We start from the raw sequence: 118685 nt of genomic DNA on the forward strand, positions 1-118685 counted from the left end.
CAGAGACGATTCACTAGACTGATTCCGGAAATGAGGGGGTTATCTTATGATGATAGATTGAGTAGACTGGGTCTTTACTCGTTGGAGTTCAGAAGGATGAGGGGTGATCTTATAGAAACATTTAAAATCATGAAAGGGATAGACAAGATAGAGGCAGAGAGGTTGTTTCCACTGGTAGGGGAGACTAGAACTAGGGGGCACAGCCTCAAAATACGGGGGAGCCAATTTAAAACCGAGTTGAGAAGGAATTTCTTCTCCCAGAGGGTTGTGAATCTGTGGAATTCTCTGCCCAAGGAAGCAGTTGAGGCTAGCTCATTGAATGTGTTCAAGTCACAGATAGATAGATTTTTAACCAATAAGGGAATTAAGGGTTACGGGGAGCGGGCGGGTAAGTGGAGCTGAGTCCACGGCCAGATCAGCCATGATCTTATTGAATGGCGGAGCAGGCTCGAGGGGCTAGATGGCCTACTCCTGTTCCTAATTCTTATGTTCTTATGATGATGATGATGCTTCAGTAAACTCTGCTGCATCACACCAGCTCAAAGGGAATGAAAAAGAGGCAGACACTCGACGAAAGGGTTTGTGAGTAACTGTGCTGTCGGACATGAGCTTCTCAGCAGTCGGTAACTCCAGCCGTGACTCAAACAGGGAAAAGTCATTCGAAGAAAATGAGAAAAAGGCAAAGAAAAGCAAAGGTGTTTCACACCATCAAGCTCAACCCTCTTGGATGCAACCTCTTCAACTCAACTGGCTCTTGAACACCCCAAATTGTTTTGGCTTCATGGCCTTACAAGCGCTCATCATCCTGTGATTGATACTTTTCCTCCAAATCAGCTTTAAATTTATTTTTTAATTTATGGCCTCGTGCCTACTGGCCTGAGTGACAAAGCAATATTCTGAATTCATCTTATCGATATGTCATTTAGAACTTTGTAATCACCAGTGAGGTCCCCCATTTACCTTCGCTTTTCTGGACTGTAAAGCTTAAACATCTTTAACCTTTCCTCATAGCTCATCCCCATTATACTTGGGAGCAGTCTTTTTGCTCTTCTCCATACCCTCGGCAAAGCATAAATGTCTCTCTTGTACTGTGGCATCCAGAGCACCAAACAGTACTTCTAAAGTGGCCTAACATCGTGGCATTATAAAGCTTTGGCACAAGTTGCATTTGTATAGATACAAAGAAACATATAAAATAGGTACAGGAGGCCATTCGGCCCTTCGAGCTTGCACCACCATTCAATAAGATCATGGCTGATCATTCACCTCAGTACCCCTTTCCTGCTTTCTCTCCATACCCCTTGATCCCTTTAGCCGTAAGGGCCATCTCTAACTCCCCCTTGAATATATCCAATGAACTGGCATCAATGACTCTCTAGTGCTTTTAACGTACAAAATGTACCAAGACATTTTATAAAGGGGAAGAAAAGAAAAGAAATAAAAGGAATGGGCATTGAGACATGGTTGGAAAGCTGGAAGAGGTGGCTGACAGTGTGGTCAAAAAGTCTTGAGGCAGGGAGAGAATTGGAGAGTAAGACATACCACAATGGTGGTATGAAGAGGAGGACCAAAGGTGGGTGAGGTTACATGAATAGGGTGAGTCAATGCCAGAAAGAATTTGAAGATGGAAACAAGGATTTTAAAAGCAGCGCGAGAGCATGACCCGAGGCCCGAGAGCAGAGCGAGAGAGGGACCCGAGGCCCGAGAGCAGAGCGAGAGCGGGACCCGAGGCCCGAGAGCAGAGCGAGAGAGGGACCCGAGGCCCGAGAGCGGGACCCGAGGCCCGAGAGCGGGACCCGAGGCCCGAGAGCAGAGCGAGAGAGGGACCCGAGCCCGAGAGCAGAGCGAGAGAGGGACCCGAGGCCCGAGAGCAGAGCGAGAGAGGGACCCGAGGCCCGAGAGCGGGACCCGAGGCCCGAGAGCGGGACCCGAGGCCCGAGAGCAGAGCGAGAGAGGGACCCGAGCCCGAGAGCAGAGCGAGAGAGGGACCCGAGGCCCGAGAGCAGAGCGAGAGAGGGACCCGAGGCCCGAGAGCAGAGCGAGAGCAGGACCCGAGGCCCGAGAGCAGAGCGAGAGCGGGACCCGAGGCCCGAGAGCAGAGCGAGAGCGGGACCCGAGGCCCAAGAGCGGGACCCGAGGCCCGAGAGCGGGACCCGAGGCCCGAGAGCGGGACCCGAGGCCCGAGAGCAGAGCGAGAGAGGGACCCGAGGCCCAAGAGCGGGACCCGAGGCCCGAGAGCAGAGCGAGAGAGGGACCCGAGGCCCAAGAGCGGGACCCGAGGCCCGAGAGCAGAGCGAGAGAGGGACCCGAGGCCCGAGAGCGGGACCCGAGGCCCGAGAGCAGAGCGAGAGAGGGACCCGAGGCCCGAGAGCGGGACCCGAGGCCCGAGAGCAGAGCGAGAGTGGGACCCGAGGCCCGAGAGCGGGACCCGAGCCCGAGAGCAGAGCGAGAGAGGGACCCGAGGCCCGAGAGCAGAGCGAGAGAGGGACCCGAGCCCGAGAGCGGGACCCGAGGCCCGAGAGCAGAGCGAGAGCCGGACCCGAGGCCCGAGAGCAGAGCGAGAGAGGGACCCGAGGCCCGAGAGCAGAGCGAGAGAGGGACCCGAGCCCGAGAGCGGGACCCGAGGCCCGAGAGCAGAGCGAGAGCGGGACCCGAGGCCCGAGAGCAGAGCGAGAGCAGGACCCGAGGCCCGAGAGCAGAGCGAGAGCGGGACCCGAGGCCCAAGAGTGGGACCTGAGGCCCGAGAGCAGAGCGAGAGAGGGACCCGAGGCCCAAGAGCAGCCCGAGAGCGGGACCCGAGGCCCGAGAGCAGAGCGAGAGAGAGACCCGAGGCCCAAGAGTGGGACCTGAGGCCCGAGAGCGGGACCCGAGGCCCAAGAGCAGAGCGAGAGCAGGACCCGAGGCCCGAGAGTGGGACCTGAGGCCCGAGAGCGGGACCCGAGGCCCGAGAGCAGAGCGAGAGTGGGACCCGAGGCCCGAGAGCGGGACCCGAGGCCCGAGAGCGGGACCCGAGGCCTGAGAGCAGAGCGAGAGCGGGACCCGAGGCCCGAGAGCGGGACCCGAGGCCCGAGAGCAGAGCGAGAGCGGGACCCGAGGCCCGAGAGCGGGACCCGAGGCCCGAGAGCAGAGCGAGAGCGGGACCCGAGGCCCGAGAGCAGAGCGAGAGCGGGACCCGAGGCCCGAGAGCAGAGCGAGAGCGGGACCCGAGGCCCGAGAGCAGAGCGAGAGCGGGACCCGAGGCCCGAGAGCAGAGCGAGAGCGGGACCCGAGGCCCGAGAGCAGAGCGAGAGCGGGACCCGAGGCCCGAGAGCGGGACCCGAGGCCTGAGAGCGGGACCCGAGGCCCGAGAGCAGAGCGAGAGCGGGACCCGAGGCCCGAGAGCAGAGCGAGAGCGGGACCCGAGGCCCGAGAGCAGAGCGAGAGCGGGACCCGAGGCCCGAGAGCAGAGCGAGAGCGGGACCCGAGGCCCGAGAGCAGAGCGAGAGCGGGACCCGAGGCCCGAGAGCGGGACCCGAGGCCCGAGAGCGGGACCCGAGGCCCGAGAGCAGAGCGAGAGCGGGACCCGAGGCCCGAGAGCGGGACCCGAGGCCCGAGAGCAGAGCGAGAGCGGGACCCGAGGCCCGAGAGCGGGACCCGAGGCCCGAGAGCAGAGCGAGAGCGGGACCCGAGGCCCGAGAGCAGAGCGAGAGCGGGACCCGAGGCCCGAGAGCGGGACCCGAGGCCCGAGAGCGGGACCCGAGGCCCGAGAGCGGGACCCGAGGCCCGAGAGCAGAGCGAGAGCGGGACCCGAGGCCCGAGAGCAGAGCGAGAGCGGGACCCGAGGCCCAAGAGTGGGACCTGAGGCCCGAGAGCGGGACCCGATGCCCGAGAGCGGGACCCGAGGCCCGAGAGCGGGACCCGAGGCCCGAGAGCAGAGCGAGAGCGGGACCCGAGGCCTGAGAGCGGGACCCGAGGCCCGAGAGCAGAGCGAGAGCGGGACCCGAGGCCCGAGAGCGGGACCCGAGGCCCGAGAGCAGAGCGAGAGCGGGACCCGAGGCCCGAGAGCGGGACCCGAGGCCCGAGAGCAGAGCGAGAGCGGGACCCGAGGCCCGAGAGCAGAGCGAGAGTGGGACCCGAGGCCCGAGAGCAGAGCGAGAGCGGGACCCGAGGCCCGAGAGCGGGACCCGAGGCCCGAGAGCAGAGCGAGAGTGGGACCCGAGGCCCGAGAGCAGAGCGAGAGCGGGACCCGAGGCCCGATAGCAGAGCGAGAGCGGGACCCAAGGCCCGAGAGCGGGACTCGAGGCCCGATAGCAGAGCGAGAGCGGGACCCGAGGCCCGAGAGCGGGACCCGAGCCAGAGAGTGGGACCTGAGGCCCGAGAGCAGAGCGAGAGCGGGACCCAAGGCCTGAGAGCGGGACCCGAGGCCTGAGAGCGGGACCCGAGGCCTGAGAGCGGGACCCGAGGCCTGAGAGCGGGACCCGAGGCCTGAGAGCGGGACCCGAGACAGGAGAGAGAGCGAAAAAAGTATCAAGGAGTGACGACACAAGACAATAGGTATGTGATTGGTTGGTGAGTGTTCGTGTTTTTTTCCCCTCCAAGCTAGGGCAGTGGTTTAAGCCAAGAGCTGGGGAACTATAGCCATTGCATTATTAAATTAATAACTTAACTACATAAACCAATGAATTAATAACTATAAATAATCATTTGAATAAAAACTTTAAATTAATTCAGGCTATCAATGAGCAAATAAATAAGATGGCAGGGCAGACTATGTGTCAGGACTGTAGTATGTGGAGTTTGTGGACAGCAAGACAGTCTCGGATTCCCACATCTGCAGGCAATGTCTCTGCCTTCAGTCACTCCAGCTCAGAGTTATTGAGCTGGAGTGTGAGTTAGAAACACTCTGAAACCTAAGGGTGGGAAGGGAATTTCTGGATATTTATCCAGAATAGTCACACCCCAAAGCAAAGCACAGGTTCAGGAAAGGGAGGGTGTGACTGTCAGGGAGCCGGGTAGCGGGGACATAGGAGAGGTTGAGAAGAACGGCCTGCAGACACTGGTCCTATCTAACAGGTACAATGTACCCGCTACCTGTGAGGACAAGGAGAAAGACTGCAGGGAGGACAGTAACAATGCAGACCAAGGCACCATGGCTCAGAAGGCTGTCCACGGGGGAGGGGAGGAGGAGGGGGAAAAGAGCAGAATAGAAATGTGGTAGTGATAGGGGACTCTATAATTAGGGGGATAGATAGCGCCCCCTGCAGCCAAGACCGAGAATCCCGAAGGGTGTGTTGCCTATCCAGTGTGGCTGGAGAGGAATTTGGAAAGGGAGGGGGTAAATCCAATTGTCATGGTCCATATTGGAACAAACGACATAGGAGGAACAGGGAGGAGGTCCTGCTGGTCACCGTATTATAAAAAGGATATACAGGCACTGGAGAGAGTGCAAAAAAGATTTACAAGAATGATACCAGAAATGCGAGGGTATATGTATCGGGAAAGGATGTAAGGCTGGATCTCTTTTCTCTTGAGAGGTGACCTAATAGAGGTCTTTAGAATTCTGAAAGGTTTCGATAGAGTGGATACAGAGAGAATGTTTCCACTTGTGGGGAAGAACATAACTAGAGGTCATCAATATAAGATAGTCACCAAGAAATCATATAGGGAATTCAGAAGAAATTTCTTCAAAGAGTGGTGAGAATGTGGAACTCGCTACCACAGGGAGTGGTTAAAGCGAATAGTATAGATGCATTTGAGGGGAGCCTCGACAAGCATATGAGGGAGAAGGGAATAGAGGGTTATGCTGATGAAGTTAGATAAGGAAAGATGGGAGGAGACTCGAATGGAGCATAAACGTCAGCATGGACTGGTTGGGCCGAATGGCCTGTTTCTGTGCTGTATATCCTATGTAATGACAAGAAGCCAGTGTATGAATAGCAGGTTTGGGGCAATGGGTGAGCAGTATTGAGTGCTGGACAGGATAACGCTGGTTGAGTTTTGAACAGGTTGGAATCTAGTAGAGAAAGGGAAGCTCAAAAGGAGGACACTGGAGAAATCAAGGGGTAGAAATTCAGCGCTGCCCGAAACAGGTCACACCTACCGTTGCTGATGTGTCTTCACCGCCACAGTGGATGAGGTGGCCTCTTGCGCGAAATTCAGCTTTGACATTTTTTTCCCCCGAGTGGACCGGAAGGCAGACAGAATGGGGGCGATAGTGCGGTGGTGAACACTCTAGAGGGGAGGAAGTGGAGGCGGGGCGGAGTCTCCGCTGCTGTCAGTCATCAGCCTGGCACTGATGATGTCATGACGCGTGTGCGTCATCATGTCTCTCCCCTTCACTGAAAGGAGAGCGCCGCTGCGAGCTCTGCGATTATTTTAGTTAGGTGCACCGGGCCACCAGGGAGTGTACATGTGGAACTGATCCACGATTGTGGATGATGTCACCAAGATGAGGAAGGGGACTGGACCAAGGATAGAACCTTGGGGATGTCCGGAGGTAATGGTGCGGGGGCAAGAGATGGAGATTGCTGCAGATGCTGTGGCTACAATCAGATAGGGAAGAGTAGAGCCAAGCAGCGGCAGTCTCATTGAGCTGGACAACGGAACAGTGGCGTTGGAAGAGGGTAATGCTTTCAGTCATTACAAAATCTGCAAAAAGCTCGAGTGAGCCGAGGAGGGATAATGTATCATGGTCACAGTCACATAGGATGGCATTTGTGACCTTAATTAGGGCCGTTTCAGTGCAGTACAGGGATGGAGACCTAATCGGAAAGATTCAAACAGGGAGTTTCAGGAAAGATGAGTTTTTATTTGGGAGACAACAGCATGTTAAAGGATTTTGGAAAAGAAACGGAGGTCAAGTATCTGCATGAATATGTAATATAACCTTGTGCCTGCAGATGATGTCACGAGGACCATTAACATGTAGATGAAGAGGAGAAAGGGGCTAACAAAGGAAAAAAAGGCGTCCCAAAGCACTTTACAGCCAATGAAGTAACATAGAAACATAGAAAGTAGGTGCAGGTGTAGGCCATTCGGCCCTTTGAGCCTGCACCACCATTCAATATGATCATGGCTGATCATGCAACTTCAATACCCCATTCCTGCTTTCTCTCCATACCCCTTGATCCCTTTAGCCGTAAGGGCCATATCTAACTCCCTTTTGAATACATCTAACGAACTGGCCTCAACAACTTTCTGTGGTAGAGAATTCCACAGGTTCACAATTCTCTGAGTGAAGAAGTTTCTCCTCATCTCGGTCCTAAATGGCTTACCCCTTATCCTTAGACTATGTCCCCTGATTCTGGACTTCCCCAACATCGGGAACATTCTTCCTGCATCTAACCTGTCCAATCCTGTCAGAATTTTATATGTTTCTATGAGATTCCCTCTCATTCTTCTAAATTCCAGTGAATATAAGCCTAGTCGATCCAGTCTTTCTTCATATGTCAGTCCTGCCATCCCGGGAATCAGTCTGGTGAACCTTCGCTGCAAGAATGTTCTTCCTCAGATTAGGAGACCAAAACTGTACACAATATTCAAGGTGTGGCCTCACCAAGGCCCTGTACAACTGCAGTAAGCCCTCCCTGCACCTATACTCAAATCCCCTAGCTATGAAGGCCAACATGCCATTTGCCTTCTTCACCGCCTGCTGTACCTGCATGCCAACTTTCAATGACTGATGTACCATGACACCTAGGTCTCGTTGCGCCTCCCCTTTTCCTAATCAGTCACCATTCAGATAATATTCTGCCTTCCTGTTTTTGCCACCAAAGTGGATAACCTCACATTTATCCACATTATACTGCATCTGCCATGCATTTGCCCACTCACCTAACCTGTCCAAGTCACCCTGCAGCCTCTTAGCATCCTCCTCACAGCCAACCAGCTTGTGTGTAGTCACTGTTGTAATGTACGAAACACGGCAGCCAACTTGTGCACAGCAAGCTCCCACAAACAGCAATGTGATAATGACCAAATAATCTGTTTTTGTGATGTTGTTTGAGGGATAAATATTGTCCAATAAACCAATATTCATAAGGAAAGACCTTTGTGCGATCCTGGAAATGACTTTGCAAGGTTGGGAAGAGAGGCCATTGCTGGAGATATGCTGGCTGCATTTGGACAAGTAGAAGTGGAATCGTACAAGGACAGTCCCACAAAGCTGGACAGTGGAGGAGAGGTGACGGAGGAGAATGGCACATTCAAAATAAATGATAATCACTATTAGTTCTTAGTGAGGTCATCGACCTGAAACATTAACTCGCTTTCTCTCTCTACAGATGCTGCCTGACCTGCTGAGTATTTTCAGCATTTTCTGTTTGAAGTTCTTAGTGAGGCTGTGCACGATTTCAGTGCACGCTTTTCCTAACACGGGTTTGAACTGGCTCCAAGTTTTCACGAATGAAGTTCGGTTCCACAAACCAAATCTGCTGAGCAATTTTCTGAGGTAATCTGCAGATTCTCTGCCACATCAACTGGACCATCAACTAAACCTGCTTCTGCCATCAGTTCTCAATCCAGTGAAACAGACAGTAAATAGGAAAGCTAGACTGGCCATCAGCCAACCAGACACTACATGATGATGTCATGCAAACACAGCCATAACAGATAAATATTATGCACTAGTAATTAAAATATGGCTGGCTTCACAGCCTTTCACTTTTATCTCAACTTGTTCTGGCTGAGCTCGTTGAAATTGCGCTTGTGAAACTCCTCGGAAATTTCCAGATATGTCTTCCCTTTTGTTTCTGGCAGGAAGATTCCAATGAATAAAGCGGCGAGAAAACTAAAGGAAAGGAACGGCACATAACACAAACTGCCCAGTCCGCCCTGAAAAACAGGAAAACAGGGTGAGTGCAAACAGAACAGATTGTTTTGTTCGAAAGGATACAAGTTATTTTGCCTTTTTCGACCTTTTCCTTTTCTCAGGTCTCCCTGTCCCACCCCCTTTCCAGCAGTTCTGCCCCTAGGCTTTACTAAAGGTAGAATTCCCATCTCAGAGTCGGATGGTTGTGCAGTACTGAGGGAGTGCCGCACTGTCAGAGGTATTATCAAATTAAATGTTAAACTGAGGCCCCAGCTGCCCCCTTGGCTGGACGAAACAGATCCCACAGTACTGTCTGAAGAAGAACAAGGAATCTTTCCGTGTCCTGGCCAACATTTATCCTTCAACCAACATCACTAAAGCAATTGAATTAATCATTTACCTGACTGCTGTTTGTGGGACATTTGCTGTGAGCAAATTGTTGTTGTGTTTCCTACATTACAACAGTGACTACAGTGCCAAAGTACTTCATTGGCTGTAAAACACTTTGGGATGTCCTTAGGATGTGAAAGGCACTATATAAATGCAAGTTCTTTATTTTCTCTGCATCCTTCACAGAAGTCACTAAGTGGTGATCAAGAGCAGTTGGAGGTGGCTCTCCCATTGGGTAAACAGCTGGCCTCGAACAGTACAATCAGGACTGGAAAAGCACAAAGTTTCAAAAAGCCAGCACAGGGTCGATGGGCCGAATGTCCTCCTCCTGTGGTTTATCATCCTATGATTGTGGGGGTTGCTGGAATGGAGACCCCATCCCAACAGCGTCTGTTCCACCTCCAACGCCGCAGCTCATCAATCCACCACTACCAATGCCCAAGCTGCCGGACTGGGACTGTGGGCAGATCTGGCATGCAAGAACAAAGTGCAGCAACAACTGTCTATAACTGGCCTCAGATCCCCAACCTCCATTTCTGTCCATGGTGCTTTTTTGACACATGCTGGTGCAATGTCCTCATTGTCGAAGAACAGTGAGCAGTCTACCTAGAATCAGAGTGAGCTTCGGCATGGTTTAGTCGGAGGTGCTGTAAAATGGTGCTGCAAGATGCCCAGATTTGTGCTAGTGATTATTCATGTGATGGCGGGTACTGATGGGGGGGGGAGGGGGGGGAAAAGAGCTGAGCCACAGCAAACTGCTTTTAATGGAGAGCGAAGGAAAACCATTTAGCCACGCACCCCAGACCGCTGCTTTCTAACTCCTAAATAGCAGCTGAGGTGTGAGAACAGATGCCCTCTGCCTCTCAAGCTAGATAATGGTGCAAGAGTCTCAAGAGACCAGAGGGAGAGAGGGAGAGAGGGAGAGAGGGAGAGAGGGGGAGAGGGGGAGAGGGGGAGCGGGGGAGCAGGGGAGCGGGGGAGCGGGAGAGAGGGGGATGGGGAGAGGGGGAGTTGTCTTTTTGATGGGTAACAATTGCATTATAAAGAAGGAGCCAGAAAGCATGCAGAACACAATAGCTGTGGTTTGTCAGGAAGCAATATTACAGCAAGAGGATAGCTTGTCACAATATTAAGTTACATTTAGTCTGTGTTCAAGATACTTACTACGACGAATGGGAAAGTCACCCCAATTACAGTAAGGTTTATCCAGAGCAGGGAGCCACTGATCATGTAGGCCATGGGCCGTGCAGTTTGGTCAAAGATCTCCATCGGTATGACCCCAGTTACTCCGGCTAAGGGCAAAGAAGTCACAATGGATTGAGAACACACTCGGTATCAGGGTGTAACAAGACATTCTTCAAGAGCAGTCAGCAGGGGAGAATACAGTCCTCACAAACTAAAGGCATTATAACTGAGATACACAACAGAGAGCACCGGTGTAGGGAATGACCAAGAACCAAATCGGGCCCCAGTAACCCCTCTTGATTGTTCAAACATTACTGCTCACCACACTCATCTGCTTGCTTGCATCATCTGATAAGAATGAACATCATGTCACAAGATTGCCGCATCATTGGCAATACCGCCTACTGAGTTAGCCACCCTCTGCAGGCTTCCAGACACAAATATTGGCATTTCTGGATCAAGAAGCTGAGATATTTCAGTGCTACCCTCCCTCTACAGCACTCCAACAGCTCCCAAGTCAGGCAGAACAAAGGTTAGATGTACAATTTTCTGCTTTTTCATTAAGCAGGTTGCATATCATTCAACCCAATAACTCCCTCTCTGTGACTAGAGTATCTGTTGTTCCCCTTCCCTGTGTTTTTTTTTGTCTTGATTCTACAAAAATGCTTATTTATCTTTCAGTTTGAGGGGCGCAGGATCAAATATTAAATATTAACCAGCAATGGATGAGTAGAAATTTGCTCCAATTAAATATCGGGAAGAACAAAGCCATTGATTTTGGTTCACACACAAACTCCATTCCCTTTCCACTAATTCAATTTCTCTCCCGGCAACTTTCTGAGGCTGACCAAGTCTGTTCACAACCTTGGTGTCAGATTTCATCACGAGATTAGGAGGGGCGTGGCTATGGATAGATTTGAAAACAAGAATGAGAATGTTAAAATTGAGGCGTTGCTTAACTGGGAGCTAATGTATGTCAGCGAGCACAGGGGAGATGGGTGAATGGGACTTATTTAAGCTTCCTACCTTGTATCCGTTCTATTAAGACTGCCCATTTCCACCTTTGTAATATTGCTCATCTCTGCCCTTATCTCAACTTATCTGCTGCTGAAACCCTCATCCATGCCTTTATCACCTCTAGACTTGACTATTCCAACGCACTCCTGGCCTAGTTCTACCCTACGTAAACTTGAGATCATCCAAAACTCTGCCGTCCATGTGCTAACTTGCACCAAATCCCATTCACCCATCTCCCGTGCTCGCTGACCTACATTAGCTCCCAGTTACGCAACACCTCAATTTAAAAATTCTCATCCTTGTTTTCAAATCTATCCATAACCATGCCCCTCCCTATCTCTGTAAGCTCCTCAGCCATATAATTCCCCTGGACCTCTGCGCTCCACCTCTGAACATCCCCGATTTTAAATGCTCCACCATTGGCGGTTGTGCCTTCAATCGCAACAAAGTGAGGTTAAGTTACTGAGACCCTGATGCCATTGAAGGTCCTAAGCTCTGGAATTCCCTCCCTAAATCTCTCCGCCTCTTTACTTCTCTTTCCTCTTAAGACTCGCCTTTAAACCTACCTCTTCGACCAAGCTTTTGGTCATCTGCCCTAACATCTCCTTATATGGCTAAGTGCCCAAAAAATGTTTTTATAAACAGTCCTGTGAAATGCCTTGGGGCGCTTTATTATGTTAAAGGCGCTATATAAAGTTGTTGTTGTCATTTTTTCTCTACAGATGTTGACTGGCCTGTTGTGTATTTCAAGTATTTAGAGTTTTTCCTTTATATGATTACAATACAGTGACCTACCTGGTCCAATTCCAAAGCTTAAGATGGATGCAAAGATGCAAATCATGCTCATGTATGGCATCCAGCTGATCTTGTCCTAGGTCAAAGTAGATAGTATCAGTAAGAGATACATTATATTCCATCTCCCACGTTCTTGCCCACTCACCCAATCTGTCTATATCCCTTTGCAGCCTCTGTGTCTTCCTCACAGCTTAGCTTTATACCTTTAGCAAACGTGGTACATTAAACTTGGTCCCCTCATACATTATTGGAAAGATGGGCATAGATTTGAGAGGCAACAGGACATTCAAAGACTTTGGAGTGGTGCAAGGGATGAGTTACCAAGAGCAGACAGTGGTAGGAACTGGTACCAAAATCGCAACAAAGTGAGGATAAGTTACTGAGACGCTGATGGCACTGAACCATGACTCTCACACATGTTTATTTGCCTCCTCAAATAGTGGGAGGAGCTTTCAGTGTAAAGTAATTCCTGCACACGTGTATTTGCTCTCTTGCCTATTAGGTGAAATACTCGGGTATATTGCTGGCCAACTGCCTGGTGGAAAAGGGCCACATTGGGTTCCAAGGAGAGAGCTTCCCTGCCAGCGAATGTTGCCATTTAGAAAGATTCGGCACTGGTCACTACCTCAATCTGCAAATCAACCCAGGATTGAGATATGCCAAACGTGGTGCTGAACACCAGGGGCTTTATGCTGAGGCGGGATCAATGATGCCTTTACATATTTGTTTTAGTTTCATTCTTGCAATTTACCAACTGAAAATCTCTTGTAATGGGAACACAAGGTGTTTGAAAATTTTGACACCAACTCCATTTCACAAGATCCTTCCCATTCTGTTCACTTTAATGAAAACACAATCTAAAAGAATTTGCAATGAGCCCATCCTAAACAACACCCAAATATTTCCAGCATTTTCTGTTTTTATTCCAGATTCCAGCATCTGCAGAATTTTGTTTTTGGAACACCCAAATATAACTTGTTCTGGAAGTGGGAATCACATCCTGAAAATTCACTCATTCCAATCCAACTCCCTTTTTTAACTGTGAGAAAGTGGCTGTGACTCACCTGGAGAGTCAATGAGATGGTGAACAATATTCCACAAACAACCATCGAACTGTAACCTCCCACAAGCAGCATTCTACGCCCAATCCGCTCAACAAACAGGTTCTAATGGAAAAAAAATCACTGTTACAACATGTCGATTAATCACCTCTCATTCTACACCCGATCCCAGTGAAAGCAATAAACATTCCCGGGTCTGCTACAGCACATTGCAAATGTATCAGAAACTCCTACATTGTCCAGACAATAGCAGAGCACAGAGCTCAGCATAAACCCCATCTCATGCTGTAGCCCAGCCCCGCTTCTGAAACCTACTGCCGTTTGGTCTGGTCTTGTAGATTATTCATGTTCTGATGAAATGAACAAAGTTCAGTTCTGATGCAGGGTCATCAACCTGAAACGTTAACTCTGTTTCTCTCTCCACAGATGCTGCCTGACCTGCTGAGTATTTCTAGCATTTTCTGTTCCGATTTCAGATTTCCAGCATCAGCAGTATTTTGCTTTTATGTTAGATTATTCATGTATTGGCACCCTTAAAGCCTCCCTGATAAAGTGCAACATCCCCACCGACACCTGGGAGTCCCTGGCCAAAGATCGCCCTAAGTGGAGGAAGTGCATCCGGGAGGGCACTGAGCACCTCGAGCTCATCGCCGAGAGCATGCAGAAATCAAGCGCAGGCAGCGGAAAGAGCGTGCGGCAAACCTGTCCCACCCTCCTTACCTTCAACGACTATCTGTCCCACCTGTGACAGGGACTGTGGCTCTTGTATTGGACTGTTCAGCCACCTAAGGACTCATTTTAAGAGTGGAAGCAAGTCTTCCTCGATTCCGAGGGACTGCCTATGATGACGAGGTTGAAAATCTAGACCATAATAATCGTTCAACATAAGTTTTAATCTGGCCCAGTCCAGTAATCTATTTGCATGCCAGCTCAGTACAGCATAGTAATGCAGTAACCCATACACAGCCTGGACCAGTGCAGTAACCCATTCACAGCCTGGCCTGCTCTGGCACAGTATAGCAACCCATACACAGCCTGGCCTGGCACAGTATAGTAACCCATTCACAGCCTGGCCTGGCTTGGCACAGTATAGTAACCCATACACAACCTGGATTGGCACAGTATAGCAGTATAGTAACCCATACACAACCTGGATTGGCACAGTATAGCAACCCATACACAGCCTGTTACAGTTTATTAATCCATTCACAGTTCATTACAGTACGAGAATACAAGATAACTAGATAATTAAAGATGAGGAAGGTCTTTCAGCTCACCTTGTTCATCTATCCAGACATGCCCCCCACCCCCCCCTCCCAACAATGCAGCATCCAATTGTTTCTTGAATGTGGCAGGGTTTTTGGCTCCACTAATCTATCAGGAAGTTTATCTGACACATTGAGCATTGAGTGAAGAATTTTGTGACATCAGTCCTAAAATTACTTTTTACTAGTTTGAACTCAGGTCCCCTAGCTCTATTTCCGCAATTTAATTTAAAGTAATATTCAGAGTTAACTCTTCTCTACCCCTATGAGGTCACCCCTCAGGTGCCCCTTTCCAGACTGAAAAGCCCCAGTCTCTCCAGATGTTTCCTCACAACTCAGACTCCCGACACTGGCGATCAACCCCGTGGCCCTTCTCTGCAATATAAATCCCAGCTGTTGTTGTTGCACTGCCTCCAGTGCTTGCATATCTCGCACTTCCTGGTGGCCAGAACTGTGAGCAAAATTCAAGGTGCAGTGTGACCACAGCACCGTACAGTTTGATTAGTATCCTCTCATGTTATCTCTTCCTGTTTTGGCCGTGTAGTTTAAAATCCTACTGATTTAGTTGATTGCTGCTCTGCATTGGTTGGACATGTTTAGCACAATGGCTACTCCTCCTCGGTCTCAGTTTCATCCTTAAATATTTCAATACCATTCATGGGTGCGTGGTGTCTATATTTACTAGCTCAAGGATGCATTGTACTTAAGTGTGCAAGCTCTCACCAGTCACAATGTGGGTTCCATAATAACAAGTAAAATAATTAGGAAAATGCTGGAGTCCATTATTAAGGAAGCAGTAGCGGGACATTTAGAAAATCATAATGCTGTCAAGCAGAGTCAGCATGGTTTTATGAAAGGGAAATCATGTTTCTCAAATTTTCTGGAATTCTTTGAGGATGTAATGAACAGGATGGATAAAGGGGAACCAGCAAATGTCGTGTATTTGGATTTCCAGAAGGCATCCGATAAGGTGCCACACAAGAGGTTACTGCACAAGATAAAAGTTCACGGGGTTGGGGGTAATGTATTAGCATGGATAGAGGATTGGCTAACTTACAGAAAACAGAGAGTCAGGATAAATGAGTCATTTTCAGGTTATAAGAACATAAGAACATAAGAAATAGGAGCAGGAATAGGCCATAAAGCCCATTGAGTCTGCTCCACCATTCAATAAGATCATGGCTGATCTGATCATGGACTCAGCTCCACTTCCCTGCCCGCTCCCCATAACCCCTTATCGTTTAAGAAACTGTCTATTTCTGTCTTAAGTGTATTTAATGTCCCAGCTTCCACAGCTCTGAGGCAGCGAATTCCACAGATTCACAACACTCAGAGAAGAAATTTCTCCTCATCTCAGTTCTAAATGGGCGGCCCCTTATCCTAAGAGCATGCCCTCTAGTTCTAGTCTCCCCCACCAGTGGAAACATCCTCTCTGCATCTACCTTGTCAAGCCTCCTCGTAATCTTATACGTTTCGATAAGATCACTTCTCATTCTTCTGAATTCCAATGAGTAGAGGCCCAACCTACTCAACCTTTCTTCATAAGTCAACCCCCTCATCCCCGGGATCAACCTAGTGAACCTTCTCTGAACTGCCTCCACAGCAAGTATATCCTTTCGTAAATATGGAAACCAAAACTGATAGCAGTATTCCAGGTGTGGCCTCACCAATACCCTGTACAGCTGTTACAAGACTTCCCTGCTTTTATACTCCATCCCCTTTGCAATAAAGGCCAAGATTCCATTGGCCTTCCTGATCACTTGCTGTACCTGCATACTATCCTTTTGTGTTTTATGCACAAGTACCCTCAGATCCCTCTGTACTGCAGCACTTTGCAATCTTTCTAAATTAATTTAGATAATAACTTGCTCTTTGATTTTTTTTTCTGCCAAAGTGCATGACCTCACATTTTTCCAACATTATACTCCATCTGCCAAATTCTTACCCACTCACTTAGCCTGTCTATGTCCTCCTGCAGACTCTTTATGTCCTCTTTGGCAAACTGTAACTAGTGGGATGCCACAGGGATCAGTGCCAGTGCCTCAACTATTTACAATCTATATTAATGACTTGGATGAAGAAACCGAGTGTAATGTAGCCAAATTTGGTGATGATACAAAGATAGGTGGGAAAACAAGTTGTGAGGAGGACGCAAAGAATCTGCAAAGGGACATAGTCAGGCTAAGAGAATGGGCAAAAAATTGGCAGGTGGATTATAATGTGGGAAAATGTGAGGTTATTCACTTTGGTGGGAAAAATAAAAAAGCAAATTTTTAAATGGGGAGAGATTACAAAATGCTGCGGTACAGAGGGATCTGGGGGTCCTTGTACATGAAACACAAAAAGTAGGCATGCAGGTATAGCAAATAATTAGGAAGGCAAATGGAATGTTGGTCTTTATTGCAAGGGGGGTGGACTATAAGAGCAGAGAAGTCCTGCTACAACTGTACAGGGTATTGGTGCGGCCACACCTAGAGTACTGCGTACAGTTTTGGTCTTATTTAAGAAAGGATATACTTGCATTGGAGGCAGTTCAGAGAAGGTTCACAAGGTTGATTCCTGAGATGAGGGGGTTAACATATGAAGAAAGGCCGAACAGGTTGGGCCTATACTCATTGGAGTTTAGAAGATTGAGAGGTGATCTTATTGAAATGTATAAGATTCTGAGGGGGCTTGACAGGGTAGATGCAGAGAGGATGTTTCCCCTTGTGGGGGAATCTAGAACTAGGGGGAATAGTTTCAGAATAAGAGGTCGCCCATTTAAAATGGAAATGAGGAAGAATTTCTTCTCTCAGAGGGTCGCGAATCTTTGGAATTCTCTATCCCAGAGAGCTGTGGAGGCTGGGTCATTGAATATATTTAAAGGTGGAGATAGACAGATTTCTGAACGATAAGAGAGTTAAGGGTTATGGGGAGAGGGCAGGGAAGTGGAGTGGAGGCCAAGATCAGATCAGCCATGATCTTATTGAATGGCAGAGCAGGCTCAAGGGGCCAGATGGCCTGCTCCTGCTCCTATATCTTGTGTTCTTATACATGAGCCATTTGTAATGAAATAACTTGTAATGATGAAGAGCTTGCTATACAGCAGGGAAATTACAGGGGGATTTTTTATTTTTATTTATGTTACCTGGTTATCCTATGTGTAACATTTCAGTCTATGTATTATCCAGTGCGTGATACCCCCGAGCCGATGTGTTACCTAGTATTCAACACAATCACACCGTTGTATTTTCCTGTAACACTCTCCAGTCTGTTTATTATCTTGCACATACCATACTCTATCCTGTGCATTATCCTTTGTGCAACACACCAACCAATGTATTATCTTGGTCATCATTTTCACCCAATAAATGATTGTGTAAATAATGCTCCCCATCCTGTACATTATGCATGTGAGGTATTATTCAGCTTGTGCATTATCCCGTGTATAACACATTTCAATCTTTGCATTATCTTTTTGAATCTAAAAAGAGGGGTCTTAGAGAACCTTTAAATTGGCCCATTATCCAAGTGAGCGCCAAAATAAAAGGTGTGGAGATGATTCTGCTCTGGTACCATTGTGCTCCCTGTAATATACGTGGGAAACAAAAGGGATTTGGAATAAAATAAATAATAATACAAAATAAACTAATAAACGAATCACGAGAAATTGTTTCACGGTGAAACAAAGGAGAATTCAAACAGTACGTACACTTGTTAATGAGGTGATAAGCTCACAGCACCCAGTTCCAATAGCAACATACTGGATCTTTTCAGTGGGAATTCCTGCAGCACGAAACACATACACAGCGTAGAAATATGCCTGATGGGAGAAAAAAGGTATTAAACTCAGAATCCAACAACATACACAGGGCATGCACCAAGTATATGTAATACACATATACACCGAATCTGCGGTTCCCTGTATAATATAATACATTTTACACAGTCTGCGGTTCCCAGTGATATACAGTGTGTTATATAATATACACAGGCTGCTGTTCCCGGTGATATACAGTGTGTTATATAATATACACAGTCTGCTGTTCTCGGTGATATACAATGTGTTATATATACAGTCTGCTGTTCCCGGTGATATACAGTGTGTTATATAATATACACAGTCTGCAGTTCCCGGTGATATACAGTGTGTTATATAATATACACAGTCTGCGGTTCCCGGTGATATACAGTGTGTTATATAATACAGTCTGCGGTTCCCGGTGATATACAGTGTGTTATATAATATACACAGTCTGCGGTTCCCAGTGATATATAGTGTGTTTTATAATATACACAGTCTGTGGTTCCTGGTGATTTCCAGTGTGTTATATAATACACACAATCTGCAGTTCCCTGTGATTATACAGTGTGTTATATAATATACACAGTCTGCAGTTCCCTGTGATTATGCAGTGTGTTATATAATACACACAATCTGCAGTTCCCTGTGATTATACAGTGTGTTATATAATACACACAACATGCAGTTCCCTGTGATTATACAGTGTGTTATATAATACACACAATCTGCAGTTCCCTGTGATTATACAGTGTGTTATATAATATACACAGTCTGCGGTTCCCAGTGATATATAGTGTGTTATATAATATACACAGTCTGTGGTTCCTGGTGATTTCCAGTGTGTTATATAATACACACAATCTTCAGTTCCCTGTGATTATACAGTGTGTTATATAATATATACAGGCTGATGTTCCCCGTGATGTAGAATTTATAGAATTTACAGCACAGAAACAGGAAATTCAACCCAACAGATCTCCACACAAGTCACCTCTCATGTTACTTCATCTCACCCTATCAATATATCCTTCTATTACTTTCTCTCTCATGTACTTATCTAACTTCAACAACTACAACTTGTATTTATATAGCGGCTTTAACATAGTAAAATGTCCCAAGGCGCTTCACAGGAATATTTTAAGACAAAACAAATAAATTTGACACTGAGCTACATAAGAAGAAATTATGGCAGATGACCAAAATAGAGTATGAGAGGAAGCTTGCCGGGAACATATAAACTGACACTAAAGCTTCTATAGATATGTGAAGACAAACGTAGGTCCCTTGCAGTCAGATTCAGGTGAATTTATAATGGGGAACAAAGAAATGGCGGACCAGTTAAACAAATACTTTGGTTCTGTCTTCACGAAGGAAAACACAAATAACCTTCTGGAAATACTCAGGGACCGAGGGTCTAGTGAGAAGGAGGAACTGAAGGAAATCCTTATAAAGCGGGAAATTGTGTTCGGGAAATTGATGGAATTGAAGGCCGATAAATCCCCGGGGCTTGATAGTCTGCATCCCAAAGTACTTGAGGAAGTAGCCCTAGAAATAGTGGATGCATTGGTGATCATTTTCCAACAGTCTATTGATTCTGGATCAGTTCCTATGTGCTGGAGGGTAGCTAATGTAACACCACTTTTTAAGAAGGGAGGGAGAGAGAAGGCGGGTAATTATAGACCGGTTAGCCTGACATCAGTAGTGGGGAAAATGTTGGAATCTATTATTAAAGATGAAATAGCAGCACATTTGGAAAGCAGTGATGTGATCAGTCCAAGTCAGCATGGATTTATGAAAGGGAAATCCTGCTTGACAAATCTTCTAGAATTTTTGAGGATGTAACTGGTAGAGTGGACAAGGGAGAACCAGTGGATGTGGTGTATTTGGACTTTCAAAAGGCTTTTGACAAGGTCCCACACAAGAGATTAGTGTGCAAAATTAAAGCACATGGTATTGGGGGTAATGTACTGATGTGGATAGAGAACTGGTTGGCAGACAGGAAGCAGAGAGTCGGGATAAACGGGTCCTTTTCAGAACGGCAGGCAGTGACTAGTGGGGTGCCGCAGGCCTCAGTGCTGGGACTCCAGCTATTTACAATGTACATCAATGATTTGGATGAGGGAATTGAGTGTAATATCTCCAAGTTTGCAGATGACACTAAGCTGGGTGGCGGTGTGAGCTGTGAGGAGAACGCTAAAAGGCTGCAGGGTGACTTGGACAGGTTAGGTGAGTAGGCAAATGCATGGCAGATGCAGTATAATGTGGATAAATGTGAGGTTATCCACTTTGAGGGCAAAAACACGAAGGCAGAATATTATCTGAATGGCGGCAGATTAGGAAAAGGGGAGGTGCAACGAGACCTGGGTGTCATGGTACATCATTCATTGAAAGTTGGCATGCAGGTACAGCAGGCGGTGAAGAAGGCAAATGGTATGTTGGCCTTCATAGCTAGGGGATTTGAGTATAGGAGCAGGGAGGTCTTACTGCAGTTGTACAGGGCCTTAGTGAGCCCTCACCTGGAATATTGTGTTCAGTTTTGGTCTCCTAATCTGAGGAAGGATGTTCTTGCTATTGAGGGAGTGCAGCAAAGTTTCACCAGACTGATTCCCGGGATGGCAGGACTGACATATGAGGAGAGACCGGATCAACTGGGCCTGTATTCACTGGAGTTTAGAAGGATGAGAGGGGATCTCATAGAAACATATAAAATTCTGACGGGACTGGACAGGTTAGATGCAGGAAGAATCTTTCCGATGTTGGGGGAAGTCCAGAACCAGGGGACATAGTCTAAGGATAAGGGGTAAGCCATTTAGGACTGAGATGAAGAGAAACTTCTTCACTCAGAGAGTTGTTAACCTGTGGAATTCCCTACCGCAGAGAGTTGTTGATGCCAGTTCATTGGATATATTCAAGAGGGAGTTAGATATGGCACTTCTGGCTAAAGGGATCAAGGGGTATGGAGAGAAAGCAGGAAAGGGGTACTGAGGTGAATGATCAGCCATGATCTTATTGAATGGTGGCGCAGGCTCGAAGGGCCGAATGGCCTACTCCTGCACATATTTTCTATGTTTCTATGTAAAAGCTTGGTCAAATACGTAGGTTTTGGGGACCGTCTTAAAGGAGGAAAGAGTGGTAGAGAGGCTGAGAGGTTTAGGGAGGGAGTTCCAGAGCTTGGGCCTAGGCAGCTGAAGGCACGGTCACCAATGGTTGAGCGGGTATAATCAGGGATGCTCAAGAGGGCAGAATTTAAGGAGCGCAGATATCTCGGGGGCGGGGGAAAGAGAGCGGTTTGTGAGGCTGGAGGAGGTTACAGAGATAGGGAGGGGCGAGGCCATGGAGGGATTTGTAAACAAGGATGAGAATTTTGAAATCAAGGCGTTGCTTAACCGGGGGCCAATGTAGATTGGTGATGGGTGAGTGGGATTTGCTGCGTGTTAGGACACGGGCTGCCGAGTTTTGTATGACCTCAAGTTTACATAGGGTAGAATGTGGGAGGCCATCCAGGAGTGTGTTGCAGTAGTCAAGTCTAGAGGTAACAAAGGCATGGATGAGGGTTTCAGCAGCAGACGAGCTGAGGCATGGGCGGAGACCCTTAAATGCATCCAAGCTATTTACCTCAACCACTCCATGTGGTAGTAGGGGGTAAGCCGTGGGGGGTGGGGTGCGGGGGGTTGCAAATCATTTAAAGAACAGCTTGCAAAAAGTGATGGGTAAATTTGAGGGGATGCAACCATGTAAGTGGCCACTTCTGGGGAAGAAAATTTGCTGAAAACGATGGCCACTATTGCAAAGGCTGTTAATATTATTCATGTTTATTTCAGCAAGTGACAGGGCAGAGTGACAGTCCAACTGGATGGCTGGAGAAGTAGAGGTGGTGCAGATTGAGATGGTAGTGAGAAAGGTGCCCCTGCAGGTCACCATCCACATTGCACAGCTTGAAATATAGTCCTGTAAACAACACACCCACTTGATGTGGGCAGTGGATGACTGGATGCCATAGCGACATTGATTCGAGGAATGTGTGTGGACGTCGAAACAACATCAATGGGCCGAAACTTTAATATTAACTGCAAATTGTCAGGCGCTTCGGGTGGCCATACAAAATCTGAGAATAAAGTTGCATGGGACGCTAAGTGGGGCTAACCCAACGGAAAATCCACCCATGGTTTGTTGCATAATATACACTGGCGCTGTTATTCCCTTGAGATGCATGGGAATCGATATTCGCTCAGATTGTGGTGTCAAAATAAGGGTGAGGCCAAGGCACGCGCTGTTAGTCATGTGTAAATGGTGTAGCAATGGTTAAATGCCAATATCCAAACGTTGCTGTCCATCTTACGCTGCTCCGCTGTTAGCTTCGCAAAAATGGCATCTCGCCGTCGGTCTCAAATGCACTGAATGGTGTGAAGTTGCTGTATATGTGCAGTAGACATGAACTATACTCGCCACAGAAAGTGAAATCTTGTCATTAAATGCATAAGTACTCTTTCAATGACGTGGTAATCGTTAATTACTGGCAATCAACCTCCCTGGTACTGAAAATTACTATTATTACTGGAGTCTCATTCCTTCAGGTATTAATTGCTGCTGGGGATTCTCTAAAGGTCAGATTTTAATTTTAACTTTTCCTTTCTACTCTCTCTCTCTCTCTCTCTCTCGTAATCCAACCTCGCTGTCCCTCCCTTTCTGTACCTGATTTGACACTGAATTCACTCACTCTAATTCACACTTCCTTCTCAGTCCTTCCTCTGTATATTTCCCAATCCTTCAATCTGATTGGTTAGGGAGATACACAGTTGCTTTCCCTGTTCACTCGGGTTCTGTTTCCCTCACTGTGATATTATCAGCTCGCGCCATTCAGCAACTTGCTATGTAGAAAATGTGAAAACCTGAACATGCAGGAGCGCACAGCTGCACAGTACACATCTCGAAAGGGTGTTGAAGGGCGGGCCACCAAATAATATTTAAAATTAGGCCCCCGTGGCCTCTCTGCCTCGTGTACAATGGTCAACCAGCAGCCCTTTACTGGGGGCTGGCAGTGGATGATGCAGCCCTGGCATTGTGAGAGACGCCCACAGAGTTATGTAAATGACCTGGTCATGCAGTAGTGAACAAGGTCAGCCTGTATGTGTAGGAGGCCACTATGTGTACAAGCGAAGCACCGGGTTACTGGCCCCATGATATATACATAGTGTCTCTGATCCTTTGTGGTGTGCTCTTTCCCCAACTAAAACACAACAAGACCTCAGGAGCAGATAGAATCCCCAGCGAAGTACTAAAGCTTGGCGGAGAAGTACTCTTGGCACGAATCCACAGCCTCATCCCTCTTATCTGGAAGGAGGAGAGCATGCCAGGGAATCTCAGAGACGCCGTAATCGTGACCATCTTCAAGAAAAGTGACAAGTCCGATTGCGGTAATTACAGAGGAGTTTCCCTGCTGTCTGCTGCAGGGAAAATCGTCGCAAGAATCGTCCTCAATTGTCTCCTCCCCGTGGCTGAAGAGCTCCTCTGAGTCGCAATGCGGATTTCGCCCACTAAGGAACATAACGGACATGATCTTCACCACGCAACAAATCCGAGAAAAATGTAGGGAGCAACATCAACCTCTGTACATGACCTCACAAAGGCCTTCGACTCTGTCAACCGAAAGGGATTATGGAGTGTCCTTCTCAAATTCGGCTGTCCTCAAAAATTTGTCACCTTTCTCCGCCTGCTTCATAATGATGTGCAAGCTGTGATCCTTACCAATAGATCCACCACAGACCCAACACCAGTGCAGACCGTGGTCAAGCAAGGCTGTAACATCACACCAATGCTCTTCTGAATCTTTCTCGCTGCATTACTTCATATCACCTTTAACAAGCTCCCTACTGGAGTGGAGCTCATCTACAGGACAAGCAGGAAATTGTTCAACCTCTGACGCCTCCAGTCCAGATCCAAGGTTGTTCCAACCTCTGTCATTCAATTACAGTATGCAGATGACGCTTGCGTTTGTGCACACTCGGAGTCCGAACTCCAAACCATCGTTGACACCTTCACTGAAGCATAAGAGAGTCTGGGCCTCACATTAAACATCAGTAAGACAAAGGTTCTCTACCCTGCCCTGCCCCCCAGTCACACACTACTGCTCACCGATTATCAAGATCCATGACGAGACCTTAGATAACGTGGACCACTTTCCATAACTTGGGAGTCTACTGTCAGCAAGGACAGACATCGATGACAAAGTCCAACATCGCCTTCAGTGTGCCAGTGCAGCCTTCGGCCGCCTGAGGGAAAGAGTGTTCGAAGACCAGGATCTCAAACCCGGCACCAAGCTCATGGTCTACAGAGCAGTAGTGATCCCCGCCCTCATATGCTTCAGAAACATGGATTATGTACATTAGGCACCTCAAAGCACTGGAGAAGTACCACTAACGCTGCCTCCGCAAAATCCTGCAAATTCATTGACAGGATAGGCGCACTAATATCAGCGTTCTCTCTCAGGCCAACATCTCCAACATCGAGGCATTGACCACGCTCGATCAGCTCTGGGCGGTCCACATTGTCCGCATGCCCGATACTAGACTCCTGAAACAAGCACTCTACTCCGAACTATGTCACGGCAGGCGAGCCCCAGGACAGAGAAAATGCTTCAAGGACACCTTCAAAGCCTCCTTGAAAAAATGTAACATCCCCACCGACTCTCGGAAATCCCTGGCCCAAGACCACTCAAAGTGGAGGAGAAGCATCCGAGAAGGCACCGAACACCTCGAGTCTCTTCCCTGGGAGCACGCGGAAGCCAAGCACAAACAGCGGAAAGAGCGTACGACAAATCAAGCACACCACCCACCCGTCCCTCCAAACACCACCAGCCCCATCTGTGAGAGAGACTGTAGAACCCACACTGGTCTCATCAGTTACCTTAGAATTCATTTTAGTGTGGAAGCAAGTCATCCTCGACTCCAGGGAACTGCCTAAGAAGCCCTGCAAATTTCTCCTTTTCAAGTATATATCCAATTCCCTTTTGAAAGATACTATTGAACCGGCTTCCTTTCAGGCAGTGCATTTCAACGTGCCGCATAAAAAAAGTTCACCTCATTTCCTCCCTGAATTTTTTGCCAATTATCTTAAATCTGTGTCCTCTGGTTACCGACCCCCCTGCCACTGGAAACAGTTTCTCCCTATCCACCCCATCAAAACCCCTCACAATTCTGAACAACTCGATTAAATCTCCCATTAACCTTCTCTGCTCTAAGGAGCACAATCCCAGCTTCGAGTCTCTTCACATAACTGAAGTCCCTCATCCCTGGTATGATTCTGGTAAATTTCTGCGCCCTCCCTAAGGCTTTAACATCCTTCCGAAAGTGGTCGCAGTACTCTAGCCGAGGCCTGATCGGTGATTTATAACTGTTTACCATCATTTCCTTGTTTTTGTACTCTGTGCCCCTATTTATAAAACAAAGGATCCCGTGTGCTTCTTTAACATCCTGATCAACCTGTCCTACCATCGTCAATGATTTCTGCATGTGAACCCCCCACAGGTGTCTCTATTCCTGCACCCCCTTTAAAATTGTACCATTTAATTTATACTGTCTCTCCTCATTCTTCCTTCCAAAATGCATCATAAAATGCAGTCACAAAGCCCAGCACAGGATTGGAAAAATGAAGGCATGGTTATTGATGCCTTCCACAACATATACTAATGAAGGTTTGCACTGGCACCAGTTGCTTTTTACATTGCTAGGTGGGAAGCTCCCAGTGGCTCTCAGTCCTACTTACGGCATCGTTCCCACATAACTGTATGGCACTGCCCAGCACGAAGGTGATGATCAGTTGCCACCGGACCGAGCGGTCTTGGAACAGGTCCCACAGTCTCTTTGTGCTTTGACCCTGGAGCGCAGTTTGCTCCTTCAGCATTTCATCCATTTCCGCAGTGAAGTTGACCTTGCCGCGTAATCTCTTCAACGCTGCGGAAACGAAAAAGGTGATGCTATTGGGAGGCCAATCAGAAACATGCACGGTCTGACAGATTTACCAATAGCTTCTCTCTGCACATCTCTCACATAATGAAAGCTTCTAGTGCTCTCTTCTGTTATATATTACTACAGAATTTGCAATTTTAACTCCCGATTCCCCCACACAATTGTTTTCCATTGATAATGCACTGGGTGTTTGGATGGGATACCCCCCCGCCCCCCACAATGCTGAAAGGCTTCAGTACCACCCGGGAAGATCCCAGGTTGGATATCGGGCCAAAGCGGAATTAAAGCCCATCAGCAGAGGGCCAGTCGTGCTCTGCAATTGCTCACGGTGCACCTTGGCTAAGGGGGGTAAATAAAACAGCCGGTATACCTGCTCCTGATTACTATTAGGAACATAGAACATAAGAGCATAAGAAATAGGAGCAGGAGTAGGCCATACGGCCCCTCGAGCCTGCTCCATCATTTAATACGATCATGGCTGATCCGATCATGGACTCAGGTCCACTGCCCTGCCCGCTCCCCATAACCCCTTATTGGTTAAGAAACACTAGTAGGCCATTCAGCCCTTGAACCTGTTCCACCATTCAATTAAATCATGGCTGATCTGTATCTTAACTCAATTTACACGGCTTGGATCCGTAACCTTCAATACCCTTGCCTAACAAAAATCTATCAATCTCAGTTTTGAAATTTTCAATTGACCCCGCCTCAACAACTTTTGTTAGGGGGAGAGTTCCAGATTTACCTTTGTGTAAAGAAGTGCTTCCTGGCATCATCTCTAAACAGCCTAGCTCTAATCTTAGTGTTCTGCCCACTTATTCTGGACTGCCCCACCATAGGAAATAGTTTCTCCCCATCTATCTTATCAATCCTTTAATAATTTTAAACACCTCGAATGGATCACCCCTTAGCCTTCTATACTCAAGAGATTACAAGTCTACTCTACGCAACATGTCCTCATAATGTAACCCTTTTAGCCCTGGTAGGATTCTGGCAAATCTGCACTCCAAGGCCAATACATCCTTTTTGAGGTGCAGTGCCAGAACTGAGCACAGTATCTAGATGGGGTCTAACCAGACAATTCAGCGCTAGTCAGCGACCACTGTTCGGAAATACGCGTCTGAATATCAGGCGAGGACATAGGAGGATACAGCAGTAACAGCCCTTGTAGTAGAATAGCCTGCCCGCACTCACTGGCGAGGTGGGTACATGAAGAATGACACTTGGGTGGGGTGACAGAGAGCTATAGGAGAGAATTGGACCCATACTCCAGCAAAGAACGCTTTCAGTAGTGGAGCAGAGGAAAGGAAATAGTTTTGTGTTTTATTATAGTGCAAGGCCTGCCTCTGTAGCCACTGGGGGAATTTCCATTCCCGCTTTCTCCATGATCCCCCAGCCAATGGAACAAAATATTTATTCTCCCCTCTCTCAACCACTTACCCTTTATGCACAAGTTCTTGTTCTCCCTGTCAATCAGCAGGTATCTGGGACTCTCTGGGCACCACGGCAGAGTGATGAGCTGGATCAGAGCCGGCACTGCACAGGACGCCAGCAGTAGAGGCCACAATTCTTCACTGCCCAAAATCTCTCTGCAAGTAATATCATGAAATAGCATCACTTCCTTATGAATACACCTTGTGCGACCAACACAGTCAACCAATATAGTTGCACTATGCACAAAGGATCAGTGGTGAGCAGCAAATATAGTACAGTCCCCACCACTTACACACTCCACACTTAACATAGGCAGCCGCCTATAATTGGGCAAATGGGGCTAGCCATTTACCATTGCCGTAGAAGGCAATTATAAAAGGTGTCACTTATATTGCACAGGGGTTGGGGACCATTTTGGATAGTTCAACAAGTATTTATCTTGTACTTACCAATTTACTCTGCCGATTTCAGGGAAAGCCAGGTCTTCAAGCAGTTTTAATCCGCTGTTCACACTTGTTAAAGTGCGATTAGTAAAGTGATGAGATTCTGAATACAGCTGCTAACATTTAGAGGCAGTTGCTAAGTAAAGACTTCCTGCTTTTTAAAAAAATAACTGCATTGTAGGCAAATCTCAGTAATACAAACACGCCCGCTATAACCGGTGGTGACTCGATTAGCATTTTTCTTTAATTCAGTAGCGGCCACCCGCTCAGTACCTGGGGATCCGGCACAAAGATAGGTTGTACGTAGGGGCCTGGGGAGATGCTTGGTGGGGCTTGAAGGGTCGGATCAGGCCCGCCACAGTGGGCAGATCGACACCCGATACAAGGAGGACCCCAAATTGTCAGGATGGGCAATGGGCAGGAGAGACGGCATCAGTAGGGCAAGGGGTTCCTGCAGTGGCGACAGGAACATGGGAAGGGAGATGGTAGGAAGGATGGGAGAGGCCCACAATGAAAACTGGGAGGAGCAAGGCTGAATATTATCAGATGATCAACTCAGCCAATCACAAGTAAATTTAAATCAATAGCTAAATCTCACTGCACCACCCACTGTAGCAGGTCTGAATCAAGATGCAGTCACAGCTCAATATATAAGGTGAAGTGTCATGGAAATCGCCCAACAGGAAAATTGTGATATAAAAAATATTACAAGAATCAAGTGTTACAGTATGCAACATTTTTAACATTAGGTGGCCAGACAGGCAATTGTCAACTATACTAATAGCTGCAGACACCATAAAACTGTTATATATGTAAACTTGGAAATACTCTGTACAGCCACCAGAGGGCTCATCCCCTGGGGTCCCAAGGGATCCCATAATCCCTTGGGAGCACAGGTATTTAAGGAGGCCTCATAGGTTGGAGAGGCAATCTGGAGACCTGCAATAAAAGACTACGGTCACACTTTACCTTGAGCTCACAGTGTTCAGTCTGACTCTTTCTCCATACATAACAACTGGTGATGAGATACAGATAACGAACCCAAAGATGCAGAGAACAGTGGGCATCCTGGAGAAATTCTCGGAGGGAGATGATTAGAAAACCTTTGTGGAGCGACTCGACCAATACTTCGTAGCCAACGAGCTGGATGGAGAAGAGAATGCTGTCAAACGAAGGGCGATCCTCCTCACCATCTGTGGGGCACCAACGTATGCCCTCATGAAAAGTCTGCTTACTCCAGCGAAACCCACGGAGAAATCATAGATGATTTGTGTACACTGGTCTGGGAGCATATGAACCCGAAGGAAAGCGTTCTGATCGCGAGGTCCCAGTTCTAGTAGTAATCTCGGGATTGCTACCAGTGCCACGAGCTAGTCAGAGTAGGAATCGCAGGATAGCTCAGATGAATACATCGCTTGAGCAGTGGTGCAGCAGGGAGAGATTCAAATTCATGGGACATTGAAACCGGTTCTGGGGGAGGTGGGACCAGTACAAACCGGACAGTCTGCACCTAGGCAGGACCGGAACCAATGTCCTAGGGGGAGTGTTTGCCAGTGAAGTTGGGGAGGAGTTAAACTAATATGGCAGGGGGATGGGAACCAATGCAGGGAGACAGAGGGAAACAAAATGGAGACAGAAGCAAAAGACAGAAAGGAGATGAGTAAAAGTGGAGGGCAGAGAAACCCAAGGCAAAAAATAAAAAGGGCCACTGTACAGCAAAATTCTAAAGGGTCAAAGTGTAATAAAAAGGCAAGCCTGAAAGCTCGGTGCCTCAATGCGAGGAGTATTCGGAACCCAGGAGAGGGTTCTAAGCTAGTTAGAGTGGGTGAGAGCTCAGATGAACAGGACCCCAAGAAAGAATGCAAAAGGCAGGAGGCAACAGAGCAGAGTAGCACTGAGGTAAGTGTAAACCATAAGGTGATAGGAAGGGATAATATGTATGAATATAAAGGGGCTGCAGGAGGGGTCAAGACTAAAAATCATGGTTTAAAAACTAGTATTAAAACATTCTACCTAAACACACGCAGCATTCGAAATAAAGTAAATGAGTTGACGGCACAAATTGTGAATGTTTAAAAATGTATAGAGACATTGATGTTGAGAACGTGGGAATTGTATAGGGACAGTATAAGCTAACAAAGAATTCATGGAGGAATAGCCATGACATCTCAGACTCGAGATTGCGAAATGTTACAACACTAACACATATTGAAACAAAACCCACAGCTTGCAGAAAAACCTCAAGATCTTATTAAATCATGTTATTAACCTGAAACATTAACAGAAGGTCTTTGTTTAAAATCAGACCATACTTAGGTCGGCTTATGAGTGGACAAAGGGAAAGAGGGATCAAAAGAGATAGGCTGAACTAGGATGTCACTCTAGCCCTATCTTGTTATCTTTTGCCGAAAATGTATAACCATCGTCCCTTTACAATGTAACGTCACTTTGTCCGTAGGAAGTGGGTGTGTTCTATCAGAGTTGCATTCCTTCTGTCTGATAAAGTCCCCGATCGGGATTTGCTTTTTAAATAAAAGCTTGCTTTGTTTAAAGCACAAACGGTATTCGTTTCAGTAATTTTGCTGAACCAGATTGAGGTAAAAGAATCCAAGAATCAACATTTGGTGTCAGAAGTGGGATCTCAACGGACGACTGCCGAAAACTTGCGAATTAAGAGCCAGACTAGCCTTGGACGAGACGAGGGGAAAGTGGCCACTGGAGTGAGTATGATTTCAATACTGCTACAGTTTCCCCCGGTTTCAAAAGTCTGAGGAAAGTTTAGCCACTCGCTGGTTCTCAGGTAGTATCTGAACGAGATCCAGGACAATCTGGTGAATACCTTTCAAACTTAGAATAGGGATAGAGATAGGGAAATTGCGCGGTGACGCAAACCAAGTGGCGACTTGGAAAGATAGGTTAGAATTGCGTGGCGACGCAAACCAAGCGGCGACTTGGAAAGAGTAGATCCGTGCGGCGACACAGAAAGTAAGGATAGTTAGAGCTAGATAGGGATAGATGATCAATCATGGATCCAAAAATTAATAGGAAAGAAAAGAGACTCTTGTGAATGTCTGTTTAAATAAGAAATGCTTCTGTGATTTTTACTGTAAAAAAAAAGCCGGGGAGTTGTGGTTTGTTTTATCTCCACCTACTTTTTCAAACAGAATGAAAGTTTTTTTAACCCTTCGTAGTGTTGTCCTGTATGTGGGAAGTTTAAGAGTGTGAACCTTATTGAATTACGTATATTCGGATGATAAGTTACGGAGCCAGGAAATGCACAAAGGATAGGTTTGTTGAGTAAAAAAAAAGAAAAAATTACATGGTCCCAGTGGTTAAAAAAAAAGGATTTAACATGCTCATTTATTTGTCGAAAGAAAACATTCAGAGAAGGCACAGCAAAACAACTGAGATGGATTCAAAAGGATTAAAAAAATATATATTATATTAAATAACACGACCTTGAGGCTGGAACAATTGAGATAACGAAAAGCAGTCCACAGCCTACGTGCCAGACTTCTCTCTAGTTATGGAAAAAAAAAAGTAACGTACTAAATAGGTGCTGAAAGAAAAAAAAAATGTTCTGAGATTTTAAATTATGAGAAAAATTCCACTGCAGTCTAAAAAAAAAATCACTCCTATCCAGTTGGCAGAAAAACTCCATTAAATTAGGGCTTTCATTGACAGAAGGAGGACATATTAAAAACCGTAGACCTCTTAAAGAAAGAGTGCACGCACGAGAAACGTACTCAGAGTTCCACTGGGACCTCTGAGAAAGGTATCGATAGACTACTAGTTAAAGTGGTTGGCTTTGCATTGACCGAGGCTGATGACGAAATTGAATTTCAGTAAACAAATGTGTGGTCTCGTTTTAAATCAATTAAAAAAATATCTTTGGCAAGTACTTGAATAAGAAGTCAAAAAATGCTGCCTTTCCTGATGAAAAGATTTTTTTTCAGATGGTTACGTGAAGTCACGTAATGACATCAGGTCTTCTTACAAACCTGTAAAGGAGTTAACCCTTTCCATTGAAAGCCATTTCATACTGAACATTATCAATTTGGATTTCTTAATAGAAAAAAGACTCACCTAACAGAGGAATGGTGCGATAGTCAGAATAAAAATAAAAACAGAACTAGCTTATGTAATAATACTTGCCTGATACAATAAAGAAATAGATACTCAAACAAAACAAATTGAAGAGTTAAAAGGCTAAGATAAATAAGCTGAAAGGGATCCACAAACCCAACTTAACCCTGACCTCCGATTTCACGGAGTGACCTCGACATGCATGGATATAATGCAGAATCAAGGGACCTGTGGGCCCTGGTAAAGCAAACCCTGAGCCCAACTGAGCATGCCCGATTTCTAACTCACCTAGGACGTGCTACTCATGATGCATTGTTGGTTGCTCACCCTAACGATGTCCAGGATCACCTAAACGCTATCTTTAATGCTCTCACCACGACCCTTCAGAAGCCCATCAGTATGGCCGCAGTATTAGAAACTAAACCCAAACGAGAAGAAACTGCCGATGAATTCATAGAAAGATTTATTGAAATATACGGGAGTCAATCAGGAGATAATGCCTTCAGGGCAGGAGAGGATTCTCCTCAATTCTGCGCTATCCTACTTCATGCCTGCCCTATTCGGTTGCTCACGCTATCCGGACAAATAATTGGGCAGATAATAGTAAAGCCCAGATGGAAAGGGCGGTTAAATATTATTGGCAGGAAAAGAAAGGAGAGGGGGGAGGTGCGCCCCCAACCCGGGTTAAGACGTGACTAGAAAGGAAGAGCCGCCTCGGGTGGAAGGACCAAAACCCGACCCAAGGGGATACCAGATGGAACCGCAGTATTGCGTGCAGGGTTGGGTGGATAAACAGGGATCAAACACCCAAATGGCCCGGGCCCTGCTAATTACGGACCGCCCTACTGTCCCCGGCCTGGTATGGGAAGAGGTCGGGGCTGGGAAAGACGAGATGGATGCTTTATTTGTGGGCAAGAAGGACATTGGAATAGAAATTGTCCCTCCCGTCAGCACGAAAAAGGAAGAGGAGGAAGAGGAGGGGGGCAAGGGGGGAGAGGACGGGGATCTTACACTAACTTCTCCCAGAACAACCCCTTTGGCCAACCGTCCCCCGATTCGTATTGACTACGCAGGGACCCTCCCCGGATGACGAACCGATGATATTGTTAAAAATTCGGAATGAGTGGCAACCCTTCTTGATAGATACGGGAGCCTTCATGTCTTCTGTACAATCAAAGCTTAAACTCCCTGCCTCTACTGAAACACAGGGACTGTCAGGATTCCTGGGACAAGTCTCTACATTCCCGGTGTCAGAACCGGTTAAAATGGGTTACCAGGAAGAATCGGTGGAACATCGATTTGTTATCACAACCAATCTGGACTGTAACTTGATGGCTAGAGACCTCCTCTGCAAATTCCAGTTGCATTTGGAGTGTGGAGATGATGGGATTATTGTAAAACAGGGAACCCTTAAGCGGCAGTATACCACTAGAACCCCTCAGTGGTGGTCTCTGGACCTGCCGCAGGCACCCTATCACGTGACCCTAGCATACGATCCCAGTGGAAATGGGAAGACCTCTTCACTTCAGCAATCGATGTCCCCCATGCTCAGAGGCAGAGCAAAACCTCACCTTTGCTTGGGCCAGGCACCAGAGAACAGACCAGTGCAGCACCTGAGGCACAGACCATCCATCACAACTGCGTGGCAATGATCCGACTGGAACGATCTAAAAATACCTTCCCAGCTCCAGTGGCAGGACTCCTGGGGAAGAAGATCAATTTCATAGGTACCCTTCCAGCGGTTGTGGCAGAATCGCGGGAGAGAAGGATCAAGGCAGTCGACCTCGAGGACAGAGGCAAGATGGCGTTCCTGCTGCAGCGAGGGGCAGCGTGGTTGAAAAAAGAGCCCCACCACGCTAAAGATTTGGAAATTATGGTGCGCCAGGCTATAGACGAGGCTGACCCTACCAGCCGGGATGTGCAAATACCTGACTATGTGGATCCTCATGTGTGGGCAGAGGACCACTCCCAAGTGGGTTATACTCCCATTGATCCGATTGAGATCCCAGTGCAGGGCAATGTGGACTGGCCCTCTATCCGACAGAACCCACTGAAATCAAAGGCAATCCTAAACTGACCTTTCGGCACTGTACTGCAATTAATCCGGCCTGTTTTCTTACTGAGCCACCCCAAGATGAGGAAGAACCCAGTCATGATTGTTTATCTTTAATTTAAGAGGCCACATCAGTCAGGGAAGATTTTGTTGATGTACCAATTGAAGATCCAGACTGTATTATGTATGTTGACGGAATTAATCCAGAAGGTACACGAATCTCAGGATACGCCATAGTAAACCAGGAGAATCAGGTCTTGGAATCTGCCGCTTTTGAAACTGCCTATTCTGCCCAACAAGCTGAACTATTCGCCCTCACCCGAGCCTGTATCTTGGCCAAAGACCTCAAAGTCAATATCTATACCGACTCTAGGTATGCCTTTGGGGTGGCCCATGATTTCGGACAATTATGGAAAAATAGGGGATTCCTAACCTCACAGGGGAATGAGATATCCCATAAGCAACTAGTATCTGATTTGTTGCAAGCCCTCATGCTCCCCAAGCGCATTGCCATTGTTAAATGTACCGCCCACACCACCGGAAAATCCCCGGTTGATATGGGGAACCACTGTGCTGACAAAGAGGCTAAACAGGCCTCTCGTGACCAACAGATGGTAGTGCCCAAAATTATGAGTCAGACTAAAAATCCTGCGAAGGATAAGTTAGCCTCGGAAAAACCAATGCCAACCATCCAAGATGTTATTAAAGCACAGGAGGACGCTCCTGAAAAAGATAAACTGTTGTGGAAATATTATGGATGTACTTATGACAATGTTTCTAAACTCTGGACCACTCCCGCGGAACAGACTTGCATGTCTGATGAGTTGGCCCTATGGGTTATTGAATGTATGCATTTTGCTACTCATTGTGGAGCAAGGACCACGAGTGACACACTTTTGGCTACTTGGTGGCACCCTAGACTCCAGGCGCTCACCCAGAACATCAGTAGTCGTTGCCTGGTTTGTCAGCAACATAATCCAGGGAAGGGAGTCCCCTGTGATTGGGGTAAAACGCCCCTACCCGAAGGTCCCTTTGAGACATTTCAGTTGGACTACATTGAGTTGCAAAACGTTCAGTGTTACAAATATGTGTTAGTAATAGTAAATGTGTTTAGCAGATGGATTGAAGCCTACCCTACCCTGGACAATAAGGCTCAAACTGTTGTTTAGGTGTTAATGAGGGAAATTGTTCCTAGATATGGTATCTCAGCTCGACTGATGACCACCTATGTTCTTTCTCTGACTCAGGCTCTGCGACTAGCTCACAACCAGGTTCAAGATGCTCACCTCGACCTCCCAGTTTTACCAGAATTGTCCCTCGTGGCACCAGGGAAGTATGGATTCGGAAGGGATTAGAGCCACAATGGGAGGGGCCTTTTCAGGTGTTACTCACTACCCCCACTGCAGCCAAGGTTGAGGGGAAAAGTGCCTGGGTTCACCTGCACCACTGCAAGCTCACCACCCTCTAACGAACCTATTTTACTGGTTATTCTAACTCCTGTTTCTGTTCCAGACTTCCTCTTCTCCATAGCTGAACAAGGCCGTTGGCATCCTAAATGGAACATGGACCAGTTTGAACTTTTACCCGTAGTGATAGACAGCCAGCTACACTGACGGTGACCTGAGAAGAGAGACGGGAAAACTGAACTCTTTTAATCAGCAAAATAATTGGACTATTTATCTGAATCCTGAGCCATAAGATGAAACTGTGTCTGTATGCCACAGTCTGTATAATAGTGTTGATATATGACAGTTTCGGCGCATGGGAGGGGAGACAGAGACGAGAGCTCCATGTAAACACCTTTTTGTACATGTCTTATGTTTATGCGCAAAATGGGAACTTTTCTAGATGTTGGGTGTGTTCACATTCCCTATACATTCCCTATACATTCCCTATACATTCCAAAGGGGGAATTCCTTTGCACCCCGTTCCACTAACCCTAACTGAGACTGTCAGATGGATTCAGAGCCCAACGATCACGAGAGGAGGGGGGCCAATACAATACTGCTGAAGCTCTGGAGGGCATCAAAGCTGAAATGGTAGCAATAAGGACCGTAGCATTACAAAACCGAATGGCCCTCAATTACCTGTTAGCTGAGAAAGGGGGAACGTGTGCCCCGCTAGGATCTGAATGTTGCACTTACATTCCTGATAGTTCAGAAAACATAACCAATCTCGCTGATCACATAAGAAGGGAGGTGAAGAAGTTATCCACACCAGCAGAAGGATCTAGCTGGTTTGATTGGCTATCAGATGGATCTTGGAGATCCTATCTAATTGTTGGTTGCCTTAACCTTTGTTGTAAAGTAATGATGGCAAGGTTAGCAAACCCTCTTGTGGTCAAGGACTCCCGAGTTATGATCCAACGAACTAAAGAACTACTCGACACTAACAACAATGATTCAGGAAATAGAGTGTGAACGGATGAATGCGATACTCCTAGAATGATCCTAAGTGTTATCATGGAATGATAAAAGGGGGGAATGTGAATGTTTAAAAATGTAGAGAGACATTGAAGTTGAGAACGTGGGAATTGTATAGGGACAGTATAAGATAACAAAGGATTCATGGAGGAATAGCCATGACATCTCAGACTCGAGACTGCGAAATGTTACAACACTAACACATATTGAAACAAAACCCACAGCTTGCAGAAAAACCTCAAGGTCTTATTAAATCATGTTATTAACCTGAAACATTAACAGAAGGTCTTTGTTTAAAATCAGACCATACTTAGGTCGGCTTATGAGTGGACAAAGGGAAAGAGGGATCAAAAGAGATAGGCTGAACTAGGGTGTCACTCTTGCCCTATCTTGTTATCTTTTGCCGAAAATGTAGAACCATCGTCCCTTTACATTGTAACGTCACTTTGTCCGTAGGAAGTGGGTGCGTTCGAACAGACTTGCATTCCTTCTGTCTGATAAAGTCCCCGATCGGGATTTGCTTTTTAAATAAAAGTTTGCTTTGTTTAAAGCACAAACGGTATTCGTTTCTGTAATTTTGCTGAACCAGATTGAGGTAAAAGAATCCAAGAATCAATAAAATCATTACAAATGGGTATGATTTGGTGGCCATTACAGAAACGTGGTTGCAGGATGGCCAAGACTGGGAATAATAAAAAAAAAGACTGGGAATTAAACAGACAGGGGTATCTGACAATTCAGAAAGATAGACAAGGGGGGAAAGGAGGTGGGGTAGCTCTGTTAATAAAGAATGATATCAGGGCAGTTGTGAGAGATGATATTGGCTCTAATGAACAAAATGTTGAATCATTGTGGGTGGAGATTAGAGATAGCAAGGGGAAAAAGTCACTGGTGGGCGTAGTTTATAGGCCCCCAAATAATAACTTAATGGTGGGGCGGACAATAATCAAGGGAATAATGGAGGCATGTGAAAAAAGAACGGCAGTAAGCATGGGGGATTTTAACCTACATCTCGATTGGTCAAATCAAATCACACGGGGTAGCCTTGAGGAGGAATTCATAGAATGCATACGGGATTGTTTCTTAGAACAGTATGTTACAGAACCTACAAGGGAGCAAGCTATCTTAGATCTGGTCCTGTATAATGAGACAGGAATAATAAACAATCTCCTAGTAAAAGATCCTCTCGGAATGAGTGATCACAGTATGGTTGAATTTGTAATACAGATTGAGGGTGAGGAAGTAGTGTCTCAAACGAGCGTACTATGCTTAAACAAAGGGGACTACAGTGGGATGAGGGCAGAGTTGGCTAAAGTAGACTGGGAACACAGACTAAACGGTGGCACAATTGAGGAACAGTGGAGGACTTTTAAGGAGCTCTTTCATAGTGCTCAACAAAAATATATTCCAGTGAAAAAGAAGGGCGGTAAGAGAAGGGATAACCAGCCGTAGATAACCAAGGAAATAAAGGAGAGTATCAAATTAAAAACCAATGCGTATAAGGTGGCCAAGGTTAGTGGGAAACTAGAAGATTGGGAAAATCTTAAACGACAGCAAAGAATGACTAAGAAAGCAATAAAGAAAGGAAAGATAGATTACAAAAGTAAACTTGCGCAAAACATAAAAACAGATAGTAAAAGCTTTTACCGATAAATAAAACGGAAAAGAGTGACTGAAGTAAATGTTGGTCCCTTAGAAGATGAGAAGGGGGATTTAATAATGGGAAATGTGGAAATGGCTGAGACCTTAAACAATTATATTGCTTCGGTCTTTACAGTGGAAGACACAAAAACCATGCCAAAAATTGCTCGTCACGTGAGTGTGGGAAGAGAGGACCTTGAGACAATCACTATCACTAGGGGGATAGTGCTGGACAGGCTAATGGATCTCAAGGTAGACAAGTCCCCTGGTCCTGATGAAATGCATCCCAGGGTATTAAAAGAGATGGCGGAAGTTATAGCAGATGCATTCGTTATAATCTACCAAAATTCTCTGGACTCTGGGGGGGTTACCAGCGGATTGGAAAGCAGCTAATGTAACGCCTCTGTTTAAAAAAGGGGGCAGACAAAAGGAAGTTAACTATAGGCTGGTTAGTTTAACATCTGTAGTGGGGAAAATGCTTGAAGCTATCATTAAGGAAGAAATAGCGGGACATCTAGATAGGAATAGTGCAATCAAGCAGACGCAACATGGATTCATGAAGGGGAAATCATGTTTAACTAATTTACTGGAATTCTTTGAGGATATAACGAGTTTGGTGGATAGAGGTGTACCGATGGATGTGGTGTATTTAGATTTCCAAAAGGCATTCGACAAGGTGCCACAGAAAAGGTTACTGCAGAAGATAAAGGTACGCGGAGTCAGAGGAAATGTATTAGCATGGATAGAGAATTGGCTGACTAACAGAAACCAGAGTCAGGATAAATGGGTCCTTTTCGGGTTGGAAATCGGTGGTTAGTGGTGTGCCACAGGGATCGGTGCTGGGACCACAACTGTTTACAATATACATAGATGACCTGGAAAAGGGGACAGAGTGTAGTGTAACAAAATTTGCAGACGACACAAAGATTAGTGGGAAAGCGGGTTGTGTAGAGGACACAGAGAGGCTGCAAAGAGATTTAGATAGGTTAAGCGAATGGGCTAAGGTTTGGCAGATGGAATACAATGTCGGAAAATGTGAGGTCATCCACCTTGGAAAAAAAAACAGTAAAATGGAATATTATTTGAATGGGGAGAAATTACAACATGCTGCGGTGCAGAGGGACCTGGGGGTCCTTGTGCACGAATCCCAAAAAGTTAGTTTGCAGGTGCAGCAGGTAATCAGGAAGGCGAATGGAATGTTGGCCTTCATTGCGAGAGGGATGGAGTACAAAAGCAGGGAGGTCCTGCTGCAACTGTACACGGTATTGGTGAGGCCACACCTGGAGTACTGCATGCAGTTTTGGTCACCTTACTTAAGGAAGGATATACTAGCTTTGGAGGGGCTACAGAGGCGATTCACTAGGCTGATTCCGGAGATGAAGGGGTTACCTTATGATGATAGATTGAGTAGACTGGGTCTTTACTCGTTGGAGTTCAGAAGGATGAGGGGTGATCTTATAGAAACATTTAAAATCATGAAAGGGATAGACAAGATAGAGGCAGAGAGGTTGTTTCCACTGGTCGGGGAGACTAGAACTAGGGGGCACAGCCTCAAAATACGGGGAGCCAATTTAAAACCGAGTTGAGAAGGAATTTCTTCTCCCAGAGGGTTGTGAATCTGTGGAATTCTCTGCCCAAGGAAGCAGTTGAGGCTAGCTCATTGAATGTATTCAAATCACAGATAAATAGATTTTTAACCAATAAGGGAATTAAGGGTTCTGGGGAGCGGGCGGTTAAGTGGAGCCGAGTCCACGGCCAGATCAACCATGATCTTGTTGAATGGCGGAGCAGGCTCAAGGGGCTAGATGGCCTACTCCTGTTCCTAATTTTTATGTTCTTATGTTCTACACCTACAAGAAGGCCAGGAAGTGGCGAGTTATGTCGCCGAACTAAGACACCTTGCAGGACATTGTGAATTTGAAGGACATTTGGAGCACATGCTCAGAGACTTTTTCGTACTTGGCATTGGCCACGAAACTATACTTTGCAAACTTTTGATTGTAGAGACCCCAACCTTGAGTAAAGCCATAGCGATAGCCCAGGCGTTCATTGCCACCAGTGACAATACTAAGCAAATCTCTCAGCACGCAAGTGCTGCTACCAGTACTGTGAACAAAGTGATGTTGTTTTCAAATCGCAACGTACAGGGCAGGTCACACATGCCTGCAGCTGCACATCCGCAGATGTCTCAGAGTCCACCATCAAGGGTGATGAATGCAAAGCTATTAATACCTTATTGGCGCTGCGGGGGTGATCATTGTTTCGATTCATGCTGCTTCAAAGGGTACGTTTGCAAGGGCTGTGGAACAATGGGACACCTCCAACGTATGTGCAGGTGAGCTGCAAATTATGTTAAACCTGCAAAGCACCATGTTGCAGAGGAGGACAGATCCACGGAGGATCACGATGAACCAGAGCCTCAGACCGAGGAGGCAGAGGTACATGGGGTGCACACATGCACCACAAATTGTCCCCCGATAATGCTGAATGTTGAACTAAATGGACTTCCGGTGTCAATGGAGCTGGACACGGGCGCGAACCAGTCCATCATGGGCAAATAGACTTTCAAGAAATTGTGGTGCAACAAGGCCTCAAGGCCAGTCTTAACTCCCATTCGCACGAAACTAAGAACCTACACAAAGGAACTGATTCCCGTAATCGGTAGTGCTACCGTAAAGGTCTCCTACGATGGAGCGGTGCACAAGCTAGCACTCTGGGTGGTACCGGGCAATGGTCCCATGCTGCTCGGCAGGAGCTGGCTGAGAAAGATACGCTGGAACTGCGACGACGTCCGAGCGCTATCGCCCGCTGATGACACTTCGTGTGCCCAGGTCTTAAACAAGTTCCCTTCGCTGTTCGAACCAGGCATCGGGAAATTCCAAGGAGCAAAAGTGCAGATCCACCTAATTCCGGGGCGCGCGACCCATCCATCACAAGGCGGGAGCAGTACCATACATGATGAGAGAAAGGGTAGAGATCGAGCTAGACCGGTTGCAAAGAGACGGCATAATTTCACCGATCGAATTTAACGAGTGGGCCAGTCCGGACCATTCCTGTCCTCAAGGGAGACAGCACTGTCAGAATCTGTGGCTATTACAGAGTAACTATAATCATTTCTCCCTGCAGGACCAATGCCCACTACCAAAAGTCGACGACCTCTTTGCAACACCGACGGGAGGAAAGACGTTCACGAAGCTGGATTTGACTTCAGCCTACATGACGCAGGAACTGGAGGAATCATCGAAGGGCCTCACCTGCAGCAACACACACAAAGGTCTTTTCATTTATAACAGATGCCCATTTGGAATTCGATCAGCGGCGGCGATATTCCAGAGAAACATGGAAAGCTTACTGAAGTCGGTCCCACGCACCGTGGTCTTCTAGGACGATATCTTGGTCACAAGTTGGTACACAGTCGAGCATCTGCAGAACCTGGAGGAGGTCCTTAGTCAACTCAACCGCGTGGGGCTCAGGTTAAAATGCTCGAAATGCATTTTCCTGGCGCCTGAAGTGGAGTTCTTGGGGAGGAGGATCGTGGCGGATGGCATTAGGCCCACCGATTCGAAGACAGAGGCAATCGAGAATGCACCGAGGCCATAGAACGTGATGGAGCTGCGGTCGTTTCTAGGACTCCTGAATTACTTTGGTAACTTCTTACCGGGTCTCAGCACACTGTTAGAACCACTGCACGTCTTACTGCATAAAGGGGATGAATGGGCATGGGGCAAAAGCCAAGAAAATGCCTTTGTAAAAGCTAGAAAATTGTTATGCTCAAAGAAATTGTTGATGTTGCATGATCCATGTAAGCGTTTGGTACTAGCATGTGATGCGTCGTCATATGGCGTCGGGTGTGTATTGCAACAAGCTCATGATTTCGGGAAACTGCAACCGGTTGTTCATGTATCCAGGAGTCTGTCTAAGGCTGAGAGAGCCTACAGCATGATAGAAAAAGAAGCGTTAGCGTGTGTCTATGGGGTAAAGAAAATGCATCAATATCTGTTTGGGCTAAAATTCAAATTGGAAACTGACCATAAGCCACTTATATCCCCGTTTTCCAAGAGTAAGGGGATAAATACTAATGCATCGGCCTGCATCCAGAGATGGGCTCTCACGTTATCCGCATACAACTACGTCATCCGCCACAGGCCAGGCACAGAAAACTCCACGATGCTCTCAGTAGGCTGCCATTGCCCACCACGGGAGTGGAAATGGCGCAGCCCACAGATCTAGCCATGGTTATGGAAGCATTTGAGAGTGAGCAATCACCTGTCACTGCCCGGCACATCAAAACCTGGACAAGCCAGGACCCCTTATTGTCCCTAGTCAAAAACTGTGTGCTTCACGGGAGCTGGTCCAGTGTCCCAGTGGAAATGCAGGAAGAGATAAAGCCGTTCCAGTGGCGCAAAGATGAAATACAGGCAGACTGCCTTCTGTGGGGAAATCGTGTAGTGGTTCCCAAGAAGGGCAGAGACACCTTCATCAGTGACCTCCACAGTACCCACCCAGGCATCGTATTGATGAAAGCGATAGCCAGATCCCACGTGTGGTGGCCCGGTATCGATGCGGACTTAAGAGTCCTGCGTGCACAGATGTAATACATGCTCACAGTTAAGCAATGCACCCAGGGAGGCGCCGCTAAGTTTATGGTCTTGGCCCTCAAAACCGTGGTCTAGGGTACATGTCGACTTTGCAGGCCCGTTCTTGGGTAAAATGTTCCTTGTGGTTGTAGATGCATACTCCAAATTGATTGAATGTGATATAATGTCAGCTAGCACGTCCGCTGCCACTACCGAAAGCCTGCGGGCCATGTTTGCTACACACGTCCTGGTGAGCAACAACGGGCCATGTTTTACCAGTGCCGAGTTCAAAGAATTCATGACCCGCAATGGGACCAAACATGTCACATCTGCCCCGTTTAAACCAGCGTCCAATGGTCAGGCAGAGAGAGCAGTGCAAACCAACAAGCAGGGCTTGAAGAGGGTAACGGAAGGCTTACTGCAGACTCGCCTATCCCGAGTCCTGCTTAGCTACCGCACGAGACCCCATTCACTTACGGGGATCCCACCTGCTGAACTGCTCATGAAAAGAGCACTTAAGACAAGACTCTCGTTAGTTCACCCTGATCTACATGAACAGGTAGAGAGCAGGTGGCTTCAACAAAGTACATACCATGATAGCGCAAATGTGTCACGCGAGATTGAAGTCAATGATCCTGTATTTGTATTGAATTATGGACAAGGTCCTAAATGGCTTCCTGGCACTGTTGTGGCCAAAGAGGGGAGCAGGGTGTTTCGGGTCAAACTTTCAAATGTATTCATTCACCGGAAACACTTGGACCAAATCAAACTCAGATTCACGGACTATCCTGAGCAACCCACCTTGGACGCTACCTTCTTTGACCCCCCAACATACACACCAGTGGCAACCGGCACCACGGTTGGCCACGAAGCAGAACCCATCATCCATAGCAGTCCAGCAGGACCCACAACACCAGGCAGCCCAGCAAGGCCAGCTGCACAGCAGCCCAGTGAGGGCCCAACAATTGACTCACCAACACCAGCTTTCACACCGGGACAATCAACCAGGGCAAGAAGGGCCACAGATCGACTCACATTGTAAATAGTTACACTACTGACTTTTGGCGGAGGGCGGGGGGATGGGGGGGGGGGGAAGTGTTGTTATATATGTAAACTTGTATATACTCTGTACAGCCACCAGAGGGCTCATCCACTGGAGTCCTAAGGGATCCCATAATCCCTTGGGAGCACAGGTATTTAAAGAGGCCTTACAGGTTGGAGAGGCACTCTGGAGACATGCAATAAAAGACTACGGTCACACTTTACTTTGAGCTCACAGGGTTCAGTATGACCCTTTCTCCATACATAACAAAAACCTTATCCAAAACTGAAATAACTGCACTTCATTACACAAACAACAAGAACACATTAAAAAACCCAGGTGTGAGTATCAGGCTGTTATATAGCAAGGAATAATGGAAATCATGAAATGAGTTACAGTTTGTATGTACAATATAATGTAAACTACGTTCTGATGGTTGTAATGTAGAATAATGAGTGAATTAGAGACTGGAATCCAATCAAAGTTCAATTTGCGTCTCGAGAGTAGAAGCTACCCAGGAATGAACTACAGGCTGGTGAGAGGTTTGGATCATTCATTTATAAATAATGAATGTCTGGGTGAAGCTGTAGCTCTATCAGAAGTGGACGTGTTGCAGGGACAGAAAGCCAGAGGATCTTTCGGTGACTTCATGTTCGGAGATAACTTGTTTCTTTAGCCTGTAACTGGGATTATTTCAATAACAAGGTGCTACTTTGGCTAACACTTATCTAACAACAACTACTAGCATCTTGAACATAATAAAATATCCAAGGCGCTTTACAGGAACGTTATCAAGAGCTATGGAAGGAGATATTAGGACAGTTTGGTCAAAGTTTGGTCAAAGAGGTAGGTTTTAAAGGAGCATCCTAAAGGAGGAGAGAGAAGCGGAGAAGTTTAGGGAGGGAATTCCAGAGCTTAGGGTCTAGGCAGCTGGAGGCAATAATTACAGATCCCACTGCTTAGTCCTCGGGTATAATTTTCCTTTATCACTGCATTGTGAACACTGCATCTTTATTCAGCCACAAACACATACATACTAAATCAATAATCTCTAGTATCTGAAGACTCAAACTTGCACAAATATCATAAATGAGGAAGAGACTGGATTTACCTAAGTCCAATGATCTGTCCCATCACTAACCCGGCTGCAGTGAATGGAGCAGCTGACAGGGCTGCCATGCCGCGGATCTGCTTTGGTGCACTCTCGCCGAGATACATGGGGCTAACGTTCATCCCCACACCTCAAGAGGAAAAAGAAAAGGGAAGTTGCGTGAACCACGGTTACAGAGCCAGACAGTCTTGTCATTTTTGTTCCTAGTTCTCATTGAATACTTACAACATTGCACTGATTAATCCAGTCTATAAACCTGCTCGACCCTGCAGCGGTTCACTGCTTGCATTTCGGCTCGTGTTAAGTAACTGCACCGATTCTTTTTGCTCCTTCCCGAGTTTCCCCCCAACTCTCCTGAAGTTACTGGCTTGTGAGAGAGTACGCTTCTACGTGTTGCTTATGCCTCATGTATGAGCCTGAACAGCGAGTGTGGACAGGCTATGTAACTGTGGGAGGGGAAGGGGATCACAGCTTCACCCAACGCTATTCTCAGCTGAAGTCCAGACAAGTGACATTTTCCAACAGGGTCAGAGGGCAGCGATCAGGAGTGCAAACCCCAATTGATTTTGCCCCCTCCTATCCAGAGGCCAACTGCCCTGGCTGACTAAAACCGCAAACCTGACATGTGCCAAATTCAAACATTTGAATGCACTGGCTGAAAATATATTGCGTGCAATAGTTTTGTTGCTTCCAGCTTTGAAAAGACAAGATCATCAAAGCAACACATCGTCTCACATCTGACCAGCAGAGGGCAATGTCTCACTGCTGCGGAGAGGACTGACTAACAGCCATTATATGAAGATATTCTCAATCAAGTTCGAGTGCTGAACTTTCAATCTGCCGGAGCAGTATTTCCAAACAGTCTGATCCAATAAAATAAATGATGCTTGGTTAAGTGACCCCAAAACTTCAATACTGAACTTAAGAGTTAAACGACTTTGGAGATAACAATGCCCTTGGAGCAACTCCGATCGCCATCTTATTCCCAGGGCTATCCCAGCTCATCGACAGCAGTGTGGTTCCATTGTGTGAATGCAATCTTAAATGTGTTAGTAAAAAGGTACCTGAGTTTATTCCCGAACAGAATCTCCCGATTAAAATCATCTCAAAGGATTTAGCTGTTTTGCTCAGCCCCATTAGCAAAGCACCAACCAGTATGAAAACGTTGTTTAGCAATAACGAATTTCTCCTGAGGAAGAAAAGTAATGAAAGTTAGTCAGTAAAATGTGATGAAAGCGCCTATGCCATGTCATGGTAATCGCATCGGCAGCAAGTTCCACGCAGAGCAACTTAGCATCACACTAGAACTTTTAATTTCCATTCAATGGAATTCAACTCTTCAGAAGGACATTTGGGACCATCCCTGATGGCCTTGTGGCAAATGCTTTAGCAGTGTGGTATTGAGGAAGATCCCACGATCAACCTGCATTCTGTCATCATCATCATTGGCAGTCCCTCGAATCAAGGATGACTCACTTCCACGCCAAAAAAAGGACGAGTTCACAGGTGTTTCAATGAAGGACCCGACCAACATCCTGAAGGGTGGAAGATGCCTGTGCGTGGATTGTTTTAACGTGTGGTGGCCGTTGCACACCAGCCACCACACGGGCTTGACAGAGCTAGGCCATGGTCCAGTGGCAAGGATTACCCAAGACGACTGGAGACCAGCTCTGTTGCACGGCCATAAAAGGAGCGGCGAGCGGCCCTGGGAGCAACGTGGAGGCCACTACAAGGTTCAGCAGAGCTGGTGCAGGAGGGCGATGGCTGTGAAGAGTGACATCATCAAGGTCCAGGTCGGCGATTGGAGCGTGGGCAGATACAGCAGGAGCGGCAAGGTTGGGGCGAAGGAGCTGTGAGAGATTGCAGAGGGATGTGATCGGGGCCCAGGCGTGGCGCAAGTCCGGGGCCAGGGGCCCATGGGCAGCACGAGCCAGCCCACACTGCGATACGTGCAGTCTGTGCTGATCTTGTGACTGCATATTCATCTCTAGTCACAAGGATGTGGGAGTGCTGCACTGTGGGAGGTGCCGTCTTTTGGATGAGACGTTAAACCAAGGCACAGAATGCCCTCTCAGGTGGACATAAAATTTCCCATGGCACTATTCGAAGAAGAGCAGGGGAGTTCTCCCCGGTATCCTGGCCAATATTCAATAATAAACTTTGTTTGCTTTGCTGTTGGCGGTAAATTTCACTGGTCGCAGTAAGACCTGCCGGCCGTAAGTCACATCCCACCTTCAACTCATTGGCTGATTCAGTGGTATCAATAGACACTCCAAATATTGATCCCTCAATCAGCACATTAAAAACAAATGATCTGATTATCACATTGTTGTTTGTGGGACCTTTCTGTGTGCAAATTGGCTGCTGTGTTTCCTACATTACAACAGTGACTACACTTCAAAAGTACTTCATTGGCTGTAAAGCACTTTGGGGTGTCCTGAGGACGGGAAAGGTGCTATATAAATGCAAGTCTTTCCTTTTTGACATAGCCGCTGGGCTAGGGAGATGAAAAATCAGCCAGTGTTCCCAATACTGATTGTTATCCAATGACTCCCTGTGATATCTGTGATGCTCTCTACAATCAAACTGCCTGCTGATACAGTGTCTAGGCTCAAAGTGAAAAATGGTCACTTCGGTGGGGTGGAATGGTATCTTTTGATGTTGTACGCTACTGGGACTTACAGGTTTCTCCATTTAAAATATGGGGATTAGAAGGAGGTTATTCCCTTGGATCAGCTCACACTTGCCCCCAGATACCTTCAGCTGACCCTTATCCAGAACAAGGGAGAAGAGAAGAAAGAGGAATATTGTCATCCTACTTTCTAAGGACAGTACAATCTATTCCCTCCTCTTTGTCCAGGATTCTTGGACAACAGCTGGCTGTGAGAGAGCAAGAACAACTAAAAGAAAGCATACAGAAAAAAACCTGGAGAAGGAGGAAAATAAGAGTTTTTCTCCATTGACAAACTGGAATTTCTCCGAACCTTTACTGACTGTGAGTAAACTATTGCCTGGGTACAAGGTAGTCACGGGACTGCAATCCTACACAAGGGTTTGAATAACATCAGAGACCGGGGGAGAAAAGGCGAGAATGATTTACACACATTATCAGCGCAGTAAGATTGCCGTTCTGCCTTTGAACCATCACCAAGTAATTATGTTTCAAAACAATTTGTAGCTGTAGTCTGATTCGCCAATGTTCAGAACTGCCTTGATCCTTCTGAAATGATATGTAAATACATAGAAGTTATAACACTCACACTTGCATCCAGATAAGTTCTGTAGGTCAAAGAGATGGAGAAGAAAGGAGTCATCATCACCGTATCTTTCCAGGGACAGTGAGATCTACTCTCTCCCTCTTATCCAAGTAGCATTCTTAGGAAGCAGCTGTCTGTGGGACAGGATATAGGCCATTCAGCCCAAACTCTATGGGGGTCATTTTAACCCCCACAAATGGCTGGGATTGGATCGGGTGGAATGTTAAAATGTAAAAAATCTCAAACTTGAACCCATCCTGCCCCGAACCCACCCAGTTCCGGTTTTAGCAGAGGCGGTAGTCGAACCCGCTGAGGATCGGTTCACGGACAGAAAACAGAGAGTAGGAAGAAACAGGTAATCTTCGGGTTGGCAGGCTGTATCTGGGGTAGCGCAAAGATCCATGCTTAGGCCTCAGCTGTTTACAATCTATATCAATGACTTAGATGACGGGACCGAATGTAACGTATCTAAGTTTGCTGACGATACAACGTTTGGTGGGAAAGTCAGCTGTGAGGAGGACGCAAAGAATATAGACAGGGCGGGAACGTGGCAGACGGAATATAATGTGGAGAAATGTAAAGTTATCCGCTTTGGTAGGAAAAATAAAAAAGCAGAATATTTTTTAAAAGGTGAGAGACAGGGAAATGTTGGTGTTCAGAGGGATCTGGAGGGTCCTAATACACCAATCCCAGAAAATTAACATGCAGCTACATCAGGAAAGTAAATGATATGTTGGCCTTTATTGCAAAGTGATTGGAATATAAGAGTAAAGAAGTATTATTGCAATTATACCGGACTTTAGTGAGACCACACCTGGAGTACGGAGTACAGCTTTGGTCTCCTTAACTAAGGAAGGATATACTTGCCTTAGAGGAAGTGCAACGTAAGTTCACCAGACTGATTCCTGGGATAAGGAGAATGTCCTATGAGGAGAGATTGAGTAGACTAGGTCTATATTCCCTAGAGTTTTGAAGAATGAGAGGTGATCTAATGAAAAGATAAAATACTTATAGGGCTTGACAGGATAGATGCAGGGAGGATGTTTCCTCTGGCTGGGATGTCTAGAACCAGGGGTCACAGTCTCAGAATAAGGGGTCGGCCATTTAGGACTGAGATGAGGAGAAATATTTTCACTCAAAAGGGTTGTGGATCTTTGGAATTCACTATCCGAGAGGGCTGTGGATGCTCAGTCATTGAGTATATTCAAGACAGAGATCAGCAGATTTTTGGATATTAAGGAAATCAAGGGATATGGGAATAGTGCAGGAAGATGAAGTTGAGGTAGAAGATCAGCCATGATCTTGTTGAATGGTGGAGCAGGCTCAAGGGGCCGAATGGTGTACTCCTGCTCCTAGTTCTTATGTTATTAAAGGAAGGCGGGGATTGCTGAATAGAAGAGGAAACTGCTTTTTCAGCACTATTTGTGGGCCAGGAAAAACAGGAATGCTTCTCCCACTGACCCCAAGCAAATCTGTTTCCCGCTCCATGTGATCAAACACCCCTGTGATCAGAACCTCTCCCGTGATCACCGACCCCACACACCCACAATCGGAACCCCTCCCGTGATCACTGACCCCACACACCCACAATCAGAACCCCTCCCGTGATCACTGACCCCACACACCCACAATCGGAACCCCTCCCGTGATCACTGACCCCACACACCCACAATCGGAACCCCTCCCGTGATCACTGACCCCACACACCCACAATCAGAACCCTTCCCGTGATCACCGACCCCACACACCCACAATCTGAACCCCTCCCGTGATCACCGACCCCACACACCCACAATCAGAACCCCTCCCGTGATCACTGACCCCACACACCCACAATCAGAACCACTCCCGTGATCACTGACCCCACACACCCACAATCGGAACCCCTCCCGTGATCACTGACCCCACACACCCACAATCAGAACCCCTCCCGTGATCACTGACCCCACACACCCACAATCAGAACCTCTCCAGTGATCACCGACCCCACACACCCACAATCAGAACCTCTCCCGTGATCACTGACCCCACACACCCACAATCGGAACCTCTCCCGTGATCACCGACCCCACACACCCACAATCAGAACCCCTCCCGTGATCACTGACCCCACACACCCACAATCAGAACCCCTCCCGTGATCACTGACCCCACACACCCACAATCAGAACCTCTCCAGTGATCACCGACCCCACACACCCACAATCAGAACCTCTCCCGTGATCACTGACCCCACACACCCACAATCGGAACACCTCCCGTGATCACTGACCCCACACACCCACAATCAGAACCTCTCCCGTGATCACTGACCCCACACACCCACAATCAGAACCTCTCCCGTGATCACTGACCCCACACACCCACAATCAGAACCTCTCCCGTGATCACTGACCCCACACACGCACAATCGGAACCCCTCCCGTGATCACTGACCCTACACACCCACAATCGGAACCCCTCCCGTGATCACCGACCCCACACACCCACAATCAGAATCCCTCCCGTGATCACTGACCCCACACACCCACAATCGGAACCCCTCCCGTGATCACTGACCCCACACACCCACAATCGGAACCCCTCCCGTGATCACTGACCCCACACACCCACAATCGGAACCCCTCCCGTGATCACTGACGCCACACACCCACAATCTGAACCCCTCCCGCGATCACTGACCCCACACACCCACAATCAGAACCCCTCCCGTGATCACTGACACCACACACCCACAATCAGAACCTCTCCCGTGATCACTGACCCCACACACCCACAATCAGAACCCCTCCCGTGATCACTGACCCCACACACCCACAATCAGAACCTCTCCCGTGATCACTGACACCACACACCCACAATCAGAACTCCTCCCGCGATCACTGACCCCACACACCCACAATCAGAACCCCTCCCGTGATCACTGACCCCACACACCCACAATCAGAACCCCTCCCGTGATCACTGACACCACACACCCACAATCAGAACTCCTCCCGCGATCACTGACCCCACACACCCACAATCAGAACCTCTCCCGTGATCACTGACCCCACACACCCACAATCAGAACCCCTCCAGTGATCACTGACCCCACACACCCACAATCGGAACCCCTCCCGTGATCACTGACCCCACACACCCACAATCGGAACCCCTCCCGTGATCACTGACCCCACACACCCACAATCAGAACCCCTCCCTTGATCACTGACCCCACACACCCACAATCGGAACCCCTCCCGTGATCACCGACCCCACACACCCACAATCAGAACCCCTCCCGTGATCACTGACCACACACACCCACAATCGGAACCTCTCCCGTGATCACTGACCCAACACACCCACAATCAGAACCTCTCCCGTGATCACTGACCCAACACACCCACAATCGGAACCTCTCCCGTGATCACTGAGCCAACACACCCACAATCGGAACCCCTCCCGTGATCACTGACCCCACACACCCACAATCAGAACCCCTCCCGTGATCACTGACCCCACACACCCACAATCAGAACCCCTCCCGCGATCACCGACCCCACACACCCACAATCAGAACCTCTCCCGCGATCACTGACCCCACACACCCACAATCAGAACCACTCCCGTGATCAATGACCCCACACACCCACAATCAGAACCCCTCCCGTGATCACTGACCCCACACACCCACAATCGGAACCCCTCCCGTGATCACTGACCACACACACCCACAATCAGAACCCCTCCCGTGATCACTGACCCCACACACCCACATAGGAACCCCTCCCGCGATCACCGACCCCACACACCCACAATCAGAACCTCTCCCGTGATCACTGACCCCACACACCCACAATCAGAACCCCTCCCGTGATCACTGACCCCACACACCCACAATCAGAACCCTTCCCGTGATCACTGACCCCACACACCCACAATCAGAACCTCTCCCGTGATCACTGACACCACACACCCACAATCAGAACCCCTCCCGTGATCACTGACCCCACACACCCACAATCAGAACCCCTCCCGTGATCACTGACCCCACACACCCACAATCAGAACCCCTCCCGTGATCACTGACCCCACACACCCACAATCAGAACCTCTCCCGTGATCACCGACCCCACACACCCACAATCAGAACCCCTCCCGCGATCACTGACCCCACACACCCACAATCGGAACCCCTCCCGTGATCACCGACCCCACACACCCACAATCAGAACCTCTCCCGTGATCACTGACCCCACACACCCACAATCGGAACACCTCCCGTGATCACTGACCCCACATACCCACAATCGGAACCCCTCCCGTGATCACCGACCCCACACACCCACAATCAGAACCCCTCCCGTGATCACCGACCCCACACACCCACAATCAGAACCCCTCCCGTGATCACCGACCCCACACACCCACAATCGGAACCTCTCCCGTGATCACCGACCCCACACACCCACAATCAGAACCCCTCCCGTGATCACTGACCCCACACACCCACAATCAGAACCTCTCCAGTGATCACCGACCCCACACACCCACAATCAGAACCCCTCCCGTGATCACTGACCCAACACACCCACAATCGGAACCCCTCCCGTGATCACTGACCCCACACACCCACAATCTGAACCCCTCCCGTGATCACTGACCCCACACACCCACAATCGGAACCCCTCCCGTGATCACCGACCCCACACACCCACAATCAGAACCTCTCCCGTGATCACTGACCCCACACACCCACAATCGGAACCCCTCCCGTGATCACCGACCCCACACACCCACAATCAGAACCCCTCCCGTGATCACTGACCCCTCACACCCACAATCAGAACCTCTCCCGTGATCACTGACACCACACACCCACAATCAGAACCCCTCCCGTGATCACTGACCCCACACACCCACAATCAGAACCCCTCCCGTGATCACTGACCCCACACACCCACAATCAGAACCTCTCCCGTGATCACCGACCCCACACACCCACAATCAGAACCCCTCCCGTAATCACTGACCCCACACACCCACAATCAGAACCCCTCCCGTGATCACTGACCCCACACACCCACAATCAGAACCTCTCCCGTGATCACTGACCCCACACACCCACAATCAGAACCTCTCCCGTGATCACTGACACCACACACCCACAATCGGAACCTCTCCCGTGATCACTGACCCCACACACCCACAATCGGAACCCCTCCCGTGATCACTGACCCCACACACCCACAATCAGAACCTCTCCCGTGATCACCGACCCCACACACCCACAATCAGAACCTCTCCCGTGATCACTGACCCCACACACCCACAATCAGAACCTCTCCCGTGATCACTGACCCCACACACCCACAATCGGAACCCCTCCCGTGATCACTGACCCCACACACCCACAATCGGAACCTCTCCCGTGATCACCGACCCCACACACCCACAATCAGAACCTCTCCCGTGATCACCGACCCCACACACCCACAATCAGAACCCCTCCCGTGATCACTGACCCCACACACCCACAATCAGAACCTCTCCCGTGATCACCGACCCCACACACCCACAATCAGAACCTCTCCCGTGATCACCGACCCCACACACCCACAATCAGAACCCCTCCCGTGATCACTGACCCCACACACCCACAATCAGAACCTCTCCCGTGATCACCGACCCCACACACCCACAATCAGAACCTCTCCCGTGATCACCGACCCCACACACCCACAATCAGAACCCCTCCCGTGATCACTGACCCCACACACCCACAATCAGAACTCCTCCCGTGATCACTGACCCCACACACCCACAATCAGAACCCCTCCCGTGATCACTGACCCCACACACCCACAATCAGAACCCCTCCCGTGATCACTGACCCCACACACCCACAATCAGAACCTCTCCCGTGATCACCGACCCCACACACCCACAATCAGAACTCCTCCCGTGATCACTGACCCCCCACACCCACAATCAGAACCCCTCCCGTGATCACTGACCCCACACACCCACAATCAGAACCCCTCCCGTGATCACTGACCCCACACACCCACAATCAGAACCTCTCCCGTGATCACTGACCCCACACACCCACAATCGGAACCTCTCCCGTGATCACCGACCCCACACACCCACAATCAGAACCCCTCCCGTGATCACTGACCCCACACACCCACAATCAGAACCCCTCCCGTGATCACTGACCCCACACACCCACAATCAGAACCTCTCCAGTGATCACCGACCCCACACACCCACAATCAGAACCTCTCCCGTGATCACTGACCCCACACACCCACAATCGGAACACCTCCCGTGATCACTGACCCCACACACCCACAATCAGAACCTCTCCCGTGATCACTGACCCCACACACCCACAATCAGAACCTCTCCCGTGATCACTGACCCCACACACCCACAATCAGAACCTCTCCCGTGATCACTGACCCCACACACGCACAATCGGAACCCCTCCCGTGATCACTGACTCTACACACCCACAATCGGAACCCCTCCCGTGATCACCGACCCCACACACCCACAATCAGAATCCCTCCCGTGATCACTGACCCCACACACCCACAATCGGAACCCCTCCCGTGATCACTGACCCCACACACCCACAATCGGAACCCCTCCCGTGATCACTGACCCCACACACCCACAATCGGAACCCCTCCCGTGATCACTGACGCCACACACCCACAATCTGAACCCCTCCCGCGATCACTGACCCCACACACCCACAATCAGAACCCCTCCCGTGATCACTGACACCACACACCCACAATCAGAACCTCTCCCGTGATCACTGACCCCACACACCCACAATCAGAACCCCTCCCGTGATCACTGACCCCACACACCCACAATCAGAACCTCTCCCGTGATCACTGACACCACACACCCACAATCAGAACTCCTCCCGCGATCACTGACCCCACACACCCACAATCAGAACCCCTCCCGTGATCACTGACCCCACACACCCACAATCAGAACCCCTCCCGTGATCACTGACACCACACACCCACAATCAGAACTCCTCCCGCGATCACTGACCCCACACACCCACAATCAGAACCTCTCCCGTGATCACTGACCCCACACACCCACAATCAGAACCCCTCCAGTGATCACTGACCCCACACACCCACAATCGGAACCCCTCCCGTGATCACTGACCCCACACACCCACAATCGGAACCCCTCCCGTGATCACTGACCCCACACACCCACAATCAGAACCCCTCCCTTGATCACTGACCCCACACACCCACAATCGGAACCCCTCCCGTGATCACCGACCCCACACACCCACAATCAGAACCCCTCCCGTGATCACTGACCACACACACCCACAATCGGAACCTCTCCCGTGATCACTGACCCAACACACCCACAATCAGAACCTCTCCCGTGATCACTGACCCAACACACCCACAATCGGAACCTCTCCCGTGATCACTGAGCCAACACACCCACAATCGGAACCCCTCCCGTGATCACTGACCCCACACACCCACAATCAGAACCCCTCCCGTGATCACTGACCCCACACACCCACAATCAGAACCCCTCCCGCGATCACCGACCCCACACACCCACAATCAGAACCTCTCCCGCGATCACTGACCCCACACACCCACAATCAGAACCACTCCCATGATCAATGACCCCACACACCCACAATCAGAACCCCTCCCGTGATCACTGACCCCACACACCCACAATCGGAACCCCTCCCGTGATCACTGACCACACACACCCACAATCAGAACCCCTCCCGTGATCACTGACCCCACACACCCACATAGGAACCCCTCCCGCGATCACCGACCCCACACACCCACAATCAGAACCTCTCCCGTGATCACTGACCCCACACACCCACAATCAGAACCCCTCCCGTGATCACTGACCCCACACACCCACAATCAGAACCCTTCCCGTGATCACTGACCCCACACACCCACAATCAGAACCTCTCCCGTGATCACTGACACCACACACCCACAATCAGAACCCCTCCCGTGATCACTGACCCCACACACCCACAATCAGAACCCCTCCCGTGATCACTGACCCCACACACCCACAATCAGAACCCCTCCCGTGATCACTGACCCCACACACCCACAATCAGAACCTCTCCCGTGATCACCGACCCCACACACCCACAATCAGAACCCCTCCCGCGATCACTGACCCCACACACCCACAATCGGAACCCCTCCCGTGATCACCGACCCCACACACCCACAATCAGAACCTCTCCCGTGATCACTGACCCCACACACCCACAATCGGAACACCTCCCGTGATCACTGACCCCACATACCCACAATCGGAACCCCTCCCGTGATCACCGACCCCACACACCCACAATCAGAACCCCTCCCGTGATCACCGACCCCACACACCCACAATCAGAACCCCTCCCGTGATCACCGACCCCACACACCCACAATCGGAACCTCTCCCGTGATCACCGACCCCACACACCCACAATCAGAACCCCTCCCGTGATCACTGACCCCACACACCCACAATCAGAACCTCTCCAGTGATCACCGACCCCACACACCCACAATCAGAACCCCTCCCGTGATCACTGACCCAACACACCCACAATCGGAACCCCTCCCGTGATCACTGACCCCACACACCCACAATCTGAACCCCTCCCGTGATCACTGACCCCACACACCCACAATCGGAACCCCTCCCGTGATCACCGACCCCACACACCCACAATCAGAACCTCTCCCGTGATCACTGACCCCACACACCCACAATCGGAACCCCTCCCGTGATCACCGACCCCACACACCCACAATCAGAACCCCTCCCGTGATCACTGACCCCTCACACCCACAATCAGAACCCCTCCCGTGATCACTGACACCACACACCCACAATCAGAACCCCTCCCGTGATCACTGACCCCACACACCCACAATCAGAACCCCTCCCGTGATCACTGACCCCACACACCCACAATCAGAACCTCTCCCGTGATCACCGACCCCACACACCCACAATCAGAACCCCTCCCGTAATCACTGACCCCACACACCCACAATCAGAACCCCTCCCGTGATCACTGACCCCACACACCCACAATCAGAACCTCTCCCGTGATCACTGACCCCACACACCCACAATCAGAACCTCTCCCGTGATCACTGACACCACACACCCACAATCGGAACCTCTCCCGTGATCACTGACCCCACACACCCACAATCGGAACCCCTCCCGTGATCACTGACCCCACACACCCACAATCAGAACCTCTCCCGTGATCACCGACCCCACACACCCACAATCAGAACCTCTCCCGTGATCACTGACCCCACACACCCACAATCAGAACCTCTCCCGTGATCACTGACCCCACACACCCACAATCGGAACCCCTCCCGTGATCACTGACCCCACACACCCACAATCGGAACCTCTCCCGTGATCACCGACCCCACACACCCACAATCAGAACCTCTCCCGTGATCACCGACCCCACACACCCACAATCAGAACCCCTCCCGTGATCACTGACCCCACACACCCACAATCAGAACCTCTCCCGTGATCACCGACCCCACACACCCACAATCAGAACCTCTCCCGTGATCACCGACCCCACACACCCACAATCAGAACCCCTCCCGTGATCACTGACCCCACACACCCACAATCAGAACCTCTCCCGTGATCACCGACCCCACACACCCACAATCAGAACCTCTCCCGTGATCACCAACCCCACACACCCACAATCAGAACCCCTCCCGTGATCACTGACCCCACACACCCACAATCAGAACTCCTCCCGTGATCACTGACCCCACACACCCACAATCAGAACCCCTCCCGTGATCACTGACCCCACACACCCACAATCAGAACCCCTCCCGTGATCACTGACCCCACACACCCACAATCAGAACCTCTCCCGTGATCACCGACCCCACACACCCACAATCAGAACTCCTCCCGTGATCACTGACCCCCCACACCCACAATCAGAACCCCTCCCGTGATCACTGACCCCACACACCCACAATCAGAACCCCTCCCGTGATCACTGACCCCACACACCCACAATCAGAACCTCTCCCGTGATCACCGACCCCACACACCCACAATCAGAACCCCTCCCGTGATCACTGACCCCACACACCCACAATCAGAACCTCTCCCGTGATCACCGACCTCACACACCCACAATCGGAACCCCTCCCGTGATCACTGACCCCACACACCCACAATCAGAACCTCTCCCGTGATCACTGACCCCACACACCCACAATCAGAACCCCTCCAGTGATCACCGACCCCACACACCCACAATCAGAACCTCTCCCGTGATCACTGACCCCACACACCCACAATCTACCTGCTGCAACCTCTTCTGGAGTATACCCCGCCCTCAAGGGAACCAAGCCTGTCAATCAGGCTGGCTTCCAGGCGGGGAACCTGTTGGGGGGAAAAAAACTCGCACTCTGAAGTTAAAATCCACGGCATTCAGGTAAACCCGGACTTCCGAGCCCCGAACAGAACTCCCCCCCCCCCCGGCCCCCCACACCCGCTTGGCAAACCCACCGCAGTAAATATCGGGGCCCATGTCAATACTTACCCTCCACACAACCAAATAGTTCTCTCCCTACATCTTTTAATCCCATTTTCTTTGATCCACATACCCAATCTAATCTTGAATTTTGACATAGTTTGTGCCTGAATTACTGACCTTGGGAGTGAATTCCACCGCATCACAGCTCTGCAAAGAAATTCCTCCTACCCCTGCTCTAAATCTCTTGCATTTAATCTTCTCATTTTTAACCCCTCAACTCTCTGTACTTGTAAGCTCACAAGACACTACTCGAGACTCCCCACCACTCAGGAACCTAGCAAGAGTAGCGAGAGCCTTTTGCACCGACTGGATTTAAATGGAGAGAGTCAGGACGAAACTCGGATCAGTCTTGTCACTGTACTTAGTAAGATATTGGTACCAAAACACTAGTGCTGAACTTTTAATAAAAACAGAATATGCTGCAAACACTCATTAAATAAGACAAGCCTCCATGGAGTGAACAAACAGGGTAAGGTTTCAAATTTGTACCCTTCTTCCAAACTGAAAGATGTTAAAGATGAACAGCATTTGAAAAGGAATGGAACAAGGGTAAGGAGGAAGGAAAAAAAGACACAACCAGGAAAAGAAATAGAATGACATGTAAGATGCTTAAAAGGAAAGCAGAAGATTGTTAAATAAACATGACATAATAGGAAGCATTATGAGAGCAATGAAATAAAACAATATACAAGACACAGAAGGGTAAAAATTCACCTCCATCCGAAACGGGGCACACCTTCAGTTTTTTTACATTTTTTTCCGCCGCGTGGGTTGCGGCTGAGGGACGGAAGTTCCCTTGTAGCGGGTCGCCTATCCCGGTCACACATCAGCGCGTCGCTAATGACGTCAGCATCTCTCCCCCTCAGTTAAAGGGGAGGGACACTGCGAGCTCTGCATATTTTTGAGTTCGGTTCACGGGGCCATTGGGGAAGATTTCGGCCGGGCCAGTGGCCTGGCACAAGAGGGGCAAGGTTTCCACCACCTTTGATGCCCTAGTCCTTGTTAAAACAATTACTCTCTCTCATCCTGACCATTCCCTCTGATACAGCCCTGATCTTCGCTTCCTTAATTCCAAGGGACGCAGACTTGAACGGCTAAGACGGACAACTGGTTTAGCCAGTTACAGCCAGATCTGGTTGGACCACATAAAGCATTATCGGGTCCTACTCTTGTCTGCAAAAATTGCTCACTATTCCCAAATCATTCTGCGATGTAAAGATAAACCCTGGCTTCTATTCTCCACTGCTAACCGTCTTTTTAAATCCCTCTCCCCAGTCTCCACCCTCACCTCCGACAATAAGTGTGAGAAGCTCATGGACTTCTTCGTCTCTAAGATTGAGACCATCCGTTCGGCCACTTCTGCCTCTTCCCTTCCTTCTCCCAGCCCACCGAGCCAAACTTCCTCCAAGGAACCCCCCCCTGCCCTAGCCCTGACCTCACATCTTTCTCCAGTTTCTCTCCGATCTCCCCTCATGACCTTTCCGAGCTCATCCTGTCCATGAGACCCACTTCCTGCTCCCTTGACCCTATTCCCACCCAACTTCCTTTTCTGGCTCCCATTAGCTGACATTATCAATGGTTCTCTCTCCTCAAAAGACCAACCCTCTCCCACTCCGTCCTTCCAAACTACTGCCCGATCTCCAAACTCTCTTTCCTCTCCCAAATCCATGTCCATCTTTCCCGCAATTCCATGTTTGAATCCCTCCAATCCGGTTCCCGTGCCTGCCACAGTACCGGAACGGCTCTCATCAAAGTCACAAATGACATCCTTTGTGACTGTGACAAAGGCAAACTGTCTCTCCTTGTCCTTCTTGACCCATCTGCAGCCTTTGACCACACTATCCTTCTCCAACGCCTCTCCACTGTGTCCAGCTGGATGGGACTGCATTCGTCTGGTTCCATTTTTATCTATCTAATCATAGTCAGAGAATCACCTGCAACGGTTTTGTTTCCCGCCCCCGCATCATTACCTCTCGTATCCACCAAGGATCTATACTTGGCCCCTCCTATTTCTCATCTACATGTTGCCCCTTAGCGACATTATCTGAAAACACAGTGTCAGTTTCTACATGTATGCTGATAACACCCAGCTCTACCTCACTACCACTTCTCTCAACCCCTCCACGGTCTCTAAATTGTCAGACTGCTTGTCCGACATCCAATTCTGATTGAGCAGAAATTTTCTCCAATTGAACATTGGGAATACCGAAGCCATTGTTTTCAGTCCCCACCACAAACTCCGTTCCCTCGCCACTGACTCCATCCCTCTCCCCAACTTCTGTCTGAGGCTGAACCAGACCGTTCGCAACCTTGGTGCCATATTTGACCCTGAAATGAGCTTCAACCACATATCCGCAGCATAACTAAGACTGTCTATTTCCACCTCTGTAATATTGTCCCGCTCATCCTTGCTTGAGCTCTTCCACTGCTGAAGCCCTCATCCATGCCTTTGTTACCCTAGACTTGACTATACCAATGCACTTTTGGCTGGTTTCCCACATTCTACCTTACATAAACGAGGTGACCCAAAACTTGGCAGCCCATGTCCTAACTCGCACCAAATCCCATTCACCCATCACCCCTGTGCTCACAGACCTACATTGGCTCCCGGTTAAGCAACGCCTCGATTTCAAAATTCTCATCCTTGTTTTCAAATCCCTCCATGGCCTCGCCCCTCCCTATCTCTGTAATCTCCTCCAGCCCCACCACACTCCCCATCACACGCCCCACCCCGCCCAACCCACCCAGAGATGTCTGCGTTCCTCTAATTCTGCCCTCTTGAGCATCCCTAATCATAATCGCTCAACCATTGGTGGCTGTGTCTTCTGTTGCCTAGGGCCCAAGCTCTGAAACTCCCTCCTTAAGCCTCTCTGCCTCTCTTTCCTCCTTAAAGATGGTCCTTAAAACATACCTCTTTGACCAAGCTTTTAGTCACTTATACAGCTCCGTGTCAAATTTTTTATCTCATAATACTCTTGTGAAGCGCTTTGGGATGTTTCACTACATTAAAGGCGCTATATAGATACAAGTTGTTGTTGTTTATTGTCTCATGCTTATATCACTTCTGTCATTAAATGATCTCCCATATTCCATTTAAGCACTTCACAGATCTATTTATTTTCCTTTGTATATTTATGTTTTATCCCTTCCGCTTTCTCTATGTTTTGTTCCGCTGTTCATCTGTAACGTCTTCCAGTTGTGACAAAGCGTGCAAGCTTGAAATATTAACTTGTTTGCTTCCTGACCTGCTGAGTGTTTCCAGGATCATTTCTTTTGTTTCAGGTTTCTAGCTCCTGCGCTGTTGTGCTTTGTATGCATTTAACGTCATGCCAACACTCTTCCTGTGTGATGATCTGAATTCATCAGCTAAAATTCCTTCCACTAACACCACCAACATTAAAAGGCTTACAACCACCAGTATTCCACCCTCATGTACAACTGAAAGCGCTGTCTACAGACACAAACCAAATTTGGAATAACAAAATCTTTGCTGTTAAATTGGGCCTGGGATGAAAATTCTGGAGTTCCCCAGTTCTTAGTTCTTTTTTATCAAGTGACATTTTGTACCCAACTATCTCCTCCATTGTAAAAGCAACCTCCAAGAAGTTTATTTTCCTCTACGTGTCAAACAATTCTTTTACCCTCAAAACGCCTTAAAAAGCTCAACACCATCCAAGCCTTGAATACAACTCCATGTGGGGAAAATCAGCTAAAACCTCCTTTCACACTCCTGGACAAAATAAAATAAAAAAACAGGTGATCTCTCGCTCCCTGTATTTCCTCTGAGCTTTCTTCTCTACCCTTGGCCTTAATTTGACCCTGTGCTAGCGCTCTCACTTCTAAGTTGGAAGGTTCACATCTGACTTGCAGCACAGAAGGGTAGATTTTTCTTGGCAGTGAATAGTTTGATTGTTGGGATTTAACCCTAACATTCCCCCTGTAGTTCCTACCTTCCACACGTTATGGCCATGGGCCCAGCAATAAGTGCCCCGACCAATCCTCCAATAGAATAAGTGGCCATGATAATGCTCCATATTAGTGTGATGACCCGGCTCTCCAGATGCGTGCCATAGCGCCCAGTCCAGGTCTCGTTGATAAATGTTTGGATATACTGTCATTTTGAGATAAAGAAAAATACGATTTAGTTTGAATTATGCCTTTACAAAAATGGAGACAACTGATCTTTTCAAGATGACCATTGCTCTGAACTCACAGTTGTTGGTGCATTGATGATTGTCAGGTTAAACCCATATTGGAAGGTGCCACCAATACAGGCAGCAAAGATAGTTAGGAGCAAACCTCTGTTCTGCAGCTACAGGAGCACAAAGGAAATAGAAAGGATTACTTTCCAGCAAGGCTTACTTCAGTTATACACCACCTATATGCAAGGGGTTTCACAAACAATACCACACAATATACTGGATGACATTTGCTTCTCCATGTTTAACACTCCCCGATCCCACACCAAGTTTGGAAATGATCAAAATTGCCAGTACATCTTTCCAGCAACAAAGGATCACTCATAGCCAAACCTGCTCTTGGAAACCATTTTATTTTTAAATCAAAATTATCTGCAACAGGAACTACACTTGTTTTTAAAGATTAAATATTATTTAATAATCTCAATGGATCCGAAGTCCCAAGACCTTGGTACAGTCAAACATTTATATTAGATATTCGACTTCTATATCTACATAACTCTTACCAAATTCAAATGGAATGTCAGACGTAAGAAAGAACTTCAATTTATACAGGGCCTTTCATGTCCACAGGATATCACCAAGCACTTTACCACCAATGGGTTACTTTTGAAGTATTAACATTGTTGTTATGTAGGCAAACACAACAGCCAATTTATGCACAGCAAGCTCCCATCATCCAGCAAATGACCAGATAAACTGTTTTCAGCGGTGATGGCTAGGCATTGTGACAACTCCCAGGGAACTTTTATGTCCACCTAAACAGGAGCATGGAACCATATCTCATCCAAAAGACAATGCAGCACTCTCACTACTGCACTGAAATCTCAGCCGAGTTAACAGTGGGACTTGAACCCAAAACCTTCTGACTCAGAGGTAGCAAAAATTGCAGGAACTCAAAAAGCTAATTGACACAAGCACAGATCCCCACAAAATTAAATATGCTGGATACAATACAACACAGTACAATTATGAACATTTCCATTTTCCTTACAGCCTTTCTGAGAGAAATTGACAATTAAAACCAATTTCTCATCCATAGGATCATTTCATCCTTTTAGTCTGGCCTGGATTCAAGTCCAAAGTAAAATGACAGTGAACGCTCGCACACACATACACACACACATACACTCTGAAGTTTCAGGAATAGTATGTTCATTACACTTGACAGTGTCCCACATGCAAAATCTGTGGCACACTTGCACTAGATTGGTTCAAATATTATATCCATGAAATATCAACAAATCACATTGGAATAGATAGGGAACCAAACAGTAAATAAATAAAATCTTGGAGAAAAAGAAAGCCAGTCATGTCCTGCTGATTCCTTCACACTTTGATAACTTGCTCTTTCCCCAAAGGGAGAAACAAGTGATGAATAAGCAGCTACCAATCTACAGATAAACGTCCCTCTGTCACAGCCACTGAATGAGCCTTTGGTTTAGTGGCAGCCTACCCGCCCAAGCCAGAAGGTACAGGATTCAAACCCCGCTCCAGACAGTCCTGGCAAGTGGCAACTGGAGCTCCAGCTCTGAGTTCTGGGCCAACGTCCAGCAGGATACTTGCGTCTGGTTGGTGTGGCTGTCTCTCTCTCTCCCCTCATCGTATGGGTCACGGAAACCCAGAAATCTCTCCCCCTATATAGGACCAACCAGCTTAACCGGAGGTATAAAGATGGTTAAACCATGGAAGAAGCATTCACGTGTGAATCCTTCCACTACTTCACACTAGTGTGAAGATACGAAAAATAAACCTACCACAGGAATTGTAGCAATTAGATTTTGTGGCCTTAAGGAAGCAAGTTAAGTTATAGAAACATAGAAAATAGATGCAGGAGTAGGCCATTCAGCCCTTCGAGCCTGCACCACCATTCAATGAGTTCATGGCTGAACATGCAACTTCAGTACCCCATTCCTGCTTTCTCGCCCTACCCCTTGATCCCCATAGCATTAAGGACTACATCCAACTCCTTTTTGAATATATTTAGTGAATTGGCCTCAACAACTTTCTGTGGTAGAGAATTCCACAGGTTCACCACTCTCTGGGTGAAGAAGTTTCTCCTCATCTCGGTCCTAAATGGCTTACCCCTTATCCTTAGACTGTGACCCCTGGTTCTGGACTTCCCCAACATTGGAACATTCTTCCTGCATCTAACCTGTCTAAACCCGTCAGAATTTTAAACGTTTCTATGAGATCCCCTCTCATTCTTCTGAACTCCAGTGAATACAAGCCCAGTTGATCCAGTCTTTCTTGATAGGTCAGTCCCGCCATCCCGGGAATCAGTCTGGTGAACCTTTGCTGCACTCCCTCAATAGCAAGGATGTCCTTCTTGAAGTTAGGAGACCAAAACTGTACACAATACTCCCGGTGTGGCCTCACCAAGGCCCTGTACAATTGTAGCAACACCTCCCTGCCCCTGTACTCAAATCCCCTCGCTATGAAGGCCAACATGCCACTTGCTTTCTTAACCGCCTGCTGTACCTGCATGCCAACCTTCAATGACTGATGCACCATGACACCCAGGTCTCGTTGCACCTCCCCTTTTCCTAATCTGTCACCATTCAGATAATAGTCTGCCTCTCTGTTTTTAACCACCAAAGTGGATAACCTCACATTTATCCACATTATACTTCATCTGCCATGCATTTGCCCACTCACCTAACCTATCCAAGTCACTCTGCAGCCTCATAGCATTCTCCACGCAGCTCACACTGCCACTCAACTTAGTGTCATCCGCAAATTTGGAGATACTACATTTAATCCCCTCGTCTAAATCATTAATGTACAATGTAAACAGCTGGGGCCCCAGCACAGAACCTTGCGGTACCCCACTAGTCACTGCTTGCCATTCTGAAAAGTACCCATTTACTCCTACTCTTTTTGCTTCCTGTCTCAGTCCATGTCAGCACACTACCCCCAATCCCATGTGCTTTAACTTTGCACATTAATCTCTTGTGTGGGACCTTGTCGAAAGCCTTCTGAAAGTCCAAATATACCACATCAACTGGTTCTCCCTTGTCCACTCTACTGGAAACATCCTCAAAAAATTCCAGAAGATTTGTCAAGCATGATTTCCCTTTCACAAATCCATGCTGACTTGGACCTATCATATTACCTCTTTCCAAATGCGCTGCTATGACATCCTTAATAATTGATTCAGGTATATACAGGTTCAGAATAATGCACTGTACACATTACCTGCTTTAGCATTAACATTATTATAAAACGTGTCCTCCAATTTACCATAAACAATGCCACAGGAGGTGTGCTAGTATCTCAAAAGCTTACAGAAATGTTGAAGTACCTTTTACTAGAACAGCCTGCTTGAAATACCAGTGCTTCGCCACTGCTCTATACAAATTTGCAGTGGAACCACCAGTGTAGGTACAAGGGGCTCAATTTTGCCGAAGCCCGTTTTTCTGGGCCAGAAATGCGGCAGAAATAATTTGCCAAAGTTTCCCCGATGTATAATGCGAATTTGGGGCCGCGCAGCATGCCCGGTCGCCTCAGGGGGTGGAGCCTGCTGTCTGCGGCAAAAAATGACGCCGCAACTTTTGCGCATGCGCGGAAATTTTTTTTAATTTTTTTTTTTAGTTGTTCCAATGAACACGCATGCTCAGTACAGCACGGATTTGGCAATCGGCCATTTTTTAAGAGCCAGTTGTGTGTGTGAGAAGGAGTGCTGTCTGAGAGCATTGGAAAAATTGCAGCTGTAGCAATACAAGATGCAAAGCAGTGCAAGGACCAAGAATTTCTTACAGGAAGAAGTGGAGGCACTAGTTACTGTGATTGAGAACAGAAGGCAGGAGCTGGACACCAGCAGAGGTCACACAAAAGTTCCACCCAAAGAAATGAAGAAACGCTGGAACCAAGTAGCAGAAGATTACTGTGCAGTGGTGACTACCACGAGCTCTGGAGGCCAGTGTAAAAAGAAGTGGCAGGACCTTGGTCAAGTAGTTAGTGTAAGTAATATTTTCATTTATTCAATGCAATTACAATTGTAAATGTGACCAGCTGTATATGTCCCACACAGCAGAAAGACACCCTCTTTAAAAAGTTAGGTTTTCATATTTTTGCAGAGGAAGGTGGCATATAATAAAAGGGAAAGAACTCGAACAGGAGGAGGCCCGGCAAATCTGCAGCCATTGATACCCTTGGAAGACAGAGTCGCTGCTTTGATGGGTCCTGCCTGGAAAAAAGCAATCAGTACTGCACAAGCTAAGCCTACACTCGACTGAGAGGGTAAGTCCTGAAAATTCATCGTGGTCCTTCAAATCAGCCTGTTGCCTGGCCGGTGATGTGTGAGCCTACTCATGCCACCCACACTGCCCCCTCCTCTGCTGCTAACCATTTGACTGTTTTCTTATACTTTGCAGAACTTGAGGCCAACCCCGACGTTGCAGAAGAATGTTCAGATGCGGATGAGCCTGAAGAGGATATTTAAATGTCTGTCATTGCCTATCCACCGTCAACCCTTTAAGTATCATCCTCCAGTCTATCCTGGCCAATTCATGTCTCATACCGTCGAAGTTTCCTTTCTTTAAGTTCAGGACCCTAGTCTCTGAATTAACTGTGTCACTCTCCATCTTAATGAAGAATTCTACCATATTATGGTCACTCTTACCCAAGGGTGAGATTACTAATTAATTCTCTCTCATTACACAAGACTCAGTCTAGGATAGCCTGCTCTCTAGTTGGTTCCTCGATAGGAGGTGGGTGGGGTGGCTTGACCCATCCACCTCCACGGAGGTGGGTGGGGGGCACACACCCACCTCCATGGCACGAACCTGGTATTGCAGTACTTCCAGGAACGGTGCAGTGGCTCTAGGCCTTTTGGCTAAGAGCATTGGCGCAGAGTGATCCTTGACAGGTGCAGGGTGACCTCTGGCATTTGTGATTTGACAAAGAATTGGAAAGATTGGCAGCAGAGCCACCTCTAGTGCCATGGACTTGGCTGCTGCTGCCTTCCCTTATACACTCCAGGAAATCCTCCTCCACAGTATTGCTACCAGTTTGGTTAGCCCAATCAATATGTAGATTAAAATCACTCATGATAACTGCTATACCCTTATTGTACGTGTCCCTAATTTCCTGTTGATGCCATCCCCAACCATCCCTACTACTGTTTGGCAGTCTGTACACAACTCCCACTAACGTTTTCTGCCCTTTGCTGTTTCGCAGCTCTACCCATATAGATTCCACATCATCCACGCTAATGTCCTTCCTTACTATTGCGTTACTCTCCTCTTTAACCAGTAACGCTACCCCACCTCCTTTTCCTTCCTGTCTATCCTTCCTGAATATTGAATAGCCCTGGATGTTGAGTTCCCAGCCTTGGTTACCCTGGAACCATGTCTCCATAATCCCAATTACATCATATCCGTTAACAGCTATCTGCGAATGCTCCTCGCATTGAGACTCAGAGCCTTCAGGCTTGTTTTTTTAATGGTTCCAATGTCCCAGGAATTTGAATTCCTCCCCCTTGCACCATTCCTCAAGCCACGTATTTACCTGCGCTATCCTGCAATTCCTATTCTGACTAGCACGTGGCACTGGTAGCAATCCAGAGATTACTACCTTTGAGGTCCTACTTTTTAATTTAACTCCGAGCTCCCTAAATTTAGCTGGTAGGACCCCATCCCGTTTTTTACTTGTATCGTTGGTACCTATATGTACCATGACAGCTGGCTGTTCACCCTCCCCCTCCAGAATGTGCTGCAGCCGCTCCGAGACATCCTTAACCCTTGCACCGGGGAGGCAACATACCATCCTGGAGTCTCGTTTGCGGCCGCAGAAATGCCTATCTAATCTATTCCCCTTACACTAGAATCCCCTATCACTATCGCTCTCCCACTCTTTTTCCTGCCCTCCTGTGCAGCAGAGCCACCTCTAGTGCCATGGACTTGGCTGCTGCTGCCTTCCCCTGATGAGCCATCTCCCCCAACAGTACCCAAGGTGGTGTATCTGTTTTGGAGGGAGATGAACAACTGATGAGAAAAGAAAAAGATAAAGAAAAAAGAAAAACTTTTTCTCGATTTCTTTCTATTTCTTTTTTGCCTTTTGAACCTGAACCTGCTCTCCCTCTGTTGTGCTACTCTCCCGACTGCCGCCCTTTTATGGGTCTTGCTCTCCCTCTGTTGAGCTGCTCTCCTGACTGCCGCCCTTTTATGGGCCTCGCTCTCCCTCTGTTGAACTGATCTCCTGACTGCCGCCCTTTTATGGGCCTCGTTCTCCCTCTGTTGAACTGATCTCCTGACTGCCGCCCTTTTATGGGCCTCGCTCTCCCTCTGTCGAGCTGCTCTCCCGACTGCCGCCCTTTTATGGGCCTCACTCTCCCTCTGTGGGTGCTGCCAAGATATCTTGCATCGACTGACATGATATGATGCATGGCGTCACACACGAGTCACACATGAATGGAGTGGAAGCCTTTTCTGTTCCTGTACATCTCGGAATCCTCCAAAGGTGCTCGCAAAGTGATGTGGGTACAATCAATGCAGCCCTGTATCTTGCAGAAGTCAGCAATCCTAGAGAAGCCCACAGACCTGTCATGGATTGCTTGGGCGGTCATGGGAAACTTTATGAAGTCATTCCTATGTGCATTCAGTGCAGCCATCACTTGGCGAATGCAGACACGTGTTGCATGTTGAGAGATGCTGCACACATCCCCAGTTGTAGCTTGAAACGATCCAGAGGCATAGAATGAAAGTGCAGCTGTAACCTTCACTTCAACTGAAAAGCAGTCCTCCTGATGCTTCTAGGTTGCAGGTCTGCTTTGATCCAACTCACAGATCTTACAACTTCTTTGTGGAAATGCAGCCTTCTGACACAATCTGCATCACTCAGGTGGAGGTACGAACGCCTGTCTCGATATACCGGAGGTGGGTAAGGCCTCCTGCCCAGCACTCTACGGGTTCCAATGTTTCTGATGCGATGAAGTCAAATCATTTGCCTCCTACGTAGCACCATGATGCAGAAGGCTTGCACAAGGTATGGCATTGTCAGTATTGCCCCCTTAAATTTAACCTTTGAAAGCTCAAATCGGCAGGAAAGCAGGTAGGCACGACAGGTTCACAGTTCTCTCTCCCCAAGGTCTGTATGAATGGACCACACCTGAAGGTCTTGTGACTTATCCTCGCTCCCTCCTTAACACTGGAGTCTTATGACTTCTCCTGTTTCCCCCAACCCCTTGACTAATTGGAGTCTTGTGACTTCTCCCCTTCTCTCTCTCCCTCCTCCCCCTCCCACTCATTGCAGTCTTCAGTACAGAAGGCAACTCGCTCCCCGGGCTCCAAGCCTTCCAATCGGCACCTCGCTCTATCTCCTCCCCCCGTCCCCATGGCATGTTTTGTAGCCGAGCCCCTGTATCTGGGCACGGGCCGATTCTGCTGGCCAAAGCTACGACCCTCCAGCCCTGCTTCAGGTGGTGGTGTGTGAGTGAGTAAAAAAAAAATGAGAAAACATCTGAAACCCAACAAATTTACACCTACGTTGACAGGTTTAAAAAAGTTTAACTTTATTATTGATTTTGACAGTATTCTTAACTCCCTCCAAAATCTTCGATTTAAAAACAATCGCGTCTTTCATCGCCGATTTGTCAATATGCGCTGGTTTTCTTAAGTGCCCAGAAGGTTTTTCGGGAGTGGCCAGATACACCGACCTAGGAGGAAAAAATGTTGGCCAAACTGCAAAAAATTTAAAAAACCAGCGCAGACATGAGGGAACGCCCCTCATGACGTAAAAAAAAACTGGCCTAGAAAAATCGTAAGTAAGTCAGTTACGCCGACATAGGTCGCAGGGGGAAACTTGGCAAAAATTAAATATGCCAAAAAAACGGTGCAAATGACTGGGGAAAATTGAGCCCTATAACTGCTTTTTACAAGTCCACATCATGTCTAACAGTACAATATAAATGAGTTAAAAGTTAAGGAAGGGTTGCATGGTGTTAGAAATGTTCTGATCTACACAGAACTTTCAGGATGCAGACTGCAGGCTCAGATGCAAGGGTTACCATATGAATATAAGAAATAGGAGCAGGAGTAGGCCATACAGCCCCTCGAGCCTGCTCCGCCATTCAATAAGATCATGGCTGATCTGATCACAGACTCAGCTCCACTTCCCCGCCCGCTCCCATAACCCCTTAATCCCTTATCGTTTAAGAAATTGTCTATTTCTGTCTTAAATTTATTCAATGTCCCAGCTTCCACAGCTCACTGAGGCAGCGAATTCCACAGATTTGCAACCCTCTGAGAAGAAAACATTTCTCCTCATCTGTTTTAAATGGGCGGCCCCTTATTCTAAGATAACCATTATCATAACCATAAGTTAACCAGTCGGTGGGAAGGCATTTCCCACAAGGCCACATGAAGGGAGTAAAACTTTGACTGCTTTGACCTGTGATAGAATCTCCTGCAGATCTCCTAGTAACTTCTGTTCAGGATCTCTGGATGCAGTGCCCAAGATAAACCAGTCAAGTCAAAAAACATGTGCGATTTCCAGCTGATGTGACTTTACTATAACTCTTAACCACTGAATACAGTGGGATGGTGTGGCAAACATGATTTAAATGAGACTGATGCACGGTATTTCATTTAAAAACATTTATTCCCCATTTTATTTTGGAAAGAGCGATTAAGTTTGTGGTCATCAAGGTGAAGATAATCAGCATGGGAAAGCAGAACATTTTTTCCACTTTTATCACCCAGTGTTAACATTGAGCACTCCCAAAACAGGAAATGCACAGTCAGCTGTCGAGTACTGTTTCCTCCATTTGCCCCATCAAAGTGCCTTAGGCCCAACCCCTCAGAAGAGCCCCCTCACTGTATGTGCAATTTTTCTCGACTTCCCAGCTTTGGCTTCGTGGTAGCACTCTTGCCTCTGAGTCAGAAGATTGTGAGTTCCCACTCCAGAGACTCTGCATATAATTCCAGTTTGACACTTCAGTGCCGTACTGAGGGAATGATGCACTGTTGGTGGTACCATCCTTCAGACGAGACACCCGCTCTCTCAGGTGCATGATCTCGAAGAAGAGCAGGGGAATTCTCCCCGGTGTCCTGGCCAATACTTACCCCTCAACCAACATCACTAAAACAGATTATCTGGTCATGATCACACTGTTATTTGTGGGAGAAGATTGGCTGCCACATTTTCCTACATTGCACCTCAAAAGTTATTAATTGGCTGTAAGACACTTTGGTTGGTCCCAAAGTTGTGAAAGGTGCTACATAAATGCAAGTCCTTTTCTCCCACATCAACAATCCTTATGGCTTTTCTATGCGAGACTGAAAAATTAGTGCCACTTAGGTGTGTAACGAGAGAGGATTAATTAGCAATCTTGTTGTGTGAGGCTCCTTGGGGAAGAGTGACCATAATATGGTAGAATTCTTCATTAAGATGGCGAGTGACACAGTTAATTCAGAGATTAGAGTCCTGAACTTAAAGAAAGGTAACTTCGATGGAATGAGACGTGAATTGGCTAGGATAGACTGGCGAATGATACTTAAAAGGGTTGGCGGTAGATAGGCAATGGCAGACATTTAAAGATCACATGGATGAACTTCAACAATTGTACATCCCTGTCTGGCATAAAAATAAAATGGAGAAGGTGGCTCAACCGTGGCTAACAAGGGAAATTAGGGATAGTGTTAAATCCAAGGAAGAGGCTTATAAATAGGCCAGAAAAAGCAGCAAGGGAGGGGAAATAGAGTATGAGGGTAAGCTTGCAGGGAACATAAAAACAGACTGCAAAAGCTTCTATAGATATGTGAAGAGAAAAGGATTAGTGAAGACAAATGTAGGTCCCTTGCAGTCAGAATCAGGTGAATTTGTAATGGGGAACAAAGAAATGGCAGACCAATTGAACAAATACTTTGATTCTGTCTTCACAAAGGAAGACACAAATAACTTTCCGGAAATACTAGGGGACCGAGGGTCTAGCGAGAAGGAGGAAATGAAGGAAATCCTTATTAGGCGGGAAATTGTGTTAGGGAAATTGATGGGATTGAAGGCCGATAAATCCCCAGGGCTGATAGTCTGCATCCCAGAGTACTTAAGGAAGTGGCCCTAGAAATAGTGGATGCATTGGTGGTCATTTTCCAACATTCTATAGACTCTGGATCAGTTCCTATGGATTGGAGGGTAGCTAATGTAACCCCACTTTTTAAAAAAGGAGGGAGAGAGAAAACACGGAATTATAGACCGGTTAGCCTGACATCAGTAGTGGGGAAAATGTTGGAATCAATTATTAAAGATAAAATAGCAGTGCATTTGGAAAGCAGTGACAGGATCGGTCCAAGTCAGCATGGATTTATGAAAGGGAAATCATGCTTGACAAATCTTCTAGAATGTTTTGAGGATGTAACTAGTAGAGTGGACAAGGGAGAACCAGTGGATGTGGTGTATTTGGACTTTCACAAGAGATTGGTGTGCAAAATTAAAGCACATGGTATTGGGGGTAATGTATTGACATGGATAGAGAACTGGTTGGCAGACAGGAAGCAGAGAGTCGGGATAAATGGGTCCTTTTCAGAATGGCAGGCAGTGACTAGTGGGGTGCCGCAAAGCTCATTGCTGGGACCCCAGCTATTTACAATATACATTAATGATTTAGACGAAGGAATTGAATGTAATATCTCCAAGTTTTCAGATGACACTAAGCTGGGTGGCAGTGTAAGCTGTGAGGAGGATGCTAAGAGGCTGCAGGGTGACTTGGACAGGTTAGGTGAGTGGGCAAATGTATGGCAGATGCAGTATAATGTAGATAAGTGTGAGGTTATTCACTTTGGTGGCAAAAACAGGAAGGCAGATTATTATCTGAATGATGACAGATTAGGAAAAGGGGAGGTGCAATGAGACCTGGGTGTCATGGTACATCAGTCATTGAAAGTTGGCATGCAGGTACAGCAGCAGTGAAGAAGGCAAATGGCATGTTGGCCTTCATAGCGAGAGGATTTGAGTATAGGAGCAAGGAGGTCTTACTGCAGTTGTACAAGGCCTTGGTGAGGCCACACCTGGAATATTGTGTAGTTTTGGTCTCCTAATCTGAAGGAGAACATTCTTGCTATTGAGGGAGTGCGGCGAAGGTTCACCAGACTAATTCCCGAGATAGCAGGACTGACATATGAAGAAAGACTGGATCGACTAGGCTTATATTCACTGGGATTTAGAAGAATGAGAGGGGATCTCATAGAAACATATAACATTCTGACGGGATTGGACAGGTTAGATGCAGGAAGAATGTTCCCGATGTTGGGGAAGTCCAGAACCAGGGGTCATAGTCTAAGGGTAAGGGGTAAGCCATTTAGAACCGAGATGAGGAAATACTTCTTCACTCAGAATTGTGAACCTGTGGAATTCTCTACCACAGAAAGTTGTTGAGGCCAGTTCGTTAGATATATTCAAAAGGGAGTTTGATGTGTTTCGGCTAAAGGAATCAAGGGGTATGGAGAGAAAGCAGGAATGGGGTACTAAAGTTGCATGTTCAGCCATGATCATATTGAATGGTGATGCAGGCTCGAATGGCCTACTCCTGCACCTATTTTCTATGTTTCTATGCCTTCTAGACTCAGCAGTGCCTATAGTCACTGGGAACTAGGTTGAGATTACCCAAACTGTTTTTTTTAAATCTTTTCAGCCAACTTACTTGACACTTTCTGCCAAAAAACAAAGGAGCTATTAATCCCATCAGTCGACACTAGATCTGAACTCGGATAGCAGAGCAGAAAGGCAACTGTGCCACTTAGCTCTTGCTTTTATTTCCTACCTTTTCCTGGCTCTACCAGTAAAGCCTGGCATACTGACATCAAATAATGGATAATCAAAGCCAGTAAACGTGCAATTATCTAACATGAGCTGGCTCCTACAAGGGCACAATCGGCAACACAGGGCCTCACAAACTTTACCTGAGAAAGTGAGAAGAACCATTCAATCCGTCTAGGCCCACTCCATTGTTTAAGTCAATGTTCAGGACCTGCTTGGGCCATTCTCACTCCCTTCCTTACTGAAAGGCTTGGAGATTTAATTATGACTGCAGTCAATGCCAAATCATAATACCATGAACATATTTTAAGTAGCTAAAATGGGCAGTATTTGTCCATTCTTCTAAACATGTTCCAAGCTCATGGGCTCTCAGTCTGGTGGCCCCAATAAGAACTAAACAAATTTATATGATGCAGGTAGATCCAGGTTCTCTGGTACTTAAACAATGTGATTACACACTGTGCACACAAAGAATGCTTTAGAAAACATTTTTAAATTATACCTCATATTGTGGTAAGTTACAAATGGATAGTAAATCAAGTCAATGGTCATATTGATAAATGTGTTACTTATACAGTCTGCCAGAAACAAAACATTAACCATGCTCAACTCACGTGGGTGGATCTGTATGTGAATTGGAAATGCACAGGATGGGAAAGAGAATGGGGGTGGATCAATACACTGGGTGCGAAACCCTCATCAGAGTGCTCATGAAGAGTTATGCCCAGAATATTTCCCTTTCAGATAGCCATCAAGCCGCGGTACATTTTCAGCATGTGCGGTTTGTATTTTAAGATTTCTGGAATCTCTGACTTGGAAATGGTTTTCCTCGATCTACTTTTCCTACTGGAGTTTTATTGGGGCAGAAATTCCGACCACCCCGGGTCCGTACGGAGTGTGTATGGACCTGGGAAGGCATCGCAAAAGCCGGTTTTCAGACACAATGTGCATGCGCTGAAAAACGGCTTTTCCAGTCAGTCTTTTGCTTGGGCAAGATTGCGGGATTTACCCATATCTTGCCCAGCATATGTCCTGAAAACTCTTGTACCTGATAAAAGCAGGCACATAGCCTACTTTTACAGGTGTAAGTGTTTTAAAATACACAAAAACATTTTAAAATAAAATTATAAAAACACATTTTATTGTTAAAAACCCTCCCCACTACGGTTAGTTTATTTTAAACCATAATAAAAAAACTTTTTTAAAAATTGGAAAAATATATATTTTTTATAATACATAAATAACTAATTTAAATGAATAAAAATGAGGTGTATGTTTTCTATTTTTTTATTAGTGTTTTGGGAAGGTTTCTCATTCATAATAATGGGAACTCCAACTTACAGAGTTCCTATTATGAATGAGAACATACTTTACCTTGATTGGCTGTCCAGAGCCATGTGACTGCAGCTCCAGCCCTGCACATGTCCTGAAGTGCACGCGCTGCGACGCGCAGTCAGTGGAGGCCTCAGGACCAGAAACTCGCGTGGGTGCAGCAGCTTCAGGTAAGTGCGCATCTTTTTCAAGTTTTTTACCCGATTGCCCGCGGGAAGCAGCCTACCGGGATTTCTGGGCCATAATTTTTTTCTCCTTTTGTCCCCTCAAAAGTTCTTTTACAAACCCATATCCTACCATTTTGTGTCAACACTCAACGCAACCCTTAAGGCTTCAGGTTACTTCAGCCATTGATTCCTACATGCAGCGCCCTGAAATTGCCTTTACCAGGACCAACCAGCTTCCTATGTAAAAAAAAACTCTAACTCCCTAAAGCCAATTTTGACAACTCATCCTAATAAAAATCTTTTGCGCTTTCACTCTTTGTACTGGAGAAAAAGACATCTGAAGCTCTCACCAACTTGCTAAGCACCCGGGCTACCTGCAGTATTTGGCTCAAGAAGGAGTCTTCGGCAAGTCACTCAGTTACTGCAGTGGTCGTTGACATGCAGAGATCTGCATATTCAGTGTTGTTTTAAATGCAATCTGTCTCCACATTCTAGGGTCACATGACAAAAATCACAACTCATTGTGTACTTGATTATTTATTCAACATTTCGTGGACAGCTGAATCATGAATTGTTTTTCACTGGCTACTTCTCTATAGTATCACTGAACCTTACCCTTTAATTATCCAATCTGTGTCTATAACTAGCCATAGGACTGCAGTGTTGGAGCTGAAAAGGAATGATAGGTGCTCACTGAACAGCTCAAGAATGGACAAGATCCTGGATTTCACAAGAAAGAAGTTTTAAAATCCACAGCAGAAAAATCTGAAGTCTGTAATAATTCAAAGCATTTTCAGTAACTTAACTTCCAAATGACGTTTCTATATACTTCTCATTTCTTCCACACAGTATTTTAATATAATTTATTGACAGGAGCCACCGCACTTCTACCACCTCCACTGTCAGTTATTTACATAAAATTCTACCAATAACTGTGTGCCAATAACTTACCAGCTCTGCCTATAAGCATTTTTAGTGAGAAAGCTGGGTGGAAGGTCAAGATCCAAGGACAGGACTGTGTGAAGGTTGAAAAGAGTAGGAGAGAAGCAAGTCAAGCAAGAGGTGAATTACCTGTTCCGTAAAGACAAAACAACAAATGGTCACTTTGAAATAATCTGTGCGTCTTTGAAGTAGCAAAAGGATCTGAATGACAAACGTATTATCCCCTTCATTCAAAAAATGCTTTCCAAAATACTTTGGTATGTTTGACCTTATGACAGGTCATGGAAACTTAACTCTGAAGCTCAAAGATATCAACTGCACTTGAATCACTTTTCTCCACCATGCTCACTTGCAAAGTTGTCCTCACCCGTCTGCCCTTGCACAGGTGGAGCAGTCTTTGGCTGGGCCCTCACACATTCCAAAATCAAGAGCATCTCAGCAGTCAGAGCAGGGATCTGAGCAGCCTGCTCTACCTCTGCTGAAGCCACAGGGGTTGCACCGCGTAAGAGCAGCACGAAAAAAAGTAAAGCTTTATAGTTGCACAAGAGTATGCACATGGGCATATCAGAAAACATTCTGCTCAGAAGTTTCCGTTCTTTAGTAGAATCATATAAATGTTATTACTTTGCACCAATTTCCCGTGATGCTCATTCTAGGTTGCTGGGTAGTAACTCGCCTTTTAACTTGCTTGTTGATGAATGAGAAGACATGAATTGATGGGAAATAATGAGGGGATGTGCAATTAGTGGTTGGTTGATTGCTTTGTGTCAGTGGGATGGGGGGAGCAAAGTGGCCATTGGATGTGATTGTTACATCAGTCCAATGGTGATGTGCTGCACTTTGCACATTGCAGTGAGATTTGGACTTGCAGGAGGAACCGGCATGTGGTTTTGACATCAGTGTGTGGTGCTACCCAAGTGAACCTTGCATTAATAAAGGCATCCGAGCAACAATGTGCGCAGCTGGTGCTGCATTGCCCTCATCACATTCCTCCTCGTTCTTTGAATCATCTGCAGATGACCTGCCACTCTGCGCCTTGTTCCTCCTGCACAATGTTGTGCAGAGGGCAGCACACCACCACCATGCTGGAGATCCTGACTGGTGCGTACTGAAGGGCACCTCCAGATCTTTCTAAGCACCTGAAGCACATCTTCAGCATGCCTAATGGCTTGTTCGATCATACATCTGGTGGTCATGTTGGGCTTCATTGGTCAGGTTTCTGAAGGGTGTCATCAGCCAAGTTTGAAGAGGGTATGGTTTGTCTCCCAACAGGTCCAAAGAGCTTGGATGAAAGCACCACGGCAGCGTCGTGGAAATCTTGCGCAGATCTGCAGGAATATATTCTTTGGTTGCACACCAGCTGCACATTGATGGAGTGGAAGTCCTTCACAAATACTCCTAGTTGGTCTGGGGATGCTCGGATTATTATGTGTGTGCATCGATGACGTCCTGCATCTGTGGGAAGTCAGCCAGAGATGTAAACCCGAGTGGCCATTCCTACTGACTGGCGTCATCGCAGGCGAAATTTAGGTAATTGCCGGCGTTGGGAAACAACCCATTAGTCATCTGTCTTGCAAGCAGCCATTGGTAGTACGTGGCCATCAGGTCTTCTCCTCTGAGGCTGGAGATGTCTGCCACCACCAGGCGCGACAAACTGAGCCTCCTGAAGCCCTGCTGTTCCGACATGTCAAGGAAACTCACATGTCTCCAGGAGCTGCCTCCTGTGAGCAGCACCTCTCTGCTGTGCAGCTGCATATCCCTCAACAGCACACTGCTGCTGGTGCTGGTCATATTGGTCCTCGTCCAAGGTCTAATCCAAGCCAGCCAAGGCACCATCCTTCCTGCAGTGATTCAGAAAACCTCCAAAGTAAACTCTCAGCAAAGGTACTGTGACCAAACCCGATCCCAGTTGGAGGTAAGAAAGCAGCTGTGAGTACTGAGTATTTATTGCAGTATTTCCAGGAGTTTTAATCAGCCGCCTCAATTGCCGTTGTGTTCTTGCCCCATTTTCAATGGCAAGTTTCAGTTAGCCCGTAAACCCCATGAATGTGACTTAAAACTTAAAATTGTGTTGCAATATTGCTCCAATTGAGCAATTAGCATTTGTGAGTAGGTAGCCTGCCTCTCCCGAGGGGGTTGTGCACAACCAGCTCAACGCGCCCCAGTTAAATTCAGAAGTCGTCGGGTTTCAGCCAGCTTCCTGACGCAGTCATTTTTGCCGGATTGAACTCCCCCTACCCGCACCCAACTCCCAACTCCCCCTACTCAACTCCTCCTACCCGCACCCAACTCCCCCTCCCCACACCAACTCCCCTTATCCAACTCCCCCTACCCGCACCAACCCCCCTACCCACACCAACTCCCTCTACCCAACTCCCAGTACCCAACTCCCAACTCCCCCTACCCACACCAACTCCCCTTACCCGCACCAACCCCCCTACCCAACTCCCCCTACCCTCACCCAACTCCCCCCACCCGCACCTAAATCCATGCATTCATCCATGTTAAAATGTTCGCCTGTGTTTCTATTTACAAATAATTATATGACATTATACTGAGAATGTTCTTAATGGGCACTTGTGAACATTTCCCAAATACAGTATTTTTGGTGAGGAAAATGTGTTTTACTTGACACAAGACAAGCCACTTGCTTGTTAATGAAAACAGAACCAAAGGTGGCTAAAGAGCCCATGTGTCAAAACTGAGAGTGAGCAGAGCAGAGAGAGAAATTGCGGCAAGTTTTTCCTGTATATATAAAATGGGAATAGGAAACACATCAACAACTTGCAATTATATAGCACCTTTAACGTAATAAAACTTCCCAAAGCACTTCACAGGAGCATTATCAAACACCGAGCCATATAAAGGAGAGATTAAGGCAGGTGACCCAAAACTTGGTGAAAGAGGTAGGTTTTAAGTAGCATCTTAAAGGAGGAAAGGGAGATAGATGCAGAGAGGCTTACAGAGGGCATTCCACAGCCTAGGTCCCAGGTAGTTGAAGGCATGGCTGCCAATGGTGGAGCAATTAATATTGGAGATGCTCAACAGGCCAGAATTTGAGGAGTGCAGAGCTCTCAGAGGATTGTAGGGCTGGAGGAGGTCACAGAGATAGGGAGGGGCGAGGCCATGGAGGGATTTGAATACAGGAATGAGAATTTTAAAATTGAGCAATTGCTGGACCGGGAGCCAATGTAGGTCAGCGAACATGGGTGATGGGTGAGCGGGACTTGTTACAAGTTAGGATATGGGCAGAAGAGTTTTGGATGAGTTCAAGTTTATGGTGGGTGGAAGATGGGTGACCAGCAAGCGAGTATTGGAATATTCAAGTCTAGAGGTAACAAAGGCAGAGATGAGGGCTTCAGCAGCAAGTGAGCTGAAACAGGGGTGGTGACGGGCGACGTTACAGAGGTGGAAGTAGGCGGTTTTGGTGATAGAGCGGATGTGGGGTCGGAAGCTCAGCTCAGGATCAAATATGACACCAAGGTTGCAAACGATCTGGCTCAGCCCCAGATAGTGGCCAGGGAGAAGGATGAAGTTGGCGCATAGGAAACAGAGTTTGTGGTGGGGACCGAAGACATTGGCCCCGATTTTAACTCCAGGTGGATTCCCCGCTCAGGCCAGAGTTAAAATTTCAGTGATGTCATTGGGCCGCAACATGCAGATGTAAAGTAGGACCCTGTTGGCTCCGGGCGGGTATCCTTGCTGCCTGCTCAGGAGAGCAGTTTAAAATTGCAGATGTTGAGATTATGGCAGCTTTTGGACAGGTAGGAGCCAGGGCGATTTTAATGGCCCACCCGCCAGTTTCTGCTGAGCGAGTAGGGTTAAAATCGCCCCCAATGGTTTTGGTTTTCCCAATATTTAGTTGGAGGAAATTTCTGCTCATCCAGGACTAGATGCTGGACAAGCAGCATAAGAAATCAGAGACAGTGGATTGGTTGAGAGAGATGGTGGTGAGGTAGAGCTGGGTTTCGTCAGTACATGTGAAGCCCAACATTGTGTTTTGGGGCAATATCGCTGAGGGGCAGCAAGTTGATGGGAAATAGGAGGGTCCAAGGATAAATCCTTGGGGGACCCCAGAGGTCACGGAGCAGGAGTGGGAAGATAAATCATTGCAGGTGATTCTCTGGATACAATTGGATAGATAAGAATGGAACACACGAGAAGTGGGGGAAAAAGACACCCGACATAAACCATAAACGCACCAATGATGGGATTGCCATGAACACACCAATGATGAGATTATCCTTAAGCCATAAATGGCATCTGCAATAATAGACCAGCCACAGAAACAGATGCTGTCCCTTCGACACCCTTCCCAGAAATAGCTAAAGGAGGGCATTATCTGCTCTATCATGCCACATATGTCTGTGCCAGTTAATAACGCATAAGGGATCCTGGGGTTTGTAAAGGCCAGTATGTATGCTAAACCTATATAAAACACTAGTTCGGCCCCAGCTGGAGTACTGTGTACAATTCTGGCACCAATCTTTAGGAAGGACGCTAAGGCTCTGCAGGCTTAGAATGGTTCCGAGGGTGAGGGATTATAGTTACGTGGATTGACTGAAAAGCTGAGGTTGCTCCCCTTACAGCAGAGCAGGCCAAGAGGCGATTTGATAGAGGTGTTTAAAATCATGAAGGGATTAGATAAAGTAAACAAAGAAAACTGTTTCCAATGACTCAAGGGTCGGTAACCAGAGGGCGTAGATTTAAGGTGATTGGCAAAAGAACCAGAGGCGACATGAGGAAAACCTTTTTTATGCAACAAGTGGTTAGTATTTGGAATTCACTGCCTCAAAGGGTGGTGGATACTGACTCAATAGCAGCCTTTAAAATGGAATTGGATAAATATCAGAGGGATAACAAATTGCAGGGATACAGGGAAAGACCAGGCGCGTGGGACTAACTGGATTGCTCGTCGCGAGCCGGCACAAACTAGATGGGCAAAATGGGCTCCTTCCGTGCTGTACTAATCTATGAAGCTGTGCTGGACTGAGATAACAGTCTGTGGTCAAACTATTTATTTTGTCTGTGTACAACCTGCAGCCCTCTTGCTTTTAGCACTGAGATTCTGTTATTTACAGCTCTCTCTTGAATCCACTAAAGTTGTAGTTACAGAGGATCTGGGGCCAATATCCAGTTCTCCTGTGGCACCAAAACCATGGTACTACCATGTGGAGATCCATCCAGAGCTCAGCGGCTATTAATCTGTAAACAGAACAAAGCTGATCATTTTAATGCAGAAATCATACTATATATTGATCACATGCAATAAGAATGTATCTTCTTCAACCTAACTTACAGAATCATAGCACCTTGCAGCACAGGAGGCCATTCAGCCCATCCTGCCTGTGTCAGCTCTTTGAAAGAGCTGTCCAATTAGTCCCACTCACCCTGCTCTTTTCATATAGCCTTGCAACATGTTCCTTTCAGTATATATCCAATTTGCTTTTGAAAGTTACTACTAATCTACTTCTACCACCCTTATGATATTTGCAGCAGTAAACAATCACTGTGACACTGTAAATGTTGCATAAATTGGTTTATAATATTGTAAATGTATTAGCTATTCTTGTCCAACAGCCACCACCTATCACACTGTTGCATATATTTGTCTCAGAACACAAGTTATTTTATTCAGCTATATATTTGATTAATTGTAATAGAGTCAATTTATTCACAGTGTGTTTCCTCCTCCGCAGATTGAAATATTGAACTCCTTCAGCTTGGGTACAATTGTAGCAATTACTGGAATGTTTGGTCACAAGCTCTCTTGTTGAGGTCCTGCTATTATTAAGCTATTCCTGTTCCTGACTTGCGCCAGTTACAACAAAATCCAGAGCATGTGACTATTTAGGATTTACTGCATTCCTAACATGAATTTGGATGCAATCCCCTCAAAGGATTAGCAAAATGATTGCTTTTAGTATTTAAGCATAGTAAAAACTTTACAGCTAAATCATTGTCAAAACTTGCAAACTGGAGTGCTTGAAACCTTGACTCTGTTCAATTCAAGCATGAAATTCAGACAGTGCCATTCAAAATCGGGAACAAAACATCAAAAAGTAGAAAAGCCTCTGAAATATGTACTAACCTTGCATTATACAGACATCGTTGATTTCTGCTCAGCCTCCCGTTCTCAAATTTCTTAAGTTTCAGAGTTTTTGCATGTTATCCCTATCTCTGTAATCTCCTTCAAACCCCCCCACCCCCCGAGATGTCAGCCCTCCTCAAAATCTGCCCTCTTGAGCATCCCTGATACTAATCGCTCAACCATTGGTGGCTGGGCCTTCTGTTGCTGAGGAACTCCCTGTCTAAACCTCTCCGCCTTGCTACCTCTCTTTCATCCTTCAAGACGCTCCTTAAAACCTACTTCTTTGACCAAGCTTTTGGTCATCTGCCGTAATTTCTTCTTATGTGGCTCGGTGTCAAATTTTTTTGTTGTTGTCTTATAACACTGCTGTGAAGCGCCTTAGGATGTTTTACTATGTTACAGACGCTATATAAATACAATGCAGCATCTGAACTGGATTGAACAGTTCGCTGAGAATCTCTAAACTAAAATATCTATATTATCAATGCTTGAACAGAGTTTGAGCTGACAAACTATAAATTTAACAGTCGTGCTCCAACCACAATATTGCATATTAACCAATTTACAAAGATCCTTTCAATCTCATCATCTACAAACAGTAATCTATATGATCAAGTTTATTCCTCAAAAAAAACTAATTTTTCACAATTCAAAATATTATATATAGACTCACTCCAAAATGTTGTTAACCAATTTACCCAGTATTTTCCCGTAATTACCCAGGCTTCAAACCTGTATTGTTTCAGTCTAGAAATAATCTTAATTTTAGATTTAGTTTAATTTTTGGACCTTAAATTTGGGGTTTATTTTATATTGGGCCCAAGTTTCCACCCGCGCCTAGAACGGCGCAGTCCCGACCTGGACGCCCGTTTTTCGCGCCACAAAGTGCGCCTAAAAAAACCCTCCGTATTCTCCACCTCCCTGCAGGTCCTCTGGCCCTCGGCGCAGCGCAGCACGAGCTGTAGGGGGCGGAGCCAGGTCCCTGCGCTGAAAACAGTGCCGGGACCTCTGCACATGCGCGCTACAGTGGGCACGCAAGTGCAGTAGCTCCAGGCGCCGAACTGTGTGGGAGGGGCCCGAAGCACGCAGCCCCTAGCCCTGGCCGAATGGCCTCACTGGGGCTGCGTGAATAAGGCTCCTCCCACGGCCAGCTCCTGCTCCCCCCCCCCCGGACCAGACCCGACAGCCGCTCCCCCCCTGCCTCCGGACCAGACCCGACACCCGCTCCCCCCCCCCGACTGACCCGACCCGACACCCGCTCCCCGCCCCCCCTCTGCCTCCGGACCAGACCCGACACCCGCTCCCCCCCCCCCGACTGACCCGACCCGACCCGCGTTCCTGTTCCCGCTCCCTGCCTCCCCGACTGGACCCGACCCGCGCTCCTGTTCCCGCTCCCCGCTCCCCGCCCCCCCCCCCCCGACTGGACCCGACCCGACCCACGCTCCCGCCCCCCGACCCGACCCCCCCCCCCCCCCCCCCCCCCCCCCCACTGGACCCGACCCGACTCCCGCTCCCGGACTGGATCCGACCTGACCTCCCCCCCTCCCTCCCTCTCTCTCCCTCCCTCCCCGACCCGAACCAAACCTCCCCGACCCGACCCAACCCAACGCCACCTACCTGTAAATCTGGTGCTGGGGACGGCCCTGCCCGAAGTCTCGGCCCGGCCCGTTCAGCCTTCGGTCCCGAAAGGCCTGCCTGAAGCACTTTCACACAGGTAGGAAGATGGTTTATTTAATCTTTTCTTTGCTTATAAATGTTTATTCAGGTTGGATTTATTTGTATAATATTTGTATAAGTATAAATAAGGATTTATTATAGAATTTAATGACTTCCCTTCCCCCCCACCTCGTTCTGGACGCCTAATTTGTAACCTGCGCCTGATTTTTTAATGTGTAGAACAGGTTTTTTCAGTTCTACAAAAATCTTCACTTGCTCCATTCTACTTTAGTTTGGAGTACGTTTTCACTGTGGAAACTTTCAAATCAGGCGTCAGTGGCCGGACACGCCCCCTTTTGAAGAAAAAATTCTGTTCCAAAGTAGAACTGTTCTACCTGACTAGAACTGCAGAAAAAAAAATGTGGAGAATTGCGATTTCTAAGATAGTCCGTTCTCCACCAGTTGCTCCAAAAAATCAGGCGCAAATCATGTGGAAACTTGGGCCCATTATGTTTCATCTTGAAACTATATGTTAGTTTTAGACTTGTCGTTGTTCCTATTTTTGTTTCAGACTTGGGAAAGTTTTAGTATTGGAAATGGTTTTAAGAAAAAGCCGTAGGAGGAATTTTAATAGTAATTAGAGCGTGGGTTTGGGGTCGGGTGGGTTGTTAAAAATCGGCGAAAAAGACAGCACCTCCAGAAGCTCCACGTGCTAACTTCCAGGATTATCTCCAGCGTGTTTTGGTGTGCGCAAACTCCTCTACAGAGGCGAGTTACTGCTTTTAATATTTAAATAAGCCACTTTTGATGAAATTTTGCCTAGAAATTTGAACATAACTTCACATGCACGAGTTTCCCAGGCTTCCTGAGACTCACCATTGAAACGTAGGCGAGAGGACTGAAAGGCAATTCATGGCGCTCATTAAGTCAGTCAAGCATACGGACATCAATAAATAGCCAGGGCTCACAGGTACCTTCATACCTCACACTGGGAAAGGGTTTGTTGAGAGTGCTTGTGTTGAGAGACTAATTTGTGCACTTTGAAGGTCTAGAGACTGACTAGACTGGACCACAGCTGAGGAACCAAGATGACCAGCAGCAGCAGCAAAAGCTTCCTGTGGGGAGACCAGCAGAGTGGGAGAGCAGGCAAATGGGGACACGGTTGCAGGAGGCACTACCTGTACAATAGGGTTTACAGACAGAGGCTCAGCTTCCTTGACCTCTCGAAGGAGCAGTGATTCCAGAGGCTCAGATTGTCATGTCACGTGGTGCAGCCTCCTAGAAAAATACCTGCTCCCTGCTGGACCTGGTGGCCACGCATTACCAGCGCCTGTGAAAGTGACCACCGCCACTGGAGACATATCCAAGTTCTCCCAGTCGGCTGCACATAAAAGCCATCATCATCACCATAGGCGATCCCTCGAACGAGGATGACTTGCTTCCACATGAGTTCACAGGTGTTTCAATGAAGGACCCGATGTTCCAGTCCTGAACTCCAATTGAGGGGGTGGAAGATGCCTGTGCGTGGATTTTTTAACGTGTGGTGACCGTTGTACATCAGCCACCACACGGGCTTGACAGAGCTAGGCTTTTATCCAGTGGCAAGGGTTGAACCAGGACGACTGGAGAACTGCTCTGCTGCACGGACCTAGTGCGCACACATATCGCAGTGTGGGCTGGCCCATGCTGCCCCTGGGCCCTCGGCTCTTCTGGGCCCCGAACCCTCATTTGCCGCACCTCCGCCACGATCTCTTGCCGCTCCTCCACCACAAACATTCGCCGCACCTTCGCCACGATCTCTCACCGCACCTCCGCCACGATCTTTCACCACACCTCCGCCACGATCTCACATAAAACCATGAGGCAGGTCGCTGTGGATTGTTTTCTAAGGCCGGAAATTATGTCAACTTCACCTGTGACGACACTAGCCAGAATGAGCAGGCACTCGGGTTTGCGTCTCTGGCTGGCTTCCCACAGGTGCAGGGACGCATCAACTGCACACACCTGGCAATCCATGCCCCCCCCAGATAAAGCAGGTATATTTGTAAACCGCAAGGGGTTCCACTCCATCAATGTTCAGCTGGTGTGTGCAACCACAAGCAAAGGTTTATGCTGGTGTGCGCCAGATTCCCGGCGAGCTGCCACGGTGCTTTCATCCTGCGGCAGTCCCGAGCTCTCGGACCTCTCTGGACCAGCGAACAGACTGAAGGGCTGGCTGCTAGGACCAGCGAGAAGACTGAAAGGCTGGCTGCTAGGCCACAAGGGATAGCCGTTTCAAACTTGGCTGATGACACCCATCAGAAACCCGATCAACAAAGCTCAACAGCGGTGCGACGAAAGCCGTACGATCTTCTAGAATTTTTTGAGGATGTAACTAGTAGAGTGGACAAGGGAGAACCAGTGGATGTGGTGTATTTGGACTTTCAAAAGGCTTTTAACAAGGTCCCACACGAGATTGGTGTGCAAAATTAAAGCACATGGTATTGGGGGTAATGTATTGACGTGGATAGAGAACTGGTTGGCAGACAGGAAGCAGAGAGTCGGGATAAACGGGTCCTTTTCAGAATGGCAGGCAGTGACTAGTGGGGTGCCGCAGGGCTCAGTGCTGGCACCCCAGCTATTTACAATATACATTAATGATTTGGATGAAGGAATTGAGAGTGATATCTCCAAGTTTGCAGATGACACTAAGCTGGGTGGCTGTGTGAGCTGTGAGGAGGATGCTAAGAGGCTGCAGGGTGACTTGGACAGGTTAGGTGAGTGGGAAATGTATGGCAAATGCAGTATAATGTGGATAAATGTGAGGTTATCCACTTTGGTGGCAAAAACACGAAGGCAGAATATTATCTGAATGGCGGCAGATTAGGAAAAGGGGAGGTGCAACGAGACCTGGGTGTCATGGTACATCAGTCATTGAAAGTTGGCATGCAGGTACAGCAGTCGGTGAAGAAACAAATGGTATGTTGGCCTTCATAGCTAGGGGATTTGAGTATAGGAGCAGGGAGGTCTTACTGCAGTTGTACAGGGCCTTAGTGAGGCCTCACCTGGAATAGTGTGTTCAGTTTTGGTCTCCTAATCTGAGGAAGGACGTTCTTGATATTGAGGGAGTGCAGCGAAGGTTCACCAGACTGATTTACGGGATAGCGGGACTGACATATGAGGAGAGACTGGATCGACTGGGCCTGTATTCACTGGAGTTTAGAAGAATTGGAGGGGATCTCATAGAAACATAAAGAATTCTGACGGGACTGGACAGGTTAGATGCGGGAAGAATGTTCCCGATGTTGGGGGAGTCCAGAACCGGGTAGGTCACAGTCTAAGGATAAGGGGTAGGCCATTTAGGACCGAGATGAGGAGAAACTTCTTCACTCAGAGAGTTGTTAACCTGTGGAATTCTGTTCCGCAGAGAGTTGTTGATGCCAGTTCGTTAGATATATTCAAGAGGGAGTTAGATATGGCCCTTTTGGCTAAAGAGATCAAGGGGTATGGAGAGAAAGCAGGATAGGGGTACTGAGGTGAATGATCAGCCATGATGTTATTGAATGGTGGTGCAGGCTCGAAGGGCTGAATGGCCTACTCCTGCACCTATTTTCTATGTTTCTATGATCACCAGCTGTGTAACTGAGCAAGCAATCAGCATGCTCAAGGTGTGCTTCAGGTGCCTGGACAGATCTGGAGGTGCCCTTCAGTACTCACGAACTAGGGTCTCCAGAATGATCGTGATGTGCGGTGCTCCGCACAAGATTGTGCAGCAGCGAGGGCTGGAGCTGCAGGAGGAACAAGGCTCTGAGCATCCAGCATCTGCGGATGAATCTGAGGAGGAGGAGGAGGAAGTTGGCGACCCCAATGCAGCAACAGCCGCTCACATTGTTGCCCGGGATGCCAGGGATTTCTTTATAGATGTAATGTTCAGTTAGTCACTATCACTGGACCGATGTAACAATCACATCTACCAACCACTCTCTTTCCCCTCCCCCACCCCCATCCCACTGACACAAAGCAGTGCTATAACCACCCAGCCACCCAGCGCACATCCCCCATTTGTCCCCATCAATTCGTTCTTCCCAATCATCAACAAGCAACCCAAAATGGGCAACACGGGAAAGTGGAGCTGAGGTCAAAAATCAGCCATGATCTCATTGAATGGTGGAGCAGGCTCGAGGGGCCGAATGGCCTACTCCTATTTCTATTTTTTAATGTTCTTAAAGTAATACATTTTATGCGATTGTTCTAAACAAAGAAAATATCACCACATAACTTTTTCTCACACACCCACGGGCATACCCTTGTGCAACTACAAAGCTGTACTCTTTCTTTTCTTACCGCTCCTACGCAGTGCAACTCCTGTAGCTTCAGCGGAGGTAGAAGCAGTCTGCTCAGGTCCCTGCTCCGACTCTTGGGATGCTCTTGGCCGATGACCTGTAGGTTTTTGAGCCTGTGAGGGCCCTGCCAAAGAATGTTCCGCCTGCATCTGTGCAGCGGCAGATTCGGCCATCGGGATAGGAGGCAGCATATCGGGTATCGGCTGGGGGTGGGGGCGGGGAGCAGGCATCAGGTGAGAATCGGAAGCGCTTTGAGTGGAGATTCCACTTCCATGTCCCCGTTCACCACCGTCCCTCTCATGGCCCAGCCGCACTTCACGCCTACTGCGATGCTGGAGAGCAGTTTGGTGCAGATCAGTGATGCGCTGCAAGGTCAACGCTAAGGTGTCGGTCATCCTATTGAAGGCGGCAGACATGTTGGCCTTCAGTGTCCGCAGGGCCTTGGCCGAAGCCTGCATGGACTCATTTGATTGCTGCGATTGAAAGTCCCCGGACTTGGTCTCTCTATCCATGGAAGAAGACATTCTTGCCATGCCCTGCGACATCAACCCACTCGGGCTTGTGGTGGACTCCTCCATTCTCTCTGCAATTGTGGACAGTGTGGGTGGAAGGCCTGTCTGTACATTGGAGATTTCTGAAGCCCCTCAGCAATTATCCTTTTCATCGATGGCCCCCAAAGTACAGCATCTCTGTCCAGCTGACAGAGCTTGGGGAGGGTTGTACCCTCCAACATGGACTCTCCACGGCTGTCCCTGTCACCACTGTCAGCTCATGCTCACTTGTGAACTGCGAGTCACCAGGTGAGATCCCAGCTAACAATTTAACTGGAGCCACTGACGTGCGCATATCTGCAGTGGTGCATGGGTGGCATGTCTCCTGTGATCATGTACCCTCAGAAGGAAGCAGCTCCTTTGAGGAATGGTCACCTGAAAAGTCCACAGACTGCTGTTGTACGTGTGAAATTCCTGGAGGAGAGAAGAGACGGATATGAATTAGTACTGGCAATCTCAAAATGTTGCTACTGAGCACAGTTAAGATGATATTTCACTCATTGCTGAAATTAAGTCAACATAATTGAGTCTTGTATGCGATGTGGGTCAGAGATGTTGAATTTTGTCACCAGGCAGCTGTCTCTCCATCTTCGATGGTCGGGGATGTAGATTTGCTGATCTCCACAGCCTCTTCCTCTGATGAGGTCAGCTGTTCTCTCTGCGGTGGCCCACCTCTGGTCCTCTTCCTCCTCCCTCGTGTTCTGTGCTCACTTCTCCTGCAACGGGGGAAGCGACAGACCTATGAGCGTCTGTAAGGCACATGTTCTCCTGATGGATGCAGTGCATTCAGTGAAGGTGACTATCAGGCAGATCCATCACATTGCATAAGGACTGGGCTGAGTGGCAGTGGTGGATGGATAAATGGGGAAGTGAGAAAGTGCATAGAAATTGAAGGATGGGTGCCCTTCAAACTTAAGTGGGGGGAGAAACAGGGTTCCCTTTAATTTTCTTTTGGGTGTGCAGTCCATTGCACAGTTTGTCGCATTTAAAAGCAAGAGAGCCAGCTGCAGAGCGCGGCGCGGCTGCAGAGCTTAAAAGGAACATTGGTGAGGAGTGATGTGATGGAGTACTCTTGACAAGACAGAGTGGGGGGGGGGGGGGGGGGGGTGGGAGCGCACTTGGATGTTGATGAATGTGCCACTGTACTCGCCTTTCCTGACCCGGTTAGATCATTAAAGCTCTTCCTGCACTCCTGCACTGTATCCAGATACAGGGCACAATACTCCTGCTGCTCCCCTCCTCAGCCACCTGTAACCATGCCTTCTTGCTGACGGCTGCAGGTTTCTTCTTCCTGTTACTGGGAAAGATTATCTCCTTCCTATTCGTCACTGATCCCCGCAGTACATCAAGCGAGGCATCGTTAAAATGGAGCGTTGCCTCCGAGAGTCCCGAGTCCATCTTATACAATTGCCGTCTCTAAGCAAAACCTTCCAACTCCTCCAAATTAGTTGAGTTGCGATCGCGTCATGCAGGTGCACATAACGCCTTATTACAACCCAAGGACATCTCAAAGTGCTTTACAGCCAATGTAGTACCTTTGAAGTGCAGTCACTGTTGTAATGTAGGGAATTGCAGCAGGCAATTTGCACACATACATCAATGAGATAAATGATCAGATCACCTGTTTTAGTGACGTTGGGTGAGAGATCAATTTTGGCCAGGACAATGGCAGAAATTGTACCATGGGATCTTTTACATCCATCTGAGAGGGCAAATGGGGCCTCGGTTTAATAAGTGCGGTCACTATTACGTAGGCAAACGCAGCAGCTAATTTGCACACAGCAAGGAGCCACAAACAGAACATAAATGAAAGGGCAGGTAACCAGTACTTGGTGCTATTATTTTAGAGATGAGTGTTAGCTGGAAATATCATTCTATTTTAATTTAGTTGATGAAAGCAAAAGCATTTTAATACACAAAAATAACAGTTTCTCACACAACCAGTACAGGAGCTTTTTCAACTATTTGTTCTTGGGCTGTGGGCAATCCTGGCGAGCCAGCATTTATTGCTAATTTCTAGGTGCCCTGAGAGCACTACCTAGTACCGAACTGGTGTCACGTGTAGGCCAGACAGGTTAGGGGCAGGTGCCCCTCTCTGAACTACACTGGTAAATCAGTTGAAATATTATGACAATCGGGTCATTTTTCATGGACATTTTTTGTTGCTGCCACCCCACAAATTTGGGTATTTCATTGAATTCCATTTTCACAACTTCTTTATAGGCCGGATGAGAATTTTTATCAAATCTCTTTTGAAAATGCTGGTGGATTATATCCACTGGATTATTACCTTATTTCTTCACTAGCAGCTATCTCAAGGAAACCCAAAGTGGTGAGGCATGGTGTGTTGCTTCTAAGTCCACGACGATGAATCCTTATGCCTTCTCCTCTTCTCTTCATGCAAACGCTGATACCACCCTGCAGAATACTTCAAGCATCTTCCCTGCTATGAATGTTAGGCTAACTGGTCTATAATTTGGAGGGTTAGAGGAAGTGAGACATCTCAACTTTATTGCCAAGAAACAGGGCGGAAGGTAAAGTGGCATCATCTTTGCTTCCGTCAGTTTGGCTTCAATTCCTGGAACACGCTGAGGTCAAAACGGCTGTGAGCCACTGGCTGTGATGGAAGAAAAGCTGCATCAGGCCCCCAGCAGGAAAACGTTCTCTTTTTTAAAATAGACATGCCAATGTGTTTTTCTCATCAGCTTACAACATAGGTTTTCAAATGGAGGAGATCCCAGGGGGTCAGATTTCTGCATTTACTTCTATGTTATTTCTGTGTCATACTAATAAAAACATTTGCTGCAATAACACCATTTCCCTTTGGGTAGCTGACACTGTCTTTAATGTTTCCAAAGAGTAAAACCAGAATATTAAAGCATTTGCAAACAATCCATAATGTAATAGAGCACGTTTTAGACCAAAATAGGACAAAGTAAAATTACAAGATCAACCCAGATGAAGAAGCCCATTTAACCTAATGCAGAAAACCCAACAGTTCGCCTTCTCATCACAGGACAGTTCGCCTTTTCCAGCTCCACTGGCAACTGGGGTCCACACCAAGCACCATCCCTCCTTCAGCCACGCAGCGTTTCTGCTTAAAACCTTGTGAATCTGGGGGACCATGACAAGTGCCTTACTGAAATGCAGATGGACAACATCCACTGTCTCCAAAAGATGATTAACCCTCCTAAAAGAACTTAATGAAATGGGTCAAACATGGCTGAACCCGTGCTGGCTCTCTCTCAATCACCCCCTGTGCCTCAGGTAGTGACAGGGGACTCATGGGCCCTGCGGCTAACCTTTGACACTCACTTCCAAAGCTGCGTTGATGAGAATATTCTGGGTTCTGGGCCCAGTGGGTGGCCAAGTAGCACACAACACAAACTGATTATACCTCCAGCAAACTGCAGTGAGGAGGATGATAGTTACCCCATACAAATTATGTGCATAAAATTCATCCCAGTCCGCACAGAAGCGCGGGCTGACCCACTCATCGATCTGCATTCTGGCCGGGACTTGTGCGGACAGCAGGGTCGGGGGTGTGCACCAATGGGGTGCAGCAGTGTCGGTTCCCACAGAGCGGCGCTGCCGCTGGTGCCCCAGTTTGGGTCCCAGCGCCTCTGTACCTGCTGCCGATCGTCCTCCTCCTCCTCCTGTTCTTCCTCCTTCTCCTTCTCCTCTTGCTCCTTTCGATCCCCCTGCTGCTCCTCCAGCACCGCCGGGCGGCACAAGTGCACTCTCAGCAAATGGCTCGGCATTCCTGGCGAATACTCTACTTTGCGGGGTCGCGCTCTTTATATCTCTCTCTCTCTTCCAGTAAACTGTTTCCGCATTACCGGCTGGGATAGTGTCTCCCGCCGATCTGTCTCCGGCCAGCAGGGGGAGCTGTCCTGCAGCCTCCCATCGAGACCTCCGGCCAGCTGGGGGCGCAGTCCTGCAACCTCCCATCGAGATCTCCGGCCAGCAGGGGGAGCTGTCCTGCAGCCTCCCATCGAGACCTCCGGCCAGCAGGGGGAGCTGTCCTGCAGCCTCCCATCGAGACCTCCGGCCAGCAGGAGGCGCTGTCTCCGAAAATCGCAAGTTGGAAGCTAAGAAACTTTGATTTCACCTATTTATAACAGTGGTGCGAATATCTGAATTTCTAATTCTCACCGAGGAGGTACAGTAATGCCAACCCCACCATCTCATAAATCATGAGACACACTCGTAAAATCATGAAATTTGGTTAGAGATCATGATTTGCTTTTTTTTTTAGTTTGAAAAGCACTAGTTGCTTCATTTAATCTCTAACAGGTCACAGCTCTTTACAAAAACTCTATTACTGGATAAGAAAACGTTTTCCAAAAACCTTTTTAAAAATCTCACCCTACCCTAAAAATCTGAAAAACCAGAGCTGTCCCGGCGGCTGTGAGGGAAGGAATGAATACATCAGGTAAGTGTAATTGTTTTTCTGCTAGTTATGTTTATGTGTGGTGAGCAAGATATTGGGAATGTTTTTTGTAGTTTTTTTGACAATTTTTTCCCCCCAGGGAAGCCTCTCTTAGAGCGCTCCAAGGCCAGCTCTCCAGCTCGGGATTTTCAGTTGCTCAGCCGGTCTAGCGCTCTAAGACAGCTGTGGAATGCCTCCCTCAGCGCTCCACTCCACACTCAGGGCCCAGCTGATGAATTTTGTGGCTGCAGACACAAACCATTTCCCGGCGCAAAATTTACCGTCCCGCCATTAGCGCCCAAATTAGCCTCAAACCGAATTTCCACCTCTTTGTGTCTGTTTTCACGGAAGAAGATGTCCTGGATGTCCTTGTACACAAATCACTGAAAGTTAACATGCAGGTACAGCAAACAATTAAGAAAGCAAATAGTACGTTGGCCTTTATTACAAGAGGATTTGTCACTGGGAACGGTAGCATAGTGGTTAAATTACGGGACTAAAAATCCAGAGATGTGAGTTCAAATCCCCCCCACGGCAACTGTGGAATTTAATTTCAGTTAAATAAATAAATCTGGAATGGTGATCATGAAACTATTGGATTGTCGTAAAAATCCATCTGGTTCACTAATGCCCTTTAGGGAAGGAAATCTGCCATCCTCACCTCATCTGGCCTATATGTGACTCCAGACCCATACCGAAACTGCACTCTGAAATGGCCCAGCAAGCCACTCAGCTGTAAAAAAATCGCTACAAGAAAGAATAACAAGAAGAAAGCTGGGACGGATTGGCTATGGACACGACAATGGCACACGCAGCCCAATCAACCCTGCAAAGTCCTTCTCACCAACATCTGGGGACATGTGATAAAATTGGGAGAGCTGCTGCCCCACAGACTAGTCAAGCAACAGTCTAGTCATACTCACAGAGCCAAAGTCCCAAACACCTCCATCACCATCCCTGGGCATGTCTTGTTCCACCGGCATATACAGTTGTGAGCGGGTGACCCTGGGAGTTCTCAACATTGACTCGGGCCCACATGAAGTCTCATGGCTTCAGGTCAAGCATGGACAAGGAAACCACCTACCGCCCTCCCTCATTGATGAATCAGTCCTCCTCCATGTTGAACACCACTTGGAAGAAGCACTGAGAATAGCAAGGGCACAGAATATACTCTGGGTGGGGGACGTCAATGTCCATCACCAAGAGTGGCTCGGTCCCACCACTACTGGCCGAGCCCTGAAGGACATAGCTGCCAGACTGGGCCTGCAGCAGGTGGTGAGAGAACCAATATGAGGGAAAAACCGTCTTCATCTCGTCCTCATCAATCTATCTGTCGCAGATGTATCTGTACATGACAGCATTGGTAGCAGTGACCACCGCACAGCCATTGTGGAGATGAAGTCCCATCTTCACACTGAGGACATCCATCATGTTGTGTGGCGCTACCACTGTGCTAAATGGGATAGATTCAGAGCAGATGTAGCAACTCAAGACTGGGCATCCATGAGGCATTGTGGGCCAGCAGCAGAATTGTATTCTATCATAATATGTAACCTCATGGCCCGGCATATCTCTCACTCTACCATTACCATCAAGACAGGGGATCAATGAAGAGTGTAGAAGAGCATGCCAGGAGCAGCACCAGGCATACCTAAAAATGAGGTGCCAACACAGGACTACATGCATGCTAAAAAGTGGAAGCAGCATGCTATAGACCGGGCTAAGTGATCCCACAATCAACAGATCAGATCAAAGCTCTGCAGTCCTGCCACATCCAGTCGTGAATGGTGGTTGACCATTAAACAACTAATGGGAGGAGGAGGCGCCATGAATATCCCCATCCTCAATAATGGCGGAGCCCAGCACGCAAGTGCAAAACACAAGGCTGAAGCATTTGCAGCCATCTTCAGCCAGAAGTTCCGAGCGGATGATCCTCCTGAGATCCCCACCATGACAGAAGCCAGTCTTCTGCGAATTCGATTCACTCCACGTGCTATCAAGAAATGGCTGAGCGCACTAGCTACAGCAAAGGCTATGGGCCCCGACAACATCCTGGCTGTCATGCTGAAGACTTGTACCCCAGAATTACTGCGCCTCTAGCCAAGCTGTTCCAGTACAGCTACAACACAGGGCACCCATTCTACAGGTCCACAGTCACCAAACTCATCCAGTTCCACAGGTCCACAAACTACCCGACAATGTGGAAAACTGCCCAGGTATGTTGTGTCCACAAAAAGCAGGACAAATCCAATCCGGCCAATTACTGCCCCATCAGTCTACTCTCAATCATCAGGTGTCATCGACAGTGCTATCAAGCGGCACTTACTCACCAATAACCTGCTCACCGATGCTCAGTTTGGGTTCTGCCAGGACCACTCGGCTCCAGACCTCATTACAGCCTTGGTCCAAACATGGACAAAAGAGCTGAATTCCAGAGATGAGGTGAGAGTGACTGCCCTTGAAATCAAGGCAGCATTTGACAGAGTGTGGTGTCGAGGAGCCCCAGTAAAACTGAAGTCAATGGGAATCGGGGGGAAACTCTTCACTGGCTGGAGTCATACCTCGCACAAAGGAAGATAGTTGTGGTTGTTGGAGGTCAATCATCCCAGCCCCAGGCCATCGCTGCAGGAGTTTCTCAGGGCAGTGTCCTAGGCTTAACCATCTTCAAGGGCTTCATCAATAACCTTCCCTCCATCATGAGGTCAGAAGTGGGGATGTTTGCTGATGATTGCACAGTGTTCAGTTCCATTCGCAACTCCTCAGATAATGAAGCAGTCCATGCTCCAAGGCCTGGACGACATTCATCTTGGGCTGCCAAGTGGCAAGTAACAATTGCGCCACACAAGTGCCAGGAAATGACTATCTCCATTAAGCAAGAGTCTAGCCATTGATCTTTGACATTCAATGGCATTATCATCGCCAAATTCCCCACCATCCTTGGGTCTCCATTGACCAGAAACTTAACTGGACCAGCCACGTAAATTCTGTGGATACAAGAGCAGGTCAGAGGCTGGGTATTCTGCAGCAAGTGACTCACCGTCTGACTTCCAAAGCCTTTACACCATCTAAAAGGCGCAAGTCAGGAGTGTGATGGAATACTCTCCACTTGCCTGGATGAGTGCAGCTCCAACAACACTCAAGAAACTCAAGACCATCCAGGAAAAAGCAGCCCACTTGATTGGCACCTCATCCACTACCTTAAACATTCACTCCGTCCTCCACCGGCGAATCGTAGCTGCATTGTGTACCATCTACAAGATGCACGGCAGAAAATAGCCAAGGCTTCTTCAGCAGCACATCCCAGACCAGCGACTTCTACCACCTAGAAGGACAAGGGCAACAGGATTATGGGAGCACCATCACCTAATGTGGAAAGATAGAAAAAGAGCAACCATAGATTGCAAGGCTTGCTGGGACATTATATTTGGTCAACCTAAGAATTAGAGCTTACTTCAGCAACTATACCAAACAAGCTGTCAGCAGTTGAAACCACGGGTTGCATTACCTCACGGCAGTTAAGGTCATCTGTCTTCTCTGTCTAATTATAATCACAATAACGATGTGTAAACCAAAAAAAAACAGACAGTGTGTACAGGGGGCAAGGAGAGGTTAGCCCAAAATAAGGAAAGGGTAGCTAAGACAAGTAGCCATTGGATAACACTGATGAGGTAATTAAATTAACTGCTAGATTCTGCATTATTACAAAAAGAAAGAGGAACCATCACATATGATAGGAGTTGTTTAGTTGGGTGTATAAATATTCCAAAATTTCTGTAGATTGTCGGAGTTGGTACCCTAAGCCTTTGACTAGGGCACTCTCCCCTTGTATACAAGTAAAAATAAATTAACAATCTGACGGTCTGCTTGTGTTAAGAGTCTTAACTTGAATCGGTGTCTTTGACACACCTCAGCCACTACCTTAAACATTCACTCCGTCCTCCACCGGCGTATCGTAGCTGCAGTGTGTACCATCTACAAGATGCACGGCAGAAACTAGCCAAGGCTTCTTCAGCAGCACATCCCAGACCAGTGACTTCTACCACCCAGAAGGACAAGGGCAGCAGGATTATGGGAGCACCATCACCTACACGTTCCTTTCCTAGTCACAATCCATGCTGACTTGGAAATATATTGCCTTTCCCTCATTGTCGCTGGGTCAGTGCAGTACTGAGGGATGCTACACCATTGGAGGCAGCCGTCTTTCAGGTGGAGTTATTATTTCAAAGTAGAGCAGTGGAGTTTATTAAAGAAAAAAATAGCAGGACATTTGGAAAAGCAAAATTCGGTCAGCCAGAGTCAGCATGGATTTATGAAGGGGAAGTCATGTTTGATAAATTTGTTAGAGTTCTTCAAGGATGTAATGAACAGGGTGGATAAAGGGGAACCAGTGGATGTGGTGTATTTGGACTTCCAAAAGGCATTTGACAAGGTGCCATATAAAAGGTTACTGCACAAGATAAAAGTTCACGGGGTTGGGGGTAATATATTAGCATGGATAGAGGATTGGCTACGAACAGAAAACAGAGAGTAGGGATAAATGGTTAATTCTCGGGTTGGTAATCAGTAACCAGTGGGGTGCCGCAGGGATCAGTGTTGGGACCCCAACTATTTACAATCTATATTAACGACTTGGAGGAAGGGACTGAGTGTAACGTAGCCAAGTTTGCCGACGATACAAAGATGGGAAGAAAAGCAGTGTGTGAGGAGAACACAAAAAATGTACAAAAGGACATAGACAGGCTAAGTGAGTGGGCAAAAATTTGACAGATGGAGTATAATGTTGGAAAGTGTGAGGTCATGCACTTTGGCAGGAAAGATCAAATAGCAAGTTATTTAAATGGAAAAAGATTGCAAAGTGCTGCAGTACAGCGAGACCTGGGGGTACTTATGCATGAAACACAAAAGGATAGTATGCAGGTACAGCGTGATCAGGAAGGCCAATGGAATCTTGGCCTTTATTGCAAAGGGGATGGAGTATAAAAGCAGGGAAATCTTGTTACAGCTGTACAGGGTATTGGTGAGGCCACACCTGGAATACTGCATGCAGTTTTGGTTTCCATATTTGTGAAAGGATATACTTGCTTTGGAGGCAGTTCAGAGAAGGTTCACTAGGTTGATTCCGGGGATGAGGGGGTTGACTTATGAGGAAAGGTTGAGCAGGTTGGGTCTATAATCATTGGAATTCAGAAGAATAAGAGGTGATCTTATCGAAACGTATAAGATTATTAGGGGACTTGACAAGGTGGATGCAGAGAGGATGTTTCCACTGGTGGGGGAGACTAGAACTAGAGGGCATAATCTTAGAATAAGTGGACACCCATTTAAAACTGAGATGAGGAGAAATTTCTTCTTTCAGAGGGTTGTGGATTTGTGGAATTCGCTGCCTCAGAGAGCTGTGGAAGCTGGGACATTGAATTTAAGACAGAAATAGACAGTTTCTTCTTAAACGATAAGGGGTTATGGAGAGCGGGCAGGGAAGTGGACCCGAGTCCATGATCGGATCAGCCATGATCATATTAAATGGCGGAGCAGGCTCGAGGGGCCATATGGCCTTTTCCTACTCCTATTTCTTATGTTCTTATATCATGGCCAGTACTTATCCCGCAATTAACATCATCTAAACAGATTATCTGGTCGTAATCATATTGCTGTTTGTGAGAGTTTGCTGTGTGCACATTGGCTGCCGCATTTCCTAATCACAACAGTGACTACACTTCAAAAGTACTTCATTGGCTATAAAGCACTTTGGGATGTCCTAAGGTCATGAAAGGGGCTATGTAAATGCTTTCTTTCTTTCGGTACTTTGTGTTGGCTGCCACATTTCATGGGTCACAGGGCAAGCACATTGAGTAGCAGCAATACAGAGTGAAGTGTTCAAAGATGGGCGTGTCTGCACATTTGGAAAACAGGTGACCAGTTGCCAGAGTACTGTGCTCCATCAAGTTTACAGTGAAGAGCTGTCTAAGATACACTGGCGTAGATTTTCAACTTGTCGCCCGGGCGTAAAACGAGGTGATGTGTTATGGAATCTGCCCATAAAATCAATGAAAATGGAAACCAAGCAGTTTCTATAACGGGCGGTCCATCCGCTACACTGGTTTGGCATTTCTCTGAAATTGAGGTTAAGGAGGAACCGCTTCAGTTGCATCAGATCCACACTTGTCCCCAAACTAATCCAGTACTACACCACATTGCACCCATTCCAACACACACATCGCAGTTTGAAAATTACAAAAACAAACTCCACCTGCATCAAGTCAAAATTAAATATGGTGACAGGTTTTAGGATTTTTAGGCCATTTTTTCACAGAAGGGATTTGGGGAAAAAAGTTATCTTTAATGTTTAGTTTTAAAGTAAAATGTATTTTCATGTGTTTAAAAGGCACATGAAAGGCGGTTAATATGCGCAATTAGAGGAATGTTCCTTAGAGACGAAACACTTACGAGATTCATTCGCTTGACTAGGTAATCGGAAAATAGCTACCACCCAGTGTTGGAAAGTCCATTGATTACTATAAAGGGATAAAGGGCCCAAATTTTCCCAAGAGTTGCCTTGTTTTTTTTGGAGTAAGTAGCTTTTTTTGGAGTAACTTAAAAATCGCAAATTTCCCCACTTAACTTGCTCCAGTATAAGTCAGTTAGTTAGGTTTTTTTTTCTCCAAAAGGGAGGGGGGGGGGGACCAGTCACTTACGCCTCTTCTGGCCATAGAAGCAAATTTGGCCAGCTGAAAGTTACTCCAAACTAACTTAGGCCAGTGTATGTGGCCACTTTTGTAGGCACAGAAAAACCTTACCTACATTTAAGAAATCAGCACAGGTAGCCAGAGATGGGGGGTGGGGGGTGGGGGGGGGCAGAGTGGGGAGGTGAGTTAGAGGATTCCAAAGCACTAAAGACCTTCACAACATCAGCACGACATTACAACATCTTCAGCACAACAGTTGCATAACATCATCAAAAATAAATGAAAGATAAATCAGCTACAGAAAATAGAGCAGTCCTACTATACCGACTGCAGAACACACCGGCTAGCCCTCCCGCCAGGGCTAGGGGCGGCAGGCACGCATGACTGTAGGGGTGAGGGATTTTTACTTTTTACAGTTGACCCTAAATGTTGCGTGGTCCTAATGGAGGATGATTCAGTTTTGAAGCAAAATATCTTTTATTGTAAATTTTACAGTGCACTTCAATGATACCAACACCAACAACAACAACAGGAAAGAAAGTCTGCACCCATCTCTCACCCACATCTCGGGGAAAGTGCACTTCCTCATAGGGTCGGTGATGGTGGGGGGTGGAGGGCAGTTGGGGGCCCGGCTTGGGTCTGACCGGTGGCTGGTGCGTGGAGTGAAGTGGGAGTGGCATTTGAGTATCTGGCCTTTGTCCCCTTATTGCAGAAGCTAGCTCCCTCATGGCATCTGCCATCGTCTGCACACCTTCTGAAATGCCCACCCTGACTTCCCGTCTTAGTGCAGAGATCTCACCCGACAGTGTCACGACCTCATCACGCATCCCACTAACGGCCGCCACGAGTGCTCTTGTGAGGGCATAGGTCTCCTCACCCAATGAAACAACCTGATTAGCCTCTACTGAGGGCTGCCTCTCAGGAGAGACTGGTCGGCTTCTCCTTCCCCTTGCCGTGGGCCTGCCTAGTGGCACCCTTCCAGTGTGAGGTGCAGGCTGGGATGGTGGGGGACTGGGTGTCCCAAGATGTATTTCCTGACTGCCACTCGGACCCGTGACCTCGGAAGGTGTGAACCCATGGAAGGTTGCCGAGGAGATAATGGAGGGTTCAAGCAGTGTGATGCCCTGTGCTATGTCCTGATCCATATCGCGGTCAGCCTTCTCCTGAGCACACATTTCCATGGACATCTCCTCTCCCCACCCGCCTTGGTCTGGAGCACATGCATCTGGATCCTCAGGATCTTGAGGAGTGTCTTCTTCTTCTGCAAAAGACAACACAATAGTCAAATGGTTAGCAACACAGAGGGGGCAGGATGGGTGGCATGAGTAGTCTCACGTGTAGCAGGCCTGTCAGCAGATTGATTTGAAAGGGCGACTATGCATTTTAATAACTCACCCTCACCGTCGCGTGTGGGTCCAGCTTGTGCAGAGCTGATTCTTTTTCTGCCGGTGCGAGTCAGCAAGGCAGCAACCCTCTGTTCCAGGGGTGTCAATTGGTGCAGATTTGGCGGACTTCCTCCTGTTCTAGTTCTCTCCCTCTTGTTGTTGTCATGTATGTAACACCACTGTATTACTGTATACACTCAACCTAGATGCACACCTTGACCACAAGGGGTGAACTTGTGGGAGACATTCCTTACCTGATCACACAGGTATAAAGAGGGAGGTCCCACGCAGGGTCATCGTCTTTGGAGTCCTGTGAATAAAGAGTTAAGGTCACAGAGTGACCTTGTCCCCAGAATGTGCCTCGTGTGCTTTCATACTGTAGAGTAAGGGCTTTACATTGGCGACGAGAAACGGGAATTCGCGACCCACGAGAATGGCCACCGGTAGCACAGAGGAACGGTACTGTATTGGGGAAGACTGGGACAATTTTGTCGAGAGGCTTCAGCAAAGCATCGTTAGAAAGAATGGCTGGGGGATGCAACTACCGACAAACGAAGGGCTCATCTTTTGACCAGCTGCGGACCAAAGACTTACGTGCTCATGAAGGACTTACTAGCACCCGAAAGGCCGGTGGACAAAACCTTTGAAGAACTTAGAAAATTGATTGGGGAGCACCTCAAACCGACGAGTAGCATACATATGGCCCGACACAGATTCGACACCCACCGACGTCATGAAGGACAGAGCATACCGGACTTGATGTGATTGGGATTACGGAGACGTGGCTCCAGGATGATCAGGGCTGGGAACTCAACATCCAGGGGTATTCAACATTCAGGAAGGATAGAATAAAAGGAAAAGGAGGTGGGGTAGCATTGCTGGTTAAAGAGGAGATTAATGCAATAGTTAGGAAAGACATTAGCTTGGATGATGTGAAATCTATATGGGTAGAGCTGCAGAACACTAAAGGGCAAAAATCGTTAGTGGGAGTTGTGTACAGACCTCCAAACAGTAGTAGTGATGTTGGGGAGGGCATCAAACAGGAAATTAGGAGTGCATGCAATAAAGGTGCAGCAGTTATAATGGGTGACTTTAATATGCACATAGATTGGGCTAGCCAAACTGGAAGCAATACGGTGGAGGAGGATTTCCTGGAGTGCATAAGGGATGGTTTTCTAGACCTATATGTTGAGGAACCAACTAGGGGGGAGGCCATCTTAGACTGGGTGTTGTGTAATGAGAGAGGATTAATTAGCAATCTCATTGTGCGAGGCCCCTTGGGGAAGAGTGACCATAATATGGTGGAATTCTGCATTAGGATGGAGAATGAAACAGTTAATTCAGAGACCATGGTCCAGAACTTAAAGAAGGGTAACTTTGAAGGTATGAGGCATGAATTGGCTAAGATAGATTGGCTAATGATACTTAAGGGGTTGACTGTGGATGGGCAATGGCAGACATTTAGAGACCGCATGGATGAATTACAACAATTGTACATTCCTGTCTGGCGTAAAAATAAAAAAGGGAAGATGGCTCAACCGTGGCTATCTAGGGAAATCAGGGATAGTATTAAAGCCAAGGAAGTGGCATTCAAATTGGCCAGAAATAGCAGTGAACCTGGGGACTGGGAGAAATTTAGAACTCAGCAGAGGAGGACAAAGGGTTTGATTAGGGCAGGGAAAATGGAGTACGAGAAGAAGCTTGCAGGGAACATTAAGGCGGATTGCAAAAGTTTCTATAGGTATGTAAAGAGAAAAAGGTTAGTAAAGACAAACGTAGGTCCCCTGCAGTCAGAATCAGGGGAAGTCATAACGGGGAACAAAGAAATGGCGGACCAATTGAACAAGTACTTTGGTTCAGTATTCACTAAGGAGGACACAAACAACCTTCCGGATATAAAAGGGGTCAGTGGGTCTAGTAAGGAGGAGGAACTGAGGGAAATCTTTATTAGTCGGGAAATTGTGTTGGGGAAATTGATGGGATTGAAGGCCGATAAATCCCCAGGGCCTGATGGACTGCATCCCAGAGTACTTAAGGAGGTGGCCTTGGAAATAGCGGATGCATTGACAGTCATTTTCCAACATTCCATTGACTCTGGATCAGTTCCTATCGAGTGGAGGGTAGCCAATGTAACCCCACTTTTTAAAAAAGGAGGGAGAGAGAAAGCAGGGAATTATAGACTGGTCAGCCTGACCTCAGTAGTGAGTAAAATGATGGAATCAATTATTAAGGATGTCATAGCAGCGCATTTGGAAAATGGTGACATGATAAGTCCAAGTCAGCATGGATTTGTGAAAGGGAGATCATGCTTGACAAACCTTCTGGAATTTTTTGAGGATGTTTCCAATAAAGTGGACAAAGGAGTACCAGTTGATGTGGTATATTTGGACTTTCAGAAGGCTTTCGACAAGGTCCCACACAGGAGATTAATGTGCAAAGTTAAAGCACATGGGATTGGGGGTAGTGTGCTGACGTGGATTGAGAACTGGTTGTCAGACAGGAAGCAAAGAGTAGGAGTAAATGGGTACTTTTCGGAATGGCAGGCAGTGACGAGTGGAGTACCGCAGAGTTCTGTGCTGGGGCCCCAGCTGTTTACATTGTACATTAATGATTTAGACGAGGGGATTAAATGTAGTATCTCCAAATTTGCGGATGACACTAAGTTGGGTGGCAGTGTGAGCTGCGAGGAGGATGCTATGAGGCTGCAGAGTGACTTGGATAGGTTAGGTGAGTGGGCAAATGCGTGGCAGATGAAGTATAATGTGGATAAATGTGAGGTTATCCACTTTGGTGGTAAAAACAGAGAGACAGACTATTATCTGAATGGTGACAGATTAGGAAAAGGGGAGGTGCAACGAGACCTGGGTGTCATGGTACATCAGTCATTGAAGGTTGGCATGCAGGTACAGCAGGCGGTTAAGAAAGCAAATGGCATGTTGGCCTTCATAGCGAGGGGATTTGAGTACAGGGGCGGGAGGTGTTGCTACAGTTGTACAGGGCCTTGGTGAGGCCACACCTGGAGTATTGTGTACAGTTTTGGTCTCCTAACTTGAGGAAGGACATTCTTGCTATTGAGGGAGTGCAGCGAAGATTCACCAGACTGATTCCCGGGATGGTGGGACTGACCTATCAAGAAAGACGGATCAACTGGGCTTGTATTCACTGGAGTTCAGAAGAGTGAGAGAGGACCTCATAGAAACGTTTAAAATTCTGACGGGTTTGGACAGGTTGGATGCAGGAAGAATGTTCCCAATGTTGGGGAAGTCCAGAACCAGGGGTCACAGTCTAAGGATAAGGGGTAAGCCATTTAGGACCGAGATAAGGAGAAACTTCTTCACCCAGAGAGTGGTGAACCTGTGGAATTCTCTACCACAGAAAGTAGTTGAGGCCAATTCACTAAATATATTCAAAAGGGAGTTAGATGAAGTCCTTACTACTCGGGGGATCAAGGGGTATGGCGTGAAAGCAGGAAGTGGGTACTGAAGTTTCATGTTCAGCCATGAACTCATTGAATGTCGGTGCAGGCTAGAAGGGCCTGTTTCTATGACTTCGTAGCGGACCTCCGGCGTTTGGCCAGCCTCTGTAAGTTCACAGACACCTGCAGGGGGGGAGATGCTAAGGGACTTCTTTATCGAGGGCATTGGTCATGCGGGAATTTTCCGCAAATTAATTGAGACCAAGGATTTGACCTTGGAAGCGGCGGCGTTGATGGCTCAAACTTTCATGGCGGGGGAGGAAGAGACGACAATAATATACGCGCGCAATTCTACCTCTAACGCGGCGATGGATCAGGGAGTCAACATCATCAATGCGACTCAGAGCCCCGCAGGCAGGCAGGGGCAGTCCGACACTCCCCAGGCAGCAATAGACCCCAGAGTAGGACTTCAACAGAGACAATGGCAGACTGAACGGACATTCGCGCCATCACAGTGGACAATGCGGCCCGGGATGGGGCCATTGACACCCACCAATAGGGTACTTAAGAGCAGTCAAAGGGACAGTCAGTGCGGAATGCCTGGCCATAGTCCCTTTGTTCCCAATAATGGAAACTTTAACTCATGCTGGAAGTGTGGGGGAAAACACTCAGCTAGATCTTGCAGATCTTGCAGTTTGTCTGCAGGAACTGCAATCTCAGTGGCCACTTATCTCGAATGTGCAGGACGTCTGCAACCAGACTAATCTATGAGGTGGATGAACCAGAAGAGGGTTCTTTGAGGCTGGATGACTTTTGGGGCAAATCGATGGACGCCGAGGTTCAGCGGGTCCATGTGGCGAATATTCACAGTTCATACACCAAAACGCTACCAATGATGATGAGGGTTTTATTAAACGGTATCCCAGTACGCATGGAGCTGGACACTGGGGCCAGCCAGTCACTCATGGGCGTTCAGCAATTTGAGAAGCTATGGCCACTTAAAGCCAGTAGACCCAAATTAGTACGTATTAAACATAGAAACATAGAAAATAGGTGCAGGAGCAGCCATTCAGCCCTTCTAGCCTGCACCACCATTCAATGAGTTCATGGCTGAACATGAAACTTCAGTACCCCCTTCCTGCTTTCTCGCCATAACCCTTGATCCCCCGAGTAGTAAGGACTTCATCTAACTCCCTTTTGAATATATTTAGTGAATTGGCCTCAACTACTTCCTGTGGTAGAGAATTCCACAGGTTCACCACTCTCTGGGTGAAGAAGTTTCTCCTTATCTCGGTCCTAAATGGCTTACCCCTTATCCTTAGACTGTGACCCCTGGTTCTGGACTTCCCCAACATTGGGAACATTCTTCCTGCATCTAACCTGTCTAAACCCGTCAGAATTTTAAACGTTTCTATGAGGTCCCCTCTCACTCTTCTGAACTCCAGTGAATACAAGCCCAGTTGATCCAGTCTTTCTTGATAGGTCAGTCCCACCATCCCGGGAATCAGTCTGGTGAACCTTCGCTGCACTCCCTCAATAGCAAGAATGTCCTTCCTCAAGTTAGGAGACCAAAACTGTACACAATACTCCAGGTGTGGCCTCACCAAGGCCCTGTACAACTGTAGCAACACCTCCCTGCCCCTGTACTCAAATCCCCTCGCTATGAAGGCCAACATGCCATTTGCTTTCTTAACCGCCTGCTGTACCTGCATGCCAACCTTCAATGACTGATGTACCATGACACCCAGGTCTCGTTGCACCTTCCCTTTTCCTAATCTGTCACCATTCAGATAATAGTCTGTCTCTCTGTTTTTACCACCAAAGTGGATAACCTCACATTTATCCACATTATACTTCATCTGCCACGCATTTGCCCACTCACCTAACCTATCCAAGTCACTCTGTAGCCTCATAGCATCCTCCTCGCAGCTCACACTGCCACCCAACTTAGTGTCATCCGCAAATTTGGAGATACTACATTTAATCCCCTCGTCTAAATTATTAATGTACAATGTAAACAGCTGGGGCCCCAGCACAGAACCCTGCGGTACCCCACTAGTCACTGCCTGCCATTCCGAAAAGTACCCATTTACTCCTACTCTTTGCTTCCTGTCTGACAACCAGTTCTCAATCCACGTCAGCACACTACCCCCAATCCCATGTGCTTTAACTTTGCACATTAATCTCCTGTGTGGGACCTTGTCGAAAGCTTTCTGAAAGTCCAAATATACCACATCAACTGGTACTCCTTTGTCCACTTTATTGGAAACATCCTCAAAATATTCCAGAAGATTTGTCAAGCATGATCTCCCTTTCACAAATCCATGCTGACTTGGACCTATCATGTCACCATTTTCCAAATGCGCTGCTATGACATCCTTAATAATTGATTCCATCATTTTACCCACTACTGAGGTCAGGCTGACCAGTCTATAATTCCCTGCTTTCTCTCTCCCTCCTTTTTTAAAAAGTGGGGTTACATTGGCTACCCTCCACTCTATAGGAACTGATCCAGAGTCAATGGAATGTTGGAAAATGACTGTCAATGCATCCGCTATTTCCAAGGCCACCTCCTTAAGTACTCTGGGATGCAGTCCATCAGGCCCTGGGGATTTATCGGCCTTCAATCCCATCAATTTCCCCAACACAATTTCCCGACTAATAAAGATTTCCCTCAGTTCCTCCTCCTTACTAGACCCTCTGACCACTTTTATATCCGGAAGGTTGTTTGTGTCCTCCTTAGTGAATACTGAACCAAAGTACTTGTTCAATTGGTCTGCCATTTCTTTGTTCCCCGTTATGACTTCCCCTGATTCTGACTGCAGGGGACCTACGTTTGTCTTTACTAACCTTTTTCTCTTTACATACCTATAGAAACTTTTGCAATCCGCCTTAATGTTCCCTGCAAGCTTCTTCTCGTACTCCATTTTCCCTGCCCTAATCAAACCCTTTGTCCTTCTCTGCTGAGTTCTAAATTTCTCCCAGTCCCCAGGTTCGCTGCTATTTCTGGCCAATGTGTATGCCATTTCCTTGGCTTTAATACTATCCCTGATTTCCCTAGATAGCCACGGTTGAGCCACCTTCCCTTTTTTATTTTTACGCCAGACAGGAATGTACAATTGTTGTAATTCATCCATGCGGTCTCTAAATGTCTGCCATTGCCCATCCACAGTCAACCCCTTAAGTATCATTAGCCAATCTATCTTAGCCAATTCATGCCTCATACCTTCAAAGTTACCCTTCTTTAAGTTCTGGACCATGGTCTCTGAATTAACTGTTTCATTCTCCATCCTAATGCAGAATTCCACCATATTATGGTCACTCTTCCCCAAGGGGCCTCGCACAATGAGATTGCTAATTAATCCTCTCTCATTACACAACACCCAGTCTAAGATGGCCTCCCCCCTAGTTGGTTCCTCGAAAACCATCCCTTATGCACTCCAGGAAATCCTCCTCCACTGAATTGCTTCCAGTTTGGCTAGCCCAATCTATGTGCATATTAAAGTCACCCATTATAACTGCTGCACCTTTATTGCATGCACTCCTAATTTCCTGTTTGATGCCCTCCCCAACATCACTACTACTGTTTGGAGATCTGTACACAACTCCCACTAAAGATTTTTGCCCTTTAGTGTTCTGCAGCTCTACCCATATAGATTCCACATCATCCAAGCTAATGTCTTTCCTAACTATTGCATTAATCTCCTCTTTAACCAGCAATGCTACCCCACCTCCTTTTCCTTTTATTCTATCCTTCCTGAATGTTGAATACCCCTGGATGTTGAGTTCCCAGCCCTGATCATCCTGGAGCCACGTCTCTGTAATCCCAATCACATCATATTTGTTAACATCTATTTGCACAGTTAATTCATCCACCTTATTGCGGATACTCCTTGCATTAAGACATAAAGCCTTCAGGCTTGCTTTTTTAACACCCTTTGTCCTTCTAGAATTTTGCTGTACAGTGGCCCTTTTTGTTCTTTGCCTTGGGTTTCTCTGCCCTCCACTTTTCCTCATCTCCTTCCTGTCTTTTGCTTTTGCCTCATTTTTGTCTCCCTCTGTCTCCCTGCATAGGTTCCCATCCCCCTGCAATATTAGTTTAACTCCTCCCCAACAGCACTAGCAAACACTCCCCCTAGGACATTGGTTCCGGTCCTGCCCAGGTGCAGACCGTCCGGTTTGTACTGGTCCCACCTCCCCCAGAACCGGTTCCAATGCCCCAAGAATTTGAATCCCTCCCTGCTGCACCACTGCTCAAGCCATGTATTCATCTGCGCTATCCTGCGATTCCTACTCTGACTAGCACGTGGCACTGGTAGCAATCCCGAGATTACTACTTTTGAGGTCCTACTTTTTAATTTAGCTCCTAGCTCCTTAAATTCTTTTCGTAGGACCTCATCCCTTTTTTTACCTATGTCGTTGGTACCAATGTGCACCACGACAACTGGCTGTTCTCCCTCCCATTTCAGAATGTCCTGCACCCGCTCCGAGACATCCTTGACCCTTGCACCAGGGAGGCAACATACCATCCTGGAGTCTCGGTTGCGTCCGCAGAAACGCCTATCTATTCCCCTCACCATCGAATCCCCTATCACTATCGCGCTCCCACTCTTTTTCCTGCCCTCCTTTGCAGCAGAGCCACCTACGGTGCCATGAACTTGGCTGCTGCTGCCCTCCCCTGATGAGTCATCCTCCCCAACAGTACTCAAAGCAGTGTATCTGTTTTGCAGGGGGATGACCACAGGGGACCCCTGCACTATCTTTCTTGCACTGCTCTTCCTGCTGGTCTTCCATTCCCTATCTGGCTGTGGACCCTTCTCCTGCGGTAAGACCAACTCACTACACATGATACTCACATCATTCTCAGCATCGTGGATGCTCCAGAGTGAATCCACCCTCAGCTCCAATTCCGCAATGCGGACCGTCAAGAGCTCGAGGCGGATACACTTCCCACACACGTAGCGCCCAGGGACACCGGAAGTGTCCCCGAGTTCCAACATGGTACAGGAGGAGCATATCACATGGCCGAGCTCTCCTGCCATGCCTTAACCTTAGATACACTTAAATTGGTAATAACAATGTTACAGTTCACTTACTGATATAAAAAAGAAAAGAAAAGCTACTCACCAATCACCAGCCAATCACTTACCCCATTGGCTGTGACGTCACTTTTTGATTACTTTCTACTTCTATTTTGCTTTCTCTCCCGCTGTAGCTGCCTTTTGATAGGCTGCTCCCGCGTCTCACCAACTGCCGCTGGCTCTCGATCTCCCGCTGGGCTTTTGATAGGCTGCTCCCGCGTCTCACCAACTGCTGCTGGCTCTCGATCTCCCGCTGGGCCTTTTGATAGGCTGCTCCCGCGTCTCACCATCTGCTGCTGGCTCTCGATCTCCCGCTGGGCTTTTGATAGGTCGCTCCCCTCTCACCAACTTCCGCTGGCTCTCGATCTCCCGCTGGGCCTTTTATAGGCCGCTCCCCTCTCACCAACTGCCGCTGGCTCTCGATCTCCCGCTGGGCCTTTTATAGGTCGCTCCCCTCTCACCAACTGCCGCTGGCTCTCGATCTCCCGCTGGGCCTTTTATAGGCCGCTCCCGCGTCTCACCAACTGCCGCTGGCTCTCGATCTCCCGCTGGGCTTTTGATAGGCTGCTCCCGCGTCTCACCAACTGCTGCTGGCTCTCGATCTCCCGCTGGGCCTTTTGATAGGCTGCTCCCGCGTCTCACCATCTGCTGCTGGCTCTCGATCTCCCGCTGGGCTTTTGATAGGTCGCTCCCCTCTCACCAACTTCCGCTGGCTCTCGATCTCCCGCTGGGCCTTTTATAGGTCGCTCCCCTCTCACCAACTGCCGCTGGCTCTCGATCTCCCGCTGGGCCTTTTATAGGCCGCTCCTGCGTCTCACCAACTGCCGCTGGCTCTCGATCTCCCGCTGGGCTTTTGATAGGTCGCTCCCCTCTCACCAATTACGGACTTACACTAAAGAAATCATTCCGATGCTAGGCAGTGCAATGTTGACTGTCACACACAATGGGTTAGTGAATCGACTGCCGCTCTGGCTTGTCCCGGGCAATGGTCCCGCACTGTTGGGTGGAGCTGGTTAGCCGAGATGAACTGGAAATGGGGGGATGTTCACGCAATGTCATCTGTGGAGCGAAGTTCGTGCTCACAAGTCCTACAACAATTCGATTCACTATTCCAACCTGGCGTCGGGACTTTCAAAGGCACTAAAGTAGTGATACACATCACCCCGGACGCCAGGCCAGTACACCACAAAGCCAGAGCTGTGCCGTATGTGATGCGGGAAAAGATCGAGAGCGAATTAGACCGGCTGTTGAGAGAGGGCATCATCTCGCCTGTTGAATTCAGCGACTGGGTGAGCCCCATCGTTCCCGTCCTAAAAGCGGATGGCTCTGTCAGGATCTGTGGCGACTACAAGGCCACCATCAATCAGGTGTCCCTACAAGATCAATACCCGCTCCCGAGAGCGGAGGACCTCTTCGCCACGTTGGCAGGCGGCAAGCTGTTCACCAAGTTGGACTTCACTTCAGCCTATATGACCCAGGAACTGGCCGACGAATCTAAAGTACTGACCACCATCACGACACACAAGGGACTGTTCGTTTATAACAGGTGCCCATTTGGCATTCAATCAGCGGCCACGATTTTTCAATGAAACATGGAAAGCCTGCTTATATCCATTCCTGGAACGATCATATTCCAGGACGACAGCCTCATCACGGGTCGAGACACCGAGGAGGTGCTACACAGACTGGACCAGGTAGGCTTTCGACTCAAGAAGTCTAAATGTGTGTTCTTAGCTCCTGAAGTTGAGTTTCTGGGCAGGAGGGTTGCTGCAGATGGGATTCGGCCCACCGAATCCAAAACAGAGGTGATTCAACGAGCACCCAGGCCCTGCAACACATCGGAGTTGCGTTCATTCCTGGGACTGTTGAACTATTTCGGGAACTTTCTGCCGAACTTGAGCACGTTGTTGGAGCCGCTACACGTGCTCCTGTGTAAGGGTTGCGATCGGGCTTTTGATCGGGCGCGAAACCTACTTTGTTCAAACAAGTTGTTGGCCCTGTACGACCCCTGTAAAAAATTGGTTCTGACATGTGATGCATCGTCCTATTGGGTTGGGTGCGTGTTGCAGCAGGGTAATGCTGAGTGTCAACTACAACCTGTGGCTTATGCCTCCAGGTCACTCTCAAGCAGAACGGGGATATGGGATGGTCGAGAAGGAAGCGCTTGCATGTGTCTATGGTGTAAAAAAAAATGCATTGGTACCTCTTTGGTAGGAAGTTTGAATTAGAGACGGACCACAAGCCATTAGCATCCCCGTTGTCAGAAAGCAAGGCTATCAATGCCAATGCATCAGCTCGCATACAGCGATGGGCTCTCACGCTGGCTGCTTATGACTACTCCATCCGGCACCAGCCCGGCACTGAAAATTGCGCTGATGCGGTCAGCAGGCTTCCACTGGCCACCACTGAGGGGGCAGCGGAGCAAAGCACCGAGATGGTCATGGCTGTCGATGCCTTTGACAGTGCAGGCTCCCCCATCACAGCCCGCCAGATCAAAATCTGGACAAACAGAGATCCCCTCCTATCCCTGATTAAGAAATGTGTCCTGACTGGGGATTGGGCGCCCGCACACTGAGCATGCCCTGAGGAGGTCAGACCGTTCCACAGACGGATGGATGAGCTCTCCATGCAAGGCAACTGCCTACTATGGGGCAGCCGGGTAGTTATGCCCCAGAAGGGCAGGGAGGCATTCATCAGGGAACTCCACAGCGAGCACCCAGGCATTGTGCTGATGAAGGCCATTGCCCGGTCACACGTTTGGTGGCCTGGAATTGATTCAGACCTGGAACACTGTTCGCAGGTGCACGACATGTGCCCAGCTGGGTAATGCCCCCAGGGAGGCCCCGCTCAGCCCGTGGCCCTGGCCTACCAGGCCAAGGTCACTCATTCATGTTAACTACGCGGGCCCGTTCATGGGTAAGATGTTCCTTATCGTGGTAGATGCGTACTCGAAATGGATCGAGTGCATCATTCTGAATTCATGCATGTCATCCACCACCGTGGAACGTCTACGTGCGATCTTTGCAACCCATGGCTTGCCAGACATCCTGGTTAGTGATAATGGCCCGTGTTTCACAAGCTACGAATTCCGAGAGTTTATGTCGGGCAATGGCATCAACCACGTCAGGACTGCGCCGTTCAAGCCGGCCTCCAATGGCCAGGCAGAACGTGTGGTCCAAATCATTAAGCAAGGTATGCTCAGGATTCAAGGACCCTCCCTACAATGCCGTCTATCGTGTCTCCTGCTGGCCTATAGATCCCGACCGCACTCACTCACGGGGATCCCGCCCGCAGAGCTACTAATGAAATGGACACTCAAAACTCGGTTGTCCCTCATTCACCCAGTCCTGACCGACATAGTTGAGGGCAAGCGCAAGTCACAAAATGAGTATCATGACCGTAATTCGAGGGGGAGATGTATAGAAATAAATGATCCTGTATTCATCCTCAATCACGCCATGGGGCCCAAATGGCTTGAGGGCACTGTAATTGACAAAGAAGGGAATAGGGTCATTTTGGTAAAACTCAACAATGGTCAGATATGCCGTAAGCATCTGGACCAAGTAAAGAAAAAGGTTCAGCATCGACACGGAAGAACCTGAAGAAGACCATGAGATGGAGCTCACAGCACCGCCAGTGAACGAGCAACAAGAGCAGTCAGAAGAATGCACAGTCCCTGCGGTCAGCCCGGACAGGCCGGAATCAGCACAGGTGACAGACACTCACGTCAGTGTCCAACAACCAGAGCCCCAACTGCGGCGCTCCACGAGGGAGCATAGACCACCTGAAAGACTAAACCTATGATCCCAATAAGACTTTGGGGGGGGGGGGGGGGAGGTGATATCATTTATGTAACCATAATGTAACACTGTATTACTGTATGCACTCAACCTAGATGCACACCTTGACCACAAGGGGTGAACTTGTGGGAGACACTCCTTACCTGATCACACAGGTATAAAGAGGGAGGTCCCACGCATGGTCATCATCTTTGGAGTCCTGTGAATAAAGAGTTAAGGTCACAGAGTGACCTTGTCACCAGAATGTGCCTCGTGTGGTTTCATACTGTAGAGTAAGGACTTTACAGTTGTGGGACAATTTCTTCTGCAAAGATGAAAATATTAATTGTCAGACATGGTGCACTTATGATGGGTGGGACATACAGATGCTCACATTTTTCACTGCAATTCAATTTAAAGATGAAGATATTACTTACACTCACTACTTGACCAACGTCCTGCCATTTCTTCTTTCACTGGCTTCCAGATCTTGCGGTGTTGATCCCAGTGGAGAATTCTTCTGCAATGAGGTTCCATCTTTTTCTCATTTCCTTGGGTGAGACCTTTGACGGACCACTCTTGCTGATAGAAACATAGAAAATAGGTGCAGGAGTAGGCCATTCGGCCCTTCGAGCCTGCACCACCATTCAATATGATCATGGCTGATCATGCAACCTCAGTACCCCACCCCTGCCTTCTCTCCATACCCCCTGATCCCTTTAGCAGTAAGGGCCACATCTAACTCCCTCTTGAATATGTCCAACGTACTGGACTCCACAACTTTCTGTGGCAGAGAATTCCACAGGTTCACAACTCTCTGGGTGAAAAAGTTTCTCCTCATCTCGGTCCTATATGGCTTACCCCTTATCCTTAGAGTGTTCCCTGGTTCTGGACTTCCCCAACATCGGGAATATTCTTCCTGCATCTAACCTGTCCAGTCCAGTCAGAATTTTATACGTTTCTATGAGATCCCCTCTCATTCTTCTAAATTCCAGTGAGTATAAGCCTAGCCGATCCAGTCTTTCCTCATATGTCAGTCCTGCCATCCCAGGAATCAGTCTGGTGAACCTTCGCTGCACTCCCTCAATAGCACATCCTTCCTCAGATTAGGAGACCAAAACTGCACACAATACTCAAGGTGTGGTCTCACCAAGGCCCTGTACAACTGCAGCAAGACTTCCCTGCTCCTATACTCAAATCCGCTCGCTATGAAGGCCAGCATGCCATTTGCTTTCTTTACTGCCTGCTGTACCTGCATGCCTACCTTCAATGACTGATGTACCATGACACCCAGGTCTCATTGCACCTCCCCTTTTATTAATCTGTCACCACTCAGATAATAATCTGCCTTCCTGTTTTTGCCACCAAAGTGGATAACCTCACATTTATCCACATAATACTGCATTTGCCATGCATTTGCCCATTCACCTAACCTGTCCAAGTCACCCTGCAGCCTCTTAGCATCCTCCTCGCAGCTCGCCCTGCCGCCCAGCTGAGTTTCATCTGCAAACTTGAAGATAATACATTCAATTCCTTTGTCTAAATCATTAATGTATATTGTAAATAGCTGGGATCCCAGCACTGAACCCGGTGGCACCCCACTAGTCACTGCCTGCCATTCTGAAAAGGACCCGTTTATTCCCACTCTTTGCTTCCTGTCTGCCAACCAGTTCTCTATCCACGACAATACATTACCCCCCAATACCATGTGCCTTAATTTTGCAAACTAATCTCTTGTGTGGGACCTTGTCAAAAGCCTTTTGAAAGTCCAAATACACCACATCCACTGGTTCTCCCTTATCCACTCTAATAGTTACATCCTCAAAAAATTCGAGAAGATTTGTTAAGCACGATTTCCCTTTCATAAATCCACGCTGACTTGGACCGATCCTGTCACTGCTTTCCAAATGCGCTACAATTGCATCTTTAATAATTGATTCCAGCATTTTCCCCACCACCGATGTCAGGCTAACCGGTCTATTATTCCGTTTTCTCTCTCCCTCCTTGTTTAAAAAGTGGGGTTACATTAGCTGCCCAGCTCCAGCCATTTCTCCTCAATTACACTCACTAATTTCTCCACTTCCTCATGGAGGAAATTCTTGGTTCGTCTTGCACGCTCTTGCGCCATTCGTCTATTGGACTCAAACGCAGGTAATGTTCAAAGATCACACTTACACCTCTCTTACACCTATCCAGTACTCCTTTCCACTCCCTCAGCCACACAAAAATCAATATTCAGACCTCACCTTTATATATGCTCCATAACCAATTATTCTGAGAACTTTAATTGGCCGATTGCCAAGCTTCCTGTTGCATTCGTGCATATGCCCATTGCACATATGCGCATGCTCAAACGGTCATGCATGCCCCTGTCCGCACTACACAACACGCTGGGCCCAAGCCTTGCCCCCCTGCCGGCCACACTGCGCGATGCCGATGGATCCGGACGACGAGGGAGCGACCAAATTCAAAGGTAGATTTTTGGCGCTTTTTTTCGCCCAGGAAGTCGGCGCAACACATCTAACTACGCCACTCTAAGCGGCTGGGGAAACTTGGGGCCATCGAGAGGCATTTGGCAGGGAATATGAAGGCTGCGGGAAAATTATCTGACAGCTGAGAAATTCTGGTGGTACACTTAGAAGACATCTTAAGAGTGACCCACTTATATGGTAAAGCAATGGAATGTGTTTTGATTTTGTATCATTATGTGAAAATAAATTGTATTGATTGAACTCTGAATGTAATGAGAACTATATGATCACTTTCTGTGATACAAAGCAGTTTAATAATTTGTAAAGGTTTTGTCTTGCCAAATGTTTGCTTGGTGTACATTTGGTGACATTGAAGTACACATGCAAAATAGATGTATATCCAGTTCAGGTCACAAGAAGTTACTGTTACACCCCCAGGGACTCGCTATTTTACAAGCAGAAATAGGCTAATGTGAAGCAACTCCCATAAAATAGGTCAGGTCTATTTGCAACACCAGATTTCTGATTGGTCCCCTTGCACAAGACAAACCCAAGTTTGTCTGGAATGTGTAATTTGATCTTGCCTGCTGTAGACATCCCTGCAATGTATAATTTGATCCAGTATATAAAATGTGGAAGTCTAGTTAGCTTTATGAAGAGCCTCTGTTATTAGTATTCTGCAATTGTTATCGTTGTCCTTGGTTGGTAAAATAAAAGATTTTGGGCTGGATTTTCAGTTCGTTGCCGCCTCTGTTTTAGCCCCGGATGGGCGGTAATGGTGGCAGAAGGCATTTCCAGTGCCCCGCCGGGACATTTGGTGCCGGGTTTTGCAGGGGCGCGGAGCATTACTGCCCGGGAGAGGCGGGCCGGTGTGCAATGCCCCTGGTTGCGACACCGGCTCGAAATTTGAACCTTGCCCGATCCGTAACACCCCATGAAAGTTGGCGGTCCGAGTTGTACCGACCACAGTGAGGGAAGGAATGTCCATCTGAGGTAAGTGATTGTTATTTTTGCGATTCATGTGGTTGTGGCGTCAGTAAAGTATTAGGTATGGGTTTTTTTTCTTTTTTTTTCCATGGAAGCCTCTTGGGCACTCCAAGGCCGGCTCCTTAGTGCTCCGCTGCTGACCTTTGTAGCTGGAGACGCAAACCATTTCCCGGCGCAAAATTTACCGCTCCGCCTGGATTAGCGCCACAACAGAGGTACGACCAAATTTCCATCCCTTTATACTCTAATCAGTGGGTCAGTTCATTATTTTATGTTTATTTTCCTTCTGGAAGTGTTAAAAAAAATTCTGACAGTGGGGTCAGTCTGTGTGGTCGACGGGTGTTCTGCTCATAAGTGCTCTTCCTAAAGTTTTCCCAGTTTGTAGCTCTGGATTGATCCAGATTCAGGTTGGAACCTATTGTGGGAGCTGAGTGCTGCGCGCACTGAGCTTTTCTTTCCAGTAATAACATACGGAAGTAA

At 47.7% G+C, this 118685-nt stretch overlaps 1 protein-coding gene across 1 annotated transcript; it reads right to left on the reverse strand.

Annotated features, from left to right (window-relative positions):
• Nucleotides 1-8589: 8589 nt before the first annotated feature.
• On the reverse strand, nt 8590-93821 carry LOC139268861 (solute carrier family 2, facilitated glucose transporter member 11-like). The gene is made up of 12 exons (XM_070887648.1): nt 93602-93821; nt 63172-63270; nt 62909-63069; nt 46124-46248; nt 45060-45189; nt 27690-27838; nt 26047-26234; nt 18193-18303; nt 13240-13341; nt 12176-12251; nt 10343-10470; nt 8590-8811 (listed from the first exon to the last, which is right to left on the reverse strand). The coding sequence occupies exons 1-12, from the start codon at nt 93731-93733 to the stop codon at nt 8644-8646; spliced, it is 1569 nt and encodes a 522-aa protein (XP_070743749.1). The 5' UTR covers nt 93734-93821; the 3' UTR covers nt 8590-8643.
• Between the last annotated feature and the right edge of the window lie 24864 nt (nt 93822-118685).

Source organism: Pristiophorus japonicus, chromosome 8 (genome assembly GCF_044704955.1).
Source record: "Pristiophorus japonicus isolate sPriJap1 chromosome 8, sPriJap1.hap1, whole genome shotgun sequence".
NCBI classification, from domain to species: Eukaryota; Metazoa; Chordata; class Chondrichthyes; family Pristiophoridae; genus Pristiophorus; species Pristiophorus japonicus.

Excerpts from the sequence above, each read along its gene's own strand:
- LOC139268861 (XM_070887648.1), bottom strand. The coding sequence starts at position 93,733 with ATGCCGAGCCATTTGCTGAGAGTGCACTTGTGCCGCCCGGCGGTGCTG. Across the intron at positions 63,070-63,171 it reads TCATCAATGCACCAACAACT|TATATCCAAACATTTATCAA; the intron begins GTGAGTTCAGAG and ends TCAAAATGACAG. Across the intron at positions 27,839-45,059 it reads GGACAGATCATTGGACTTAG|AGAGATTTTGGGCAGTGAAG; the intron begins GTAAATCCAGTC and ends TATTACTTGCAG.